Here is a 144,179-nt window from a genome sequence, read left to right as displayed (position 1 = left end):
AAGGACTAGTAAAGGACCACCGCTTGCTCAGGCAAATAGCCTTGAGTTCATGTAGTGTCCTAATTCTTTTTTCACAAGACTACAAAAGGCTTGCTATTTAAGAAACTGACATAGCATTAAGAGTAACTTTTACTTAAAGATACATAGAGTGCACCTGCAAGATAGCTAGTAGCAACATAATATCAGAAGGCATTAATTGCTATTGCTGCTATGAATCCCACCACATTCCTCTCCTTATTCTTGGAAAATACAAAAACCTCATGAGAATGTTTTACTGAGAAAAGCCCAGCAACTGCCTTCAGTGACAAAACAAGTCTCTTAACAAAACATTCTTTACTTGCCAGCTGCGCTCCCATCCAAGACCACGCAACAGGCCACTCCACTACACCTTACCTAAGATTCTAATGTCTAGTTAAACTTTATTCATTTACTATATTCATACACTAGTTAAGTTCTAACTTTATTCTTTCTAGCATGATTAATGAGAAGAAATTCTCCTACAAACTTAACCCTTTATGAGGGATATCATGGCCAGCCTCTTATGTTTATGAGCCCAGTTCAAGGGGCTTACAGGTTTTTCTGTGGAACTTACACCTTCTGTCTCATTTCCAAAGAAATTACTACAAATCTACAGGGAAAGCACAGTACTATTATCCCTGTGCTATAAATAATAGCACACACCCAGAAAAGGGGGAAATATAAGGCCAGATTAATTCAAAAGATTAAAGGGGGAAGTATCATTGTGCCTTTCCTTTGCGGTGACTTTGTCAACCTGCAGCCGTTGGTCTTCACTGCGGTGACTCTATCAACCAGTAGCCATCGATCTTCTTTTGCTGTGACTTTGTCAATCAGCAGTTGTGGATCTTCTCCTGCTGTGACCTAGTTAGCCAGCATTAGTGGATCGGCTCCCGACAGTGAAAGGTGTGGAAGGAGGGGAAGGAGCAAGTATAGAGCAGAAGGAGAGAACCAGACTAGTCCCTAGGTGGACCACTGGTCAATCTCTGGGTGCCCTGCTGGATGGTACAATTACCTCTGGTTGCTCCCAGCTACCAGAGTTGGGCTTAAAAAATTTTGGGAAAAACTTGAAAGCACAGAGTCCCTAAGGCATAAGACCCATGACAGGGGCCTCATTTGCCCATTCTAAGGGTGGTAGTGACCACAGGAGTAGATCAAACAAGGGGCAATATTTACCTTTGGAAGACAGAACATATGTACAAGATTTACAATTTATAGTTTTCACATGAAATGAGAGAGTTTGGGAATTCTATTATTACATTGGTTTTTGACATAGGCAAATTATATTTGAAGAGTTTTTAGTCTGGATTGAAAGAAATTGTCTTTTGATTGGAAAAAAATTATATACCATCAGGAAATAATGTGATTTAATTTTATCAGATTTCTTATTCTTAGGTCCATGTGCAAACTAGTGATCATGCTAAAATGCATATTCTAATTTAGCAGGTTTTTTGGGAGTCTGAAATTCTGTACTTCCAACAAGCTTCCAGGTGATGCTTATTTTGCCAATTAAAAACTGAATTTTGAGTAGCTATGTACTAGACTATGGTTTTAAACTACTGGGTCAAAGACACCTAATTTCTCTTGGAAGAACATAATCATTGTTAAGAAAAATTAACATATTGTATACTTTTGGGGGGCTATTTCTAAACTCTTTTTTTGCCTTTTATCTCAGACTCACTGACAATAGAAGCAACCATCTTAAAAGCCATAAGTAACAATGACTCTTCCATAAATCTAAGTATTCAGCAAACCATTCCAAAGGTAGTTTCTAAAAATAATGATTTATTATTCTCTCATGATTATGTAGGTTTGTTCTCTTTAATTCAGTGTCAGATAGAGTGTTTGGGTGACTACAGTCATTTGGAGGCTCAGCTGGGATCTCAGCTGGGGCTGTTGTCAAGAGCCATGGTACTCCTCCACAAGGCTGCATGGGCTGCCTCATAGCATGGTGGTTGGATTTTAAGAAGAAGTATTTTAGACTAAGCCTTCCAAAGAGGAGAAAGTAAAATGTTATCAGGTCAATTAAGGGTGAAGCCTAGAGCTGGCACAGTGTCATGTCTACCTCCTTTTTTTTGTATCAAAGCATAGAGTAGTGAAAGGAGGGTTACATTAAGCTTTAAATCTGGGCATGATTCATTGAGGAATCAACAAAGTAACCACCCACTGCAGATTTTAGAGAAATGAATGTAGTTACTGAGAAGTTGAATTTACTTTTCAGTTAATTATCATTTCTCTAACATTTATTTTGTTTTTATCTATTAACTATTTGACTATTAGAAAACAAAACATGGTTCTCTTATTTGAAGTAGATATATAAAACAGCACAAGAGAATAATTAAAAAAAGAAGAGTATGATAGAGGTGGGAAAGCATGTGAATGTGTATATACTCAAATACTAAAATGAAAACTAAGACTGTATTTGTTCTGTTATCTTCAATATTTAATTTACTATAATTATATGAATCCATGAAACGATGGTTGTAGGATCTTCTTGCTTTAAGTTATGGAACAGCCTATTTTGATTGACTCAATATCTAGATCTTTACTACTGAAGCCTTAAAGTTTATGCAGCAATCTTTCACACAATCCTTTGGCCCACTGTGGTTTGGTAGAATTAAAACTTAAAGATGAAATGTAATTTCTGGAATATTTCTAACCCAATAAGATTCTAAAACAGGGGTCCCCAAACTACGGCCTGCGGGCTGCACGCGGCCCCCTGAGGCCATTTATCCGGCCTCCGCTGCACTTCAGGAAAAGGCACCTCTTTCATTGGTGGTCAGTGAGAAGAGCACATTGACCATCTCATTAGCCAAAAGCAGGCCTATAATTCCCATTGAAATACTGGTCAGTTTGTTGATTTAAATTTACTTGTTCTTTATTTTAAATATTTTCTTTGTTCCCGTTTTGTTTTTTTACTTTAAAATAAGATATGTGCAGTGTGCATAGAGATTTGTTCATAGTTTTTTTTTATAGTCTGGCCCTCCAATGGTCTGAGGGACAGTGAACTGGCCCCCTGTGTAAAAAGTTTGGGGACCCCTGTTCTAAAACATAAATAAAATTTCATAGAAACAATATATGCTGGAGCAGTGACAATATTAAGCTAAACTCTTTTTTTAAAGAAATAACATTTCAGAATTGAAATCAGATTCAAGAGATGTTGAGAGAAATAAAATTACATTTAATGTATTTGTGACAGGACAAAGAATTTAGACAGCTGACTTCCTTTGCTTCAAAGTACTTAAACTCTCAGATACAGAGAATAATGGAAAAAAAAGCTCTTAAAGAACATTTATGTAAATGTGTTTTTAGTTTTAATGTTTGATTTATACCCAAAGCAAGCATAGTACATGTATTTAAGTAGCTGCTTTGGGAGTAACATAAAATATTATTTTACTTATGGGAAAGAGCAATTTGGGTTTTAATGGTTATCACATTTCATTTAAAAAAATATATATACTCTGTATTATTGGGAAAAGAATGAATCTCTGTGGTGTCTGTGATAGTTAAATGTGGTGTCTATCTATGTTGTTATATTGAGAGGTATATCCTTTTGATTGCATAGATTTTTTTAAATGACATTTATTTTGGAATACTTTTTGATTTTCAGAAAAATGGGGAAGATAGTATAGAGAGGCCCTGAATATTCCTTGTCCAGTTTTCCCCATTGTTAACATTTTCCATTTCCATGCTACATTTGTAGAATCTAAAAAATTGATGTTGGCTCATTACATTTCAACTAAACTAGAATTTTAGATTCAACTTTATATATTTCATTAATGTCCTCTTTTTGTTATGGTGCCCAATCTAGACCATGCCAATGCATTTAATTCTCATGATTCCTCAGTGTCCTCTGTTCAGTGAATGTTTCTTAGTCTTTCCTTGTTTTTTTACGACTTTGAATGTCAAGAAGTATTGACCAAATATTCTGTAGAACATACTTCAATTGGGGCTTTTGTGGTGTTTTTCTGATGACTAGGACTGATTTTGGGAAGACTAGCATAAAGCTGAAATACTCCCTTCATTACATATCGGGGGTACACTGGAGATACTAAGTTTTATCACTTGGTTAAAACTATTGTGTTCCAGATTTCTTCAATCTGAAGTTATTATTTATCCTCTTACATATTCTGTAAGTAAAACCCACTCAAAAAGTGTGTGTGTGTGTGTGTGTGTGTGTGTATAAAGCTTCAGCCTCTGAAAGTATCTACATATATTGAACAAAACTCTTCTGAAAGAAAGATCCATCTATTCTCCACCATTTATTTATTAAATCATTATTTATATCAGTATTAACTCATATATATTTGGTTTATAATTTGGGTTATAATTTAATACTACATTATTTCTTTTGCTGTCCATACATACTGATCTACTTTTGGCCAGTGATGTTCTATGCAGTTGGCTTCTCTTTTACTATAAGATGCCCTCAATCCTTTGTTCTTTGCACACCTCCTTACTTTGTGGTACTAAAGGATGCTCAAGGTAGCCTTGCATTTTACTTCAGCACTGGAGCCAGCTATTTCTCCAAGAACTCTTGTTTCTTTTATTAGACAATGGACTTTAGACACTAAGATCTGGTCACTGAGTCTGCTTATTGCTGAAGTGTCATTGTTTCAAAGCCTTATCTACAGACTATAAATACATGGAGATATATAGTCAAGCACTATATAACAATGTTTCTATCAATGATAAACTACATGTAAGACAGTGGTGTAGCAATAGCATAGGTGTGCAGAAGGTTATACCATCTAGGTCTGTGTAAGGATGCTCTGTGGTGTGCACACAATGTCAAAATTGTGTCCTATGTTGTTATGGTGCCATCTATGAATGGAGCATTCTTTATAAAGAATATATAATTCATGAGTTAATAACACACATTCCTTTAAATTGTATAATATTCATATGTAGGCTTTTAATTTATCATTAATTTAAGTACCAGTTGTGCTTTGCATGCAAAAGAAAGAGTTCAGTATGAGTCTAAAAGTAATGTTGAGTGAATAATCAGACTTGATAAAATTATCCTCATGTGAACTGCACTTATTTGAAGCTGTAGATCAGTAGTTCTCTGTCTCAGCTGCATATAGGAATTACCTGAATAGGTTTTTTTTTTAAAATAATGATGCCTGGTTCTTATCTCCAGGGATTCTAACTTAATTTATCTAAGCTTCAAAATGAGCACAGGGACTTTAAAAGCTCCCCAGGTGATTTATGCAGAGAAGGTTCAGCCAAGGTTTATAACTTCTGTTGCACTTGACCAGGTTAATGCTGATTACAGCATTTTCTGTGTTGTCTTGTTTTCTGAATTGATATATTCCAAGCTAAGGAAACGGTGAAACTGTAATAGGTTTGAGTTTGAACAATGGGACACATTGTGTTGTTATAGTAGTTTTGGTCACTGGAGCACAATTGTAGCTGTTATAATAAGGTTATCAAATGTATATGGTGATCTGTGTCTAGCAAATGTGTGATATGTTGCCTTTTATTTTGAATTGTAAAACACAGACAGACACTAAAATAAAAAGATTCAAACTAAAGTACAACAGAGATTAGAGTTCCATAAAATTATTGGCATTTAAGTATCTACCTCAATCCAAAATGCCCCCAAGCAATTTTAATATATCCCTTTATCAGAAATAAAAATAGACACCGTAGCCCAGTGTTATAAATTGTCACCCCCAATTGGTATGTTGAAGCCATAACCTCCATAATAACTGTATTTGGAGATAGGATCTTTAAAGAGGTATTTAAGATTAAATGAAATAATAAGAATGGGGCCTTGTCAATAGGACTGATGTGTTTATAAGAAGAAAAAGGGACACAAAGAATGAACACACACTGAAGAAAGGCTATATAAACACATGACAGAAAGATAGATAGATGTCTGAAAGTTATGGAGAGAGGCCGCATCAGAAACTAACTATGCTAGCACTTTGATCTTAGATTCCCAACCCCTAGAACTGTGAGAAAATAAATTTCTGTTGTTTTAATCACCCAGTCTTTGGTACCCTCCTACGGCAATTCTAGCAGACTAAAGCACCCAGTAACGTTACTTCTCAGTATATAATCAGTAAATACATAAGCACATATTTCAAGAAATGTTTAAAAAATATTCATAATAACTTTAGTAATAACAGACTCAAATTGGCAACATCCCAGAGAGCAAATCTTGAATATACAATTCAAGTTTGACATACACACATAGCTATGTAATCCACAGCTTTTTCACAAAATAGGTCATTTTCTCAGCACTGAAATGTTTCTACATTTGCCTTTCTAGTTAATACTCCACACCAAGAAAACCTCAGTTTTTTATTTTTTCCACTATGGATTACTTTTACATGCTGTAGACCTTAATGTAAATGAAATTATAAAAACATGGAGACCAGAACTACAAAGCAGTGTGACAGGAAAAAGGTTTCTAGTGTTTCAATAATACTTTTACTAAAAACTTTAATATTTTTACAAAGCCTAGTTTATAACTACTAAAATATATAAATCTAACAGAACAGAAATAAAATTAATACTTTTTTTAGTTATTTATTTTTATACTTCAGGGCACATCCTTACCTTGAAAGTATAGGTATATATCATGGAGTATCTTATAAATCTTAGACATGCCTCCAGAGTTCACTCTGAATTAAAGTAATGCATCATTCTAACATGAATCAGGGATGTTCAGTAGGAAATACAAAATATTTGGAATTCATGATTTATTCTATTTAATAAGATTCATGCTGTACATATGTGGTTGATGTTTTCTGTGTTTCTAAGTGTTCACTTGCAACAAATATGGATGCTCATAATATCTGAACTCAGTACATTTTAATGGTGTAAACTGAAGGCATTGACATATCAGTGAATTTACTGTGATTCTGATGAAATTAGATGAAAAAAGGTACAATAGTAAATTACACATTTTTTTCCAGTAGAGATACTTTTTACAAGGCATACTTTCAGTTTAAAAGTGTTTACCTTTAAAATTTGGCCAGTATTTATTTAAATAAGTCCTCATAATAAGGAATAATAATAATACAAATTTAGGGTGCCAGCTACTTTTGGTTGTATGCTAAAGATCAATGGCCTATTATTTTGCATTATTTTTAAGAGAGGAGATAATTGCTCTTTGATGGTGTTAATTATAGCCACACCAATGAATATTTTTCTCTGAAATATTGTATTTCTTATGTATAGTTCTGAAGTAAAAATTCAGGTTTATCATTGGGTCCTGAAAATAGTTTTTAAGTCTGGATATGTATTTAAAATACAATAAATCTACTACTATGGCTATATACAAATGTTGTGTGTTTTAAACTGAATTTTAGAATTGATAAGACATTTCTTATCATATATATCACATTACTGTTCACTAAACACTTAGTTTCCATCTTCCCATTTGACAATGAGGGGCATGGAGTGCTTGGGCAAAATACACTTTCTCACCCCATTGATATCATGGACTACGTGATTCATTGTGGTCTATGGAATGTCCGCAGGTGGAATTTAAGCAGTAGTCTTAAATGTGTTTGCAGTATTTGGTTTGGCTCTTGTGTGTCAGTGATTCTCTACAAGAAAAGAATGACATCAGCAGATGCTTCCCTTCAGCCTTGTCCTGAGAAGAAAAAACATGTACAGTAGACCAAAACTCAACCCAAAGGTTGACTATAAGTCCAGATAAATCACATCCTAACACAGAGCTATGAAGTTTGTCCCAGCTCTTAACAGCTGCATCACAGACAACTTATTGACCCATGAAAGAGATTTCAAGTTTAGTGCTTATGCAACAGTAACTGTATAATATATGACCGTACACATTGCTAATAATCAGTTTTCAAATGGGAGATAGAGAAGCAAAATAGGACATGAGTTTTTCCCTTCTAATGTTTATAATGTACTTTAATAGCTAAGTGGAAAATGCAGGAAACTGTGGTGAGAAAAACAATGTTATTGATAAATTCAGCATTAGTTACATGAGAGTAGAGATAAGTTTATTTGGTGAGCCATAACTCACTAATAATAATAAAAAATCATCCTTGGACATTTAAATAGGTAGGCCATTCTAGTTATGTATGCTATACAACTAAACTTAATGTTTCTAAAACTTAATGTTTCTAGAACTTAATGTTTCAAAACTATAATTTATTATCTTTGATATGTGCTAATGTAGCCCAGATGAACAGTTCACATCTGAATTTTTCATGTGGTGGTAATTTGATGTCATCTGGGGCTGTCATCTTCTGTGGGTTTACCATTGCTGGATGCATGAAAGGGTTTCTATGGTTACTTAATACTTGTGATAAGCCGAGATTTTAGTTGAACAGTTTACTGTAGTTCCTCCATATTTTCTTTTTATGTGACTTGGGCATCTCACAGTATGGTGGCTAGGTTCTGGGTAATAACTCAAGAACAAACATTTCAAGAGACCTAGGCAGATATTTCAAGGCTTTCTATGACCTAACCTCAGAACTTCCAGAATGTTACTGTTATCACATTCTTTTCATAAAGCAAATTACTCATTTCAGCCCATATTCAAGGTGAGGGAATGTAGACCCCAACTCTTCATGTAGGAAGCAGCAACTACAAACAGAAGGGAAGAGATTGAAGGTGACCATCTTTGAGATGTATTATTTGCTTTAGAGGTTTTATTCAATTCAATTTGGATAGGCAGCTTTATCGATAGAGTGCCCATATAACTTGTTATCTACATTATTACAAGTTTAAGAGTAAAATGGACACTAAATATGGATACATGGGAACTTTTTATAAACCCTGGGGTTTCTATCAGTGTTGCTTACTAAGCTATTATGTATTAGCTTTAATTCATTCTTTTATATTCTGCTTTTTGATGCTGAGGTTGTGATTCAAGAAACCACATTTCTCCTTTACCAGCTTAATTCCTCTTAAACTCTGAAACAGGAAGCACTAGAGGGAGGTCCGAAGGCAGGTGGAGAGAGAAGAGACTTGCCCCTTACTATTCCTATTAGCATTGTTTCAGCAGAGTCTTAGTAGCGGCAGTAGGCAGTAATTTCCAGTTCCCAAATTTTATTTTTCTGTATTCTCTAAAGGAGCCTCAATGCACTCCTTCAGATAGATTAACATTAACAAAAGGCACCTCCTCTTCAGAGATATGAGACTCCATTAAGCTCCTAGATTCTAATGACCTCAATCTCTTCCCTTTGTTCTCTGCCCTTGAGGCGTGAGCTACTTTTGTTTGTCTTTCAATACCTGTTTAAACAATTCTTTACATTAAATTTATCAAAACAGGGTATAGATTTTGTTTTCTTATTTTCCTGACCTTGATTCATAGCCTTATCTTGTATACCTGGCTTTTTTCCTGGCTTGAATAGATCATATTAATTCAAAGTTTTACTAAGTAACCCATTTACATTGGCCATGTTCTGGGTTCTAAAAGATATGAACAACAAGGGTAGGGCTCAAAGAAATAAATTCTGTTACTTCTGTAGTACAATTAATTCATTTTGCTGTTAAATATTTTTAAATATCTTTAAATTACTCTATCAATTGATTTTATGGGGTATATAAGTGGGCTCTGTAATATACAACAAACTGCTTATGTTATAAGTAATTATTTGCTGACTAATATGTATGTAAACATGGCACTATGCTATTGTGTATATAGAAAATCATTTTTATTCTATCTTATTAACACACAGTAAAAGATTTTTAACACTGTGTACTGATGTGTAATGAATAGGAGTATCAGAATGCATCAGCCCAAATCCCAAGAATAGCATGCAGATACAAAGCTGGCAAATGGGCTTTTGAAATTTATATTCCACATGAAATCTCTTAGTAGATAATACTGGTTATTCAAATCAACTTGTGATCTAAGTAATGACTGTAGTCCCCTGTAAAGTTAATTACTTATATTTTGAGAATCAAGGCAAACCATTGAGCATTTAGTGTTACCAATTAAAAATACCTTAAAGACTCAATTTATGTATGCACTCTTTGAAAAACACTAAAAATGCAGCATCTGCTTTTTTCTTCTAAATTTTTTAGTAGTACACCTGTTTTGCATAATGTTAAATTCATAAATTGTAATGGCAGAAATTTTTATCTCTGATTTTATTTTGATGGTAGCTTTTGGTTTGTGTTTGTTTTATCCCATCTGAACAGAACAGGAAAGCATGCTGACCAGGTGACTGCAGGATTCCTTCTCAAATGGGCACGCAGAGTTCATGTTGTCTTTCTACTTTGATGGAGCCAGAATAGTACTGCAAATACACGACAACCTGTGTTTTGATACTTCTATTATGAAAAGTACTAGGCCTCATACACATGAAATCTGTTTATTTAAAAGCATTTTAAATTGCCATTGCCCGAGTTTCTGCTGTTAGAGTGTACAATGTAATTGTAGCAGGACCTACCTGTAGTCTGTAACAGATTACGTCAGTGGGAGGCATAACAACATAATGTTAAAAACCAGAATCTAATGATTTTTATCTTTTTTGTCAGTGGGAGGGAGACTCTCGATAGATAACCCAAGCCTGTGTCTCCAACGGCACAAGTGATTTATTGCTCAACAGTTATAAACCTTTGGGAATACGGGTAAAGATTTGAGGGATACAAGTAATATAGACGGATAGAGAAAAGGCAAAGAAAAGAAGATACTATGTTTGAAAGTAGGAAAAAATAAAATGTTTGAGAAAGAAAGGTCAGCATTTGGGAGCTGGGAACTAAAACTACATCCATAGTTGCATACTCTACTTCCTACTGTTGAGGTGGATCATTTCCTTTTCAGGTATGCCTTTTCAATGTGGGTAAATTATAAGTGAGACCAAGTTAGCTTAAATTGAAAAGTTATTGTTTACCATAACTTTAGTAAAAGAATACTGAGAAATGATATTTTCTGACTAATATTTACCTTTAGTTTAGATGATTATGGCAATCAAAGGTCCACAGTATATTGACCAGTTAACTCTAATTAAAAATCTGAATTCATTTTTTTCCTTTTTATTGAATTTATTTTGGGTTTTTTTTGTTTTGTTTTAGTGAGAAAAGAGGAGGTACAGAGACTGACTCCTGCATGCACCCCAACCAGGATCCACCCAGCAAACCCACTAGGGGGCGATGCTCTGCTCATCTGGGGCCATTGCTCTGTTGCAACCAGAGCCATTTTTTAGCGCCTGAGACAGAAGCCATGGAGCCATCCTCAGCACCCAAAGCCAACTTGCTGGAACCAATTGAGCCATGGCTGGGGAGAGGAAGAAAGAAGGGGAGGGGTAGAGAAGCAGGTGGTCGCTTCTCCTGTGTGCGCTGACCAGGAATTGAACCTAGAACATCCACACACTGGGCCAAAGCTTTACTACTGAGCCAAAAAACCAGGGCCTTTATTGAATAAGTTGGCACACTGATATCTCTGTCCATGAGTTTTTCTTTTTCTCCCTTGTTGCTCAATCCCATTAACCCCCCCCCCCAATTCCCCTTTCCCCAGACAGCTGGTCAACTCACTATCAATGATTCTCTCTGTTTAGCTTATTAGTTCATTTTGTTCATTAGATTTCACGTATGAGTGGAATTTTGTAGGTGGTAAGTCAGTCATAGTAAAGGTTAGAAGGGGATGGATGACTGCGAGGGGGAATTTAAGATGGTATAAACCCAGTCCCCTGAGTTGTGCATCCTCATCACCCAGGAGGTACTAAGGAAATTTACCTGAAAATCTCCCTCTCAAGAAGCATCCCCACCTGAGTGCTACTCAATGTATATTAATCTTAGTGTTTCTGTAGACAGTTGGTTTCGGCAGCCATGGCCATTAAGCTTGGCTCACTTTCTTGGTTAGTCTGCATGCTTGGGTAAATTTGAAGATCTGTAGCTTACCTATGGCTAATGATCACAGATTGAAGTTTTAAAACTAAAAATAAAAAGTAAAATTAAAGGATCTAACTCAAATTTAGGAAACTGGGAACTTCATGAAAACACTGTGATCAATATTTATAAATAATATCTGTTTGTAAGGCGCATACTTCCCAATATAATCAGTTGAATAGTTCTCACAGGTATTTTGTTTGTAATTCCTGTTCAACTGGTTCAATAGAAGAAACAGCTTTTTCAAAATTATTCTTAATAACTAGTTGGGCCATGTAAATTGAAAACTCCAATAACACTAAAAGTTATATAGAGAATCACATCCAAACAGCAGGTTTAATTTAAGTTTCCTTTCTTTATTATGGCACCTTGGTTGTGGCACTTATAAATATATATAACTATATATATATCCCTTACATTTTTACCCCTTTTCTACCACCACCCATAACAATTTAGTCCCATGTGTTGTTGTTTACACTTATCTTGTTATTTCCCATTGCAATCTATTGTCACAAACTGTGTAGAGGGAGACTCTATTGCTTTTTCCTTTGGCCATACTTTGTATTACTCTGACGACCACGGGGAAATGGTGAGGATGTAAAATGAAGCTTTAGCTTTGGATAGTTTTGTTACCATTTGTTATTACTTTTGAGAAGAGTGTCTGAGTGTGCTGAGACTTAGAGAATTCTAGAATTACATTATAATTAGGATCTGTCTCTCAGTGGAAAGAAATAAATTATATTAAAGGGGGAAATATTTAGTAAATGTATATCACAACAACACTGTAAAAACTGTGACATGTTCTCTTAATAATTTGAGTGTTTACAATGAAAATAAAATTTAATTTAAAGTTATTTTTTACATCTGTAGGCCTTTGGTCTTTGTGGTACCTCCTCTTTCAAAAATAAAATTAACATTATACACGTATTTTCAAATTGTGCAAAATTTTGAATATGGGTCATTTATCTAAATTCTAAAATATGGAAAAATAAATGAAAATAAGAATTAATGTTATCAAAGTTAAACTATAACCAATAAAATTAACTTTACACAGATTGCAGCAGAGTCTAATTGTCTTATGAAAAATTTCAACCCTGTGTAGGTAGGTACCAAAGAGGGTATCTGTTCCTATTTCTTTGGCCTTATCACCTGATTTATGTATTTAACTTAGGAAAGTGTCTGTAGGAATTTAAATTTTTATATATTCAATACTTCTTCTATAATACCATCAGTTCCATAATTCCATATCCTATTACATTGTGAAAATATAATGCGAAGCGAAAATAGAGAAAAAATGTTTCCATAACTTTAACAAAAATTCCTCGAGTGTCCCAATTTAAATTATTAATTTTTAAAATTTTTTTATTTTTATTTAGATAATTAAATTTTACATGGTGACAGAGAACATAGATTTAGAGAAAACATCTCTACATCATCTGGACAGTTGATTATGCTGTATACCCATCACCCAAAGTCAAATCATCCTCTATCACCTTATATTTATTTCTCTTTATGCCCCTCCCTGTTCCCTACCTCCTTCCTTCTCTTCTCTTCCCCTTCCCCTGGTAACCACTGTACACTTACCTGTGTCCATAAGTCTCAATTTTGTGTCCCACCTATTATGGAATTATACAGTCTTTAGCTTTTTCTGATTTACTTATTTCACTCAGTATAATGTTATCAAGGTTCATCCATGTTGTCGTAAATGATACTATGTCATCATTTCTTATGGCTGAGTAGTATTTCATTGTGTATATGTACCACTTCTTTATCTAATTCTCTATTGATGGACATTTTGGTTATTTCCATGTCTTGGCCACTGTGAAAAATGCTGAGATGAACATGGGTGTGCATGTGTCTTTATGTACTAATGTTTTCTAGTTTTGGTGGTATATAGCCAGTAGAGACATTACTGGATCATATGGTAGTTCTATTTTTAATTTTTCGAGGAACCACCATACTTTCTTCCATAGTGGTTTTACTAATTTACATTCTCACCAACTGTGAATGAGGGTTCCTTTTTCTCTACAGCCTCTCCAACACTTGCTATTACCTGTCTTGTTGACAATAGCTAATCTAACAGGTGTGAGGTGGTATCTCATTGTAGTTTTGAATTGCATTTCTCTAATAGCTACTGAAGATGAGCATCTTTTCAAATTTCGGTTGGCCATTTGTATTTCTTCTTGGGAGAAGTGTTTTTTTTTTCATGTCTTCTCCCCATTTTTTTATTGAATTGTTTGCTTGTTTGTTGTTGAGTTTTGTGATTTCTTTATATATATTTGGATATTAACTGCTTATCTGAGTTGTTTTTTGAAAATATCATCTCCCATTTAGTTGGCTGTCTTTGTTTTGTTCTCAGTTTCTTTTGCTGTGAAGAAACATCTTAGTTTGATGTAGCCCCACTTTTTATCTTTCCTTTACTTTCTTTACCTCTGGGGTCAAATTCATAAAGTGTTCTCTACGGCTAACGTCCATGAGTTTAGTACCTGTTTTCTCCTATGTAATTTATTGTTTCAGATCTTATATTTAGGTCTTTGATCCATCATGAATTAATTTTTGTGCAAGGAGACAAACTGTAGTCAAGTTTTATTCTTTTGCATGTGGCTTTTCAAATTTCCCAGCACCATTTATTGAAGAGGCTTTCTTTTCTCCATTGTGTGTTTTTGGCTCCTTTATCAAAGATGATTTGACCATGTATATGAGGTTTTATTTCTGGGCTCTTGATTCTGTTCCATTGGTCTGTGTATCTATTTTTCTTTTAATACTATGCTGTTTTCATTATTGTGGTCAGGTATTGTAATGACTACAGTGTTGTTGTTTTTTACTTAAGATTACTTTGGCTATTTGGGGTTTTTCATGTTTTCATATAAATCTGATGATTTTTTTTTCATTTATTTAAAAAATGACATTGGAATTTTGATGGGAATTGCATTAAATTTGTATATTGCTTTAGGTAATATGGCCATTTTAACTATATTTATTCTTCCTATCCAAGAACAGGAAATATTTTTCTATTTCATTGTGTCTTTTTCAATTTTGTTTAATAATACTTTGTAGTTTTCAGTTTATAGGTCCTTTACATTCTTTGTTGTGTTTATTCCTATGTATTTTTGTTGTTGTTGAAACTCTAAAAGGGGTTATTTTTTTAGTTCATTTTCTGAAGTTTCATTGTTGGCATATAAGAAAGCAATAGACTTCTATATATTAAGTTTGTATCCTGCGACCATACTGTATTGGTTTACTGTTTTTAATAACCTTTCTTTGGAGTCTTTGGGGTTTTCTATATACAGGATCATATCATCTGCAAAAAAAACCACAAAACCTTTTAATTCTTCTTTCCCAATATGCCTCTTATTTCTTTCTCTTGTCTGATTGCTCTGGCTAGAACTTCCAGCACTATTTTGAATAGGAGTGAATAGAGTGGGCAGCCTTGTTTTGTTCCTGATTTTAGAGAAAAAGTTTTTAGTTTTTTTACCATTTAGTATGATGTTAGCTAATGTTTTGACATAAATAGCCTTTATTATGTTGAGATATTTTTCTTCTATACCCATTTTGTTGAATATTTTAAACAACAAAAAAAAAGATGTTGTATTTTATTCAGTGCCTTTTCTGCATTTATTGATAGGATCGTATGGTTTTTGCTCTTTGTTGATATGGTGTATTATGTTAATTGTTTTACATATGTTGAACCATCGTGTTTCTGGGATTAATCCCACTTGATCATAATGCATTAATTTTTTAATGTGTTGCTCTATTTGATTTGCTAGTAATTTGTTTAGAATTTTTGCATGTTTATTCATTCAGATATTGGTCTATAGTTTTCTTTTTTTGTGTTGTTTTTGCCAGGTTTTGGTATGAGGGTTTTGTTGGCCTCATAAAATGTGTTTGGAAGGATTGCTTGTTCCTCAATTTTTTGGAAGACTTTGCAAAGGATACAAACAAAATCTTCATTGAATGTTTGGTAAAATTCACTAATACAACCATCTGACCCTGGAATTTTATTTTTGGGGAGGTTTTTGATAGTTTCTATTTCTTTCCTGCTTATGGGTCTATTTATACTTCCTACTTCTTTGTGATTGATTCAGTTTAGAAAGTTTGTATTTTTCTAGGAATTTACCCATTTCTTCTAGTTTGTTGAATTTGATGGCATACAGTTGTTCATAGTATTCTATAATAATCTTTTGTATATCTATGATATCTGTTATAATTTCTCCTCTTTCATTTTGGATTTTGTTTATATGAGTCCTTTCTCTTTTTCCTTTAGTGAGTCTTGCTGAAATTTTGTCAATTTTGTTCAACTTTTTATTGTATTAATTTTTTTCTGTAATTTTTTTTGTTCTCTATTTCATTTATTTCTGTTCTAATTTTTATTTTATTTTTTTCTTCTGCTGCTTTTGGATTGCCTTTGTTCTTTTTCTAGTTCCTTAAGATGTGATGTTATGGTGTTTACTTGGGATCTCTCCTGTTTTCTTTTTTTTATATATATATAAGCCTGTAATGATATGAACTTCCCTCTTATTACTGCTTTTACTACATCCCAGAGATTCTGATATGTTGTTTTGTCATCTTTGTTTACCTGTATATATTTTTTGATCTCTGCTTTTCTTTCTTTTTTGACCCAGTTATTTTTGGGAAGTACGTTGTTTAATTTCCCCGTTTTTGTAGGTTTCTTTACTTCATTTTTGCAATTGAGTTCTAGTTTCAAAGCCATATGGTTAGAAAATATGCTTGATATGATTTCAATCTTTCTAAATTTGTTGATGTTAGTTTTGTGACCCAGCATATGGTCTATTCTTGAGAATTTTTTATATACACTGGAGAAGAATGTATACTCTGACGTTCTGAGATAAAATGTCCTGTAGATGTTTATTATGTCCATTTGTTCTAGTGTTACATTTAAGGCTATCATTTCTTTATTGATTTTTCTGTTTGATGAATGATCTAAAGCCATCAATGGTGTACTGAGATCTCCCAGTATAATTGTATTTTTGTCAGTTTGCATTTTTAGATCAGTTAGTAGATGTTTTATATATTTTGGTGCTCCCTGGTTGGGTGCATATATATTCAGGAGTGTTATGTTTTCATGATACAATGTCCCCTTTATTATTATGAAATGTCCATCTTTTTTTCTGGTTACCTTTGTTGTCAGCATTGTCAGATATGATTATGGCTACATCTGCTTTTCTTTGGATATTATTTGCTTGGAAAATTATTTTTCAACCATTTACTTTAAATTTATTTTTATCCTTGTATCTTAAATGTGTCTCTTGAAGGCAGTATACTGTTGGGTTTTGCATCTTGATCCAATCTGCTACTCTGCCTCTTTATTGTTGAGTTCAATCCATTTACATTTAGTGTAATTATTAACACTTGAGGTTTTTCTATTGCCATTTTATATACCGCTTTCTTTTAGCTTTGTGTTTTTTTTGTTGTTTTTTTCTTTTTCATTTTCTTTTTTTTTGGTAGAATTTCATACTTCTATCCTTTGTTTCTTCTTTTTCTAAGCTATGTGTTTTAGTAGTGGCATTTTCAAGGGTAATTACCTTTATGTTATTAAAAAATTATAATATGTATTAGAATCCATTATCTCATGAGTGCTTCTGCACTTCATCCTCCTTTACTACTGCTAATCTTGATCCAATCCTCTTTTATGTTATTGTTGTCACAGATTATCTTATTTTTAAAATTGTGGTCTTGTTGAACTTTTACTTGTAGTTTTGTTTTGTTTTGTTCTTTGTATCTGGTCAGAGGTCAGATAACCCCCTTTTGTATTTCCTATAGTGGGAGTGTTCTGCTGATAAATTCACTCAGCTTCTCTATGTCTGTAAATGTTTTCATTTCCGTTTTATACATGAAGGATAGCTTTGATGGGTATAGTATTCTTGGCTGGTAGTTTCTCTCTTTCAGTATTTTATTTTATTTTTTGCATTTTTCTGAAACTGGAAACAGGGAGAGACAGTCAGACAGACTCTCACATGCGCCCGACCGGGATCCACCCGGCACGCCCACCAGGGGGCGGCGCTCTGCCCACCAGGGGGCGATGCTCTGCCCATCCTGGGCGTCGCCATGTTGCAACCAGAGCCACTCTAGCACCTGAGGCAGAGGCCACAGAGCCATCCCCAGCGCCTGGGCCATCTTTGCTCCAATGGAGCCTTGGCTGCGGGAGGGGAAGAGAGAGACAGAGAGGAAGGCGTGGTGGAGGAGTGGAGAAGCAAATGGGCGCTTCTCCTGTGTGCCCTGGCTGGGAATCGAACCCGGGTCCTCCGCATGCTAGGCCAAAGCTCTACCGCTGAGCCAACTGGCCAGGGCTCTTTCAGTATTTTAAATGTTAGAATCCACTCTCTTCTACCTTGTAGAGTTTCTGCTGAGAAATCTGATGATAGCCTAATGGGCTTTCTTTTATAAAGAACCCTATTACATTTTTAAAAGAAATTACATAAGGAAAGTAAAATCTACAAAAATTATTAAAGCTTTACTTAAAATGATAAAACTACAATTTTAAAGAGAGAATTGACCAAATTGAAAGAATATTGCTGTTGTGGATTGTGATGGTTGTTTTCATGTGCCTAATTTTCTTGGCTAGAGAACACAGTTATTCAATCAAATACCATTCTAGGTGTTATTTTGAAGGTATTTTATAGATGTGGTAAATATCTACAATCAGTTTAACTTTAGTGAGATTTTTTTTTGTATTTTTCTGAAGTTAGAACCGGGGAGGCAGTCGGACAGACTCCCGCATGTACCCAACCAGGATCCACCCAGCACACCCACCAGAGGGCGATGCTCTGCCCAACTGGGGTGTTGTTCTGTTGCAACCAGAGCGATTCTAGTGCCTGAGGCAGAGGCCACAGAGCCATCTTGAGCACCCGGGGCAACTTTGCTCCAATGGAGCCTTGGCTTTGGGAGGGGAAGAGAGAGACAGAGAGGAAGGAGAGGGGGAAGAGTGGAGAAGCAGATGGGTGCTTCTCCTGTGTGCCCTGGCTGGGAATCAAACCCGGGACTTCTGCACGCCAGGCCGATGTTTTACTACTGAGCCAACTGGCCAGGGCCTTTTACTAATATGGATGGACCTCATCTTATCAGCTGAAGGGCCTTAAGAGTAGAATTGAGTTTTCCTGAAGAAAAAGCTACTCTTCCTCAAGGCTGCAGTATGAACTCCTTCCCAAGAGTGCTAGGCTTCAGGCATGCCATATAGATTTTGTAAGCCAGTCATTGGACATAAGCTAATTCTTTGAAATAAATTATACATACGTGTGTGTGTGTGTGTGTGTGTGTGTGTGTTTGTGTGTGTGTGTGTTTACTATATATATTACTGGTTCTCTTTCTCTGCCAAACTGTAACTGATTTGATGTAGTTTCTTAGTAGTGTGAAGATATTAATCTGCTCCAGAATATATACATGTTTAATTGTATTGTAGTTAAATAAATCTGAAAGATGACAAAATTTAACAAAATTCCATCTGGAGAATGCATAGAAAGGGTGAATATAAAAATGAACAATGATCAGACAATATATGACAATGTATGACATTTAGCAACCAACTCTGGAAGTCAAACCAGTCTTGCAGCAATTGGACTTCTTCGATGAGTGCCAACTTTGCCAAATATGCTTCAAAAACCAATCACATAGACATTCCACTTATAATTAGCTTACTTTTAGCTTCCCTAAGTGAGAAATCTCTAATCAGAGCATTTCTCTCTCTCTCTCTCTCTCTCCCTCCCCTTTTCTGGTTTCTGCTTGTCTTTGAGTTTCTGACAAATTTAAATCATGGTGTCTGACTGCTCTGGTATAGCAAGTTCTAAATAAATAGCCTCTGTTTATTTTAATTTGTCTGCTTTTTGTTTATTTCCACAGTTTCTTTTGAGGTTCCATGGAGAAACAGTCTGCACTGAGCATTGCAGTGGATTTGAATTGGACCAGGTGCAACATTCACAGAGACTACTAGTGCCTTACTGCTTGGGGTTTGTGGAGTCCCTGACAGAATATGAAGTTAGCACCAGGTTTGAACTCTACTTTTTTTGCAGTGAATTCCTCAGTTATTTAATCTTCCAGTTTTACTATTAGTTTCAGCTTGTTTATTATCCTTTGTAAAATCAAGCAATTCTTTTTCATTTATTTTGCTGCTGTGTGCTTTTATTTTTGTATTGTGTTAACAGTGATGCTTGTGATAAGGAGAACCATAGGTTAAATCACAGGTTAGAAATAGGAATTGGTTTTACAGGCCTGTTGTTGAAGCTGGTTTTACAGAATGGTGAGATTATGGTTCTCATCATACATTCATCTGTTTTAACAAACTTTGTTGTGAGTCACCAATCTAACTGAATGAGGTTATCCTTCCACCTCAAATGTTTGTCCTGAGAAGAGCAACAAGATGGCAATGGAGTAGGTGGATGTACCAACTTCCACCTCCCAAAACCAAAGTGGATTACAACTTAATTTTAATAACCATCATCTGGAAAAACCAACTTTGGATTAAACTAAGAGGACTCTTTAATCAAGGGACACTGAAGAAGCCACACTGAGACTGGTAGAAAAAGCAGAAACGTGGAGAGGGCTGCCCAGCACCGAAGAGTGAACAGAAGCTCGGAGAGACTCACATGACAAGAAGTGAGTTTAGTGGAGAAGGGAGGGTCCTGAGCCCCAGAAACAAAGCCCCAACCTGCAGCCCCAGAGCCTAGAAGAAGTATATAAACAGTATTATCTGCAAAACAAGTCAGATTACTGTTTGTGAGAAATACACAGATTTCTCAGACCCAGGATTCTTCTTAAAGGGACCAAGCAGAAAACCTCTTTCACAACCACTTACCTGAGGCTCCAGGGGATGGGGAGAAAGAAGAGGACCAGAGTAGCAGGAAGAGAGTGTAATCTAGGAGGCACAGAAAGAAACACTTTGAGGGACAGCCACCCTAACACCTGGGCTGAGTCAATCTCCAAATCTGAATTTAATATTTCTCCTGGAAGCAACAATATCAGCATAGGGAAGCAGGACACCAGCCACATAAGGTTCTCCACGGCACTCAGAGCAGACTTGCTTAGAAGGAGGAAGCCTTATGAATATAGTATTGAATGCTAGGGTCTGAGCTGCAGCGCCCCCAACCACAGTGCTGAGGGCTCACCAGAGGGACATGGAAGTGCCGTCCCCATTGGTGGGAGTGAAAGCCTGGCCGGCAAAGATTGAGGCCCAGCATGAGCTCAGTCTAGCTTGGTGGGGGCAGAAGGGGTGTTAAAAAGTGGTCTAGCAGGCAGTGGGCCTGCCTGCAATCAAACCCACAGAGGAAAGACAAAAGACTAGAAACTGCAAAGACCCATGGCTGAGCACAGGCATGCAGCCCCACCAGGTCCTCAGAGCCCAGTGTGCAGCCTGATGCATGAGCATACCTCCATCAGTGGGGATGAGGCAAAAGCCCAAGAACAGGTGAGACTACGGCTGAGCACAGGCACACAGCCACACCTGGCCCACAGAACCAGTGCATGTGGTGCAATGTGCGAGGGCAACTCTGCCCCATGAAGCAGGATGAAAGCCCAGAAACAGGTGGAGACCTACTGCTGAGTGCAGGAATGCAGCCCCCCTGACCCATGGGGCCAGAAATTCTGGCCTGATGAGCAAGCACAACTCTGCCAGTGGGGGCTGGGAAAAATCTTAAGAAGACAGAGAGCCATGGCTGGGCAGATGCCCACCCCTGCCTATGGTGCCGAGACTTGGAGCCCCAGGTGTGGCATTCAGCACCACCTGCAGGGATGGGATGAAGGGCAAGGCTTATTAGACCTGGGCAAGTGAACACAGCCCATCTCTTGGACGAGATGAAGAAACCGCAGAAATGACTAAAGCCTGCCGCTACCGGCAATACTCATACCCAAACACCCAAGGCAGTGGCAAAAGGCCTGGTGAGCCTGAAGACAGACCATACATAGGGAGCACAGAGGCCACTCCCAATGGACTATAGTGGCCACACCCTTCTTATACACAGACAAAATGGGAAGGCAAAAAAATGCAACCCAATTGAATTAAGAGAAATCCCCAAAAAGGACTTGAATGAGTCATATATAACCAAATTACCAGATGCAGAGTTTAAAATAATGATTGTTAGGATGCTAAAAAGTCTTAGAACAACAATAGATGGACATAAAGAACAATTAAATAAAGAGATAACAAGCATAAAAAGGACAATGAAATAATAAAAAAGAATCAGTCAGAAATGACAAATACAATATCAGAAATGAAGACCACAATGGAAGGTATTAAAGGAAGAATGGATTGAAACAGTGAGTTAGAGGACAAGATAAACGAAGGCACAGAAGCAAAGCAGGATAAAGAAAAGAAACTCAAAAAATTTGAGGAAACTCTAAGAGAGCTCTGTGACAACATGAAGAGAAATAACACTCGCATTATAGGGGTTCCTGAAGAAGAAGAGAAAGAACAAGGGATAGAGACTTTGTTCAATCAAATCATAGCTGAAAACTTCCCTAAATTGATACAGGAAAAGGTCACACAAACTCAAGAAGCACAGAGAATTTCATTAAAGAGAAACCCAAAGAAATCTACACCAAGAAACATCATAATTAAAATACCAAAGCTAAGTGATAAAGAGAAAATATTAAAAGCTTCTAGGGAAAAAAATCTATCACCTACAAAGGAGCCCCCATAAGGATGATATCAGACTCCTCAACAGAAACATTTGAGGCCAGAAGGGAATGGCAAGAAATATTTAAAGTCATGCAGAACAAGGGCCTACAACCAAGACAACTTTATCCAGCAAGGCTATCATATAAAATTGAAGGAGAAATAAAAAGCTTCCCAGAAAAAAAAAATCTCAAGGAATTTATTACAACCAAACCAATGCTATAAGAAATGTTAAGGGGCCTATTGTAAACAGATCAATGGGGGGAAATAATATAGCAAAAGAGAAATTAAGCTTTAAAGAATAAAATGGCAATAAATGACTATATATCAATAATAACCTTAAATATAAATGCATTAAATGATCCAATGAAAAGATATAAGGTAACTGCATGCATAAGAAAACAGGACCCATAAATATGCTGTTTACAAGAGACATACCTTAAAACAAAATATGTACATAGACTGAAGGTAAAAGGATGGAAAAAATATTTCATGCAAATGGAAATTTAAAAAAAGGCTTGGGTAGCATTACTTATATCAGACAAAATGGTCTTTAAAACAAAGGTTATATTAAGAGATTAAGAAGGTCACTACATAACGACAAAGGGAGCAATTCAACAGGAAGATTATAAATATCTATGCACCTAATATAGGAGCACCTAAATGTATAAAGCAGACTTTGATGGATATAAAGGGTGAAATCAATAGCAATACTATAATATAGGGGATATCAATACCCCACTAACATCACTAGATAGATCCTCAAGAAAGAAAATTAACAAAGAAACAGCAGACTTAAAGGACACACTAGATCAACTTGATTTAATAGATATGTTCAGAACCTTTCACCCTAACAGCAGAATATACATTCTTTTCAAGTGCTCATGGTACATTCTCTGGATAGACCAGATGTTAGGTCACAAAGTGGTCTCAACAAATTTAAGAAGATTGAAATCATATCAAGTATTTTCTGATCACAAAGGCATAAAACTAAAAATCAACCAAACAGAAAAACTGAAAAATACTCAAACACTGGGAAACTAAATAGCCTGTTACTAAATAATGATTTAACAATGAGATCAAAGAAGAAATAAAAGAATTATAGAAACAAATGATAATGAGCATACAACAACTCAAAATTTATGGGACACAGCAAATGCAGTACTGAGAGAGAAGTTCATAGCATTACAGGCATACCTTAAGAAGCTAGAAAAAGCTCAAATAAACAACTTAACCCTGAATCTAAAAGAACTAGGAAAATAACAGCAAGTAAACCCCAGTGGTAGTAGAAGAAAAGAAATAGTAAAGATCAGAGCAGATATAAATGACATAGAGGCTAATGAAACAATACAGAGGATGAATGAAACCAGGATCTGGTTCTTTGAAAAGTTAAACAAGATGGATAAACCTTTAACCGAACTCACCAAGAAAAAAAGAGAGAAGACTCAAATAAATGAAATTAGAAACAAAAGTGGAGAAATACCAATTGACACAACAGAAATACAAAGGATTTTAAGAAAATATTATGAAGAACTGAATGCCAACAAATTAGACAACCTGGATGAAATGGAAAAATTCCTTGAAACATATAATATTTTAAAAATCAGTTGGGAAAATCAAAAAACCTAAAAGCTATTATAACAATTAAGATAGAAACAGTTATCAAAAATCACTCAACAAACAAAAGCCTGGGGTCTGATGGCTTCACAAGTGAATTTGACTAAATATTCAAAGAACTAACTCCTATCCTTCTCAAGCTATTTTAAAAAATTCAAAAGGAAGGAAGACTTCCAAGCTATTTTTATGAGGCAAGAATTACTCTGATTCCAAAACCAGGCAAAGTCAACACAAAGAAAGAAAATTATAGGCCAATATCCCTGATTAATATAGATGCTAAAATCCTTAACAAAATATTAGCAAACCAGATCCAGCAATATATGAAAAAAAATCATACACCATGATCAAGTGGGATTTATTCTAGGGAGGCAAGGCTGGTACAATATTCACAAATCAATCAATGTGATTCATCACATAAACAAAAAGAAAAAGAAAACCACATGATAATTTCAATAGAAGCAGAAAAAGCATTTGATACAATTCAGCACTCATTCATGATCAAAACTCTCAGCAAAGTGGGAATACAGGAAACATACCTCAACATGATAAAGGCCATCTATGACAAACCAACAGTCAACATCATACTCAGTGGGCAAAAATTAAAAGCAATCCCCTTAAGATCAGGAACAAGGCAGGGGTGCCCCCTTTCACCACTCTTATTCAACATAGTCCTGGAAGTCCTAGCCAGAGCAATCAGACAGAAAGAAAAAAAAAAGGCATCCAAATTGGAAAAGAAGAAGTAAAACTATCATTATTTTCAGATAATACAATATTGTATATAGCAAACCCTAAAGTCTTAGTCAAAAAACTACTTGACCTGATAAATGAATTCAGCAAGGTGAAAGAATATAAAATTAATATTTAGAAATCAGAGGCATTTATACACCAACAATGAACTGTCAGAAAGAGAAATTAAGGAAACAATCCCCTTCACTATTGCAACAAAAAAATAAAGTACCTAGTAGTAAATTTAACCAAGGAAATTAAAGTCTTGTACTCAAAAAATTATAAAACATTGATAAAAGAAATCAAAGAAAATACAAACAAGTGGAAGCATGTACCATGCTCAATTTTGAAAGAATTAACATCATTAAAATGCCTATATTACCCAGTGCAATTTATAAATTTTTTTTTTTTCATTTTTCTGAAGCTGGAAACAGGGAGAGACAGTCAGACAGACTCCCGCATGCGCCCGACCGGGATCCACCCGGCACGCCCACCAGGGGCGACGCTCTGCCCACCAGGGGGCGATGCTCTGCCCATCCTGGGCGTCACCATGTTGTGACCAGAGCCACTCTAGCACCTGAGGCAGAGGCCACAGAGCCATCCCCAGCGCCCGGGCCATCTTTGCTCCAATGGAGCCTTGGCTGCAGGAGGGGAAGAGAGAGACAGAGAGGAAAGTGCGGCGGAGGGGTGGAGAAGCAAATGGGCGCTTCTCCTGTGTGCCCTGGCTGGGAATCGAACCCGGGTCCTCCGCACGCTAGGCCGACTCTCTACCACTGAGCCAAACGGCCAGAGCGCAATTTATAAATTTAATGCAATGCCAATTAAAATACCAATGACATACTTCAAAGATATAAAACACATATTCCAAAAATTTATATAGAACCAAAAAGAACATGAATAACCTCAGCAATCTTGAAAAGGAAGAATAAAGTGGAAGGTATCACACTTCTTGATATCAATTTATACTACAAGACCATTGTACTCAAAACAGCCTGGTACTGGCATAAGAACAGGCATATAGATCAATGGAAAAGAACTGAGAACCCAGAAATAAACCCACACTCTTATGGACAACTTATATTTGACAAAGGAGATAAAAGCATACAATGGAGTAAAGCCAGCCTCTTCAACAAATGGTGTTGGGAAAATTGGACATCTACCTGCAAAAAAATAAAACTAGACCACCAACTGACACCATTCACAAAAATAAACTCAAAATGGATAAGAGACTTAAATGTAAGCCGTGAAACCATAAGCATCTTAGAAGAAAACATAGGCAGTAAGCTCTCCGACATCTCTCGCAGCAATATATTTGTTGATTTATCTCCACGGGCAAGTGAAATAAAAGACAGGATAAACAAATGGGACTATATCAAACTAAAAAGCTTTTGCACAGCCAAAGACAATAAGAACAGAATAAAAAGATAGACTACACAATGGGAGAACATATTCACCAAAACATCTGAGAAGGGTTAATAACCAAAATTTATAAAGAACTTGTAAAACTCAACACCTGGAAGATAAACAATCCAATCAAAAAATGGGAAAAAGAAATGAATAGACACTTCTCCTAAAAGGACATAGAAATGGTCAATAGCCATATGAAAAAAAATGCTCAACATCATTAATCATTAGAGAAATGCAAATTAAAACCACAATGAAATATCACCTCATACCTGTCAGAATGGCACTCATCAACAAAACAACACAGAATAAGTGCTGGCGAGGATGTGGAGAAAAGGGAACCCTCCTGCACTTCTGGTGGGAATGCAGACTAGTGCAGCCACTGTGGAAAACAGTATGGAAATTTCTCAAAAAATTAAAAATTGAACTGCCTTTTGACTCAGTCATCCCACTTTTAGAAATATATCCCAAGAATACCATAGCACTGTTTCAAAAGGAGAAATGCACCCCTATATTTGTGGCAGCATTTTTCACAATAGCAAAGATCTGGAAATAGCCCAAGTGTCTTTCAGTGGACGAGTGGATTAAAAAGCAGTGGTACATATATACAATGGAATACTATGGGGCCATGAAAAGGAAGGAAATATTACGTTTTGCAACAACATGGATAGACATGGAAACTATTATGTTAAGTGAAATAAGCCATGCAGAAAAAGAAAAATATTATATGACCTCACTCATTTGAGGAATCCAATGAACAATGTGAACTGAGGAATGGAATCGAGACAGAGGAGAGTTCTAAGGGACCATAGGAAAAAAGAACAGAGGTAAAGGGGATGATTGGATGGGATAAACCTGAAGGGAAGCGAGGAGGGTGCTATTGAGAGGGAGGCAAGAGAATTGTTGAGGTGAATACGGGAGAGGGTGGATGCATTTGTGGCAACACTAGGATCTATGTAAACACAATAAATTAAAATCAATAAAATATTAATGGCAAATAAATAAATAATTTTGGAGGGTAAAAATGTGTGTGTCTGGCCGTATTGGCCATGTTCCAGACAAAATGCCTTTTTTAGTTTTCCAGCTGCTGGGATGCAAATATTCGGGTTTTTTTTTTTTTTGAAGGTAGCCAGCAATCAGGTTTGAGGATCAAACATAAAATATGCACGTATTTCTTTAGTTATTATAGTTACCTCTCATAGAGTCCTATAAATCTAAATCTTTTCCTCTTGAAGAAAAATTTGTTTCTTGTATGTATAGTCATTAAAACCCTAATTTTTTGTATCTCTTTAAATAATATAATTTCAATAAGAATGATTGTGGGAAACATTTAATTTGAACAAATTTTTTATTTGAGACATTTCTAAGAAAAAAAAGGGGGTAGGACTTCTCATGCCCAATGAATAGCATCATTTATTAGCATATACAGAACACTTCAAACAAAATTCTGGTTCTAATATTGCTTTACTGAAAAGAATTCTTGGCCAAAACTTATGAGCAATTTGAAAAAATTAAACAAAACAAACCTAGACTCATTTTATATATATATATCCTGCCCCTAAAATGAAGATTTATTAAGATTATAACCCAAAGCATAAAATAAATATTCATGAATCCATACTGATATGAATAAATAATTGGAGAGAACAGATGAATCTTTTTTTTTCTTTTAATTTAGTGAGAGGAGGGGAGACAGAGACAGACTCTTGCATCTCCCTGACCAGGATCCACCTGAAAAGTGCACTAGAGAATGACGCTTTGTCCATCTGGGGTGTTGCTCCATTGCTCAGCAACCAAGCTCTTCTTAGCACCTGAAGCGGAAGCCATAGAGCTTTCCTCAGTGACTGGGGACAACTCGCTCTAATGGAGCCATGGTTGCAGGAGAGAAAGAGAGACTGAGAGAGAGAGAGAGAGAGAGAGAGAGACTGAGAGAGAGAGGGAAGTAACAAGAGAGGGAGGGGTGAAGAAGCAAATGACCATTTCTCCTGTGTGTGCCAATCAGGAATTGAACCCAGGACATTTACATGCTGGGTCAATGCTATACCACTGAGCCAACCAACCAGGGCAAGACCTATTTTTTTGTTCAATTTCAATTATATCCACAAAGAGGAAATATAATTTTTTATCCCTTTAAATTTGGACTATGCATAGTGATTTTCTTCCAAAGAGTAAAAATATGGAAAAGGGGGAGAAAAGAATAACTTCAGAATGGAAAATCCTGCCAAACACATCCTCAGCCAGGTGATCAAGGTCAACCTGGACAATGATAAATCATGCTAACAGGATGTTCCTTTTATATGATATGGTGAAAATAACAACTTATATCTGTGGTTCCCCTTCCCCCCAAGATAAATATTATAACCTCTATCTAATCATGAGAAAACTGGCAAGCAAAACCTAATTGAAGAATAATCTAAAAAATATTTGATCAGTACTGCTCAAAACTCTAAAGGTCATCAAAAACAAGAAGAGACTGGGAAACTGTCATAGTCAAGAGAAACTTAAAGAGACTGACAATTAAAAGGTGAAATACTTTAAAAGAAAATAGACTTTAGTACAAACTAAGGAAATCTAAATACATTATAGCATTTCACTTAATAATAATACACCAATACTGATCCTTTTGTTGTGACATATATACTGTGCTAATGTAAAAGGTTAAAAATATACTCACTAGATATGGGGAACTCTTTGTACTATCCTCTCAACCTTTTTGTCAATCTGAAAATATTCTATGATAAAAATTGTGTTCAAAAGTAGTTAGAGTATATTGTTTGTAAAAATATTTTTAGCAAAATCAAATATTTTTTCAATTTTTCATATAACTGTGGGTGGCTTAGTAATAATTCTTTTTGTAGGGCATGGGACTTATAGACTTGGAAAGAATATATAATATACACTAGTGTCTTAGAAAAATTACATTTGTGTATTTGTCTATGGAGCTCTGAAAAATATTTACTTATAAAAATATATATTTATTTTTGGTTTATTTATATTCAGCTTTTTGCCTGGTTTTTGTTTATGGATTAACTAAGTTTATTGATCTTTCAATAAAATATGGTCTAGGTTAAAGATAATTATAATCATAATATTGGCTATGTGAAACACTACTGTTTGGTGAAATGAAAATAAACTTTTTGTTTTTAAAGTACTGTATCCAATGCCCTTAAAGGCTACAATGTCCCAAAGGGGTCTCATAGGAATCCATCTGGGTCCTGCTTCAATAGTGAAAAGAAAGGTCATTGAGCTAAAGCCTGCCAGGCTTACATGTCTTTGCTATGAGGAAAAAGGGACACTGGAAGGTAGGCTTCCCCTTGCTCCTCTAAGGGAGGGTTCAGTCTCTTCCAGCCCTTCTCCAGCCACCTATGACCTAACCTTGCCCAGAATGCTGGGGTTTGCTACTGAAAGCTGAAGGTGCCCAGGGCCATTGGCCCCATCTATGACACTGTGGACAAGCCTAGGGTATTTATTCCAAGAAGCAGGTAAACTGATCTCATTTGCACAAGGGCCACTTAACTATGTCTTGCCTGAATAGTCAGGTTTTTTATTCTTCCCTCGAAAATCTCTGTTGTGGGTGTTGATAGTCCTATTTTCTGATGCTTTGTTTAATATGTAGTGTTTCCTTTATTCCTCCTACCTCAATGCCCCACTCATATTTCAGACTGGGACATACTCCTAATTTAGATCTCTCTCTCCCCCTTTTGCCAACTTCTATTGTGAATTTACCTTTGTCACCCAGCTTTGTCACCTAGTGTATCCCAAGGTTCTCTTTACCATGCCACAGTTGTAGAGCTCCACGGAAAAGCACCCTGGCCTCATCTCTCCAGGCCGAGGAGCACAGAGGCCTCATCTCCATACATGCTGCAGATGGCTTTTCCAGTCTACCTGAATCATTACCAGCTAGAAGCAGCAATCTTTGGGACTTGGATGTAAGCTGCAAAGTATAGAATTGTGACAACAATTCCAGTGCCATGCAGACTTTTCCTGGATGTGGACATTTTCTGGACTCCTTCTCCTTGTGATAGCTCATAACAGACTGAACTGGGGTTGGGTTGCATTTGCAGGGATTTTGAATGGTGTTGGTGCCAACTTGGACTTGGTGAACATGTTAAGGACACTACTCTTTTATGGATTCTCGCTGTATTGGCCAAGAGTTTGCTTAAAGGCTTCAATCACTGTAAAAAATATATATAGAAGAATGAATGGATAAATAAAATGTGGCACATATACACTAAGGTATACTACTCAGCCATAAGAAATGATGACATCAGATTATTTACAACAAAATGGTGGAATCTTGATAACATTATACGGAGTGAAATAAGTAAATCAGAAAAAACAAGAACTGCATGATTTCATACATTGGTGGGATATAAAAATGAGAGTAAGAGACATGGACAAGAGTGTGGTGGTTATGAGGGGGGAGGGAAGAAGAGAGAGGGTAAGGGGGAGGGTGAGGGGCACAAAGAAAACTAGATAGAAGGTGACGGAAGACAATCTGACTTTGGGTGATGGTATGCAACATAATTGAATGACAAGATAACCTGGACATGTTTTCTTTGAATATATATATACCCTGATTTATTGATGTCACCCCATTAAAATTAATAAAAATTTATTTATAAAATAAATAAATAAATAAAATAAAGTATTGTATCCATTTGATTTCAACTCACTTTTATAGGGAGTTTTAAAGAATAGCTTGATGTTTTCTAGTTATGAGACTGAGGTTAAGAACATTTATCATGTAGATGCATCAGACTTCCCTGTAATTCTTCGGTCTTTGGTAAATCTTTTGTAAGGATAGCATGGCTCTTAACATCTAAAGCAGTGGTAGTCAACCTGATCTGTACCGCCCACTAGTGGGTATTCCAGCTTTCATGGTGGGCGATAGTGGAGCAACCAAAGTATAAATAAAAAGAGATTTAACTATAGTAAGTTGTTTTATAAAGCCTTATTCTACCAAACTTAGCAAAAATCCGACATAAAGTACTTGGTAAGTAATTATTATTATATGCTTTAACTTGCTATAATTCTGCTTTATAAATTTTATAAAGTAAAGTTACTTTTCTACTTTATAAATCACCATTACTGTGGAACCGGTAGGTGGTTAGAAAATTTTACTAATAACAGAGATATAAAAGTGGGTGGTAGGTATAAAAATATTGACTACCCCTGAGCTAAAGTAAAGGATTTGGATTTTAAATACTCAGAAACATGAAAACTCTCAACTACAACTCCATGAAAGTTGTAGTTGAGATAACTTTTGCCTACTTTTTATTAAAAATAATGGTACTCACATACATTTCATATGTGACTCTTAGTACATCAAACTATATCAGGCTACAATTAAATAAGGTAAGTAATAGGAGCCTTAATATCACATAATGAGAAGTTATCATTTACCATTGCTGACCTTAATTTTTACCATATTATTGTAAGGCTATGAAAGAAAGTTTCTTTCTTTTTCTTTAGAAATACACATTTTTAATTTCTTAAAAATTGTTATTGACTTCAGTGAGAGAGAAAAGGAGACGAGAGAGAGACAGGAACATCAAGTTCTTCTTTTATGTGCCCAGTTCGGGATTGAACTGGTAACCTGTTTTGGGATGGTGCTCTAATCAATTGAGTTATCCTGCAGGGTGAAAATAACAGTTTCTAGAGTCCAATATTCCATAAAAATATAGCATAAACTAAGCTAAATATTTATTTATTGGTTGAGTTTGACTAAGTTCTTATGTTCTCTACAAAGGTTGATGTAATATTGTTTTTTGTCTTCAAGAAGTTTGTTGTGCTAGAAAAAGGCAAGTTAACAAACCACTTTAACAGACCTCTGATTAGGAGAAATACTGGGTCTGAAGGGAGCACTTAAGATGGACCCTTAACCTAGGTTAAATTAGGAATTGAGATAGAAAGTAGTTCTTAAGAATTGCAAATCTGAGCCCCATCTCAAAGGACAATCAGCAGTTAGGTAGAAGTTAATAAATTGGTCTTTACAGACAGAACATATGGGATGAAAATGAGGCAGGACAGAGCATGTATTGGGGAAAATTACAAGGCTTCAGCGTGCTTCAGGGCTGTTGTTAGATTTGGCGCTAAAGAGTCAAGTGACAGTCAAATTTAACCAGTCCAGCAACAATGTACAATTAATTTATGGATATTTATTTATTTTATAATGTCAAGAGGTATTTTTGTAACTGTAATACTACAAAAATCTGTGTCATTGCTAAAATAGTCTTGCGTGATTGCAAGGTATGCTGTCAGTGACACATGACATGAGGAAAGTCTTGCTGTTTTGCCTATGAAAGAAACAACAAGAGGGGAGGATTTATTCAAGGCTTTTACTGAGTCTGCTAAAGAATAAAATCTACGAATGGATAAACTTATTTCTGTATGTACTAATCGTGCTCCGTTCATGGTGGGGAAAAGTAGATGATTCATAGCGCTTCTTCATGAACATGAAGAGAGACCCATCCTAAGTTTTCACTGCATCCTAAATCACGAGGTGCTTTGTGCTCAGATGTGTGGCGAGCAGCTTGGTGAGGTGATGTCACTGGTCATTCTGGTGGTCAACTTTATTGCTAACCAAGCATTAAATGATTGCCAGTTTAAAACATTGCTTGATGAAGTTGGGACAATTATCCCAGTCTGCTTCTGCATAGCAATGTGCATTGGTTGTCAAGAGGGAAGGTGCTCAGCCATTTTGTGCCTTGTCTGAGCAAAATCCAGACTTTTCTTGAAATGAAAAACACCGAGCATCCTGAGTTAGCTAACACTGAGTGGCTCCTGAAGTTCTACTATCTCATGGACATGACTGAACATCTGAACCAGCTCAATGTGAAAAGGCAAGGCATTGGAAATACAGTCTTATCCCTTCAACAAGCAGTGTTTGCATTTGAAAACAAGCTGAAACTCTTCATTGCCAACATTGAAACAGGTCGTTTACTATACTTTGATAAACTGGGAGAGTTTAAAGATGCATGCACAGCAAGTCACCCTGCTCAACATCTTGATCTCCAGCTGCTAGGAGGCTTCAAATCTAGTCTCCTATAGTCATTCAAAGCATGCTTTGGAGAATTTTGTGAGTGCACTCGTCTTTTTAAGTTCATCATCCATCCACACGAGGGTGCAGTAGAAAGCACCAACCTGAGTTACATCCCAATGTCTCTGTCAGAGATTTTGAGCTACAGGCTGTTGACCTGAAGGCCTCAGACATGTGGGTGAATAAGTTTAAGTCACTGAATAAAGATTTGGAAAGACTTGCATAACAGCAAGCAGAGTTGGCGAGAAAACACAAGTGGGGAGAAATGAAAAAACTTCAACCTGCAGACCAGCTGATTGTCTAAATTTGGAACGTGCTTCCTATCACATACCGCATGCTGCAGCATGTGAGTATTGCTGTACTGACAATGTTTGGCTCTAAGTATGCATGTGAACAATCTTTCTCACATCTAAAGAATGTTAAGACCAACCTACGATCATGTTTAATGGATGGAAGTCTCAACGCCTGCATGAAGCTTAACCTCACCACGTATTAACCAGACTACAAAGCCATCAGCAAAACCATGCAGCACCAGAAGTCGCATTAATGGTAAGAAGTACTTTATTCATCATTGGTTAGCAACAGCATAACAATGTTATTAAAAAGAATTCAGAGACTTATTGTACTTTAAAAATGTTGGTCTTACATAAAATGCACACATTTACTTGCATTTAGTGTTAAACATATTGTATGGTTCTCACGGAATTACATTTCAAAATATGTGGCGTTCATGGCTCTCACAGCCAAAAAGGTTTCCGACCCCTGTCCTATACCATCCTAGTCATTTTCTTGATTATTGTTATTCAATATTTCTTTGACCTTCATAAGTATGAAAGGCAGATAATTCTGAAGGTAGAAATCCTTGCTCCCAGAATATGCATAAGTATAATAATACAGTGAAAGAATTTCTCTCTTTTCATTTCTGATGTCTTTCATTTTTTTCATTCTGCATTATCTTTTCCAAGCTATAATGCTGTAATATACACCAGACTTTATATGTACTAATCTGTTATTAGCAATTTAAAGTTCTGGGAATAAGATAAAGTAATTAAGGCCCTGGTCAGCTGTATCAGTGAGAGAGCATCAGTGTCAGCCTGGCGTTTGGAATTCCGGGTTTGATTCCCAGCCAGGGCACACAGAAGAAGTGCCCATCTGCTTCTCAACCCTTCCCCCTCTCTTTCCTCTCTGTCTCTCTCTTCCCCTCCAGCATCCAAGGCTCCATTGGAGCAAAGTTGGCCTGGGCACTGAGGATGGCTCCATGGCTTCTGCCTCAGGTGCTAGAATGTCTCCAGTTTCAACAGAGTTAACACCCAAGATGGGCAGAGCATCACCCCCTACTGGGCATGCCAGGTGGACCCTGGTTGGGCATATGCAGGATTCTGTCTCTCTGCCTCCCCACTTCTCACTTCAGAAATATCCAAAAAAAAAAAAAAAAAAAAGACAAAGAAAAGACAAAGTAATTAGTTAGCTTTTTTTTCCAAGTTTTCTATAAGGTAAAGTACTATGCTTATTCCAAGAAATTTCAGAAGTCTAGTACTATCTCTTAGCCATTGTATAGATAGATGGAACTGGCTGGAAATTTCTATGATGCTGTTTAGTGTTCAGATCTCCTGCTGAGAAGCAGGACCAGCTTGTTTGCATTGCTTGAGGATGTGTGGATTGAAGATTTATATTTGGTTTAATGGTTGCACAGCCTTACCTGACTACGTGACTTGTAGGGGATAAAGGACTCTTGTGAAACTTTTCCTCTGAGTTGGTCTGAAATAAAATCCTAGTAGTTCATAATTATGACATGAAATTTATCCTGCAAGACTAGAGCCATGGAAATTACATATAGGAGTTGCTTGGGCCCTCAAAGATTGTTTATTTTTTTATTGTTATACTTTACCTTTATTAAAGTCTTATCTGAATTCTTTTAAGAATCTATGTAATCACTGTAGATATAAATACCCATTAATATAAACTGTAGTCATATTATAATTAACATACTGTCAGAGTAGAAAAATTAAGCACTTTTCTTAAGTAAGGGATGAATTGTTGAGGGATCAAAAACAGCTAGAGACATCCGCAATATGGCAGACCAGAGAGTGCTAGGTCCTCATTACTGTCATATCAAATAAACAACTAGAGAGTGGCTAAAATAATTTTATAGGACTTCTGTAAAACAATCAAAAATCTATAAGAAAGCTAACACCAAATCAAGTAAAAAACAAGTAAAACACAAATCAAGTAAAAGAATAGGACATTTGATGATGTTTTTACTTGCTCTTTCCGCATACCCTTCCTAGCCTGATGTGTATGGTTGGGAGGAAATGGTTCAGTTCCCAGTTCCCTTCCTTGGGCTGGAAAAAACAGAGAAGAAATATTCTGCAGTGTTCTGGCTTATCTGTCAGCTGCCTAAGAGATTGGTATCTGTCTTGTATGATTGGGAGTTGGAACAAAATGGCAGCATACTTTGTATTTCAAACTAGAAGAAGCCATGGAGGGCAGTAATAGGCATCATGGTATATGTAAATGGCAAGTATTATGGGAAGAGGCATATATCAGAAAATCTAAGACCTTGAGAAGAAGACAAGTATAGACCAATCAGTATGGATGCTGAGGTGTGATTCTTTGGAAAAATAGTAAAGATTTCTAGGAAACCAGGAGAAGCTACTAAGCAAGACACAAAACAGATTCTCTTTTATAGCTCTCAGAAGACTGCAGTATGCCCACACCTTGATCTTGGACTTTTAACCTTCAGAGCTATGAAAATGATTTCCGGTATTTAAACTTTCCAATGTGTGGTACTTGTTATGGCAGCCATGGGAAACAAATCCAGCACTGTGACGAATAATATGATTGAACATTCTGTATATGCATGTACACATAAACATGGATTTATATTGGGTATAAATATAAATTCAATTGATATGTCATAGGGAATTTGTATGCTCAACCTCAGCAGATAAATTCACTTTCCAAGTGTCTGTGACAGTTTACTATTAGAAGTGTGACAGATTCTTATTTATATCTTTAATATGACAGTGTACTATATGGTATTTATTTTAGCCATTTTGATGGATGTTTTATAGTATATCATAATAACTTTAATAAACATCCTCATAATGACTAATGAGGTTGAACTCCTTTTCATATTTTATTGGGAATTTAAGACATTCTTTTTTTGTGACAAAGACAGAGAGAGAGACAGATAGGGACAGACAGACAAGAAAGGAGAGAGATAAGAAGCATCAACTCTTTGCTGCAGCATCTTAGTCATTTATTGACTGCCTTCCCATATGTGCCTTGACCTAGGGGATCTCAACAAAGTGAGTGACGTTTTGCACAAGCCAGTGATCTTGGTCTTCAAGCCAGCGACCCTTGGGCTCAAGCCAGCAACCATGGGGTCATGTCTATGATCCCACACTCAAGCCAGAGATCCCACAATCAGACCAGTGAGCCCATGCTCAAGCTGGATGAGCCCATGCTCAAGCTGGCAACCTCAGGGTTTTGAACCTGGGTCCTCTGCATCCCAGTCTCACACTCCATCCACTATGCCACTGCCTGGCCAGGCTTAAGATATTCTTTTTAAAGCAGCTTTTCATATCTATTGCCCATTTTTCTTCCTTATTGTATTATGAAGATTCTTTATGTAGTCATGAAATGAGCCATTGCCTGTTATGCATCTGACAAATATCTTCTCTGTAACTTTCATTTTTATTTTCTTAATAGTTTCTTTTCATGACAAAAGTTTTTAATTTTAATGTAGTCTAATCACTTTAAAAAACTAAAAAAAATTAAAACCCCTAATATTTAAAGTAATCATTTTTGTAACTTCTTGGATATTATTTTAGACTTTCATATAGATTAATTTTTTACTGTTGAATATACAGTAGTGGTCATATTTCATCAATTTATGTATAGATATCTAATTGACCCAGCATGGTTTAACACAACGTCGATATGTGATGACATGCTTATTTTAAATCAGATTTCTATGTATGTATGGTTCAGTTTCTGGGAAATTTAATTTGTTTCAATTTTCTAATATATATTCTTGTACTATAAAAAGGTACCTTAATTACTATAACTTTAAATAAGTTTTTATAATAAATCTTGATAATCAAGTACCCAAACATATTCCACCTTCTTCAAAAATGCCAAGCTATTCTATATTCTATTCTTGGCTTTTTGAATCTTCGTAAAATTTTAGAAACATCTTGGAAATTTAGAAGCACACACACACACTCACACACACACATCTTATTGATTTTTTTTTTTTGCTACCAAAATGAATGCATACATCACTTTGGTAAGAATCTATGGCTTCACAACAGTGAAATCACCAACCATTAAAAAGGATTTTCTCACATTTAGGTACGTTGACCTTTTATTTTTTTCTATAAAATGTAGTAATAGTTTATGTGGAAGAAAATTGCATATATTTTTTAATATATTAACTGGAATTCTGTGTATTTGCTGATGTTGAAAAAGTTATTTTTATTTTATTATTAATTATGCCATTGATATTTTAATAAGAATTGCATTGAATTTCTAGGTTGCATTTGGTAGTACAGACATTTTAATGATGTTAATTTTTCCTATTCATAAACAGAGTATATGCTTCCACTTGTTTGTATATTCCTCAATTTCTTTTTTTAATGTCTTATAATTTTCCAAGTCTTAATGTTTTACCTCCTTGGTTAAATTTATTCTTAGACATTTTATTATTTTTTTATTACAGTAGGAAATGAAATTGTTTCCTTACTCTTTCTGACAGTTCGTTATTGATGTATAAAAATGCCACCAATTTATGATTATTAATTTTATATCTTGCAACTCTGCCGAATTCATCAGGTTTAGTAGTTTTTTGGTGAAGACTTTAGGATTTTCTATGTACAGAATCATGTCATCATAAAATTATGATAGTTTTACTTCTTTTCCAATTTAGATGCCTTTTATTACTTCTTCTTGTTTGATTGCTATGGCTAGGACTTCTAGTACTATGTTGAATAAGAAAGGGGGCACCCATGTCTTGTTTCTGATCTTAGGAGGATTGCTTTTGGTTTGTACCCATTGAATATGATGTTGGCTGAGAGTTTGTCATATATGCCCTTTATTATGTTGAGGTATGCTTCCTGTATTCCCACTTTGCTGAGTTTTTATCTGAAAAGGATGTTGGATTTTATCAAATGCTTTTATGCATCTATTGATATGATCATGTGATATTCATTTTTCACTTTGTTTATGTGATGAATCATGTTTATTGATTTGTGAATATTGTACCAGCCTTGCCTCCCTCAAATAAATCTCACTTGATCATGGTGTATGACCTTTTTATGTATTGCTGGATTGGGTTTGCTAATATTTTGGAATAGTTTGAGAAGGGTAGATGTTAATTCTTCTTTGAATGTTCCATAAAATTTGCCTGTGAAGCCACTGGTTCCAGCCACTCTTATTTGCTGGAAAATTTTTTGACAACTGTTTTGTTTCATTTGTTGTAATCAGTCTGTTAAGTTTTCTGATTCTTTTAGATCAGTTTTGGAAAATTGTATATTTCTAAGGATTTATCCATGTTGCTCAAGTTCTCCAAATTGTTGGCTATAATTCTTTATATTTTCTTACAATCCTTTGTATTGCTGTGGTGTCAATTGTTATTTCTCCTCTTTCATTTTTAATTTTATTTTTGAGCATCTGCAGGTGCTGACTACAGAAAGTGGAATTTGTCTCATTTGGGTTTGATGCCTGGCAAGCTCTCCCTTTGAATATGCTGCTAGTAATACCAGTTGAATCCTGTTATGATATTGTCTATAGCTCACCACTAGATGTATTGAATCTGGGCCTTTCAAGAGGGAACCTGGTGCAGACTAGTGTAAGACACTGCCTATGACTGGCCCTCTACAACTTTTTTGGAGCTATAAGTGATCCAGAGATTGTGGCTGCCTCTGCTGAGCTTATGTTCACAAACAAGGACCAAGCTCCACATCTAGGTTGGCTTTTACCAGCACCGGGCTCAGGGGCAAGTCAGAAAAATTCTCATGGTCACTGAGATTTGCCTCCTGCTGCCTCTGTCTGATAGCTGCTTGTTAAGTTTGGTTCCTTAAACAACCTCTGGTAGAGTATAGAGGATGAAGCTAATCAAGAACCAAGAAAGGTAGTGAATGTGCTTCCCACCTCCAGGCACCAAATATTGGTTTGTCCTGAAATTTTTTTTGGACCTCAGTAGGGTGTGACCACTAGGAGTCCAGTGGGTGTGGCCTCCGAAACCCAGAGATTTGATCTGCCAACAGTCCAGACAGTTTCTACTGAATTCTCTTTGAGGCAGAAGCACCAGTCATATTTTGGGAAGTGAGAGGAAAAGCTCTGTCAACAACAGACAACTGAGTCACTGTTACCTCCTGAGTATTTTCAGCCTCCTGCTTTCTGGCCAAAAGAGCTTACTTCTCAACAGCACCCAATCTCTATAAGGTAGGGCAAGAGGCAAATGACTCAACACAGGGTTCCCAGTGGTTATTTCCCCACCATATCTCTCCCCTGGTCTTGTGTGAAAAAAAAAAATCTGAGGATTTTTTTTCACACAACTCTAATCTGGTCAGCCCTCCATCTGCCAGAGCCCTGGGTAAGAGACTGTAAATGAGATTTTCTGCATTGGCCCTTTAAGAAAATACCTGCATCTCTTTCTGGCAGACAGAAACCTCCCCTCTTTTCAGTGACAAATGCTGTGTGGTTCTGGTGCTGTAGGTTAGTGAGACTGTCCTGGTGCTTAGGACCCACAACTTGAATTGCTAACTACCTTTGCAACTGAGATGTGCCCCATGAACCTCAGTCACTGCTTGTGGAAGTGGGACAGTCCTTTTGCATCTCTACCCTTCCCACCAGTCTCAGTGTAGCTTCTTCTGTGAATCCTTGGTTATAGACTTTTCTCTATTAGTCCTAAATTGGTTGATTGTTCTTAAATTTAGTTATAACTCCAGTTTGGTGCTGGAATAAAGCAAGTGGAGCATCTGTCCACCTACTCCAACATCAAATTCATAAAAAGAATTTTCAGCTTGCTGGAGGTTAAATTGAAAAGGATTGGTAGAGAAATATCAGTATGAGCATTAGCTTTGGAACCTGAATATAAAAACCAGTATATGCTATGCTTAAGATTTATAATATTTTCTTTATATATTAGAGAGTCACTAAAATTTTTTAGTTTATAATTATAACAAAGATATAATAAGATTCATTTTAGAAATATAATACTAGTAGTCTTTAGTAGATTGACTGTAGAGAAAAAGAAACTGGAAAAAGAATTATTTTTTGTTCTTATACATGTCAAAGCCAACAACAGTGAAGACCTAAACTAGGTTTCAGAAGAGGGACCAAAGGGGAGAAGATAAATTGAAGCTCTCAAAATGAGAAACATAGGACAGAAACTGTAATATTTGAGTAATAAAAAAGAGAAATGCTTTAAAATAATTTTTAGACTTTTAGCATTGTGTTCCTCTTAAGTGAGGCATCAAACAAGGTAAGTTTGAGGAATAATTGTTGAATTTCAGAGTCAGAAAGAGGCATGGTAGAAGAAATGATAGAAATATGATTTGTTGTATGCATGTATATATGGCCATTTAAAGAGATAAAATTAAATTTCCCTGAATTATATTTTATATTCATTAAACAAAAAGTAAAAATTCATTATGAGGTAATAAAAATAAAAAGAGAAAGTCAGTGATGGAATCTGAGGATAAAAGCAACCTCACAAACCAAGTTGATTTTTAGTGACTTCTCAGTGTTAATTCTCTCAGAATATACATGAGATTTTTACAACAAAGTAGTCAGGCTTCATGAGAAATGTAATTTCTATTCTTGTACATTAAATATCATGCAAAAGAATTTCTGAAGGACATTATTTGAAACCATTTATTAATAAAGCTGTTCCTTAAAAAAACAATACATTCTGAAATATTCTTGATACTTTATCAAAAATCTATTAATGTAAAATGCTGCACATATTACTCTTAATTATTTTTTATTTTGAATTTGAAAACTGCCAAAGATTAAGTTTAAGTAGTTCAATGAAATATAATTTGTACATAATCTTCGATTTAGAAAAAAGTAACAGCAAAAAGTAAGGAAATGTTAAGATAAATCTGAACTTTATTAGAGCAAGAATAGTCATTCCAATATCAGCTATACATATACAGTATCAGAAGGATTCAGAGGTCAAAAAGATTTTTTGTTGTTATTGTTTTGTACAGAGACAAATACAATGGGTATATTTAGTACTATCTCAATATTAGCTTATTCAATAAGAATGTTTAATATAAGAAAAAAATATTCAGGTTAATGCTTTTGGGAAAATTACAAGTGACTGAAAAACAATATTTGAGTTAATAGCTATTTATCATCTCCAAAGTGTCTAAAACCTTTCTTCTGTAAGGTGGGTGAAATCTATTGAAAATTATATTGTGAAATATCAAAACCTAGCACTGAGATGGATATATGTTCAAAGATAAATTTAAGTATTTATTTCCCCATTGCTATTCTTGAAAGAGAAACTCTTGATGTTTATTCTCTTAGATATTTTTTAATATGAAACATATTTTCTAATGATAGAAAGAGAAAGCTTTCACTTTTAATAAAGATTTTCACACAAAATAATGTGGCCTTGTGTTTTAAAGTGTTGACATTTTCAGTTGTTCTGCTCATAGTAAAAGATAAGTATAGTAAAATATAATGCAAAAGAGAAGTATAAAGGAAAAACTTTGGTGTAATTGTGACATTTATATTGGCCATGGCTACTTTTGTGCATTACTCTTTTTTTTTCTTCTTTTTCTTCTTTTTCAAATTGATAGGAAGGGAGATAGAACACAGACTCCCAGATGCACCTCAACTGGGATCCACCCGGCAAACATCATCTGGGACAGATGCTCTGCCCATTTGTGGCCATGCTCAGAACTGAGGAATTTTTTTTTAGCCCCTGAGGTGGAGGGGCTAAAAGCCATCCTCGAAGCCATCCTCAGCATCCGGGATTGATGTTCTCGAACAAATGCACCTGTGGCTATGGAAGGGGGATAGGAGACAGGAGAGGGGAAGGGGAGGGGGAGAGAGAGAAAGAAAGAGAGTGAGAGGGGGAGAAAGGAGAGAGAGAAGGAGGAGAGAGAGCAGTGGAGAAGCATATGGTCACTGCTCCTGTGTGCCCTGACCAGAAATTAAACCAACCTGGTACATCAACATGCTGGGCCCATGATCGACCACTGAGACAAATGGCCAGGGCTGCATTACTCTTAAATATCAAAATGGTATGATTAATTAGCAATACAAAAAAGCTAATATTTGAAAGTTTTCAATTTTTTCAAAATAATTATATATTTCATAAAAGCATAGAATTAATTATTATAACTTTCAAATTCATACTGATTTGGTCAAATGAGATAAACAGTTCTTTCAGAGAAGACAGAAGTGAAAGTATTTAAATAACAAATGATAAGTGGGTGGAGAATTGAGTTGTCAAGTTAAAAAAAATTAATTTTAATTAAAAAAAATTAGTCGCACAAAAAGAAAGAAAATGTCACTCTTCATGGTTAAATTTTTCTCCAAACCTTCAAACAGTAGAAGAGTGATAATTCACACTAATTTCTTTTATTTATCTTATAGAAACATAAGGCCATAAAATGTTACTTGCTCAGATAAATAAGTACTGTGTGCTTTAGTCTCTTGAGTGGGTTTATTATAAGCATTCAACTTTGTATGAACTTGTATATACTTTTGCATTACCTTTTCAACATGAAAACAATAATACTGGCAAAAAAACATCTGTTCACAACTCAGTGACTTCAGATGACACAGCTCCCTAGTCTTACCTTCAGTAAAATTTCAATTCATAAACAGTTATACAAAATCTAAAAAAATTAATGAAATAAAATAAAATGTCTTACTGTTTTGTTGTTAAAATTCATCAAAAATTGAACTTATATTACTTAAATCCTTGAGAAGCAGAAGCATGATCTGGTGTACAGTAAGACAAACAGATTTTTCTAAAGTAAATACCACTGTACTAGAACAGTAGCTAAATCAATTTTGGACACCTTTGTCTTACAGGTATTGTCATTTTGAAGTCATACATAAAATAAATAGAATGTTTCCTAAGTGTTTTTATCATAATAAGTCCCCTTTCTAATAAGAAGAACATATTTTAAAAATATTGACCTAGATAATTATTCATTATTTAAAGATCATATATTAATATAAAATTAATTGCTTATTTTTTGTTGTGTTTTATTTTTGTAGTCATTTACAAATTGTAGTGCAGATCATGATAATGATTTATCTAATGGAAGGAATAAAAAGTGTAAGTGATTATTATATATAGTCTCTAAGATGCTCACTGAGCTTCTCTTTTCTCTCTCACTGTCACATTATCTGCCACAACTGTTTTTATTCATTGCAATAAAGGAAATTTCACCTCTTTGTATATCCATAGACAAGATAAAAAGGATTTTTTCAAACTTGTTTTTCTTCTCATATTATTTTCTCTGCTTAAAAATTTTTCCCAGCTACCTTCACCTGTGGAGATCTCATTCAGTTCATTATTATTTATTGATAATAGCAAACAATGCTGTATAAAACAATTGTTAAAAATATATCCTTTATATTACTTAAAATCTACTAAAAGATATAACACAATGAGAAATTCAAAGGCCAATTTCTGCATAAAGTCTGTAATCAAAGAGGTAAAGCAATTTCTAAACATTAAAATCATTTATTGTATCACATAGATATATACCTATATAGCAAAGATTATGACAATGTAGAATAGGAAATCTAGTTAGAGATCTTATTTAAATGAGGTGGGTCAGTGGGGACAATGAATCTAGGTGGGGGCATTACATTTATACTACAATTCATTCCTTGCCAAAATGACATAAAACTTACTCCATTCCATTCTCTTTTCCAAAGCCTGGAATATCCTTGAAAACCAACAGCCTTTCAACAACCTAAATAAATGGAAAGATTTCTCAGGCTTGTTTATTGAACAATTCCGTTTGTCTAAAATGGAAATGCTCCTCAACTTTGTCTATAGACAACACAACCTCTACAAAAATTCAAGCTGCCTTTTTGCAGAAATCAACAAGATGATCATAAAATTTTTAACGGAAAACAAAGGACCTAGGATAGCCTAAAACCATCTTCAAAAGAGGAAAAGTTGGAGGACTCATATTTTCTGATTTCAAAACTTACTCCAATACTACAGTAATCAAGACAATATATAACTGGTTTAAGGGTAGACAATGGAGTAGAATTGAGAGATCCAAAATAAAAATCTTTGCAAGTATAGCCAATTGATTTTTAACAAGATGCCAAGGTAAATCAATTGTGAAAGAACAGTCTTTTCATTTAGTAGCATTGGGGTATATGGATATTCACATGCAAAATTTTTAAATTCCTTTTCATCACCTTTACCTTATTATAAATACATGAATTTTATCTCAATAAATTTATTATAAAAACAAACAATAAGATAAAGAAACACACAAAAAAGCTGTGCAGATTTGAAGGTACTGACACAGAAGGAATCCTCCCCCTCCAAAAAAAAACCATAAATTGCCTGACCAGGCAGTGGCGCAGTGGATAGAGCATTGGACTGGGATGCAGAGGACCCAGGTTTGAGACCCCGAGGTCGCCAGATTGAGCATGGGCTCATCTGGTTTGAGCAAAATGCCCACCAGCTTGAACCCAAGGTTGCTGGCTCCAGCAAGGGGTTACTCAGTCTGCTGAAGGCCCACAGTCAAGGCACATATGAGAAAACAATCAATGAGCAACTAAGGTGTTGCAACGCACAATGAAAAACTAATGATTGATGTTTCTCATCTCTCTCTGTTCCTGTCTGTCTGTCCCTGTCTATCCCTCTCTCTCTCTCTGGAAAAAACAAAACAAAACAAAAACAAAAAACAAAAATTAACTTCTCTGGGAAGCAGTGATTATTGATATATCCACTTCCTGAGATTTACACTCTCTCTGGGTGTACATAGTTTTCAGGGGCCAGAGACTTTCAAAACCTGAATTTGAATTGAGATAAGTAAGCATTATATGTACAGTCCCTAGTCCTTAAGGTAAATGCAAATCCTCTTCAAAGGAGAAAACATTCATCCTTGGTTTCAGATTTGTGCTATATATAACTTTACAAATACTATAAGGTCTATTAACCTGTTGAAGATTACCAAGCACACAGTAACGTTTAAATTTGCACAAAACAATAGATACTACAGAGCATAACTTCATAGGACCTCAAATGGTGGAACTGTCAAAAATAAGGTTTAAACCAGGTTAAACCAGGTGTAACTTGTTTAAAAATGCATTAAATTGAAATTGAAATAGGAAACTGTAGAAATGACATAGCTAGTATAAATAAGGATCAAGTAGAACTTTAATCAATAAAGGTATAACTGAAATTTAAAATCTGTTGGATATAGGTAGCAGATCCTGAGAATTAAATTGACAATTAATAATTTGAAAGATAGAGAAGATAAACTTAGCCATAAGCAGAGAGGGAAAACATTGAGTCTAAAATTCAAGAATGAAGACCCAGAGATATCAAATAAATAATCAGATAATCTAATGTATGTTCGATAAGAATTCCAAAAGGAAAGAAATGAGAAAATTATTTGGAATCAAATATCTGGAGTTAATGGCTAAGAAAAAAGATTATAATACATATATCAAAAGAGCATGGCAAATTTCAGGCATAATAGTTAAAGATTAAAAATACACCATGACAAATAATTAAAAAGCTACATAAAAATTTTAAAAAGGTAAATATTAAAAACAATAGAGAAAATAGGAGAAGGAATAATAAGTCAGCATACTGCTCAATAGCAACAGTTGAAGTCAGTCAACAGTGAAAAAATTAATTCAATAACCTGAAAGAAAATAAGTACTAATCTGAAATTTTATGTTCTGAATAAATGTTTCAAACTGAAATGAAAATAATGGCTTTATCAAACACAAAAAATATGAGTTTGTCACCTGAGGACTTTTTCTAAAAGAGATTCTAAGCAGTATTTTTTCAGGAATAAAATAGTGACCCTAGATGGAATGTCTAAAAGTAAAAACAAAATGATGAACAAAAAATTGGTATATATAAAAACAATATAATTAATTGTATTAAAAATTAATAATCAAGTGAGGTTAAACATAGAACAAAATAAAAAAGACCTAAAATACAGTAAAAGTGTTATTAGATGGAATGAATGGGTAAATAGAAATAAAATATTAAAGGCTTTTATATACTGAAGGAATACATGTATATATTTATTTAATATACATGCTTCTTTTTAAGCATGAAGAAGGTTTAGAAAAAAATGACCAAATAATTGATTGTGACCTAGTTTCAACAAATTTTAAAGGAATACACTCTATTTTTTAAAGTTTTGATTACATAGAATTAAACTAGATACTAATTCAAAAAGATAACTCAAAACATACATGTTTGGATATTAAAAACTTTATTATGTAATAACCCATAGATAAATGAAGAAATTATAATTGAAATGAAAAAATATTTTGAACTAAATGATATAAAATCTAATTCATATGAACCTTGATGTCCCAGGTTCTATCCTCAGTCAGGGCACACAGGAGGAGTGACCATCTGCTTTTCTTCTCCTCCCTCTGCCCCCTCCCTGCACCCATTGGTCAGAGCCTCAACCCTGGGCACTGATGATAGCTTGATTGGTTCAAGCACTGGCCCCAGATGGGGGTTGCCCAGTGGATTCTGGTCAGGATGCATGCCGGTGACTGTCTCTCTATCTTCCCTGTTTCACTTAAGAAAGAAAACAAAACAAAAAACTACTACATACCAAAAGATATTGGCTGTAGTGAAAATAGTAATTAAGTTGACAGTTCTGACCTACAATATATATATATATATATATATATATATATATATATATATATATATATATATATATATATATTTAAAAATATATATATTTAAAAATATATATATTTAAAAATAAAAAAAGGCTCTAAATATCAACGTGTTAACTGTATTCACCTCATGAAATTCCTATCTCATGAAACTTCCCAACTCATTTCATGAGGCTAGTGAAGCCATTCTTAAACTTTTTGGCATTTCAGGATTTCTTTACATGTTTAAAATTAGTCTTTCCGGCCCTGGCTGGTTGGCTCAGTGGTAGAGCGTCGGCCTGGCATGCAGAAGTCCCAGGTTCGATTCCCGGCCAGGGCACACAGGAGAGGCACCCATCTGCTTCTCCACCCCTCCCCCTCTCCTTCCTCTCTGTCTCTCTCTTCCCCTCCTGCAGCCGAGGCTCCATTGGAGCAAAAGATGGCCCTGGCGCTGGGGATGGCTCCTTGGCCTCTGCCCCAGGCGCTAGAGTGGCTCTGGTCACGACAGAGCGAAGCCCCGAATGGGAAGAGCATCGCCCCCTGGTGGGCGTGCCGGGTGGATCCCGGTCGGGCGCATGCGGGAGTCTGTCTGACTGCCTCCCTGTTTCCAGCTTCAGAAAAATAGAAAAAAAAAAAAAAAGAAAAATATAAAAAAAAAAATAGTCTTTCCTTCAATGAACAGTTAATGAAAAGTAGCCTGCACTGTCAGACCAATTTGACCTGATAAATGGAATGTGGTAGTGGGTTCAATAGTGGCTCCCAAAAGCATATGTCCACATTCTGACTCCAATAACTGTGACTGTGATTTTATTTGGGAAATGTGTTTCTTTGCAAATATAAGGAGTTAAGGATCTCCAGATGAGATCATTTTAGACTACACTGGTAGGTGTTAAATTCGATGGTAACAATCTCTATAAAAGACACAAAAGAGACAATGGGCAGCAGAGAAAAAATCCACATGAAGTTGGAGGCAGAGATTGGAGTTGTGAAGTCACAAGCCAAGGAATACCACAGTCTGATCGAAGATGCAAGAGGCAAGCAATGATTTTCTACTTTGGAGGTAGGGTGCCGCTATCAACACCTTGATTTTTGGACTTCTTCCCTTAAGAACTGTGATAGAATAGATTTCTGTTGTGTTAAGCGACTATGTGTGTGCTAATTTATAACAGTAGCCCTAGGAAACTAATACAGGTGTTAAAGGCATTTGGGGATAGCAACCTTAATTGTCTTCCAGTAATAACATAATTTACAATAATGTTAATTAATTAGGTAGCATCTATGATGTTGGAAACTAGATCCATAAAATTAATTTTGGCATCCTTGGCTGACTACATCTAGAGGTTGAATGCCTAAATGAAATAAATGAGTTGAGAGGTATTTAAGGACATAATAAAATACAACTGAGATTTCTCTATTTGTAGGTAATGGTCTTCTTATATCTATGTTGCTCTCCATCCACAGTAAAAGCTATAATCAATCTTCTCTTGTTTGAGTCATGGGTGTTTATATTTGTTGATGTCATTTTCAAAAAATCCAAAGAGTAACTATGAGCCAGAGAGTAATTCAAATATCATAATTAAGACCAAAAATAATATTGTTTTTGTCAGTAGAAGTTCATGGAGAAGATGTGTGTTGTTGGTTAGAAAGTACTGATTTTAAAAGAATAGAGAGTCCTATTACAAATAGTTTTTGTCTGACAGCTTTGTCTTTTATTTTTTACCTTTTTCATATGAGCTGTTTTTCCTCTGCTAATCTATGTTAATGTTTCTTATTTTGTTATTCTACCCATACTCTCCTGTAGTTTAATTTATCATCTATATACTATTTGCTTCCAAATGGGTATCTCTGACCCATGTCTAAACTTCAGACATGGACAATCAATTAACTGGAGACATCTCTACTTGATTTTGTAGGCATGTAGCTTCAGAATACAAATCAGACACTTAAAAAAAAAAAACGACATATTTTTGAACCTTTCCTCTACCTTAGTTTTCTTTTCTTTTTTTTTTTCTGAAGCTGGAAATGGGGAGGCAGTCAGATAGACTCCCGCATGTGCCGGACCGGGATCCACTTGGCACGCCCACCAGGGGGCAATGCTCTACCCATCCAGGGTGTTGCTCTGTTGTGACTAGAGCCACTCTAGCGCCTGAGGCAGAGGCCATAGAGCCATCCCCAGCACCGTGGCCATCTTTGCTCCAATGGAGCCTTGGCTGCGGGATGGGAAGAGAGAGACAGAGAGGAAGGAGAGGGGGAGGGGTGGAGAAGCAGATGGGTGCTTCTCCTGTGTGCCCCGGCCGGGAATCGAACCCGGGACTTCCGCACGCCAGGCCGACGCTCTACCGCTGAGCCAGCCGGCCAGGGCTACATTACTTTTCTGCAAGTAAATGGCTTTAGAAATTTTTCAGGCCAGAATTAGCATCTAGTCAGGAATTTTTGCCTCCCTCTTACCCTAACATACAGTTAATAATCATCTTGATAAGCTTATCTGTTTTACTTTTCCTGAATCTTTCTAATTTGTTTAGCTTGTCATTATTTTTATTAAGGTCCCAATCAGTATCTCTTGACTGTATCTTTTAAGAACTTGCTAACTTCTCATTGTCCTTGTCTTGCTTCTTTTTATTTTTTATTGAATTTATTGATTAATAAAATTATACAGGTGCACATCATTGTATATTGCATTGTGTGTTCACCACCCCACATCAAGTCTCCCTTCATCAACATCTATCTCCCCTTTACCTTCCTCTATCTCCCCCCACTTCACTTTCTTTTCTGCAGTCCCCAAACTATTGTCTGTGTCCACTTTTTTTTCTTGTCTATTTTCTTGGATCATTCTTCACTTACTGTCAAAATGATCTTGCTAAAGCATGGGTTCCTCCCACATACACCCTAAAATATACTTACCCTATCTCATTCCCATACTTGTCTATACTGTAGTCACTGATGGCTCTTATTCTAAAGTCTAAATTCCTGACAGACTGAATGGCTGATGAACCATTCTCTTAACATTTCTGTTCTCTGAGCCCTTCCTCTTTATACACTTATCATGTGTTTCTTCAAAGCTTTTGCATTTTTTACTCTGCTTAGAAGTTACTTTTCCCTATATCTCATGTGTGACCAACTTCTGATATATATATTTTTTTCTTTTTTTTCATTTTTCTGAAGCTGGAAACAGGGAGAGACAGTCAGACAGACTCCCGCATGCGCCCGACCGGGATCCACCCGGCACGCCCACCATGGGGCGACGCTCTGCCCACCAGGGGGCGATGCTCTGCCCATCCTGGGCGTCGCCATGTTGTGACCAGAGCCACTCTAGTGCCTGAGGCAGAGGCCACAGAGCCATCCCCAGCGCCCGGGCCATCTTTGCTCCAATGGAGCCTTGGCTGTGGGAGGGGAAGAGAGAGACAGAGAGGAAAGCACGGCAGAGGGGTGAAGAAGCAAATGGGCGCTTCTCCTATGTGCCCTGGCCGGGAATCGAACCCAGGTCCTCTGCACGCTAGGCCGACGCTCTACCGCTGAGCCAACCGGCCAGGGCTTTAACTTCTGATATATTTTGACTCTAGGTGTCACTTACTCAGAGTGAAGATGTTCCACTTCTCCCATGGTTGAATATGTTGCCTATACCTGTACTCTGTGGCCCTAAAGTGGCATATCCTTGCTCCTCTCATCTTTATTAGAAACCACTATTTGTGTCAACAACACAGGATTGTAAATCCTTGAGAATCTGCAGGTATATTCATCACTGTTGTAGCCCAAGATTCTGGTGTAAGTATCACAAAGTAAAATGCTGCCTAGGATCAAGAGTGTAAAGAAAATGTGTAACTCTGTTTAGAAGTCAGTATGTGCCCTGGCCAGTTGGCTCAGCAGTAGAGCGTTGGCCTGGCGTGCAGGAGTCCTGGGTTCGAGTCCCGGCCAGGGTACACAGGAGAAGCGCCCATCTGCTTCTCCAACCCTCCCCCTCTCCTTCCTCTCTGTCTCTCTCTTCTCCTCCCGCAGCCGAAGCTCCATTGGAGCAAAGATGGCCCGGGCGCTGGGGATGGCTCTGTGGCCTCTGCCTCAGGTGCTAGAATGGCTCTGGTTGCAACAGATCGACGCCCCAGAGGGGCAGAACATTGCCCCCTGGTGGGCATGCTGGGTGGATCCCGGTCGGGCGCATGCGGGAGTCTGTCTGACTGCCTCTCCGTTTCCAGCTTCGGAAAAATGAAAAAAAAAAAAGTCAGTATGTGTTGGATGTACAAGATTACTGTAAGGGATGTAGGTAATAAAACATTTATGTGCCATATAAGGGCATTTAATGTGGATAGAATACAGTATTGACCAAATATTGAGTTTCAGGCCATATTTGGCCCCTCTGCAGTTAGTTGGACTGCTAAATATTGTATATTTTGGATTAGCTCACACATTGGTTACTAGTGAATAATCAATAAAAATTTATTAAATCAATCATATAACTTAAAATGCATCCTTTTGTTAATCACCTTTTTTGTTTGTTTGCTTTGTGTTTTTCTGAAGTTGAAAATGGGGAGGCAGTCAGACAGACTCCCGCATGCACCTGACGGGGATCCACCTGGCACGCCCACCAGAGGGGGTGCTCTGCCCATCTGGGGTGTCGCTCTATTGCAACCAGAGCCATTCTAGGGCCTAGGCAGAGGCCACGGAGCCATCCTCAGCGCTCGGGCCAACTTTGCTCCAATGGAGCCCTGGTTGTGGGAGGGGAAGCGAGAGACAGAGAGGAAGGAGAGGGGGAGGGGTGGATAAGCAGATGGGCTCTTCTCCTGTGTGCCCTCGCCGGAAATTGAATCCAGAACTCCTGCACGCCAGGCTGACACTCTACCACTGAGCCAACTGGCCAGGGCCTCAGGTTGTTTTTTTTTAGCATTCTTCAAACTTTTTTTTCTGTTTTGTTTTGTTTTATAAAGATTTATTAATTTTATTTTATTTTAATTTTTTTTTTAAAGAAAACATCTCCAAGTTATCTTGTCATTCAATTATGTTGCATACCGTCACCCAAAGTCAAACTGTCCTCTGTCACCTTCTATCTGGTTATCTTTCTGCCCCTCCCCTTGACCCTCTACCTCCTCCCCCCAACACCACCACACTCTTGTCCATGTCTCTTAGTCTCGTTTTCATGTCCCACCTATGTATGGAATAATGCAGTTTTTAGTTTTTTCTGATTTACTTATTTCACTCTGTATACTGTTATCCAGATCCATCCATTTTGTTGTAAATGATGCGATGTCATCATTTCTTATGGCTGAGTAGTATTCCATAGTATATATGTACCACATCTTCTTTATCCAGTCATCTATTGAAGGGCTTTTTGGTTCTTTCCATGTCTTGGCCACTGTGAAAAATGCTGCAATGAACATAGGGCTGCATGTGTCTTTACGTACCAATGTTTTTCAGTTTTGGGGGTATATACCCAGTACAGGGATTGCTGGGTCATATGGTAGTTCTATTTTCAGTTTTTTGAGGAACAACCATACTTTCTTCCATAATGGTTGTATTACATTACATTCCCAACAACAGTGGATGAGGGTTCCTTTTTCTCCACAGCCTTTCCAACACTTGCTATTACCTGTCTTGTTGATAATAGCTAATCTAACAGGTGAGAGGTGGTATCTCATTGTAGTTTTGATTTGCATTTCTCTAATAACTAATGAAGATGAGCATCTTTTCATATATCTGTTGGCTATTTGTATTTCTTCCTGGGAGAAGTGTCTGTTCATGTCTTCTTCCCATTTTTTTATTGGATTGTTTGTTTGTTTGTTGTTCAGTTTTATGAGTTCTTTGTATATTTTGGATATTAGGCCCTTATCTGACCTGTTGTTTGAAAATATCATTTCCCATTTAGTTGGCTGTCTGTTTATTTTGTTGTCAGTTTCTCTTGCTGAGCAAAAACTTCTTAGTCTTATGTAGTCCCATTCATTTATCTTTGCCTTTACTTCTCTTAACTTTAGAGTCAAATTCATAAAATGCTCTTTAAAACCAAAGGCCATGAGTTTAGTACCTATGTCTTCTTCTATGTACTTTATTGTTTTAGGTCTTATATTTAGGTCTTTGATCCATTTTGAATTAATTTTAGTACAAGGGGACAAGCTGTAGTCGAGTTTCATTCTTTTGCATGTGGCTTTCCAGTTTTCCCAGCACCATTTGTTGAAGAGGCTTTCTTTTCTCCATTGTGTGTTGTTGGCCCCTTTATCAAAAATTATTTGACCATATATATGTGGTTTTATTTCTGGACTTCTATTCTGTTTCATTGGTCCGAGTGTTTATTTTTTTGCCAATACCATGCTGTTTTGATTATCATGGCTCCATAATAGAATTTGAAGTCAGGTATTGTAATGCCCCCAGCTTTGTTCTTTTTCCTTAGGATTGCTTTGGCTATTTGGAGTTTTTTATAGTTCTATATAAATCTGATGATTTTTTATTCCATTTCTTTAAAAAATGTCATTGGAATTTTGATGGGAATTGCATTAAATTTGTATGTTGCTTTGGGTAATATGGTCATTTTGATTATATTTATTCTTCCTATCCAAGAACAGGGAATAATTTTCTGTTTCATTGTATTTTTTTTTATTTCCCTTAACAATGCTTTGCATTTTTCATTATATAGGTCCTTTACATTCTTTCTTATGTTTATTCCTAGGTATTTTATTTTTTTGTTGCAACCATAAAGGGGATTATTTTTTTAATTCGTTTTCAAATGTTTCATTGTTGGCATATACAGTGTGTCCGTAAAGTCATGGTGCACTTTTGACCAGTCACAGAAAGGCAATAAAAGATGTCAGAAATGTGAAATCTGCACCAAATAAAAAGAAAACCCTCCCAGTTTCTGTAGGATGATGTGGCATCATGTGCGCATGCGCAGATGATGATGTAACATCGTGTATACAGCAGAGCAGCCCACGGCCATGCCAGTCGAGATGTGAATGGTACAGTGGAAAGTTCAGTGTGTTCTGTGGCTCACTATATTCAAATCTGTGATCAAAGTGAAATGTGAATATTGGCACATTTATAACAAACTGCCACCACATAGGAATAACATTACTCGGTGGGATAAGCAGTTGAAGGAAACTGGCAGTTTGGTGGAGAAACCCCATTCTGGTAGGTCGACAGTCAGTGATGAGTCTGTAGAGGCTATACGGGATAGCTACCTAAGGATCCCTAAAAAAATCTGTGTGAGCCCACATTGAACTGCACTGAATAGGTATGAAACTGGGAGAGGTTTCCTTTTATTTGGTACAGATTTCACATTTCTATCATCTTTTGTTGCTTTCCTATGACCAGTAAAAAGTGCACCATGACTTTACGAACACACTGTAGAAAGGCTATAGACTTTTGAATATTAATTTTGTATTCTGCAACCTTACTGTATTGGTTTATTGTTTCTAGTAATCTTTTTATGGAGTCTTTGGGGTTTTTGATGTATAGATCATATCATCTGCAAAAAGTGAAACCTTTACTTCTTCTTTTCCGATATGGATGTCTTTTATTTCTTTATCTTGTGTGATTGCTCATGCTAGAACTTCTAGCACCACATTAAATAGGAGTGGAGAGAGTGGACAACCCCGTTTTGTCACTGATTTAAGGGGGAAGTCCTCAGTTTTATGTCTTTAATATGATGTTAGCTGATGATTTATCATAAACGGCCTTTATCATGTTGAGATATTTTCCTTCTATACCCGTTTTGTTGAGTGTTTTAAACATAAAATTGTGTTCTATTTTATCAAATGCCTTTTCGGCATCTATTGATAGGATCATGTGGGTTTTTTCATTGTTTTGTTGATATAGTGTATTATGTTAACCGTTTTACATATGTTGAACCATCCTTGACATTCTGGGATGAATCCTACTTGATCATGATGTATTATTTTTTTAATATGTTGCTGTATTCGATTTTCTAGTATTTTCTTTAGTATTTTAGCATCTATATTCATTAAAGATATTGGTCTGTAGTTTTCTTTTTTTGTGTCGTCCTTGCAAGCTTTTGGTATGAGGGTTACATTGGCCTAATAAAATGTGTTTGGAAGTATTGCTTCTTCTTCAATTTTTGGAAGACTTTGAGTAGAATAGGAACCAAGTCTTCTTTGAATGTTTGATAGAATTCAATAGTATAGCCATGTGGGCCTGCACTTTTATCACTTTTATTTTTTGGGAGGTTTTTAATAGTTTTTTTTTTTCCGTTTTCTTCCTGCTTATTGGTCTGTTTAGGCTTTCTGCTTCCTCATGGCTAAGTCTATGAAGGTTGTATTCTTCTAGGAATTTATCCATTTCTTCTAGTTTGTTGAATTTGGTGGCATATATTTTTTCATAGTACTCTACAATAATTCTTTGTATATCTTTGATATCTGTGGTGATTTCTCCTCTTTTATTTTGGATTTTGTTTATATGAGTCCTTTCTCTTTTTTCCTTGGTGAGTCTGGCCAAGGGTTTGTCAATTTTGTTGATCTTCTCAAAGAACCAGCTCCTTGTTTTATTAATTTTTTCTATAGATTTTCTGTTCTCTATTTTATTTATTTCTCCTCTGATTTTATTATTTCCTTTCTTTGGTTAATTTTGGGTTGTATTTGTTCTTCTTTTTGTAGTTCCTTAAGGTGTGAAGTTAAGTGGTTTACTTGGGCTCTCTCTTGTTTGTTCATATAGGCCTGAAGTAATATGAACTTTTCTCTTATTATTGCTTTTGCTGCATTCCAGAGATTCTGATATATCATATTGTCAATTTCCTTTGTATGTTTATATCTTTTAATCTGTGCTCTTATTTCTTCTTTGACCCATTTATTTTTTTAATAGTATGTTGTTTAGTTTCCATATCTTTGGGGTTTGTTTACCTCTTTTTTGCAGTTGAGTTCTAGTTTCAAGGCTTTATGATCAGAAAATATGCTTGGTACAATTTCAATTTTTCTGAATTTGCTGACATTATTTTTGTGCCCCAACATATGGTCAATTCTTGAGAATATTCCATGTACACTAGAGAAAACTGTGTACTCTGTCACTTTGGGATGAAATGTCCTGTAGATGTCTATCATATCCAGTTGCTCTAGTGTTTCATTTAAGGCCTATATTTCTTTATTGATTTTCTGTTTGGATGAATGATCTAGATCAGGGGTCTCAAACTCAACTCAGCATGTGGGCCGCAGAGCAAGATCACAGCCGTTCGGCGGGCCGCAATAGGTCTACAAAAGGCAACTGTTACACAACACTTTTCTCACTGCAGTTGAAAACAAAAAAAAATCAGTACAACAAGCACAATCGTACATGCAGTTTACTCAGTGTCACAAAATGACCAGAAACTGTAGTTCACATCACAACTGCTGTTAACTAAGCTAATATCTAGCTAGGATGCTAGAGAAATGAAAAATACAAGTAGGCCCCTAGGCTTACTTAATTTTATCCAAAATATTTTGAACTTTGTGGATTAGTCTGCAGGCTGCACAAAATTGTTCGGCGGGCCGCACGCGGCCCGTGCACCATGAGTTTGAGACCCCTGTTCTAGATTGTCAGCAGTGTATTGAGGTCTCCAAGTATGATTGTATTTTTGTCAGTTTTTGTTTTTTGATCAGTGGGTAGCTGTCTTATATATTTTGTGCTCCTTGGTTTGGTGCATGTATGTTAAGAAGTGTTATGTCTTCTTGATTCAGTGTCCCCTTAATCATTATAAAATGACCATTTTTGTCTCTGATTAATTTTGCTTTCTTGTAGTCAGCATTGTTAGATATGAGTATTGCTACACCTGCTTTTGTTTGGATGTTATTTGCTTGGAGTATTGTTTTCCAGCCTTTCACTTTGAATTTGTTTTTCTCCTTGTTGCTTAGATGTGTTTCTTGTAGGCAGCATACAGTTGGTTTTTCTATTTTAATCCATTCTGCTACACTATGTCCTTTTATTGGTGAGTTTAATCCATTCACATTTACTGTAGTTATTGACACTTGAGGGTTCCCTATTGCCATTTTATATATTGCTTTCTGTTAGTTTTGTATCTTGTTTGAATCTTCTCTTTTGTTTTATTATCATTTGTTTTTGTTTGGTTGTAATTCATACTTCTTTCTTCTGTTACTACCTTTTTAAGTCATGTGCTTCTGTGGTGGTTTTTTCAGGGTGGTTCCCATTAAGTAATGGAAAGGTTACCTACTATGTTCATTGTAGTACACTATCTTATGAGTGCTTCTTCACTCCATGGTCCTTTGCTACTGTTAATCTTCGTCATCTGCCCTTTTTTTGTTTTTGTTGTCACAGTTAAATTTGGTTTTATTGTGTTCTTGATGGAGCTTTTACTTGTGTTTTTATTTTGTTTTGTTCTTTGTATCTGGTTGGAAATCCCCCTTTAGTATTTCCTAAAGTGGGGGTTTTCTGATGATAAATTCCCTCATCTTTTCTGTATCTGTGAATGTTTTTATTTTTCCTTCATATTTGAAGGATAGTTTGATGGGTATGATATTCTTGGCTGGAAGTTCATTTCTTTTAGAACTTTAAATATTGGGGCCCACTCTCTTCTAGCTTGTAGAGTTTCTGCTGAGAAATCCAACAATAATCTAATAGGCCTTCCTTTATATGTTGTATTCTCTTTTCCCTGGCTGCCTTGAGAATTTTGTTGTTGTTGTTAGTTTGTGCCAATTTCATTATGATGTGCCTTGGAGTAGGTTTGTTGGGGTTAAGATAACTCTGTGTTCTATTTGCTTCTTGAATTCAAGGCTTTATTTCTTTCCACGGGCTTGTGAAGTTCTCATCTATTATTTGTTTGAATATGTTCTCCATTCCATTTTCTCTCTCTTCTCCTTCTGATATACCTATTATTCTTATGTTACTCTTTTTGATTGAGTCAGACAATTCCTATAGGGCTTTCTCATTTTTTTTTAAATCTTGAGTTTCTCTCTTCTTCTGCCTGTTATGCCTAAAGTTGACTGTCTTTTATGTCACTAATCATCTCTTCTATCTGGCCTGTTCTATTAGCTAAGCTTGTTATCTCGTTTTTCAGTTCATGAATTGAGTTTTCCATCTGTTTGATTTGTTTTCATAGTTTCAATTTCCTTGGTAATATATTCTTTGTTTTTCAGCTCCCTAATTTGCCTTTCTGTGTTTTCTTGTATATCTCTGAGTAATTTTAAGATTTCTATTTTAAATTCTCTGTCATTTAACTGCAAGGTTTCCAATCTATTAAATTTATTTTCTATAGATTTTTCCTCATCTATCTGTGCTACATCTCTGTCTTTTGTATCCATGATATTCAATTTCCTTTTCCTTAATTGTACTTAGGGTGGTTTTGTTAATACCACTAATGACAATTAATAAAGAATAAAAAGTAAAAAAAACAAAAAAATAATAATTTAAAAATTATTCTTTTTTCCTATTTTTTTTTTTTGAAAAAGTACCGTGAAAAGCTGAAAATTATACTGGGCTAAATGGAACAAAAACCACATATAACGAAGGGCCTGTGTTGGGGAAAAGTGATAAAGGGGCTAAAAGGAGGTAGGGACCCACAAAATGCAAAAAAGGAAAAACTTTGAATCAAGAATAGAATAATTTGCTGGTAAATGATGGTCAACTGAGAGATAGTGAAAGGGATAAGAGGGAAACAAGAAAAAGAAAAAAATACTATTTTTTTAAGTGGAACAAAAACTACATAGAATGGAGAGCCGGGGTTGGGAGGAATGCTAATGAGTTAAAAAGCGAAGTAAAAAGCACACAAAATGCCACATAAAAAAATTTGAATCAAAAATAATTTTTCATAAATGAGGATCAAATAAGAGGAAAAGTAAAGGAGAAAAGAAGCTAAGAGAGAGGGAGAAAAAAGAAAAAGAGAGAGTTAAGAGTTTTGGAGTGTAACCCTCATAGAGAGAACAAAAAGGAAAAGAAAAGAAAATGAGAAATGTAACACTTATGGGTAATGTAGTTCAAGATGAAGAGAAAAGAAGGAGCAGAGAATAAAAGGACCAAGGTGGAAAAAGAAAAAAAGATAAGAAGATGAAAGAAAGAGAAAAAAGTGAAAAAAATTATAAAAAATTATAAAGACAGTTAAAGACTGTGGATTTTTCTTGATTTTGAGAGGTTCTCTTCTTCCTTTTTCTTGCCTCTCCCTCTTTTTGGTTGGTGGCTCTGTACCCCAGGGTCTGCCCCTGTGGCATGCTTATATAGAGATTTGCAGTTGATGTGTCTCTCTGGCGATATCATATACTAGGCCTCAATCTCGTTGGTAGTTGGGGCTTGTTAGCATTTGCAGGCTCCAACAATGGGAGAGTCCATTTCTCTGGAGCCTCTCTCCTAGTCTCTCCTTCCTGAATTAGCAGCCTGATGATCCAGCTATGAGGTTGCCACTGCCACTGCCTGGAGATTAAGAGGCTCAAAGAGCTGGCAGATCCCCACTCTATTCCCACTCAGCACAGGGTTCTGGGTAAGGCTCTGTCAGTCAGAGCCACCAGTTTAATCAGGCAGGGCTGGGAGCCAATTGCTCTCAAGGTGTATTTCTATGAGCCTCCAGCCATGCGCAGTATGCCTCACCACTCTGTGGGACCACTCTCCCCAGGCTTTTTGAACTTTCTAACCTGTATTGGCTGGGAAGTGTAGGTGGAGCACAGAGCACATTCCTAGCAGCTGTGGCTGATACAATGCTGTGAGAATACTCCAGCTCCCAGGACCCTCCTGGGCATACCTAGGAAGGAAGCTCGCCCACTATAAGGAAGTGACTTAGCACCAACCATGCAGCTCCCTGATATTTTCAGCCATTGGCTATGAAGGACACGCTGTAACACCCTATAGGCTGAACCTGTGTATATAAGCTAGCTTACTTCCTGAATAAAGTGGATTTGCACCATTGAAATTGGTCCTTGGAATTGCTCTTTGCGTCTCTGTCATCCTCACTCCCAGCAAGACTTGTCCAGAACTGGCGCCCAACATGGGGCAGGTACCTAATCAGCATTCAAGGGATGGGTGAGTGACCCTCTGCAATGGAAAACCTTCTCCCTCACTCTTGAGCCCCACAGGCTCGAGCCCAACATGCCCTATTGCAGAGTAGGCAAGTTGAAGTTTGTGAAGAGGATCTCTGTATTACTGGGAGATTCTCTCTGGCTTCAATCCCTGGATTGAGGATGCGCCCCTCTGGGACCTAGATACTTGGGCCCAAGCTCTCAAATGCGTTTGTTTGGCGGAGGTACACGAAAGACAAACCTTCCCTCTTGGCCTCATTCCTGCCTTGCTTGCGATACATGCCTGCCTGACCAGTATTCCTCCTGGAGACCCTCTGCCAGTGCCAAAGATATTACAGGCTACTCCTCTGTCTGGGGAGCCCCTACCTTCCTCTTTGCCCTTCCATTGAGGAGGAAAGCAATTTAGCATTCGAGTTTGACAAAATCATGGCTGAGCGTGCAGAAACAAAACCAACCAAATTGCTAACTGCGCCATCAGCTCTGCCGCCGGAAAAAGTGGAAGTTGCTACTTCCGCAGTCCCTGCCTGGGTTCAATTCCCCACCCAAACCTCTCAGATGCCATTTTCTCAATCACATGTTCCTGCTGCAAACCCATGTGTCTTTTTTTTCTGTCTTATTTATTTTTCTGTATCTCATGCTCTCTCTCTCCCCCGCCACTGTCTCTGAAATGATGCTGGAAGGACCCAGCCATGGCACAGTGGTGGGGATCACACCCTCTTCTAATGCAAGGGAGAGGTTATGCTTGTGTTTTTCAGACAATTTGGATCCAGGAACCCCCTAACCTGCTTGATAGGGTTTCTTGGGCACCCACTAAGTGGTTCAGTCTTCACTCATCCAAAGCCAAAACCCTGGCCTTCTCCACACCAACTATGCTTGAGGGGAAGAGGTCCTCAGTGCTCCAGAAGAAGATCTCATGACTGGTGTGCGTGCCCCATCACCTGGAGGGATGTGGAGGCTTTGGTGAGGTGGGCCCAGAGAATTGCCCCTGATGGGCCCCCAGGCCCTGGTGCTCCATTTTTGCTTATGTGTGCTATAGTAACTACTGACTCCCAGATGCAGGAGGTGGCAGCCCAGGGCTCAAGCCCGGCAGCACGAGCTGGTGTTTTCGGTTCATCTTTGGAGGATAAAGAGAATTGGGCCAGAGTTGCAATTAGCAGACTCCAGAAGGTAAATGGCAGCAGTTGTGGTGAGAGGATGAACAGAAGCCAGGCTTGCATGGCTGAGTGGCTGCTGGTATAGCAGGGAGTGCCTGCTAAACTGCTGTTGGGTTTGCTGACATTTTGGGACATAGGGGTGAATGCCATCATGCTCTCTGGAGCAGAGATGGAAATGCTGACTGCCATTGCCATGTGCTCCTTTTTGGGACAGTGTAAGACCTGCCAGGATGGCAGGGATGAGGGGGGTGGCTGAGGCCCCATGTGCGTGGACTGATTACTAGACTATGACCAAGTGAGCACTGGCTTCTTTGTTGTATGGACTTACAAATTTTGGACAATGTGAAATACCCTGACGGGGGTGGGGGGTGGCTTTGCTGGAGGCCCTTCCCCTGCCCCGGGAAACTTTTCCCATGGCTAGAAAGAAGGCCGAGGACATTTTGTGCTTTTGTGAAAGTGCTCAGAGACTGGTGAAATGTACCTTTGTAATTGTTGAAATTGTATGATTTGTCATCTTGTAATTTATGTAATGTGCCTTGGAACCTTATGCAGTACGCAGCCCATGACAAGCCATTCATTCTGTGTTTGGATGCTGGTACCTTTCTGGGAAGGGAGCATGCATTGACCTACATGTTTTTACAATCAAAATGGAACTGTGCTTAATGGCACCTAGATGGTCTCTGTAACACAATGGGAGGGAAATGACATCCCGACCCCTAGGAGGAATCCCCTGTTTAAGACCCCTGTTCTATTTCCTAACTATTCAAACATTACAGAAGCTTGCCTCATTTTTTAATCCAGCTAATCTCTTAGCATATATTATAATAGGTATTATAGTTGTTTTAGTTCTACTAGGATTCTGTTGCATAATGTGAAGCATTCAGAAGCTACAACAACAGCAAGCTGTCATTCATCAAGTCCAATTGGCCTTAATTAAAAGAGAAAGGGGAGATATGGGTGGAGCACAGAGCACATTCCTAGCAGCTGTGGCTGATGCAATGCTGTGAGAATACTACAGCTCCCAGAAGTCTCCTGGGCATACCCAGGAAGGAAGCTCATCCACTATAAGGAAGTGACTTAGCACCAACCACGCAGTTCCCTGATCTTTTCAGCCATGGGCTATGAAGGACATGCTGTAACACTGTATAGGCTGAACCCATGTATATAAGCTAGCTTACTTCCTGAATAAAGTTTATCTGCGTCACTGAACCTGGTCCCCAGAGTTAATCTTTTTGTCTCCATCGTCCTCACCCTTGGGTGGACTTGTCCACAGGGAAGAAGATGCCCTAGTCACTGCCTGAAGAACAAGAGGTCTTAAAAGGTGCCACGTCCCTCTTTTTAGTGCATAGCCCCTAGTATGAAAGCTCTGCCAATCAAAGCCACCAGCTTAAGCAGGTAGGGGGACGTGTTGACTTCTGTTCAGTTCCCCAGGTGTATCTGGTTAAATTTGCCTTAGCTTTTCATGGGATTGCTTTCTACAGGCTTCTTTCTTGTTAAAAAGCCTACAGCCCAGACTGTCTAACTTCTGCAGTGTTCTCTGAGGTTTTTTCTGTAGGAGTGTATTTTTTACCCTGTATTGGCTGACAGAAAGTTGTCCCCTCCCCTACATGCAGAGAAAGAGGCACTAAAAAATATGACTTCTCTTGTCTTAGATCTCTGAGCTGAAAGAGACCTTGTCAATCAGAGCTGCATAATCCAGCTGGGCAGTGAGCAGATGTGGGTTAATTTCAGTGATTGGATCCGCAGATCTGCTCCAGAGACAGTCTGCAAGCTGCCTGTGTGCCACTCCCCCTAGCACTTTCATATTTTTTCTTCCCCGGGATGTTAACCTGAATGGCTGTGTGAGGCGCCTGGCCTGCCTGAAGAAGTCCCAGCTAGAGACGTTCGCTTTTACGCATTCCCCCTGCCCTGTTGCTGGGGGAGTAGGGACCACACTGAGACTCTGTTTGCAGCCAATGCAGAAGCCTCTGACCCTGCCCCTCTGTCCAGGAACATGGGCACCCATGCCCGGGACACTAGGAGGAACCTCTCACACACTGTCCGCGCTCGCCTAACAGGATATCGAGGGTAATGGCGGCTGCCGTTCACCCACCTTTGCCAGGGTCTGGCGCAGGCATTAGCTCGCGTGGGCTGAGTCACTGCAGGCACATCTTTCCTTGGCTTGAACATCTGTGCCCCAACCTGGCTCCCTCCATGCCCCCAGCCCACACTGTCTCTCAGTTCCAAGTGAAAACAGCCCTTGCTCAGGTTAGTGAGGAAGGTGGAGTGTTCCATTCTCCATCTTATTTCCTTCAGGGTTGATTATATATTTAGCCATCTTTTTGCCCAATCATACCTTCTTGTTCAGTGTGTGCGACTTCCAGATGCTCAAAGGATAGGTTTTTCTGTCTCTGGTTATAGAACTTGTTAAAATTTTGGGGAGAGGTATCAGGAGCACTGCTCACAGTGCCATTTCTCTGATGTCACTTGTTAATCAGCTTTTGATTGAATTTTGCTTCAGTATAGATGTCAAGACATATCCCTTACTCCTTCCCCTGGAAAATGATTTTGTGATGAGTAAAACTAAAGTTTAGGTGAGAAACTAATGTTGTTAATGTGATATAATGAAAGTATTTGCTATTATAGTTATATTCTAATTATAAATAAACAAAACAGAAATAAATTCAAGGCTTCTACAATTTCTCTGTGAGTAAAATAGATAGATATATTTAAAATTTACTTGAAATAGTTTTATGATAAAATTTTATATAATTTTGTACTACTTAGAATTCCTTGTAAAGAGAAACATTTGGATAAGATAAGAATAAAGGTAACATTAAGATATCTTTCTTAGCAGACTTTTGTTACATAAATACAGGAATCAATTCTTATAGATAGTTTTGAATTTTTTCATTGATTTGGGAATGAGAGAGAGAGGAAGGGGTAAGAGAGAAAGAGAGAGAGAGAGAGAGGGAGATGGGGTAAAAGAGAGAAAAATAGTCAACTCATTGTTCCATTTATTTGGGCACTCATTAGTTGCTTCTTATATGTGCCCTGACCAAACCCATGACTTTGGCACACTGAGGAAACATTTTATCCACTGAACAACTCAGTCAAGGCCCTTACATTCTTTTATTCATTTGGACATTTTATTATTTTTTGATGTGCCAGTCTTTTATTCATATCTCAAAAGTATTTATTGAATTTAGATAGTCAGAATTTTTGTATATATAAGCAGAATGAACTTTTCAACATAATGAAAATAAAAAAAATTGTTTTTTGAATATTTTTTAAAAAGCTATTTCACATTTTATATAAATACCATCTTAAAATATTGTTTACAAACCCCGTTGTCATATAAAAAGGAGGGGAAAATAATATGCCAGTAATAAAGCATATCAATAATTATATGCAAAAATATAATCTTCTGGATCATTGCATATTTTGAGTATTTTGAATTTTCTAATTTTTTTTTTCTAACCAGATACATGGAGATAAAACTGATTTGTGAAAATATTTTTCTCTGTGACACAATTTCCACAAATTCTCCTTACCAAATTGACAACATCAAATCATATTTTACCATCTGAGTGAATCAGATTGTAATGTAACAACAGACTTTCTGTATGGTAGTTGCACTTATGGATTACATTTCCAGCTAACATTGAGGGGGCTTATTTGAAATCATAGTACACTAAAATTTATTGCTTATATTATTTTATATATGATATCAAAACTTTAAACTTTCCAAAAAGTGGAAATAAAACAAATGAAAGTGGAATTTTCTGTCCTCAAAAGGGAAAACAAGAATCTTATATATGCTGTTGAGTTATCACTACGTGCTGGTTTCAGATCCAACTCTGACCTTATTTAATGCTGACTGCTTCCGTTCTGTGTTCTCCACAGAAATGACACATCTTCAGTGAGTGAATATATCATGTTTATGTAACAGCTGAGTTATTTAGAGTAATTTCATTTTTAAAGAATGCAACAGTATAAAACTGTCATTCACTGTGATAAATCCTTGGAATCTTGTCTTATATGATGATAAATTGTACCTCTCTGATACAATCCTAAAGTTTTGTCCACTTTAGGATTCTCTTTTTAGTTTACTAAAGAGGATATATCATATATTCAGAGACATTTCAGATAGTGGGAAACTTTTTACCTTTTTATCTGAAACTTATTTTGTTAATGTGAAAAGTCAGCATTTTTTTTCCTGCAAAACCAGTTTACTGAACTTTGGAAGGATCCCATTGTTAATAATATTAATGTCACTAATTTTTGGAGACAAACTCATGACAATGTTCAAATTTATTTGAACCACTTCTAAGTTATTGGAGTATACTTTATTAAGATTCTACTGTAACAAAAATTGAGATTTTAGTTAAATTTTTCCAACAATCTTTTGAAATTAACTCAAAATATAGCTCTAAAATACCTTACCCAGTTATCTTTAGGAAGGCTATATAAGTATTTACAAATAAAAGATCAAATCAGTAGTTGTTTACTTAAATAATCTCTCTGCCATGATGTGGCAAAATGTTCTGAAAGAAAGTGGCATATCAGGAATGAAAGTTATTTTAATGCTATGAGGTAGCAGGGTTTTATGGGGTTATTATTTTAAACAATTTAGAATATTTAAATACTCAATGACTTTTACAGGTAGTTGGAAACAAAAGCATAGTTATGGGATTCCCTGTACTATTAATGAAAACATTTAAGTGAAGACTTTAGTTAGGCTTTTGAGAAGAAATTAACATGATACATGTTAGGAGAGATGAAAATTGGTTCGTATGAAGAAAATAAATGAAAATTTTTATTCTATAATGGTAGCAATGACAACATATTAAGTCCTTTCAGGAAAGAAAGTCACTTCTAGGGCAGTGTATCCATAGTGTCTTACTATCCATTTAACAAAGAAACAGACAAGCATTGTCTCAGTAATTTTGAATGGTAACTTCTTATACCTTTGTTATAGAGTGGATTTCCTACATCTCCCAGCCCCATCATTTAAATTATTTATTTATTTATAAAAAATAATTCTTATACAAAGAAATCAATTTATCACATTAAAATGTCCATAATTACATTTACTATGGGAAATAACTTAATAAACTAATGCATAAACTTTTAGCTTTTTGTAGTGTGCACATGCATATATAAATGTGTTATATGTGATTACTAAACTATGATCATGATCTCATATTCTTTGTAATCTGTTTTTTTATTCTAAAAGATGATATAAAATATCATGATTTTTAAGAACAGCATCTTAAACTCTGACCTGGAAGCCTCAAGTGTTATTACAAACACTAAAATTTTGTTCATTCTATGAAGTATAAAAATAACCATAAAATTTATATAAATTTAGTTTTTGTGGAAATAAAATTTTAGATTTTCTCTTTTGAATTTATTCCATAATATAACCTGTCACTAGACAGAAGGTAAGATTGACATATTGTTTTTTTACTGCAAGAGTATTTAGAAAACCTATCCTGTGTTAAATTTTCATTATATATGATACTTTTAACTTGTTATCTAAAAATCACTCCTGACCAATTACATATTTTTTACCTATTTATCATTATTTTATGTGTACTACTTTGTAATGTTAACAAGTGCATTTCAAAAGAATATAGCATAAATGAGCAAAAAATATGGAAAAGTATTTACCCAGATTGGACCAGGTTAATAGTTCAAGGAACATGTCTGTTCCTTACCCCCTCCCTTTATTCTAAGGTAACTCTGGGATAGTCCTTTGAAATCCTTTAGCGCTCTCATACAGAATCTTGATAAGCCTTGGTATTTGATGTTCCAACCAGCACTGTCCCTTACTAGCCAGCAGTTCCACCTTAAGAAAAAAAGCCCTCACTTTGAAGTTTTTCAAGATCAGACTCCCCTCTAGCCTTTTTCATCTGTCTTCCATATGCCTGTTCATAGACAAAGCCTCCTTCCTTAGATTTGCTTGATTCTTCATTTGCTTTCATATGGATTCAAATTTCACCTAAATCAGAGATTCTGAATTCACAGGCTGCTTAAGAGAGAAGGCAGATTCTAACCTCATAGTTGCTATTTGTACTTTGATTTTTTTTAACATAGTAATGCCTTTTTACATTTTCCCTATAAATAGAAGATCAATGTTTTTAACATATTTGTACTAATTCAGGGCATTATTCTCTTTATTCAGAATTATTTTTACAAAAGTGTTTGACTCAAATAAAATTGTCTTTTTGAAGCTTTCCGATCATGACATGCCTTTTGTTCCCTTTTATATTTTACTACATTAAACTCACTGCCATTTACCATGCTATTAAGTCTATAAATTTAATTAAGTATACTTATTTAAATATAATATGTAACATAAATAAAATATATAAAATATAAGTTGTATATCTCTATATATACTTATTATCTGTCATCTTCCACTAATATATGTTTCATAGAAATGAGAATTTTTTCTATTATATTCTTAGCTCCTAAAATAGTAACTACCAAAGCATAGGTACTTAATACATATTTGTTAAATAAATTAATGAAATTACTTCATGATTATTTGTTTCTCTGTGAAGATTTTCCTTTAAAATTTTGAGTATAAATATTCAAGGAGAAAAGAACTATTGAGTTTTGAATGAATAAAAAATGGAACCCTTGGCTTGTATATTATAGCACCACCAAATCACAAGGAAAGGAAACAATAGTACCACTTCATAATTTTATAAGTGTTTGCAATCCACACTATCTGTATACAATATTTTTTTTAAAAAAGTATAACTTTTCTCTTGTTCCTCTAAAATTAGAGCAGCGCACCATAGAAGGTGAGTGTAAAGAAATCATGTTAAAAATCTATTTTTAAGACCGTTCTCTGTTACCTTTAAAAATGCTATGCAAACATCTTAAAACCCATCAAAGTAAGGACATATTGATATGTTTGTTACTAAAATCATCTTGAAATTAATGCCGAGTCATTTATCTATATATTTAGTTATATATGGAGTAACTCAAGGTAAGAGAATTTAACACTGCTTACCTAACTCCAAGCTATTATTCAAAGCTTTGCAGTCTTAAGGAGAACTACGTTTTCTATAGACCATTATCAGGATCCCTTTGAGAGCAGAGACAGACACTTTAGTTAGCTTCTTTATCTCACTCTTATTTTAGGAGGTAAAAATAGACCAACATTAGCTATCAAACCCCACTGCTCTTTAATGATAACATTGATTGAGTGTGAAGCCACATTTTAAGAGGATTGACACACCAAATAATATGTAGGTGCTATATAGGAACCTGATATGATTACCTGCTTTTATTACCTGAGCTCACCAAAGAGTCAATCTCTCAACTTTTATTCTTTTAGGCACATTGTGCAAGCAGGTATACAGTGAGGATTTAAAATTTAAATTCAGGTTCTCAAAATATAGCCAATAATATTTCACCATTGAACACATTTTAGCATTGTCTGTTGCATAATTTTCATGAAATCTAACAAAACTGTGCACCAAAGATCCTCACAGACATCTGCCTAACTGCTTTATTGACTGAGCAATTCCGTGGAAGCTTTGCCCATATCACCTGTGGTGGGACAGATGTGGCAATCATGTGAAGCATGTAATAGGGTTGTAGAATGCTTGCTGAAAAGGAATTCCAAATGCAGAAAAATATATTTTAGCTTAAGAAAAGGGCATTGAGGGGTCCAACTCACCTTTTCTATTACACAGTTGTAGGCTAGAAAGAACATACCATGCAAAACAGAGCTACCTGAATAAGGACTTCATGCTGAAGAGTCAGAATAAATTAGAGTTAAAATTTGTTGTTACTTTCATAAATATTAAAACTTTCCATTTCAGATATAGTACTGAAAGTCACAATGAATACATAGTTTGTGTGTAGGTTATTTAATTTTTGATTCAGTTTTTATTTAAATTGATCCTTACCAATATAAACAAAATTGGTTTTGAAAAGTATTTTATAGCACTTTGTATAATTAACATGCACACCAGCTCTTTAGTGCCTCTTTGTAAACAAGTGAAATAAAAGAAAATATAAAAGTTATAAAAAGATCTAAAATAATAATGCAAAAGAAGAGTTCTGTCATTGTAGGATCTTATGTTACTCTCTTGGTATATCCATGGGAAGAAGCTTCAAATACACCACACTGTTTACCTCTATGTATCTGACATGAAGCACATGTTAAGCATATGCAAGTTATTGTAAAAGAAAATACTCTAAAATTGGAGCAAAAAAGAAGACTATATAAATACCATTGGTCTTAAAATGTTTTTGGTATTTCATTCTTCATTAGGACCATTTATATCCTTAAGACTAAAAAAGAGATTTCTCCCATTACTCTTAGATCCTTAAGAAAAAAGGGCAGTAATAATGGAATTATATAAATATAATATTAAAGAATTTATGTAGAAATATGTGGATGAGAAAGTTATTAATTGGCTTAAACTTTATCAATTTTATTATTTCTTGGAGGGCTATCAATCCTTAAAAAGATCAAATCTGTTCTCGTGATTTTCTATCCATTTTTCTTCTCGCTAGTCAGTGAGTAACATGGACTTAAATCAAATAAATATTGGATATCAACATTAAATGGAGATTTCATTAAAAATAGCAATTTAAACATAATTTAAAACATACCTTATTTGACTAAGATTAAATAAAACATTGATTCGTCTTTGAATTAAATATTCATTTTATTTGTATCTCAAAAATTATCACACTTGCCTGACCTGTGGTGGCGCAGTGGATAAAGCGTCGACCTGGAAATGCTGAGGTCGCCAGTTCGAAACCCTGGGCTTGCCTGGTCAAGGCACATATGGGAGTTGATGCTTCCTGCTCCTCCCCCCCTTCTCTGTCTCTCTCTCCTCTCTCTCCCTCTCTGTCTCTCCTCTCTAAAAATGAATAAATAAAAAAAATAATAAAAAAAATAAAGTTAAAAAAAATTACCACACCTCTGAAATCTTAAATATCCTAGCCTTTTTAGTTTTCATTAAATCTGTATTTCCTCTTTAAATAAAAACTGACAAGAATTTATTAGAAAGATGAGACCAGGTGTCTAGCTGTCTAGTACTCTGTTTGTATAAGAGCTTCCTATAATGGTATAGTTAACTTTCTGTTGAAATGATTGTATTTAAATAAATAAGAATAAAAAGTAATTTTATTTTTCTGTTATGTTTACTTCTGGGAGCTTTCAGAGACTCTAATGGGCAACTCTGACTCCTTTTATTATTTTTATGTTGATTTTTTCCCTTTCTCACTGTCTGTTTTTTCCTATTGTCTATTGTTTCATGTCCTCCCGAACATTGCAAACACACATTCTGTTTTCTTTTTATTTCTCTTCTTTTCTCTTTTTAAAGTCCTTCCAGATAGAAATGAAAATATACCCTTTTTTAACAAGAAACCCAATTATTTTGTTAATTAAAAAAATTTTTAACTAGAGTTTATATTCAATATTATTTTGTATTAGCTTCAGGTGTACAATACAGTGATTGGAAAATCATATACTTTATGAACTGCTTCCCCTAATGTTTTCAGTACTCACCTGACTCCATGCATAGTTATCACAATACCATTAACTATATTCCCTACTGTATTTTACATCCTCATGACTATTTTGTGACTGTCAATCAGTACTTCTTAATCTTTTCATCATTTTTCTCCCAGTGCCCACAACCCTTTCCTCTGCAAACTATCAGTCTATTCTCTGTATCTATGAGTGTCTTTCTGTCTTGTTTGTTTGTTTATATTAGATTTTAGGGTCCAAAACTAAGTGAAATTATATGGTATTTGTTTTTCTCTACTGATTTATTTCACTGAGCATAATACCTTCTAGGTCTATCCATGCTATCATAAATGGTAAGATTTCATTTTTTATGGCCGAATATTATTCCATTGTACAATATATATGTACCACTTGTTCTTTATCCACTCACCTATTGATGGACACTTAGGTTGCTTCTATATCTTGACTATTGTAAATAATTCTGCAAGGAAAACAGGGGTGCATATGTTCTTTCAAGTAAGTGTGGCAGGTTTCTTTAGATATATTTCCAGAAGTGGAATTGCTGGGTCATAAAGCAGTTCCATTTTTAATTTTTAATGATAACTTTATGTTTCTTTCTGTAATGGCTGCACCAGTCTGTATTCCCACATCCTCACTAACACTTGTTTATTGAGTTATTTGTTTTTAATTTTTTTATATTATTGAATTTGGAGAGAGAGTAAGGGAGAGAAAGAGAGAGAAACAGAAACATCAATCTGTTTGGGTGTGTGCCCTGACCAGGAGTTGAACCAGCATCCTCTGCTTTTCAGGACAATGCTCTAACCAACCAGGTTAGAGCTGTTTTCCAGGAATGTCTGTTGATTTATTGATGATAGCCATTCTGACAGGTGTGAAATGATATCACATTGTGATTTAATTTGCATTTCTCTGATGATTAATGATGTTGAGCGTATTTTCATATGTTTATTGGCCATCTGTGTGTCCTTTTTGGAGAAGTGTCTATTCAGTTCCTTTGCCTATTTTTTAATTGGGTTGTTTTTGTTGTTGAGTTGTATGACTTATTTGTTAATTTTTTATATTAACCCTTTATTATATGTATCATTGGCAAATACATTTTTTTATTCATTGGATTATCTTTTATATTTTGTTGATGGGGTTTTTTTGCTATGCAAAAAATTTTAATTTGATAAAGTTGGATTTGTTTATTTTCTTAATTTTGTTTCTCTTGCTTGAGGATCTACATCAGAAAAAAAATTGCTTAGAGAAATGTTTGAGATTTTACTGCCTATGTTTTTATTCTAGAGGTTTTATGGTTTTTAGTTGTATATTTAAGTCCTTTTCAACTTTTAGTTTATTCTTGTGTGTGGTATAAGAATATGTCACTTGTCATGTAGTTTGATACTAAATAATGTGATACCTCCAACTTTGTTCATCTCTTCTTAAAATTGCTGTGGCTATTTGGGATCTTTTGTGGTTTCATATAAATTTTTGAACTCTTTGTGCTGAACCCCAATCATTTTGAAACAAAAAGCTTAACCGGTGGCAAATGACTCAGCATAACAATCTTTCAAATTAAAACCTTACATATTTAAATCTAAAACATGTATTTCCAGAAATGGTAGTTAGGCCCTAATCTTGGTATGTTGTGACTTGAATAGTCAATGTTCACCCAGTAATTTGGACCTGGACCTGGACCTGTTTCATTTAATAAGGAGAGAAAGAAGAAATGAACATGAACACTAATGTGAAAAAAAAAAATTAACAGAATTTTGGGATTTATAAAATATTAAAGAATGGAGAAACATCTAAGAGAATTAATTATTTTAAAGCCTAATCACTAGAAGCAGGGAGGTTTCATAAACAGGGATAAAGTATGTAGAAAGGAAGGATTACGAGTACATTTTAAAATTACTGCAACTAAGTTTACATGTGAAACATCCAGAAAGATTTTGCAAGATGAAACCTGGTGTTCAAAAATTAAAAACTAGGGGTGAGGTAAACCATATTGCATAAATGTTTTTTAATACTGATTTTATTATTTTTTTAAATTTGCTGTGTTATGTGCAGTTATAAATGCAGTTTCCTTATAGAACACCAGGAAAAATAGGTCTCTCTATTGGTTTATATTCGTGGGTAATTTGTGGAATGATGGTCATGTTATTTCAAATTAAAAAGATCCTTAAATGTCTTTTCAAGAGTGTTTAGTCTTCCTGTATTAGAAACAATAATGGGCTTTTTAAATTTTTCGCAATACATTATTAATTTTATATTCTTTCTTTGGAGATCACAAAAGTTTGTTTATGATAAAATCCCATGAATACAAAAAAATTAAGGAAGTCACAGCCTTCACATTTAAAATATACTAATCACATTTAAATTTTATTTATTTGATAAAATGAATACTTATGTACATTGAAATGTTTTGTTCTTAGTATTTTTCTTCTGATTCTGATATACTCTATTTATTAAAAAATAAATAATCTCATAATCAATTTTACTTTATTATTTGAAGTAACCCATGTCTAGGAATATTAGAGAAATCCATATGCATATCTCTGGGGAAAAACATGACAACTGTTATGATAGTAGATGAATCAGAATATGTAAGACTTTTAAGGATACTAAAAGAAACTTTTAAAATTATTTTAGAAACATAAAAATGTTCATAACATTAATTGGAATAATAGTTCTATTTGACTAAATTATATATTAATATATACTTTAAAAACTTTTTAAATCAAATTTTGACATGAAGTTCTGGCCAGCTGGCTCAGTGGTAGAGCATTGCCTTGACATGTGAATGTTCCAAGTTCAATTCTTGGTTAAGGCACACAGGGGAAGTGTTCATCTACTTCTCTGCCCATTTCCCTCTCATTTCTTTCTCTCTCTCTCTCTCTCTCTCACTCTGTCTCTTGTCCTCCCTCTCCTGCAGCCATGGCTCAGTTAGAGTAATTTGGCCCTAGGCACTGAGAATGACTCCATGGCTTCCACCTCAGGCATTAAGAAGAGCTTAGTTGCTGAGCAATGGAGCAATGCCCCAGATGGGCAGAGCATTGTTCCTAGTGGACTTGCCAGGTGGATCCTGGTTAAGGCACATGTGGATGACTGTCTCTGCCTCCCCTCTTCTCAATGAATAAAAATAAATTTGACATGAATTTAATTGAATGTTAGCTATCTGGCTACCTATTTTTGAAATTAATTTTCTTTATTTATATGCATTGTTTGAGAATATTGATTAACACTTATCAATCATCCACATTTATATAAAACCTATAGGGTTGGAGATACTAAATGAATACATTCATGGCATGTAGATTACACTTTGAAATAATTTTTCACCTGATTTTTTCTCATACCTTTTTCAATTTCCTCATTCAAGCACAGGTATTACCTTTTCTTCATTTTTTTTTTTCTTTTTAGATTTCATTTATTGATTTCTGGAGAGATGAGATAGAGAGAGAAAGAGAGGGAGAGGGAGAAAGAAGGGGGGGGAAGTGAGAAACACCTATTCATAGTAGTTGCTTTCTGTATGTGCCTTTACTGGGCAATCTCAAGGATTTGAACTGGCAACATCAGAGTTCCAGGGTCAACACTTTATCTACTGCATCAGCACAAGTCAGGCCTGAGTGTTAACTTCTTAAACATTGACTGTATATTTGCAATTCTTACTTATTTTGGTCTACCATCTTCTCTCATTTGTTTTATCTAACAGCCTACTAATTACCTTTTACAACTCTGAACCTCTTCTTGTTATACCATCTATTATTTATTATTTATCTTTTTTAAGATTAAAATTATATTATAATCAACTCCTTTTCTCATTCACCCTGTGCCTTAAACTTAAAATTTTTCAGTGGGTGCCTACTACTCTTAGAATAAAAACCAACACTCTTAATATGGAGTTGACAAAGCTTTGTATAATTTGATTCTCATCTCATCAGCCTCATCCAGATATTTTACACTGTTTCTCATACTAGTATAATAACTAAGGTACATCTTTTATAACCTGGCCCTTGGTATTTAAACACATAAAAGAAAAATAAATGTACTGCACACTGGTTAAAAACAGCAAGGAATGCTTTTTTCAAGACTATTGAAACTGAAATAGGTCAAAGACATTAAACTCAATATGGCTGAAAAAAAGATGGTGGGATTTTGAAACCTCGTGGTAAATTAATGGGAAAAACCTAAATGATGTTAGGGGGACAATGTGAGTAAGTCATCTGTCTTTCTATTTGTTGTGTTTCAGTTATACTCCTACTTTTTAATGATACTACTCTGTTTTTCCAAAAATAAAATATCCCCTGAAAATAAGATCTAGTGCAATTCTTCTCAAGCTTAAAAATAGAAGGCTTCCCCTAAAAATAAGACCTGGCATCTCTTTAGGAGAAAAAATTAATATAAGACACTGTCTTATTTTCTGGGAAACAGGGTAGGAGACAGAGCTCCTAACTTTCTTGATGATTACATTTCAAAGCAATGGCATCCAGATCATTGAGACAGACACTCCTGGGTTGTGAAAGACTTACATAACAAAGAGACAGAGGTATAACTTACAATTGAAGTTGTCCAAACTAAACACTAAAAAACTAAAAAGAGACATCATTGTGGCCTGTAGTCAGAAGAAGCCTGTGTAAAATTTAGTCAAACATATCTTGGTACAACATAAGATTTAGAACATAGACATTTCCCTCTTGACAAAGCCTAAGGTTTAGAATTTTTCATTGCTATGTCCTTGCTGGGTCTTAAAACTAATCAAAGATAGTGTTTTTATTGATGGTATCTGACTTTTACTTTCTCAGGCATACCAAAAAAAGGTACAGTGATTTAAGTAGAATATATTGCTTCTGTGATAAATAAATTCTCAAGACATTGCTTATTAAAGAGTTTTAAAAGTCAGCTTCTGAATCCTGAACTGAAGATGGCAGCAGAGTAGGCAGATGCACAGACTCCCAACTCACACCACCAAACTGGATTATAAACTAATTTATGAACAATCAGCAAGAAAAACCAAATCTGGACTACAAGAACAGCTCTCAAAAACAAAGGAGCAAAGAAGAAGCCACAACAAACCTGGTAGAGAGTGCCTGAATCTCCCCTACTTACAGGAACAGAGGAGGAGGGTGAGGCTGGGCTCTCACTCCAAGGAAAAGAGGAGTAAATACTGCTCACAGTCACTTGCCTGACAACCAGGGAATGAGGTGTGATAAAAGGGCCTGCTTGCCTTCCAAAAAAAAAGGGAGAGAGAGAGAGAGAGACGGATGGTGAGGGGGAAAGGAATGCAGGGAGGACCTGAAAAGTTGACTCATTCAGTGCTGGAGGCAGCCATAACTGGGGGAGGGGCTGATCCTTCCACAAAGCAAAATACAAAAGTACTTCCAAGACAGAGCTGAAAACAAGAAGTGGGGAGGAGGGGCAGTAACTCAGGTCTCCATAGAGATCTGAGATACACCTCCCCCTACTGAACTTGAGAAAGCAACCACCCCCAGAGAGATGAACTGGCAGAAGAGGACTTCAGAGCCTCAGGTCACACCCACCGCATTCCTGGATACAGTTTCAAATAAGCCCCCTAATGAGATCAGCAAACAAGTCCAAAAGTGGATTACAAATAATAACTGATGCCAACCCAAGAAGACCTAGAAACAACACAAGTGAAAACTAGAGGCAGACAACACCAAGCCTAGACTCAATCAGCCATACAAACAAAACACCCAAACACACAGACATAATGAGAAGACAATGAAGTGCAATCCAAATGAAACCACAAGAGAAACTTTCAGGAGATGAAATGAGTGTTATGGAAATAAACTTCTGAATGAGGAGTTCAAAATAATGATTGTAAGGATGCTTAGGGATCTTAGAACAACATTGGATGGTCATCACAAACACCTAAATAAAGAAATAGCAAGTATAAAAAAGGATATTGAAATATTACAAAAGAATCAGTCAGAGATGACAAATACAATATCAAAAATGAAGACCACAATAGAAGGAATTAAAAACAGGATAGATAGAGCTGAGGATTGAATCAGCGAGTTGGAGGACAACTGGAATGAAGACATGAAAGCAGAGAAGAAAAAAGAAAAGAGACTCAAAAACTCTTTGGAAACTCTTAGTCTGAGGAAACTCTTAGAGAGCTCTATGACAACATAAAGAGAAATAAGATCCGCATCATAGGGGTTCCTGAAGAAGAAGGAAAGAACAAGGGATAGAGAATTTGTTCAATCATATCATAGCTGAAAACTTTCCTAAATTAATGCAGGAGAAACTCTCACAAGTTCAAGAAGCACAGAGAATTCCATTAAAGAGAAACTCAAAGAAACCTACACTGAGACACATCATAAATAAAATACCAAAGCTAAGTGATAAAGAGAAGATATTAAAAGCTGCTACAGAAAAAAAGGCTATCACCTAAAAAGAAGCCCCCATAAAAATGACATCAGACTTCTCAACAGAAACACTTGAGGCCAGAAGGGAATGGCAAGAAATATTCAAAGTAATGCAGAACAAGAACCTACAACCAAGACTACTTTATCCAGCAAGGCTATCATTTAAAATTGAAGTAGGGCCCTGGCCAGTTGGCTCAGCGGTAGAGCATCGGCCTGGCATGCGGGGGACCCGGGTTTGATTCCCGGCCAGGGCACATAGGAGAAGCGCCCATTTGCTTCTCCACCCCCCCACCTTCCTCTCTGTCTCTCTCTTCCCCTCCTGCAGCCGAGGCTCCATTGGAGCAAAGATGGCCCGGGCACTGGGGATGGCTCCTTGGCCTCTGCCCCAGGTGCTAGAGTGGCTCTGGTCGCAGCAGAGCGACGCCCCAGAGGGGCAGAGCATCACCCCCTGGTGGGCAGAGCATCGCCCCTGGTGTGCATGCCGGGTGGGTCCCGGTCGGGCGCATGCAGGAGTCTGTCTGACTGTCTCTCCCCATTTCCAGCTTCAGAAAAAAAATTAAAAAAATAAATAAATAAATAAATAAAATTGAAGGAGAAATAAAAAGTTTCCTAGACAAAAAAAAACAAAAACAACTCAAGGAATTCATTACAACCAAACCAATGCTGCAGGAAATGTTAAGGGGCATGGTATAAACAGATCAAAGTGGGAAAAGAATATAGCAAAAAAGGAATACAACTTAAAAAAATAAAATGGCGGCCTGACCTGTGGTGGAGCAGTGGATAAAGCGTCGACCTGGAATGCTGAGGTTGCCGGTTCAAAACCCTGGGTTTGCCTGGTCTAGGAACATATGGAAGTTAATACTTCCTGCTCCTCCCCCTGTTCTCTCTCTATCTCCCCCCTCTCTTTCTAATAAAAATGAATAAATTAAAAAAATCTAAAAGAATAAAATGGCAATAAACAACTACATATCAATAATAACTTTAAATGTAAATGGTTTAAATGATCCAATCAAAAGACAAAAGACAGGGTACCTGCATGAATAAGAAAACAGGACCCGTACATATGCTGTCTAAAAGAGACACACCTTAAAACAAAAGATACACATAGACTGAAGGTAAAAGGATGGAAAAAAACATTTCATGCAAATGGAAATGAAAAAAAAAAATAGCTGGGGTAGCAATACTTATATCAGACAAAATGGACTTTAAAACAAAGAATATAATAAGAAATAAAGAAGGCCACTACATAATGATAAAGGGAGCAATCCAACAGGAAGATATAACTATTATAAATATCTATGCACCTAATATAGGAGCACCTAAATATATAAAGCAGATTTTGATGGATATAAAGAGCAAGATCAATAGCAATAGTATAATAGTAGGGGTTTTTAATACCTCACGAACATCACTAGATCCTCAAGAAAGAAAATTAACAAAGAAACAGCAGACTTAAAGGAAACACTAGATCAACTCAACATAGTAGATATTTTCAGAACCTTTCACCCTAAAGCAGCAGAATATATACTCATTTCAAGTGCTCATGGTACATTCTCTAGAATAGACAACATGTTACGGCACAAAAGTGGTCTCAACAAATTTAAGAAGATTGAAATCATATCAAGGACTTTCTCTGAACACAATGGCATGAAACTAGAAATGAACCAAAACAAAAAAGCTCAAAAATTCTCAAACACATGGAAACTAAGTAGCAGGTTGTTAAATAATGAATGGATTAACAATGAGATCAAAAAAGAAATAAAAAAATTTCTAGAAACTAATGATAATGAGCATACAACAACTCAAAATTTATGGGACACAGCAAAAGCAGTACTGAGAAGGAAGTTCATAGCACTACAAGCACACTTTAAGAAGTTAGAAAAAGCTCAAATAAACAACTTAACCCTACATCTAAAAGAACTAGAAAAAGAACAGCAAGTAAAGCCCAAATGTAGTAGAAGGAAGGAAATAATAAAAATCAGAGCAGAAATAAATGTCATAGAGTAAAAAAAAACAATACAGAGGATCAATGAAACTAGGAGCTGGTTCTTTGAAAAGGTAAACAAGATCAATGAACCTTTAACTAGACACACTAAGGAAAAAAGGAGAGAGGCCTCAAATAAATAATATTAGAAATGAGAATGGAGAAATAACAACTGACACAACAGAAATACAAAATATTGTAAGAAAATACTATGAAGAACTGTATGCCAAAAAACTAGACAACCTAGATGAAATGGACAAATTCCTTGAAACATACAATCTTCCAAAAATCAATCTGGAAGAATCAGAAAACCTAAACAGACTGATTGCACCAAATGAGATCAAAACAGTTATCAAAAAACTCCCACAAAGAAAAGTCCTGGGCCTGATGGCTTCACAAGTGAATTCTACCAACTATTCAAAGAAGAATTAACTCCTATCCTTCTCAAGCTATTTCAAAAAATTCAAGAGGAAGGAAGACTTTCAATCTCCTTTTTTGAGGAGAGCATAATTCTGATTCCAAAACCAGGCAATGACAACACAAAGAAAAAAAAACTATAGGCCAATATCCCTGATGAATATAGATGCTAAAATCAACAAAATACTAGCAAACCGGATCCAACAATATATGGAAAAAATCATACACCATGATTAAGTGGGATTTATTCTGGGGAGGCAAGGCTGGCACAATATTTGCAAATCAATCAATGTGATTCATCACATAAACAAAAGGAAGGAGAAAAACCACATTATAATTTCAATAGATGCAGAAAACGCATTTGATAAAATCCAGGACCCATACATGATCAAAACTCTCAACAAAGTGGGAATTCAGGGAACATACCTCAACATGATAAAAGCCATCTATGACAAACCCACAGCAAACATCATACTCAGTGGGTAAAAATTAAAAGCAATCCCTTTAAGATCAGGAACAAGGCAGGGGTGCCCCCTTTCACCACTCTTACTCAACATAGTCCTGGAAGTCCTAGCCACAGCAATCAGACAAGAAGAAGAAATAAAAGGCATTCAAGATGGAAAAGAAGAAGTAAAGCTATCATTATTTGCAGATGATATGATATTATATATAAAAAACCCTAAAGTCTCAGTCAAAAAACTACTGCATCTGATAAATGAATTTAGCAATGTGGCCGGATATAAAATTAATACTCAGAAATCAAAGGCATTTTTATACACCAACAATGAACAGTCAGAAAGAGAAATTAAGGAAACAATCCCCTTCACTGTTACAACCAAGAAAAAGAAAGTACCAAGGAGTACATTTAACCAAGGAGACTGAAGACTTGTACTCAGAAAATTATAAAACATTGATACAAACAACAGGAAGCATATACCATGCTCATGGTTAGGAAGAATAAACATCATTAATATGTCTATATTACCTAAAGCAATTTATAAATTCAATGCAATACCAATTAAAATACCAGTGACATACTTCAAAGATATAGAACACATATTCCAAAAATTTATATGGAACCAAAAAAGAACACGAATAGCCTCAGAAATCTTAAAAAAATAAATAAATAAAGCAGGAGGTTTACACTTCCCAATATCAGTTATACTACAAGGCCATTATACTCAAAACAGCCTGGTACTGGCATAAGAACAGGCATATAGATCAATGGAACAGAACAGAGAACCCAGAAATAAACCCACAGCTCTATGGGCCTGACCTGTGGTGGCGCAGTGGATAAAGCATCGACCTGGAAATGCTGAGGTCGCCGGTTCAAAACCCTGGGCTTGCCTGGTCAAGGCACATATGGGAGTTGATGCTTTCAGCTCCTCCCCCTTCTCTCTCTCTGTCTCTCCTCTCTCTCTCTCTCTCTCTCTCTCTCTGTCTCTTCCTCTCCTCTCTAAACTGAATAAATAAAAAAAAACCCACAGCTCTATGGCCAACTAATATTTGACAAAGGAGGTAATAGCATACAATGGAGTAAAGACAGCCTCTTTAATAAATGGTGTTGGGAAAATTGGACAGCTACCTGAAAAAAAATGAAACTAGATCACCAGCTTACACCACTCACAAAAAAAACTCAAAATGGATAAAAGACTTAAATGTAGGCCGTAAAACCATAAGCATCTTAGAAGAAAACATAGACAGTAAGCTCTCTGACATCTCTCTGAGCAATATATTTGCTGATTTATCTCCAGAGGGAAGTGAAATAAAAGACAGGATAAACAAATGGGACTATATCAAACTAAAAGGCTTTTGCACAGCTAAAGACAATAAGAACAGAATAAAAAGACAAACTACACAATGGGAGAACATATTTGACAATACGTCTGATAAGGGGTTAATAACCAAAATTTATAAAGAACTTGTAAATCTCAACACCAGGAAGACAAACAATCTAATCAAAAAATGGGCAAAAGAAATGAATAGACACTTCTCCAAAGAGGACATACAAATGGCCAATAGGCATATGAAAAAATGCTCAACATCACTAATCATTAGAGAAATGCAAATTAAAACCACAATGAGATATCACTTCACACCGGTCAGAATGGCGATCATCAACGAAACAACACAGAATAAGTGCTGGTGAGGATGTGGAAAAAGGGAACCTTCCTACATTGCTGGTGGGAATGCAGACTGGTGCAGCCACTGTGGAAAACAGTATGGAGATTCCTCAAAAAATTGAAAATCGAACTGCCTTTTGACCCAGCTATCCCACTTTTAGGAATATACCCCAAGGACACCAAAGAACGGTTCCAGAAGGAGAAATGCACCCCCATATTTATGGCAGCATTGTTCACAATATCGAAGATCTGGAAACAGCCCAAATGTCTGTCAGTGGATGAGTGGATTAAAAAGCTTTGATACATATATACTATGGAATACTACTCAGCCATAAGAAATGATGACATCAGATCATTTACAATAATATGGATGGACCTTGATAACATTATACAGAGTGAAATAAGTAAATCAGAAAAAAACTAAGAACTATATGAACCCATACATAGATGGGACATAAAAATGAGACTCAGAGACATGGACAAGAATGTGATGGTAAGAGGGGGTGGGGTGGAGAGATGTTGAGGTTGTGAGGAAAGAGAGGGTGGGGGTAGGGCGATGGGAGGGGGCACAAAGAAAACCAGATAGAAGGTGATGGAAGACAATTTGACTTTGAGAGAGGGGTATATATCATAATCAAATGTCAAAATAATCTGGAGATGTTTTCTCAAAACATGTGTACCCTGATTTATCAATGTCACTGCATTAAAATTAATAAAAAGAAGATTTTAAAAATAGAGTCAGCTTCTAAAATTGAACATTATATAAATACCACTTCTGCTTTCTTCCTGTAATCTTTCCATTACTTTGTTTCTTTATCTGTAAAATGAAATAATAATAGCACTTAACTAGCAGGATAGACAGGGAAAAGGGAATTACTTGCAAATACTTTAATAAAATTGGCCTTTCAGCAACTACTAAATACATGCTAGTAATCCTTTCACTAAAATTTTGCTTCTAAAAATTGGCTAGGTGTTGGTAGGTATAATATGTCAACCAAGTAAGATTAAGTGATATTCTCCTAATGATCTGACCTCAAGAAAGAATAAGAAATATTGATTGAAAACAAAGAAAGAAAGAAAGAAAGAAAGAAAGAAAGAAAGAAAGAAAGAGAGAGAGAGAGAGAAAGAGAAAGAAAGAAAGAAGAAAAAAGAAAGAAATTCTTAGAATTCTATAGTTTCTATGGGAAAATAGACTACTACAAACTAATTAACTTGAGTGTCTGGGTAAAGTGCATATATAGCTTTTTGACGAGGGCATACCAATTAGTTATTGTTTATTTTTAATTATATAACAAACTGTTTCTGTTTTATTACAGTCAACTGGTCTCTTGTCTTTTAAATGATAACAACGTTTCTCAGAGAGTTGCTGTTAATATGAAGTAAATTTAATAACAATATAAGACATACTTATATTTTTCTGTATTTGTAATCTAATTCAAACATCAATGTAGTTCTCTACATTTATACAAAAACACAAATATTTATAATTTCATGAAATACATAGAAAATCTATATAAAGAGAGAAGATTGTTTTTCTATTTACCAGACAATGCTATATCCTCTGATGTTGTATTAATCCCTAAAATACGTACACTTTTCTCAGCAAAGCAAAGAAAATAACATGCTTAAGTTTGGATGGGATAACAAACTGGCAATATGTAATTTTATAGAAGAGTAAACTAAAATGGGTCTTGCCTTAGTTTTGAACCTCAGTTAATATTCTGGATGCTTCAAATAATTTGATTATATTATTATATACAAATGAGATTAGGAAGGTGATGCATTAAAATGTCACAGAGTAAATTTCATAGTAAAACATAAGAAATTTAGAGAATAAACTTTCTTGGTCTATATATCTCTTTGATTCCCATATTTAGCAACAGTAACTGAGAGCTAACAACAACAAAAAAACTGTAATTGTAATGACAAATAGGTTATTAAGTCCTTGCCAGAATAGCCACTGATGTACAATAAAATTGCCCAGTTTTTTATTGGCTCCATTGCAAAAGCATAATTAGTTCTTCTGATTATTATTTTTGACTTGTAATTCTCAAAACAAGCTTTTAAATTATGGAGCCAGACAGATATGCATGTTGTAATAAATCATAATTATATCTTGAATATCTTACCTTTGTTGTAACATTTGAAAATATCATAAGTAAATTGAGAAATATATTTGTGCTACAAAGCTAATGACATAATCTATATTGATAACTAGAGAAAGAGTCTTTCAACAAGATTATGAGACATGTAATCTAGGAAGGTATTTGAATTAAATTAAACACATTACTATGCAAACGTGTACAGGATGCCAAAGTGACTAATGATTCAACACTAAATAGTTGTCCTGCTGTGTTGTCTGAATTGATTTGATGCTGACACACAAAATCTAGAAAGCACTTTTACTTCAAACAGTTTATCTTGACTAATGTTTAAAAATCCTTATTTCTGGAGCAGGAAGATCTTTTCAGAATGAGCATAAAGGGATAATGAGGATAAGTAAAAATGCTTTGAAATTCTTTTGAAACTAAGTTATCATTTCTTAGGTGTAAACAAACAGAAGATACTGCTAAATGTACCTACTGCAGTAGATTGGTCTTCCTAACTCATTTGAGAGATTCTTTGACTTCATACCCTCATATATGGTAAATAAATTGATTTGAAACAGATTTAAAAAGCAAATCACATAAATAAGTACTCTAGTAATAGGACTCATGTAATTTTATAAGCTAGTGTCTCATTTTCTGAGTTATTTAGATGAAGATCTTCTTTTTCAGAGAAAAAGACAATGGATTAGAGTAAATGGGAAAATCTATTGTTTTTGTTTTTGTGTGATCTTTGTCAATATTTTTAATTGGTTCTCTATTTTAAGGGAAACACTTTTAGTTTTTGCCCCTTGAGGATGATATTGGTTGTGGGTCTGTCACATATGGCCTTTATTATGTTGAGGTATGTCCTCTCTATTCCCACATTGATGAGAATTTTTATCATAAATCAGGATAGATTTTATCAAATTCTTTTTCTGCATTTGTTGACCTAATCACATAATATATAATTTTTATGTGATCTATCCTAGAAAATGTTCCATGTGTATTAAGACAGGGGTATCAATTTTCACCATCTTATTCAGAATAGTACTGGAAGTTGTAGCCCAGCAATCAGACAAGAAAAAAGAAATAAAAGGCATCCAAATATAAAAGCAAGAATTAAAATTTTTCTTATTTTCACATGATGTGATACTGTAATGATAACCCTAAAGATTCCATCAAATATTACTAGAACTGATAAATGAATTCAGTACAGGATACAAAATAAATTTTCAGTTGCATTTCTAAAACCAATATTAACTATTATTAAGTAAAACTAAGAAAATAATCTTATTTATAATTGCATAAAAAAAAAACTAGGAATAAATTTAATCAAGGATGTTAAAGACCTGAGTTCAGAAAATTATAAGACACTGAAGAAAAAAATTGAAAAAGATATACATAATTGGAAACATATACCATGTTCATGAAGAGAAAGAATTAACATCATTAAAATATTCAAACTTCCCAAAGCAATCTATAGATTCAATGCAAATACTAACAAGATATCGATGACACATTTCTCAGAAGTAGAACAAATATTCCAATTTGTATGAAAACATATACACAAACAAACAAACAAAAAACCCAGGAAGTTACAGCAGTCTTAGGGATGAAGAACAAATTTGGATGAATCTCACTTTCTGGTATCAAGCTATATTACAAAGCTATTGAAATAAAAAAAAGCCTGGTACTGGCATAAAAACAGATATATAGATCAATGGAATAAAATCAAAAGTCCAGAAATGAACACACACATTTTCAGTCAATTAATATTAGACAAAGGAGGTAAAACATATAATAAAGTAAAGATAAACTGGTCAGTAAATGGTATTAGGAAAATTAGACAAATATGTGCAAAACAATGAAACTCTACACGAGCTTACATCATACTAAAGAATAAAATCACAGTGGATTAAAGACTTAAATCTTAGACTCAAAACCATAAAAATTTTGGAAGAACACATAATATCAGACATTTCTTGTAGCAATATTGTTTTGCTGATATGTCTCCTTTTGCAAGAGAAACAGAAGAAGAAAATGAGCAAGTGAGACAACATCAAACTAAAAAGTTTTTGCAAAGGAAACTATTAACAAAATAAAAAGATAACTCACTAAATGGGAGAACATATTTGCCAATGATATCTCTAATAAGGGGTTGGTAACCAAAGTTTATAAAAAAAAACTTATACAACAACACCAAAGAAAAACAAACAATCTAATTAAAAGAAGGGATAAAGAATCTGAATAGACATTTCTCCAAAGAGGATATTCAGATGGCCAACAGACATATGAAAGATACTCAACATAAATAATCAGCAGAGAAATGCAAATTAAAACCACAGTAGATATCAATTAATAACTGTCAGAATGGCCATCTTCAAAAAATCAGCAAATGACAAATGTTGGTGCAGATATGAAGAAAAGGGAACCCTCATGCACTCTTGGTGGGAAAATGACTAGTGCAGCCACTATAAAAAACAGCATGGACTTACTTCAGAGATTTAAAAATGGAAGTGCCTTATGACCTAGTGATCCCGCTTCTGGGAATATATCCAGTGAAACCAGCACAATAATTTGAAAGAATATATATGCACATCATTCTGGATGATGTGTTGAGAACTGTGGGAAAAAGGCAAATGTAGATGCATACAGATTTATAGAGGCTATTTGCAATGACCCAGAGAACAGATGAGATAGAGGTCTTTGGTGGTTTCAGTGACTATTGAGAACTTAACAGACCCTTGATATATTTTGAAATTGGAGATAAGAAAATTTCCTAATGAATTGGAGGTAGGCTTGTGCTGAAAAGAGGAGAATCAAGAAGGAGTCTACTTTTGGCCTGAAAAACTATAAAGATCAAGTTATTACTGAAGTATGGAAGGTTGTGTACACAGTAGGCTTCAGCCAAATGAATGATTTCATATTGAACCGGTTGACTATTTTACATACATTATTTTATATGTTACTCAGATTGATCTTATAAAATGTTATTGGCCCTGGCTGGTTGGCTCAGTGGTAGAGTATCAACCCAGCATGTGGAAGTCCCGGCTTTGATTCCTGCTCAAGGCACACAGGAAAAGCGACCATCTGCTTCTTCACTCCTCCCTCTCCCCTCCTGTCTCTCTTTCTCTTTCTCTCCTAAAGCTATAGCTTTATTGACTCAAGTGTATTGGCTCCAGGTGCTGAGAATGGCTCCATGGAACCTCCACCTCAGGCATTAAGAATAGCTTGGTTACAAGCATGGCCCCAGATGGGCAGAGCATCAGCCCCAGATGGCAGTTGCTGAGTGGATCCTGGTTAGGTTACATGCAGTAGTCTGTCTCACTATCTCTCCTCTTCTTACTTAAAAATAAACGTTATTGTTTCCATTTCACGGAAAAGAAAGTTAAAATTGTCTAATTGTGGTCAAATTCTACAAGGTTGACAATAAAATTGGTAATATTTTAGCCCAATATTCAACCAAATATGATTGAGAGTCATGTTCACATATTATCTCATGTAACCATTTTCTAACATAATATAACTTTTTCTCCTACTTATAAAAGTATGACTATGTAATCATACTGTTGTAAAATATCAACTAATATGTGAGTCATCATCAAAGAACAGACCTGTTTTTTGTTCCAGTGTTCCCCAACTTCAGTTGTTAAAACAATCAAGCATACTTGCTTTTACAAGGGCTTCTTTACCATGGAACTATTATTATCCAATTCTGCAATCCTTGCAATATTCTTTGATCAATTTGCTAATAACAATTTCTCATTTTGTCATTTGTAGACATTTTATACTAATTGTATTTAATGGACTATGAGCTACTGAAATATTTGGAATTATTGCTAGTAAATGCAAAATATGCTTACTGATAGAATATAAAATAAGCAGTTGGTAAACCAATGAAGATGTACATTATCTGGGATTGCTGAGCTTATAAAAGTTTAATGGAGGCTAGAAGAAATATATCTTTAGCATGCTAAAGAACTTAAAAAAAAGTGGTAGGCAGATTGATGTAGAAACCTAATATTTTAATATACTGAAAGTCATCTTGTTATTCACTAATAGTTTGTAAGTTTATTGTAGCAAAAATTAATATCTTTCTGGGTTGATTGATTTTATAACCAAAACTGATCATACTTGACTATATCATGAGCTAGTTTTTCCTTCATTTACTCTGTCATTTAATGCATTCATTTGAGCATATTTGTTGGTATTCCTAAAAATAACTTCTATCCAAAAAAGATTCTACATATTTACCTTTGTTGTTAAAGTACTTTAAATGTGTAAAAGATACTTTTGTTTTTAATATTCATTTTGTTTATTTACTATAACAAAACTTACTATATTAGAGTTCTAAAAGCTATTTCACTTGAGTTTTTCTTTATTTAGTTTTACTTTTCTTTCCTGCACCTGTTTTGAGATTTATTTATTTATTTATTTTTATTGTGTTTATTGGGATGACAATGATTAACAAAATTCTATAAATTTCAAGTATACAATTTTATAATACATCATCCATATATTGTGTTGTATGTTCCCCACCCTATGTCATGTCGCCTTTCATCACTATTTATCCTCCCTGTACTTGCTTCTAGCTTTCTCCACCCTTTTCCTTCTGGTAATCACCATACTCTTGTCTGTGTCTATGAATATTTTTCTTAATCTCTTCACTTTTTTCACCCATCCTGTACTATAACTCCTCTCTGAAAGCTGTCAGTCGATTCTCTAACTATGATTCTTTTTCTATTTTGTTTGTTAATTTATTTTGTTCTTTAGATTTTACATATGAATGAAATAACATGGTATTTGTCTTTCTTTGGCTGGCTTATTTAATTTAGCATAATGCTCTCCAGGTCCATTCACGCTGTCACAACAGATAAGATTTCCTTCTTTTTATTCTTCTTCTTTTTTTAATTGCCCAGTAGTATTCCATTGTGTAACTGTACCACAGTTTTTTATGCACTTATCTACTGATAGACACTTAAGCTACTTACAAATCTTGGCTGTTGTAAATAATGTTGCAATGAACATAAAGCTGCATATATTCTTTTGAATTATGTGTTTCGGGCTTCTTTGTATATATTCCCAGAAATGGAATTGCTAGGTCATAGACAGTTCCATTTTTAATTTTATGAGGTAACTTTATACTGCTTTTCACAGTGGGTGTACAATCTACATTCCCACCAACAATGCAAGAGAGTTCTCTTTTCTCCACATCTTTGCCAGCACTTTTTATTTTATTTTATTGAAGATAACCATTTTGACAGTTGTGAGTTAATCTCTCATTGTGGTTTTAATTTGCATTTTTTTGATGATTGGTGAGGTTGAGCATCTTTATATATGTCTTTGGACTTGTGCTGTCCCTCTTTAGAGAAATGTCTTTATAGGTCTTTTGCCCAGTTTTTATAATATTGTTTTGATTTTATTGTGTAAAGTTATATAAAAGTTCTTTATCAATTTTGGATATTAACCCTTTTGTTCTGATATTTTAATTTGGTATAATCTAATGCAAGGAGGCAAATAAGATACTATTTCCTTGTGATTCTTAAATTATATTAAGATAAAACAATTTGGTATCAAAGAATACTCAAAAATAAGTTTTAGTAATAAATAATGATTAAAACCAGGTATTTGTTATATGCAGTATATTTCAATAGGTTACTTCAAATGTTTTAAACAATACCATAGATTAAATATAATAGTCTTCATTTTACTCTTGAGTTAAATGATAATACAAATATGCTGGTGTCTAATAGCTGGAAGAGGCAGAAGAAGGAATTAATTTACTTGTAAGTTCTGTAAGTTCAGCAGTTTTCCATGATACTTCCCTGACTTCCAGCATGTAGTAGTGTTATCAAACTGACATTTTAATTGAAAAAAGAAAAGAAGAAGAATTCTACGAAGAAGGGTAAAGGCAGGCAAGATGTCTGAAATTTATCCTTTAGATAATAATAAATCATTGAAGTATTTGAATAAGGAAGTCATATGGTTATCATGGTGTCACAAGCAGATATAATTTGACCGAGAGATGCATTTGGAATTGGTATTGGGGGAGGGAGAGAGAAAACAACTAGCTGGTAACTATTGCATACTACTATAGTAATTAGTTGTAATTATATCAAATAGAGCATTGGTAATATAAATGAAGAGGAAAAATGATCAAAAGAAATTTTTAGAGTTAGCAATAGGATTTAGTTGTGGGTTGAGTATAAGTAGAATGAACATTGAGAATTACTGTGAGGTTTTATACACTACAAGTGCTCTGAATTATATTTTTGGTTGCCATTATCCACTTCACTGATATTGTGCAAAACCATTTACTGTGTTCTGTCTACTTTAGAGAACTTTTATAGAAATTATAGCGCATAACATCTACAAAAATGCCTTATAAACAGTAAAAGTCTCAACTTATACTGTGGCTTTTGTATGATGATTTTTAAAAAATTTCAAGCATTATTAAAAATGGAATTTCCACCTCTGTAGCAAGTTTGAGGGATCAATATTATTCAAGTAAATGACATTTTGGCAAATCTTCAAGTTATGTGCATATTCCATAGTAAGCACTTTTTCTCTTTGCATGTAGCAAGTGAGAAAGATAACAAATACTTTACCTCCAGCAGATAGTCTAAAAAATAATAAGTACAAGAGAAAGCTACAGAACTGAGAGCTAAATCAAGTTCACCTATTAAATCTGCATATTATGCTAAATCATCATTATCATTGTAATTAAGTGTTTTAGGTAGAACAGAAATGTTATATGTTTTAGCTATAAGCAGCCTATTGTAACACAAATTTTAAGGACTTTTGTCACTGTTGAGAACAGTTCGGTGTCATGAGTTAGCTGCATCAGTTGATTTTCTTAGGGTATAAGAGACCTTAATTTCATCCATTCAAGCCTAACCAGGTGGTGGTGGAATGGATAGAGCATCAGACTGGGATGTGGAGGACCCAGGTTCAAGACCCTGAGGTTGCCAGCTTGAGTGCGGGCTTATCTGGTTTGAGCAAAGCTCACCAGCTTGGACCCAAGGTCACTGGCTGGAGCAAGGGGTTACTCAGTCTGCTGAAGGCCCGTGGTCAAGACACATATGAGAAAGCAATCAATGAACAACTAAGGTGTCGCAATGAAAAACTAATTATTAATGCTTCTCATCTCTTCATTCCTGTCTCTGACTCTCTCTTTCTGTCTCTGTAAAAAAATAAATAAATAAAAATTAATCCAGTCAAAAATTTTTTTAAAATGTATACTGACATATTAGATGGAAAAGAATTTTGAACTGTAGACTAGGCTTAAATGTAAGGCAATAAAACGTCTGAGAAATTTTCTATGAATGAAAGAGGTTTGGAGTATGAGCCACACTAAAAAACAAGTCTCAAGTGATGAAAAGATCATTGATTCTACATGCACTTTAAAAGCTGTTTCTTGCCATTTTCTGGTTTAGCCCATCCCCGAAAGGTCTATGCAACATACAGAAGAGAGGGGGTATAAATAAAGAAAAGAATGGATTGAGGGAGTGACCATACTCTTAGATAAAAGCTCACTGAAAAAGCTGATAACCAGAAATGAAAACATTTTATAATTCTAAAAAGATTTGTTCAAGGAAGGTGATATGGAGAGCATATCACATGGTACAAAACAAGAGGCCAGTAGAATGCAAAAATGAGCAACGGCAGGAACAGAACCAGTGAAATGGCAGAGGATCAAGTATATTCTGTGTTCCTCTATCCTACATGAGTCATCTTGAAATTCATCAGGGAGTAATTTGATGAGCCAGGATATGACTGGATTTCTTATTAAAATGGTGGACAAGTGTTAATTCCATTACATTGGGAGTTTAGGGTAAATGTACTAATGCCGGTGTTCTGTGAAAGGGCTGACAAGATAGTTTAAAAAGCTGAAGTTTGTATATTAGTTATATTGCAATCTCATTTTCTAGTATATGGTATTTTTAATTGAAAATAAAATCTCAGTAAGATCAAATAGTTATTATACTACTACAACTTTTGTTTTCTTTAGGCCATGGCCATATATATTAAAATATTTCAGAGAAGGAAAATTAATCCACTGAATTATCTCATTATTTAAAAAAAAATTTGTCCCACATATTTTCCAAATGTAATTTTGAGAGGGAGGGGATTTTCTTTCTATTTTCCTTGGAAAGTCTTCCCAGAGCTATGGTAACTTTATTAATCATTTCAGTGAACTAAGTTCTTGATGACTTCTTTATTGTACATTATATTGCTATATTATTTTTATTTTTTCTTTGTTTCTTTTCATTTGCTTTTTGCTATTTTGATGGTTTCTGAAGTCATTAATTTTTTAGAAACTACCAATTTCTAATATAATCACTTAATGCTATGTATTCTTCACTGAGTATAGATGATGATCCATCCTACAATGTTTGACATGTCATATTTTTATTGACAATTACTATTACCTCATTTTATTTTTATTTCTTTTTGACATAAAAATATTAAATTTTACTATTTATATTTGTTCTTATTGATATATCACATTATTCTTACTGTGTTTATTATTAATATTGCTTTAAAATGTTTGGTATTCATTGGTTTTATTATAATGCTTAAGTAACTATATTTTATTCATCTTGATTGGAACTTTCTGTGCTTATTAAGTCTTTTCAGTTCTGGAAAAATATCCTCAGTTATTATCTTTTCAAATAACATCACTCCTCTAATATTTCTTTACATTTGTTCCAAAATTCTAATTAGAAGTTGTTGGACTTCTCTTTCATATATTCTTCTATTTGTTTTTGTTTCATTTGCTTTATATTTTAAGTTTTGTCTTATAGTAATTAACTCTCTCTTTATTTAGATATAATTTCAGATATTATATTTCTTTTTTAGATGTTATATTTTTAAATGAAATATGGTAATTTTAGTAGTTTTTTCCTACTTAATTTTTATTACTTCCTTATTTCTTTAATCATGTAGATACTACTCATTGTATGTATTGTATGTCATCCATCAGTTAACACTAAGGTTGGACTGTGGTTTGCTTCTTTAAAAAAGTATTTTTATAAATTTCTCATTTCTATCCACTCAGTGGCTGGCCTATGGCCAATAACCCTCAAGGGATAATGTAATGTATTTCAAATCAAAGCTAAGGTTTACCTAGATGAAAAAAAAAATTATCCTAATCCAGAGTTTGAAACTCTTTATATTCATTTTCTTTCAGTTAATCCACTCTGGAGGGACTCAAATATTTGTTTCATCCTCTTTACATGGCCATCAAAACCAAAACTTTAATTCACTATATATTGTAGCTACCCTCAAAGTATCCTGTAGATTCAGTAATATCTTTCCTGAATTCCCTTTATTATTGGATATATTAGTTTTCTATTGTTGTTATAATAGACTACAATAAACTTTTTAATTTAAATATATAAATTTATTATTTTGCAGTTTTCGAGGTCAAACTCTGACCCAGGCCTCAAGGGATTAAAATCAAAGTTTCAGCAGGGATGCAATTCTTTCCACAGGCTCTGAAAATATATCCATTTTATTATTAGTTTTGTCTTTTTTGGGGTTATTTACATTCATGACTTATGACCTTCCTTTATTTTTATTTATTTATTTATTTATTTATTTATTTATTTATTTATTTATTTATTTATTTTGTTGGAGAGACAGAGAGAGTCACAGAGAGGGACAGATATGGACAGACAGACAGAAACGAAGAGAGATGAGAAACATCAATTCTTTGTCGAGGTTCCTTAGTTGTTCATTGATTGCTTTCTCATATGTGCCTTGACTTGGGGGACTACAGCAGACTGAGTGACCCCTTGCTCAAGCCAGCGACCTTGGGCTCAAGCTGGTGAGCCTTTCTCACACCAGATTTGCTCGTGCTCAAGCTAGTGACCTCGAGGTCTTGAACCTAGGTTCTTCACATCCCAGTCCGACACTCTATCCACTACGCCACCATCTGGTCAGGCCTTTCTTTATTTTTTTAACTAATTTTTATTTACTGACTTTAGAGAGAGAGAAAGAACTTGAGAGACAGGAAAAAAGAGAAAGAAAAAGAGCAAGAGAAATATCAGTTTGTTGTTCCACATATTTATGCATTCATTGGTTGATTCCCATATGTGCCCTAACTGGGGATCAAACCTGCATTTTTGATGTATGGAGAAGATGCTTTAATCAACTGAGCTACCTAGCCAAAGTTTTCCTTCATTTTCAAAGCCAGTAACTTATATCTCTCTGACTCTTCTTTTATTATCACATCTCCATCTAATAGAAAAGATCTCGGCCATGGCCACTTGGCTCAGCAGTGGAGCAGTGGAGCGCTGACCCAGTGTGTGGAAGTCCTAGGTTCAATTTCCAGTCAGGACACACAGGAGAAGCAACCATTTGCTTCCCTCCCCCTCCCCCTCCCCCTTCTCTTCTCTCTTTCTCTTCTCTCTCTTTCTCTCTCTCTCTCTTCTCTTTTTCTCTTCCCCACCCACAGGCATGGCTCAAACAGTTTGAGCAAATTGGCCCCAGGTGCTGAGAATGGCTCCATGGCCTTGCCTCAGGCAATAAAATAGCTCAGTTGCCAAGCAGTGGAACAGCAGGCCCAAATGGGCAGAACGTCAGCCAGTAGGGGGCTTGCCAGGTGGATCCTGGTGCATGTGAGAGTCTGTCTCTGCCTCCCTACCTCTCACTTAATAAAATACATTTAAAAAGAAAAAGAAATTGCCTCACCAAATGGTGGCACAGTGGATAGAGCATCAGACTGGGATGCAGTGGACCCAGGTTTGAGACCCCGAGGTCACCAACTTGAGCGTGGGCTCATCTGGTTTGAGCAAAGTTCACCAGCTTGGACCCAAGGTCACTGGCTTGAGCAAGGAGTTACTCGATCTGCTGCAGGCCCACGGTCAAGGCACGTATGAGAAAGTAATCAATGAACAACTAAGGTGTCGCAAAAAAAAACTGATGATTGATGCTTCTCATCTCTCTCCGTTCCTGTCTGTCTTTCCTTATCTATCCCTCTCTCTGACTCTCTGTCTCTGTAAAAAGAAAAAAAAATTTAAAAGAAAGAAAAGGTCTCTGCTTTTAAATACGTATATAGTCAGATTGGCCCCTCCTGGATAATGCAGCATAGTCTCCCCATCTCAAACTCCCTTTCTCATGTAAAATACCATATTCACAGGTTCCAGGCATTGGCACATGAATATCTTTTGGAGTTGTTATTCTGTTTACCACACAGTCATGCTGATTTCTCTTATTTTGTGCAAACTTATTCATACATTTAAAAAATAAGTATATTTAAGTAGAATATCATATAAATGGGAGATTATAGGATATATATTGAAAAATGTTAAAAGAGAAATTGTTGCATACACTCCAAGATTTCATGTCCTCATCAACCACTTAATATTGATTTGCCATTTACCAAATGATAACTAAACTTAGTGTATCTACCAAGTACTAGAGGAATACCCTTGGTGCTAGCATTTACTGACTTCACCAACAACTCTAAATGGTAAGGTATTTTCCTGTAGATTTCTGATGAAAGGCTTTACCAAGATAAATCACTGGATTACACTAATTCTATTTCTCTGTGAACCTCAGCTACCCACAAAAGATGGACAGTATTTAATGATGACTTAAGGCACACTCTAAGAATTACTTGAAATCCTACAGAAATATTTGCACTGCATTCTATCCAGCATCTAGTATTTCGGGACTATAGTTGAAGGTAAGATTTTTTTTTACTGTTATTCATGTATATACCATCTTTATGTCAGAATATGTACTACCAGAGGCTCATCATAATGCATATCAAGGAAGTAACTTCACTGGCTTCCAGTTACTCCAGGTCTCAGGCTATTTTTATTTTTTTATTTATTTTTTTTGCATTTTTCTGAAGCTGGAAACAGGGAGAGACAGTCAGACAGACTCCTGCATGTGCCCGACCGGGATCCACCCGGCACGCCCACCAGCGGCGATGCTCTGCCCACCAGGGGGCGATGCTCTGCCCATCCTGGGCGTCGCCATGTTGCGACCAGAACCACTCTAGCGCCTGAGGCAGAGGCCACAGAGCCATCCCCAGCGCCCGGGCCATCTTTGCTCCAATGGAGCCTTGGCTGTGGGAGGGGAAGAGAGAGACAGAGAGGAAGGCGCGGCGGAGGGGTGGAGAAGCAAATGGACGCTTCTCCTGTGTGCCCTGACCGGGAATCGAACCCGGGTCCTCCGCACGCTAGGCCGACGCTCTACCGCTGAGCCAACCGGCCAGGGCCTAGGTCTCAGGCTATTTAGGGAAATGATGATGGCTTGAAAATCCTCAAGACAGGAACAAAATTCTATTTTTTTTCCAGATTTTTATTTATTGATTTTACAGGGCTGAGAGAGTGAGAAGTATCAACTCATAGTTGCTTCATTTTAATTGTTCATTGCTTGCTCATTGTATGTACCTGGACCCAGCAAGCCAGGGTTTTGAATTGGCAGCCTCAGTGTTCCAGGTAGATGCTGTATCCACTGTATCATCGCAGGACAGGCATGAACACAATTCTTAATAAGACAATCATAATAGGGAGAGGAAAACACAGCAGTCAGGTATTAGAGCCACAAAATAGAAGATAAAATATAAAATTTGATGTGTTGAAAATTGACACCTTCAGGTGTTCTGGGTTATAATTGTCATATAAATAATTGTTATTATATTTAAGGAGATTGAAGAATTTAAGACAAATACATTATTAGTGACTTAAAATGATGCTGCAGTTATTTAGGATAAAGTTAATAGAAATTAAAACTATCAATTAAAGTTTAAAACTATTGAGAATAATGGAAATGCACCCTAGAGTTTTTTTCCTTATAAGAAAAGGAAAGGTGGTATGGCCTTCAAAGGAAAAAAAATTCTTGGCTTGCCAACAGAAACAAAGAAATGATGAAATAAATAAAGGCAGAGCCAACTGGTCTCTGGTTCAATGTGAAATCTCAGTATCATAAGTAATTCCAATCTGAAGTATGTAACTGTCACAAACATTCTTATAAACTACCGAATAATTCACTATGGTTATTCAAATTAGGTTAAGTAATTACTTTGAAAATATATCAAAGCAAAGCCTTTATCATTGAATTTTATATTCAATGTGAATATCTATGTGTTAAATTAGCTTTATTTTTCTTTTAATACAAAAGTAGATTCATCTTCACTTTCTGTTTTAGTTGTTTCATTTATTTCCTATTTAAGAAACATTCATTTAATCAAAAAAGATGAAGTACCAGCTATTGATTTGATGACTATAATTGATCTGGCAGTGGAAAGTAGAATTTTTCCAGTTGATACAGTGATTAGAATTGATTTAGCAGTAGAACTCATAAAAGAGTCAATAAAATACAGAGAATAAGACAACAACTGCTCACAGGAAAGACTGTAATTCAATTACAGCGGTCAGTTTTACCTACCGTAATTAATATAGTCAGCACTAAGCAAGGGACTAAAGTCCTATTTAGGTTGGCTCTTTAGAAACTTACAGAGTTCTCGGAAAGAAGAGTCATTCTCATTCTCCATCGTAGTTTTAAAATCTAGTCACATATTTACTATATCTTTCTTTTACTTCACTTTCTTATTAGATCTGAAGCCGGAAAAATATCTACGTTCATGCTGCCTGTTACCACTCAGCCAAGTAAGTAGCCACAAGGATTGACTTTATAGACAATTTATTCAGATGGCCAATGATCTGAGAAGATGGGGTTCTGTACCCAAAAAACCATCTTAACAACTCATCACAACCAACTGTTTTTATAAGGGGAAGAAAAGGATAGGTAAAGGGTTTGGAATTTCAAGGGAGAAGTTAATTAGATAAAAGTTACAGTCCAGGGATTCTTCTAGCACTTCTTCATCTGCTGACCAGTATGTCTTTATCTGCATCCTTGTCAAGGGCAGTTCTGTCGTTGGAGCCTCAGGGATCCATTTCCATCTTGCTGTGGAGCTCCTGGACCTGAGGCACAAAGGTGGATTGCTTGCAGCCTCATGAAGTCACCTAGGCCTATTCATGTATCCAGCTCCTGAAATAAAGCTTTTATTTATATAAACTATTAATACTATTGATTATAACTAAAAGGTATTATTACTAAAGTTAAATTTCTAACTCTTGAGTTCCCCTGTCAGATCCAGATTCCTAAAAATAGTAAGTTGTGTGTAGGCTACAATTGTTATTAGTTACAAAATTGTGACAAACTATTTTATTCAAGGGATGTTATTTCAGAAATTGTTAATAGTTATTATACTGTCATAGACTGTTATTATATAGTCTCCAATATCTTTCTGTAATATTCAGAATTATAAGACATACTTTCTGTATATATATACTTTTAATTTTATGTAGAAAATTTAATTTAATGGGCTAATATTGATCAATAAGAGTACATAGGTACCTGACCAGGCAGTTGCACAGTGGATAGAGCATTGCATTGGGACAATTTTTGGAGTGAGAGAAACAAGTAGAAAAGCAGTTCTACAGACAAAACAATCAGTGGTCAGAGAAAGAGATAAAAATTAGGAAATATGTAAAACTTTGTATTTGAATAGGACCACTTATTATTTTTGTCTTCCAAAGAGCTTGTAACTATCACAAATAGAGTTCATATCTTGCATGCAAAATGCTGGAATAATGAATACACTGTTAAGATAGCTAAACCTTGCTTCACTTAACACATTATAATTATAATTTAGTTTTTCTTAATACTGAATTTTCTGAAACATACCAATAATGACATGAACCTGTCAGGATTATTTAATTAGTTTTAGATTGGTATTATAATATGTAATAATTTCATTTCACTATATTAAAAATTCTGATAAAAGCCTGTGAAGATTGGTAGAAGAGGAAGTAAGACTAATGGTAAAGAGAGTTAAATTTTCCAATTAGTTTAGGAAACTAACATTTATCTAAAATTTATAACTCAAAAACAAAAGTATAAGAAAATTATTGAAAGATATTGAGGCAAATTTTTATTTATTTATTTATTTATTTATTTATTTATTTATTTATTTTTTTGTATTTTTCTGAAGCTGGAAACGGGGAGAGACAGTCAGACAGACTCCTGCATGCCCACCAGGGGCAATGCTCTGCCCACCAGGGGGTGATGCTCTGCCCCGACCAGAGCCACTCTAGCGCCTGGGCCAGAGGCCAAGGAGCCATCCCCAGCGCCCCGGCCATCTTTGCTCCAATGGAGCCTTGGCTGCGGGAGGGGAAGAGAGAGACAGAGAGGAAGGTGGGGGGGGGGGTGGAGAAGCAAGTGGGCACTTCTCCTATGTGCCCTGGCCAGGAATTGAACCCAGGTCCCCCGCACGCCAGGCCGACGCTCTACCGCTGAGCCAACTGGCCAGGGCCTGAGGCAAATTTTTAAAAAGCTAAAAATGCTGACCCTTGCTGGTGAGCTCAGTGGTAGAGCGTTAGCCCAGCGTTTGGATGCCCTGTGGATATCTGCCATTGAAACATGTCAAGGCTTAGGAAAATTATTCCTTTTTGGCTTCAAATAGAACTAAAACTTAAGTTGATTTTAAATTCAGGAAGAGTGTGTACCCCAAATGTTAAGCATGGTAGAGTCAGTCAGTGGAGGAGCTAATCTTAAAATTTTTATATATTTATTTCTAACTTGGTTCTGTTTTTTTTTATATATATACTAAGCATAGCATCTCAAGCATGACAGGTATCTTAAAAGCCCCAGTGTAATTCCCCAAGAACCTACTATTATAAAAGGAAAAGGATGAGTATTCAAAGTGGGATAGGAAGAGGAAGATGACTCAGGCACCAAACCTACTTCTAAAGTGCTTACAATCAAATAAGATTGTAAAAGAAAAAGATGTGTCATATGTCATTCTGAAACCTATATGTATATCTTAAGTAATTAAGTGAAACCTAAATATTTGAGGCTGACCTCAAGTTAATTAGAAGGAAGATATGAGCAGGGTAGATGACGGTGCAGCTGGGTCAACCAACAAATTGGCTGGGAATAAAGAAAGGACTTCCCTAGACTAAAACTGCACAGGTGCTGTGTCTGTGATTGACCTTATTCTCATTGGCCTGTCATTATACTAAATTGTCATTGTGGTCTGCCCCTCTCCATGTGCAAACCCAGTGCATTGTGAGGAGGAGCATAACAAATGTTATATAATCATCTTGGTTGTCAAGCATAAGAACCGCACCCTTAGTCTTACAATGCAAAAAAATTCTATCTTATATAATGAGAAGTTCCATGCTGACTTTCAATCTATAGCCACTAGGGTGGGCCAATTTCACTGCACCAAACACTCAATAAACTCTGCTTGTGATTTTGTTCTAAGTCTCATTTTGATTTCTTGTGGCCAGTACTTGATTAAGTTTCTGGCCAAAATCTAACATATCCATATCTATCTAATATATCAATACTAATTTTTTTGTTTTTACTAGATTTGAGATTGTAATAGTACTGATCTGGTATGATGATTCATATATTATGATGTTAATTTACCTAAAGAATTATTCAGAGCTTATTCTGTTTTAACATACGTAGGGCCAATGCTGGACTTGGTCCTTCCTCCTCTTGCAATCCCTGGCCACCAGCTATGGAAGAGAGAGTAATAAAACTGCACCTGATGTTTTGCTAAGCACAAAGGAACTATCACCAAATATTTTCAAGGAGAAACAGCACAGAACAGCTAATAGGCTTCCCCCTTACCTTCTGCTTGCCTACTTAATTGCTCACAGAGTTTCACTAGTTTCACTTAAGCAATTGCACAGGGCTTAGCTATAAAAACCACTGCTAACCTCAGTGGGGCGGAGCTTTCACAGACCTGTGCCATTGTTGCTGCTCCAATTTGTAAATACAATAATAAAGGCTGTGCCCACTCCATCTGGTACTCCTGGTGGTTGCTTTTGGATCCCACAACACTAAACTAATTTTCAGGTCTGAACTTCCTGTTTTACAACATATATCTAGTTTAGCTATATGTACTGCTTTGCATATGTTGTGCAAATACATATTTATATATGTATATAAAAGTCTGGGCCCTGGCCGGTTGGCTCAGTGGTAGAGCGTCGGCCTGGCATGCAGAAGTCCTGGGTTCGATTCCCGGCCAAGGCACACAGGAGAAGCACCCATTTGCTTCTCCACCCCTCCCCCTCTCCTTCCTCTCTGTCTCTCTCTTCCCCTCCCGCAGCCGAGGCTCCATTGGAGCAAAGATGGCCCGGGTGCTGGGGATGGCTCCTTGGCCTCTGCCCCAGGCACTAGAGTGGCTCTGGTCATGGCAGAGCGACCCCCCGGAGGGGCAGAGCATCGCCCTCTGGTGGGCAGAGCCGGGTGGATCCCGGTCGGGTGCATGCGGGAGTCTGTCTGACTGTCTCTCCCGGTTTCTAGCTTCAGAAAAATACAAAAAAAAAAAAAAAAAAAGTCTGTAAAATTATTTTCAAGTTGAGGTTATGAGGTCTATTATAAAGGAATGTAAGGAAAATATATTCTGTCACATATAATATATATATTCACCCTCTTTCAATAATTTTATGAATAAACATAGATATTTGTTTATATCACAAATTGTGCAGTATGAGTTCATTAAATTCAACTACTATTCTGAAATCCCTGGGTTCCCTGTGCTCAACAGATTAGAAGGGAATGGATATGTAGCTTTCTGCTATTTACACTAAGTTATGTCCCATAATAACATTGGAAAAGTTTAAAGGAGAATATGAATATAAAAGAGTATATAAAATGGTGAGTGAAACAAAATGAAAAATAATATTTACAGATAAGTTTCTTAGATGTCTGAATAATTTGTTTGGCTCAGTTTCAAGTCATCCTTTTTGATTCATACGGTTAAATGCTGTTTATTTGATAGAAGTCAAGTTGGAGTTCATCAGTATAATTGCTTAAACTGTATCTTCTTTTATTTTCTGTTTTTGAAACTGTTACTTCCTTAGAAATATTAAGACTACTGAACTACAATTGAAACATCCAAACACATCTTTTTAATTCTCCCCTAAATATAAATAATCTGCTTATTACAGAAGCAAAACAGCCCCTCTTCTGTGGCAGTAAAAACATAAACCACTTATTGGAAAGAGAAGGAGACTTCTGCAATGGGACTTTGAATATAGCTCTGATTTAGCTTGTCCAATTCCACTGCATCTGCCTAATTTAACCTTCTCTTCCCTATCATCAGGATGAGTTCCTTTTTTTTTAAAGATTTTGTTTATATATTTTAGAAAGAGGAGAGAGAGAGAGCAGGAAGCATCAACTCATAATAGTTGCTTCTCGTATATGTGCCTTTACCAAGCAAGCCTGGGGTTTCAAACCGGCTACCTCAGCATTCCAGGTTGACGCTTTACCCACTACGCCACCACAAGTCAGGTTGAATGAGTTTCCTAATTTATAAATCTTTGCAAACTTTAGTGCTTTATTTTTTTCTTCATAGTTATTTTTAATAAAATATATGTAATCATGCTACAATCATATGCCACTCCAAAGAAAGCCCAAAATGTTCTGTGGTGCATGTTAATCTGTATATTCTCTATTTTCTAACCTAGTTTTCTTTCTGATTATTTTTTATTCATCTCTTACCTCCTTCTGAAAACCTCTGAAAACACTCCAGACCTTACTGCACTACCTAAAACAGCTTGGAGTTCTTTTCTCTACCCCCAGCCTATGCTTATGTTGTTTCCCAGACAATACATTCTTTCATTCTTTTGCACACTTTATAAAATCATCTTATTTCAATTGAAACATGCAAAACAAAGGCAAAAAATTTCACCAAAAAGCCGTCATTTTAAATTATGATTTAAAATACTAAAGTGGGGAAGTTGTAGGCTTCATGACCTTCATTCTAGAAAATCTGTCCAATTCTCAGCATAGTTTTCTATGAGTACAAAATAAAATTTCAAATTGTTCTTTTGTTTTACGTATTTTGTTTTTATATATGTGGTAAAATATTTCTAACTGATATTGAAATGCTGGGAAGTCCTGAGGGTTTTGCTGGGTAAGGTTTTTAAAAGACATGGTTTTTTAATTTACTCATTGAGGATAAATAAAATTTGAAAAAGAGAATTGAAAAAAAAAGCAGTCAGAGAAGGAGCACAGGTTCTGATAGCTATTAAAGACAAGCACTGAATCAAGATTTTGAATGATGTCTAAAACTCTCCTGAGATAAAAAATGAAATAAAACTTGAAGTAAAAGGAATGCAATAATAGCTATTTTCTTCTCTATCACACGTGAGGAAATAGTCTATATAAAGGAAAAAATGTGAGAAATAATATTTATTTTCCTGAACATATTCTTTCTTATTGTGCCTAAGATTTTTATCTATCCATCATCCCCAGCATGTGATTTTAAAACTTAAAAAATATACTCAACTTCATTAGCAATATAACATATATTACTAATTATACTGTATATGCAACCACAAATAGAAATTGATATTGACTCAGTCTTCCTGGTTCAGAGTGCCTACAGATCCTGCATCCATTCTCCATATGTTCAACATACCCTTTTCCATGATTCTTTGTGTTAAGAGAGAGACTCCTGATGACAGAAAAATAGTTTTCTGAGAGACCATTGGCTTATTCAAGTTGGAATACTGATTCTTTTACTAGTTCTACAAAATAATAATAGTAATGATAGTAATATTTGTAACTTCTAGGTCCTAAAAAAAATGGGAAGTTGGTCACAGATCCTTGTCATTCCACTCACATTTTTTTGCCTTCTTGAATGAGAAATACTAATATATTTTATTATTTTAACCTGACTTTGTCAACTTTATTTCCATAACACTGACCTTAGGCAATAGGATTAATAATGAAGCAGACACAATTCTGAGTTTTTTGAGTACTTGAATGAATGAGGGTGCCTTTAACTAATGTATCTTTGAAAGTGGAGTTAATAAGTTTGACTTACACTATATTGAATAATCACTTCCCACATCAATAAGGACATAGATAATTAAATGAATCAGAATTGTGAATGCTAAATTGATAAACATACTAATGCATGTCAAAGCATCAGTATTTAATAATTGTATATATTTAACAGTTTACTCTGTTTTCTTTTTTTCTCCATATCATGCTTGCCTCCCCACTTCTGCCTTTTACATCCACTTATCCATCCCAACACATCCCTTATGACTCTCCGTCCTTTCTATTCATTCCTTTCTGCTTTCTTATTTTCTAATAGGAAAATAATTATGATTCTAATTCAAAAAAATGATAAGATCTTCAGATACATAATTGTTTGGGTGTTTTATAACCTGGCAAGGTATGGTCAGGGTTTAAACTTTATCAAGAGACTAAACGTAAGAGAGAAACTCCAATTGACACTCAAGTTGACACTCTATTGTCAGAGAAGCCTGATTGTGATTCTTGTTTTTGCAGGTTAGTAGCTGCATCATCTTGTGCATATTATTACCTTATTCTAACTTATTTTCTCATCTGAAAATTAGTTTCTACTTCCCAAAGTTGTTGCAAAGGTTAACTTCTTAAAATGCACCTGTCTGGTGGTGGGGCAGAGGATAGAGCATTCACCTGGGATGCTGAGGTCCCAGGTTCAAGACCCCAGGGTCTCAGGCATGAGTGTTGAATCATCGACATGATCCTATGGTTACGGACCTGAAGCCTGACATTGCTGGCTTGAGCAAAGGGTTACTGGCTCAGCTAAAAGCCCCAGTCAAGGCACATATAAGAAGCAACCAATGAACAACTAAAGTGAAGCAACTACAAGTTGATTCTTCTCAACTCTCTCCCTTCCTGTCTGTCTGTTTTTCTCTTTCTCTTTCTAAAATCAATAAATTAAAAAAAATTCTTAAAATGCATATAAAATTCTTATTATAGGATAAGATTTTAATAAATAGTTAACAAGTATTGTTTTCATTATCATTTTCAAGGTTACAACTGAAGTAGTATTTGTGAACAGAAAAGCCAGGAAGAGTGTAAAGAAAAAGATGAAGACCCCGATTAACACCGCCATTTAAGAAGATAGAGGGAGAGCCTGACCAGGTGCTGGCGGAGCAGATAGAGCATAGGACTGGGATGCAGAGGACCCAGGTTTGAAACAACAAAGGTCACTGGCTTGAGCCTAAGGTCGTTGGCTTGAACAAGAGGTTACTAGCCCAAGGTCGCTGGCTTGAACAAGAGGTTACTAGCTCTGCTGTAGTCTCCTGTCAAAGCACATATGAGAAAGCAATCAATGAACAACTAAGGAGCCGCAATGAAGAATTGATGCTTCTCATCTCTCTCCCTTCCTGTCTGTCACTCCCTATCTGTCATTCTCTCTGACTCTCTCTCTTTGTCAAAAATAATAACAACAATAAAATGAGAGGGAGAAATAGTGACAGCAAACTGTATTTTATTTCTTTTTATTTTTATTTTTTGTATTTTTTTTTTCTGAAGCTGGAAATGGGGAGAGACAGTCAGACAGACTTCTGCATGCGCCCGACCGGGATCCACCCCACACGCCCACCAGGGGCGACGCTCTGCCCACCAGGGGGTGATGCTCTGCCCCTCCGCGGCGTCGCTCTGCCGCGACCAGAGCCACTCTAGCACCTGGGGCAGAGGCCAAGGAGCCATCCCCAGCGCCCGGGCCATCTTTGCTCCAATGGAGCCTTGGCTGCGGGAGGGGAATAAAGAGACAGAGAGGAAGGAGGGGGGGTGGAGAAGCAAATGGTCGCTTCTCCTATGTGCCCTGGCCGGGAATCGAACCCGGGTCCCCGCACGCCAGGCCGACGCTCTACCACTGAGCCAACTGGCCAGGGCGCAAACTGTATTTTAAATGAGCAAAAGTAAATGAAGTATAATAAAACTAAATAATATTGCAGAAATCAAAATAGATAATTTAAATAAGAAATGTTTAGCAGTATCAAATATAAGAGATTAAATAAGGTAAGAAAATCACTCAAAAGAAAACATTACTTTTTCTGAAAGAGGAATTTATTTGTTATATTTTATAACAGCCAGTAAGGATTAAACTTGGAAAAGATCGTTGCTAATTAAGGAGACAAAGTGAAATAATGAAATCTGTTTGCAGTCACTGTTGAGGAAATTTGCCATAAAAATCAAGAAAAAAAATACCAAAAAAAATTTAAAGACATTTTTCTTAGTTTTTAGACTAAAATAAAGAGCAAAATTCAATTGAGCAAATTTTAAGGATTGTATTGGCTCTATTCAGCAGTTTATGAATTGAACAGCATTCAATCTAGCAGAAAGGAGCTGAGTAGCATACAAAATAAAGGCTCTCATCAGCCAAAGGAAAAAGGAACAGGGAAATTATACTAAGCAAAAGCAGATTGGCTAAATTAAGATTAGTTTCCTTATAAGGAGCAAAAGAAAGTCTTGGCGCCATATCAGGTAACTTGTGCTGAGCAGGCAAGGGCTGATTGATGGACCAAGGCCTTTTTCTTTTTTTTTGCTTCTGGGAAAATCCAAACATAGAAATTCAGTTAAGTTTTGGTTTGCTGAGATGAAATTATTTAGCCTGACCAAACTTCATCTTAGGCCTTACCTGACTTAACAGTCTTCATATCTAAGTTAGAAACAGAGAATTACTTATGGGTAAAAAAATCCTGGCAGAATTGGATATGTTAGAAATAGAATCACAGAGGAAAGACTGACCTGCTTAACTCTGAAGTTAAGCACTGAGATATCTGATATAATTAGGTTCATAACTAAGTCCTAAAGCCTGGGACATTCAGTATCCTCCCAGGACTTTCCCAAAGTTTTCATGACATATAGATTCTGTTACTTCAACTCCAATTTCTTTTGGATGCAAGCTCTGTTTTGCCAAAACAAGCCAGTGTTCAGAGTCCAACACTGTAACTGATTTCCATAAAAAAATAAATTCCTTTTAAGATTTTAGGGACTTAGCAACTTTACTGAAGTTTCAAGAACACATTGTGAGAGCTATTCATTTTTTTTCCATTCTTCTCTTTCTCCTCTCTCAACTTCTTAAGGTAACAGCCATATCCTTTTTTTTAATCTTTTTTGGTTCTGTGTATATATAGATAAAATGGAATGGAGAACATATTCAAACAAATAATAGATGAGAACTTCTCAAGCTTGTGGAAAGAACTAAAGCAGCGGTTCCCAAACATTTTACACAGGGGGCCAGTTCACTGTCCCTCAGACCATTGGAGGACTGGACTATAAAAAAACTATGAACAAATCCCTATGCATACTGCACATATCATATTTAAGTAAACAAACAAACAAAACAGGAACAAAACAATATTTAAAATAAAGAACAAGTAAATTTAAATCAACAAACTGACCAGTATTTCAATGGGAACAATGGGCCTGCTTGTGGCTAAAGAGATGGTCAATGTGCTCCTCTCACTGACCACCAATGAAAGAAGTGCCCCTTCCAGAAGTGCGGCAGGGGCCAGATAAATGGCCTCAGGAGTCCACAAGCAGTCCGTGGGCCATAGTTTGGGAACCCTTGAACTAAAGCATCAAATTCAAGAAGCAAACAGAACACCAAGTTATCTTAACCCCAACAAACCTACTCCAAGGCACATCATAATGAAATTGGCACAAACCAATGACAAAGAAAAAATTCTCAAGGTAGCCAGAGAAAAGAAGAATACAACATATAAAGGAAGGTCTATTAGATTATCATCACATTTCTCAGCAGAAACTCTACAAGCAAGAAGAGAGTGGACCCCAATATTTAAAGTTCTGAAAAACAGGAACTTCCAGCCAAGAATACTATACCCATCAAAGCTATCCTTTAAATATGAAGAAGAAATAAAAACATTCACAGATACAGAAAAGATGAGGGAATTTATCATCAAAAGAACACCCACTTCAGGAAATACTAAAGAGGGTTTTCCAACCAGAAACAAAGAACAAAACAAATCAAAACCACAAGTAAAAGCTCCACCAAGAATACAATAAAACCAAAACCAAATTTAAACTGTGGCAACAAAAACAAAAAAGGGGAGAGGACAAAGATTAACAGTAACAAAGGACAATGGAGTGCAGAAGCACTCATAAGATAGTGTGCTACAGTGAACATGCTAGGTAACCTTTCCATTACTTAATGGTAATCAATCATGAAAAAACCACTACAGAAGCACATAACTTGAAAAAGGAAGTAGGCCCTGGCCGGTTGGCCCAGCAGTAGAGCGTCAGCCTGGCGTGCAGGGGGCCCGGGTTCGATTCCCAGCCAGGGCACATAGGAGAAGCCCCCATTTGCTTCTCTACCCCACCTCCTTCCTCTCTGTCTCTCTATTCCCCTCCCGCAGCCAAGGCTCCATTGGAACAAAGATGGCCCGGGCACTGGGGATGGCTCCTTGGCCTCTGCCCCAGGCGCTAGAGTGGCTCTGGTTGTGGCAGAGCGACGCCCCGGAGGGGCAGAGCATCGCCCCCTGGTGGGCAGAGCATCGCCCCTGGTGGGTGTGCTGGGTGGATCCTGATCGGGCGCATGCGGGAGTCTGTCTGACTGTCTCTCCCGTTTCCAGCTTCAGAAAAATACAAAAAAAAAAAAAGAAAAAGGAAGTAACAGAGAAAAGAAGTATTGATTACAACCACAAAAAAAAAAATAATAAAACAAAAGAGAAGAATCAAACAAGATACAAAACTAACAGAAAGCAATATATAAAATGGCAATAGGAAACCCTCAAGAGTCAATAATTACACTAAAGGTAAATGGATTGAACTCACCAATAAAAGGACACAGAGTAGCAGAATGGATTAAAATAGAAAAACCAACTGTATGCTGCCTACAAGAAACACATCTAAGCAACAAGGAGAAAAACAAATTCAAAGTGAAAGGCTGGAAAACAATACTCCAAGCAAATAACATCCAAACAAAAGCAGGTATAGCAATACTCATATCTAACAATGCTGACTACAAGAAAACAAAATTAATCAGAGACAAAAATGGTCATTTTATAATGATTAAGGGGACACTGAATCAAGAAGACATAACACTTCTTAACATATATGCACCAAACCAAGGAGCACCAAAATATATAAGACAGCTACTTATTGAACTAAAAACAAAAACTGTCAAAAATACAATCATACTTGGAGACCTCAATACGCTGCTGACAGCTCTAGATCATTCATCCAAACTGAAAATCAATAAAGAAATATTGGCCTTAAATGAAACACGAGAGCAATTGAATATGATAGACATCTACAGGACACTTCATCCCAAAGTGACATAGTACACAGTTTTCTCTAGTGTACATGGAACATTCTCAAGAACTGACCATATGTTGGGCCACAAAAATAACGTCAGCAAATTCAGAAAAATTGAAATTGTACCAAGCATATTTTCTGATCATAAAGCCTTGAAATTAGAACTCAACTGCAAAAAAGAGTAAACAAACCCATAAAAATATGGAAACTAAACAACATACTTTTAAAAAATGAATGGGTCAAAGAAGAAATAAGCGCAGAGATCAAAAGATATATACAGACAAAGGAAAATGACAATACGAAATTACAGAATCTCTGGGATGCAGCAAAAGCAATAATAAGAGGGAAGCTAAAAAAAAAAAAAAAAGAATGGCCCTGGCCGGTTGGCTCAGCGGTAGAGCGTCGGCCTGGCGTGCAGGGGACCCGGGCTCGATTCCTGGCCAGGGCACATGGGAGAAGCGCCCATTTGCTTCTCCACCCCCCCTCCTTCCTCTCTGTCTATCTCTTCCCCTCCCGTAGCCAAGGCTCCATTGGAGCAAAGATGGCCCAGGTGCTGGGGATGGCTCCTTGGCCTCTGCCCCAGGCGCTAGAGTGGCTCTGGTCGCGGCAGAGCGACTCCCCGGAGGGGCAGAGCATCGCCCCCTGGTGGGCAGAGCGTCGCCCCTGATGGGCATGCCGGGTGGATCCCGGTAGGGCGCATGCGGGAGTCTGTCTAACTGTCTCTCTCGTTTCCAGCTTCAGAAAAATACAAAAAAAAAAAAAAGGGAATCTCATATCACTTCCAGCCTATATGAACAAATAAGAGAGAGCCCAAGTAAACCACTTAACTTCACACCTTAAAAAACTAGAAAAAGAAGAACAAAGACAACCCAAAACCAGCTGAATAAAGGAAATAATAAAATCAGAGCAGAAATAAATGGAATAGAGAACAGAAAAACTATAAAAAAATTAATAAAAAAAGGAGCTGGTTCTTTAAGATTAACAAAATTGACAAACACTTGGCAAGACTCACCAAAAAAAAAAAAAAGGACTATAAACAAAATTCAAAATAAGAGAGGAGAAATCACCACAGATGTCAAAAATATACAAAGAATTATTCTAGAATACTATGAAAAACTATATGCCACCAAACTCAACAATTTAGAAGAAATGGATAAATTCCTAGAACAATACAACCTCCTAGACTGAGTCATGAAGAAGCAGAAAGCCTAAACAGACCAATAAGCAGGGAGGAAATAGAAAAAAACTGTTAAAAACCTCCCCAAAAATAAAAGTCCAGGCCCAGATGGCTATACTAGTGAATTCTATCAAACATTCAAAGAAAACTTGGTTCCTATTCTACTCAAAGTCTTCCAAAAATTGAAGAAGCAATACTTCCAAACACATTTTATGAGGCCAACGTAACTCTCATACCGAAACCTGATAAGGACGGCACAAAAAAAGAAAACTACAGACCAGTATCTTTAATGAATACAGATGCTAAAACACTAAACAAAATACTAGCAAATCAAATACAACAACACATTAAAAAAATAATACATCATGATCAAGTGATTCATCCCCGAATGTCAAGAATGGTTCAACATACTTAAAACAGTTAGCATAATACACCATATCAACAAAACAAAGAACAAAAACCATATGATTTTATCAATAGATGCAGAAAAGTCATTTGATAAAATACTACACAATTTTATGTTTAAAACACTCGACAAAATGGGTATAGAAGGAAAGTATCTCAACATGATAAAGACCATTTATCATAAACCATCAGCTAACATCATATTAAGTGGCATAAAACTGAGGACTTTCCCCCTTAAATCAGGAACAAGACAGGGTTGTCCACTCTCTCCACTCTTATTTAATGTGGTACTAGAAGATCTAGCCAGAACAATCAAACAAAATAAAGAAATAAGAGTCATTCATATCAGAAAAGAAGAAGTTAAGGTTTCACTTTTTACAGATGATATGATCCTATATATTGAAAACCCCACAGAATCCACAAAAAGATTACTAGAAACAATAAACCAATATACTAAGGTTGCAGGATACAAAATTAATGTACAAAAGTCCATAGCCTTTCTATATGCCAACAAGAAAACATTAGAAAACAAACTCAAAAAAATAATTCCTTTCACGGTTGCAACAAAAAAAGTAAAATACCTAGGAATAAACATAACAAAAAATGTAAAGGACCTATATAATGAAAACTACAAAGCATTGTTAAGGAAAATAAAAAAAGATACAATGAAATGAAAAAATATTTCTTGTTCTTGGATAGGAAGAATAAATATAATCAAAATGACCATATTACCCAAAACAATATACAAATTTAATGCAATTCTCATCAAAATTCCAGTGACATTTTCTAAAGAAATGAAGCAAAAAAATCTTCAGATTTATAAGGAACTATAAAAAACCCCGAGTAGCCAAAGCAATCCTAAGGAAAAAGAACGAAGCTGGGGGCATTACAATACCTGACTTCTAATTATATTATGGAGCCACGACAATCAAAACAGCTTGGTATTGGCAGAAAAATAGACACTCAGACCAATGGAACAGAATAGAAAGTCCAGATATAAAACCAGATATATATGGTCAAATGATTTTCGATAAAGCAGCCAAAAACACACAATGGAGAAAAGAAAGCCTTTTCAACAAATGGTGCTGGGAAAACTGGAAAGCCACATGCAAAAGAATGAAACTTGACTACAGTTTGTCTCCTTGTACTAAAATTAATTCAAAATGGATCAAAGACCTAAATATAAGACCTGAAGCAATAAAGTACATAGAAGAAAACATAGGTACTAAACTTATGGACCTTGATTTTAAAGAGAATTTTATGAACTTGACTCCAAAGGCAAGGGAAGTGAAGGCAAAGATAAATGAATGGACTACATCAGACTAAGAAGTTTTTGCACAGCAAGAGAAACTGATAACAAATAAACAGACAGCCAACTAAATGGGAGATGATATTTTCAAACAACAGCTCAGATAAGGACCTAATATCCAAAATAGTTTTTTATAGTTCCATATAAATCTGATGATTTTTTGTTTTTTTCCTTAAAAAATGTCACTGGAATTTTGATGAGAATTGCATTAAATTTGTATATTGCTTTGGGTAATATGGTCATTTTGATTATATTTATTATTTCTATCCAAGAACAAGAAATATTTTTTCATTTCATTGTATCTTTTTTGATTTTCCTTAACAAAATATACAAAGAACTCATAAAACTCAACAACAAACAAATAACCCAATAAAAAAGTGGGAAGAGGACATGAACAGACACTTCTCCCAGGAAGAAATACAAATGGCCAACAGATATATGAAAAGATGCTCATCTTCATTAGTTATTAGAGAAATGCAAATCAAAACTGCAATGAGATACCACCTCACACCTGTTAGATTATCTATTATCAACAAGACAGGTAATAACAAGTGTTGGAGAGGCTGTAGAGAAAAAGGAACCCTCATCCAGTGTTGGTGGGAATGCAAAGTAGTACAATCACTATGGAAGAAAGTATGGTGGTTCCTCAAAAGATTGAAAATAGAACTACCATATGATCTAGCAATCCCTCTACTGGAAATATACCCACATAACTCAAAAACATTGGTATGTAAAGACACATGCATCCTCATGTTTATTGCAGCATTGTTCACAGTGGCTAAGACATGAAAACAACCAAAAAGCCCTTCAATAGATTAGTGGATAAAGAAGATGTGGTACGTATATACTGTGAAATACTATTCAGCCATAAGAATTGATGACATCGGATCTTTTACAACAAAATGAATGGATCTTGATAACATTATACAAAATGAAATAAGTAGCCTGACCTGTGGTGGCGCAGTGGATAAAGCGTCGACCTGGAAATGCTGAGGTCGCCGGTTCGAAACCCTGGGCTTGCCTGGTCAAGGCACATATGGGAGTTGATGCTTCTAGCTCTTCCCCCCTGTCTCTCTCTCTCCTCTCTCTCTCTCTCTCCCTCTCTCTCTCCTCTCTAAAATGAATAAACAAAATTAAAAAAAAATTAAAAGAAAATGAAATAAGTAAATATGAAAAAACTAAGTACTGCATGATTCCATACTTAGGTGGGACATAAAAAAGAGACTAAGAGACATGGACAAGAGTGTGGTGGTTATGGGGGGGGGGGCAGGAGAGGGAGGGAGTGGGGGGAGGGTAGGGGCACAAAGAAAATTAGATAGAAGTTGACAAAGGACAATTTGACTTTGGGTGACAGGTATGCAACATAATTGAATGACAAGATAACCTGGAGATGTATTCTGTGAATATATGTATCCTGATTTATTAATGTGACCCCATTATAATTAATTAAAAGTGAATAAATTCTAAATCTGATCATCTAATTGTGTTTCTGTGGTCCTAGCTATACCTAGAAATCATAGAATTTGGATTAGGTCACTTTTCATTCTGTATAAAATTAGTGTTATTTTAGAAAGAGCTTAGGTCATGAGCCCTGGCTAGTTAGCTCAGTGGTAGAGCACTGGCCTGGCATGTGAAAGGCTTGTGTGTGATTCCTGGTCATGGCATACAGGAGAAGTGACCATTTGCTTTGTCACCTCTTGCCCCCCATCTCTCTTTTCCTCTCTTTTTCTCCCTCAGCAATGACTTGAGTGGTTTGAGCAAAGTTGGCCCCAGGTGCTGACGATGGTACCATGGCCTCGGCCTCAGGTGCTAAAATAGCTTGGTTGCCAAGCAATGGAACAGCGTGCCAGATAGGCAAAGCATCACCTGGTAGGGGCTTGCAAGGTGGATCCTGGTCGGGGCACATGCAGGAGTCTGTCTCTGCCTCTCCACTTCTCACTTAAGAAAAAAAAGGTAGAAAGAAAGTAGACCATGAAACTAATTGTCTGGTTTATATTCTAGGTCTACCATTGAGAGCCAGAGAAATTTAACAAGTTATTTAGCTTTAATGTTCTTTAGTTCTTTCATCTGTAAAATAGGAACAGTTAAGATACCTAAAAATGAGTTGATATATATTAACTCCTTTGAAGAGTACCTGTCATATAATAAGCATACATATAAGCATTTGGTTTTAATATATCTATCTCTTTTGTAATGCTTTTGAAAAGTTGAATTATTTCTGTAAATGTGAGAAAGTAATTTGAAAAATAAAGTGTAAAAACAATAAAACTTAGTTTCCATTTTTTTCTTAGAAAATACTCATAGCAGTAGCCCAGATCAGTTGTTTATCTGTTCATCTCTGTTTAGCATTCGAATAATTTTGAAACTATCAATATTTTTACCATGTACATATGATATACATAATATAATATAAATTATACATATAGTATTAGCAAAATATTTGGATGTCTTCTTAGACATCACAACTTGCTATCAGATAATAGATACTTTTTACCTTATTATCTCTTTCTAATATTACTCTCAGCACAATCAAATTTGAAGAACTTTTGCACTGGGTTATAGACAATGTGCTTGATAAAGAGAAGAAATTGGATCAATTACTTATATGACTAACATTTTGGTAAAGACTTACAATAAGTTCAGTGGAAGATAAATAATTTAATTCATTTGATCAAATATGAAAATCATAAATTTTAAGTCAAATTGAAAGATATATTTGACAAGGAATGAATTTACATCTTAATAGCCTGATATTGAAGCTCTAGACATAAAATTCAACCTTGGGTATCTAATTTCATTTTTAATAAAACTTTGAAAGTTATCAATTTTTAGGATGTCTAATATAAAGGATTAAATATTATCTCTATTAAATGCTCTATAAACAAAAATCAGTTATATATAGATGCATACACACATATGTGTAAATATAAACATAAATAAATTGGTCAATGTTAAATCTGAATAAGCTAAAAATAATTGAATTTGTGTAAATATATAAATATTAATTTATATTCAATAATAAATATTTAAAAATTTTATTATTAAATAGTATTAAAAACTGTTAGAACTTTGGTATGGTAATCCTTTAATGGAAAATTAATTAGAAATCTATAGATAATAGAAATATTTTTCTTTTAATATCTAAAATAATGTTATTATTCAGTGAAAATATAATAAAAGTTAAATACTTTATTTAAATTTTTTTCTTAAAAATACTTAAAAATCTAAAGTAGAAACAGATGGCCCTGGCCTATAGCTCTGTTGGTTAGAGTATTGTTCCTAAGCACAAAGGTTGCCAGTTCAATCCCCAGTCAGGGCACATACAGGAACAGATCAATGTTCCTGTCTCTTTCTCTCTTCCTTCCTCTCTGTCTAAAATGAATAAAATAAATATTAAAAAAATAAAATAAAATAGAAACAGATGCTATTATATACATTTGAATAATTATTTAAAATTATCCTTTCAAGATGCACTCAGTATTAAAAAAAATGTATTTCACATTTTTTTCATTATAATTTTGAAATTCAGTGTGTATTTTATTTTAAATCACAGTTTAACTTGAACTGTTCACATTTCACATACTTAATAGCTACATATGACTAGTGATTTTTATATTGAGTGTAACAGACAGATCTACATGGTACCAGATAATATGTTAAGTGAAGTCTATACAAATGGAGATTGCTATGTTCTCATCTCTGACAGTAAAGTATCCAGATGTAGTCATCTGTTTGTTGGCTGAAGTAATGTCTAGCCTTTAAACAGTGATGCCAAATAGAGAAAATTTTTCAACAAAGCCTATCTCAATTTTTGGAAACACATACATTTTAGGTTTTATGTTCATTACTTTTAAATTTTCCAGCCTCATATTTTATAAAATGTCAAAGAATCAGCCAATGTTTAAATTAAGAAAGCAGAAATGAGAGCAAAGAAAACCATTTAATAAGAGAAATTAAAAGTATATCTTAAAAGGCAGGGTTCAGTAGTCAGAACACTGCCTTCAGGAAATCCAGAAGTTTAGACAACTTTAATAAAGGTTGCCACCAATTATCTCAAGTAACCGCATAAACTAATAAAACTTTTGTCACTTGGAGCAATGCCAATTTTCCTGAGAGTGGTAAAGAGACAGAGCAAAACATGTATTTGACCCTAAAGACTGACCTGAAAGGTGACACTTGCTACTTTTTGTAGAGTGCATTGACCAAATTAGGTCACACAGCCAGATCTAACTTGAGAGGAATTTTATGTGTAATTCTAACACAGAAAAGAGAAGTATATTTGTGAACAGTCCTAAAAATGACCAGAGGATGTGATAGAAGCAGAAGTTATGTTAAATGAGATAATGACAGCCAATTTTAATGACTTGATGAGAGTCACATCTTTTCAGGTTGAAAAGATGTACTTAAATCCTAGAAGTTTAATAAGTATTCATTCCATAACTAATTACACAGTGGTAAAGTATATTAATGACAATTATTAATATGTACCCTGAACAAAAGAAAGATTATGTATTATACATCTGATGGAAGACAGCTATAAAAATACTTAAAAAATGTTTGTATATTATATTTATAATTCAGAGAAAAGAGTTGTAATAACAAATTATAAGCACAGGTTATGCTAAACATGCTGGTAATTTATAAATTTGGTTAACTGGCTGGTTATTAGGCATACTTACTATATTATAGGACTAAGCTGACTTCTCTACATTGTTCTCTTTGTAATGTATCAACTTGGTTAGACTGAACTACATTTCCCTAGTTGCCTTTTCCTGCATACTTCTATGGATTTAGCCTGAGTGATGAGGAATATTATTTCCTGAGATTTGGAAATCAGTAGTAAAACAACAAACATTTTGTTTTTATGTTTGGAAGTTTGGAAATGGTATTTTTTTACCTCACATGTCATTGTTTGTCTGTTGTCTTTACTTCATTAAGGAGGCTTTAAACAAGCAAGTGAACCACCTCATTCAGCCTTCTGGACAAGGCTGTGTACTTAGCATTGTAAAAACAGTTTTCAAATTCTTTAAAATCATCTGTTTTATGAATTTGGAGACAAGATGAACATAAGTTTCATCTTTTCTTATGGATTTCAGCCTGCATGTGCTCATGAGTTGCAGATCATTCTCATGGGATTAAGTTTGTCTCTACTCTCTCCTTCCCTACATCTTGATTTCCTGACCTGTAGACTTCGACATCCAGCATAAAACACAAAGGCATTTTTGCCTGACCAGTGGTAATGCAGTAGATAGAACATCCAATGAAGGTCCCAGGTTCGAAACCCCATTGATTTGAGCACGATCTCATCCAGCTTAAGCATGGGATCATGATCTCATGGATTCTGGCTTGAATCTTAAGATCACTGGTTTGGGAAAGGGGTCACTAGATTGGCTAGAACCCCCCAGTCAAGGTACATGTGAGAAGCAATCATTAAACAACTACAGTGATATGACTATGAGTTGATATTTCTCACCTCTCTCCCTTCCTATCTCTCTCTGTCTCTGTCTTTCTAAAACATGCACACACACATACACACACACACACAAATTATTTTTTATTAAGATTCTTTACAACCATTGGTCACAATTGCATAATGTCAGATCTGTGCAATACATCTTTCTCTTCACATAAAGAGGCTTCTCTTATTAAACTCTAATACAAAATGTAATATTGATAGCATTTCTCACTAACAGAATCTTAAGTATGTGCTCTCTGATTTTGTTTTGAGTTATCTAATGACAAAAGAAACAATGGTAGCTCTGGCATTCAGTGGCAAATCATTACCTGTAGATAATGCATCTGTCTCCAAAAGGCAAAATTGTTTGGTGACAAAACAGTTGCCACAGAAAATGTTAATAAATATAAGAATCATATTGGCATCTCATAAGTGCACTAGAGACCATGTGAAAAGAAAATCCTAAACTTAAGACTTTATTAGTTCACAAGGTTTATATAAGGGACCTGAAAACTTCTATGACTCTTCTAAAATGAAACACTTGTCTTCTGTAGCCACAAAGCTGAGATTTCTGAAAACAATATCTAAAATCTAATTCTATAGGCTGCTGAATTACAATGCAAATTCTATTTCTAATTATGAAGCATATCTCAGGGAAGAATGAGATCTTGAAACCTAGAATGCAGCTATGATATAGTCAGATTCCAATGAAGCTGAGAACCTTGTACTCTTTAAAAATATTTTATTGAATTTATTGGGGTAGCATTAGTTAGTAACATTATATAGCTTTCAAATAAACAAGTATGTGATGCATCATCTGTATATTGTATTATGTATACACCATCCAAATTCAAGTCTCTTTTCATTACCATTTAACCCCTCTTTATTTTCTTCTACCTTCTTCCAACCCCTTTCCCTTTTGTAATCACCACACTGTTGTCTGTGTCTATGAGGTCTTTTTGTTGTTGTTGTTTGTTTTCTGCTTATACCTCACCTTTTTACTCAGCCCACCAACTTTCCTCCCCTCTGACAGCAGGAATGCAGATTAACACAACCACTATAGTAAATATTAGGTTTGGGTTCAGAGCCCTTTACTAAGGTGACCAACTATTTTAGAGTGAAAAGGAGGACAAAAATAAATTGAAGAAAGCAATATTGTAAATAAAAGAAACATTTTATTCATTGCACTATAATATGATAAATGCATAACAAAAACGTTTGTAATATTTTATATAGTAATTATGCTTATATGCCTATTAATTTTTAATAATAATTGTAAGAAAAAAGTACTCATTTAGTAAAACTAAATATAAAACAAAACCACTAATTTGGAGTGATATTCGAGTGTATTTATCACTTTCTAATTAAAAATTGTTTGTTTTATGCAACTATTTAATCAAAATGTGTTTTAATAGATATGATTTGAGATAAGATTTCCACATTAAAACTCAAATTTTGGAAAAATACTTGTAAATAAAATGATATGTATTTGGAAATTATTAAATAGATAATAAATTAATAAAACATGAATTGTGCTTACCTGTCTATGACTGAATATTCACTGAGAAAGAAATAATTGTGCACACAGGAGCACCCATCTGCTTCTCCACCTCTCCCCTTCTCCTTCCTCTCTGTCTCTCTCTTCCCCTCCCGCAGCTGAGGCTCCATTGGAGCAAAGATGGCCCCAGGCGCTGGGGATAGCTCCTTGGCCTCTGCCCCAGGCGCTAGAGTGGCTCTGGTCGCAACAGAGCGACGCCCCAGAGGGGCAGAGCATCGCCCCCTGGTGGGCAGAGCGTCGCCCTCTGGTGGGCGTGCTGGGTGGATCCTGGTCGGGCACATGCGGGAGTCTGTCTGACTGTCTCTCCCCATTTCCAGCTTCAGAAAAATACCCCCCCCAAAAAAGAAATAATTGTAAGCCTACAATGTCATCTGTGCCATGTCATGTTTCAGTAAGAAGTACACAAAGCCATTCTGCACTCAGTATATCATGCACTCTCTTAAGATTTCCTGTGTGAAGTGCATGCATCTCATAATTGTGTCTCACTGCACTATAATGATCCTTGATGAATCGTCATGTCAAAACAAATGTCACATCACAGGCAATGGATCAACTCTGCAATTGATTGAATATAGACATGTACAGATTAGTCTTCAAATATCATAAAGGAGAACATGTAGGAGGACACTTTTTGAGGGAGGACGGTACTTACAAAAGAAGGACTTTTCCTTCTAAAGGAGGACTATTGGTCACTTTACCCGTACCAATAGCCTCAGCTAGCCAGGTTGAACTGTGGGTGACTCAGCACCAGGGCAGTTCCCTGTGACTACCTAAGCAATCTTGATTGATATCTTACCTCCACCTGACCCTGGGGCATCCTGAAAGTTAGTCATCCCCCATCACTTATCTGAACACTCTTTACCTAGTCATCACTACCCTCCCTCCCCCATTGTTTAACTGTCACAGGTAACAGAAGTTTTCCCCCTGTGTGGAGAAATAAAGCCAAACTCCATCCTATATAGCAGTGGTCCCCAACCCCCAGGCCATGGACCAGTACTGACCCATGGGCCATTTGGTACCGGTCCACAGAGAAAGAATAAATAACTTACATTATTTCCATTTTATTTATATTTAAGTCTGAACGATGTTTTATTTTTAAAAAATGGCCAGATTCCCTCTGTTATATCCATCTAAGACTCATTCTTGACGCTTGTCTGGGTCACGTGATACATTTATCCATCTCACACTAAAGGCTGATCCGTGAAAATATTTTCTGACATTAAACCGGTCCATGGCCCAAAAAAGGTTGGGGATCACTGCTATATAGGATGAGGCTTTTCATTCTCTCACCGCTGACACCACTAGAATCTCAGCCTTTTTGTTTGCAGATGCATAAATAAACTTCTTATAAAATTCACCAGGCCTTATGTGTCTCTCCTTTGATGACCTAACAGTAAACAGTAAAGAGTTTCCTCAAAAAATTGAGAATGGAATTGCCTTATGACCCAGTGTTTCCACTTTTGGGAATATCCAAAGAAACCAAAATATTAATTTGAAAAAATATATGCACACTTATGATCATTGCAGTGTTATTTCACCCAGGTGCCCATCAGTGGATGGCCCTTGAACTCTTAAACTCTACTGAACTTTCTTTGCCAGCAGAGGAAGCCCTTCCATCCCCTCATTATGGAAGATATTCTTTATTTCCTAAGAGCTTATAATGGTTTTCCCAATAGTGGTTTTATGGTAGCAGATTGCTAATCCTCCTCATTATGTATCCCTAACTCATTTTTCTGCTGTTGTACTTATAACTAGACTGAATTCCCAGAGTGAGATACAAAATGTAAACTTTGAGAAGATTTGCAACATATCAAGAGAGTTATATGACTTTTAGAATTTAGATTGACAAATTAGATTGACAATTTATGTGGATACTAAGTATACTGGGTTGGATGTAGAGAATACAAGTTGAATCAACACACATTTATTGATATGGCATCATAAACGAAGATTCTGAATTCAGTGGCTAGGTGTGAGGAGCTGGTAATGGTTCCACTGGTTCACTTGGTTGGCTGACTTAACTATCAACCAAAGAATGACCAAAAAGAAATCAGTGGATTTGTCATGCAAGACCTGCTTGATTTATCACCTCACTATGTCCTCTGGCAAAGCCCAGAGAAGATTCACTTTTATTGAGGCTGTGAGAAATTGATCTGAGGAGCCCCATTACCATTGCATATCTCTGTGGTAGATTTTATCTGTATTCCAAGAACTACAGTGAAATCTGCATTTATTATACTGGAATCCCTTAATTCAGTGAGAATGATGGAATCCTAGGGTAGCAGGGGCCACACTTAATCATCAAATATAGCCTTACTTAGTATAATGGGCAGTGAAAGTGAGAGACTAAATATATAAATGGACAATGGCCAGATCATTGTTAAAAATAGAACTCTGACCTACAACCTGAAGTTGTGCAACAATTTACCCAAGAAACTAACTCCCCTATCTATATTAAACAGCCCAGGAAGCCAAACTGCTGTAAGTCAACCTTGCAGAAAACTAGAGTACTATCTCTAGTAAAAATCCAGGAAACTACACAATAACTTCTGAAACAATTGGCCCCAAAATTATGAGCACTAATTAATAAATAAGAGCTTTTCTTGATTTTGTTTCTGATTCTAATTTAGGACCAAAAGAAAGTCAATTATGTCCTCTTACCAATCATTTGAATACTCTTTATCAAGTTAGCCTACCTCCAGCATCCCCATGGTGATAATCTCCAATTAATGTATACCTGTGACTTTCTCTCTTTTTCACTTTAAAGGTTTCCTGCTCCTATGCTTCCATTTGAGTTTGCCAGAACACAAGTGATGATAGGTGGCTCTCCTTTCTCAATAGCCTTTGTGTCAATAAAATCTAGTCTCAATAAATAGACTTTGCTTTTCTCATTTGGTTGCTCTTCTTTTACTTTCACAGAGCAAAGCAATATTTAGAATAATCTGACATTCAAAGACCTTTGCCTTTGGCTAGTTGATAATGGTGTCTGAGAACTAAATTGTTGGGCAGCCTACCAAAGACCAACTCAATCTGTTTAAGCAGAAAAGCTTTAGACCTAGTAAACAGAATTCTGGCTTGAATCACCAGAGAATCACAGTTCTCAAATTGTCAATTCACAGGCCAAGTATTTTTGAATGAATAGGAGGCCACGTCCCCTTAAAAAAAAATCCTGTAACACTGATGAATATTTATATAATTAATTTCTTTTTCAGCTTTTCCCAAGGGGACCTGTAGTAATTCTTTTAATTGAAATTAATGAAACATGTATTTTATTTATTAAGTTGGCTATTGTCCAATTATGATAAAGTATACTTTTTTATTTGTATTTGATTTTAAGACCCATGAGAATTTTTATTTTTGTATTTTAATTCCTCACCATTTATAAAATAAGACAGAAAAAGTTAAGAATCATATGACTTTAATCATATGTGGGATATTAAACTGAAATCAATAAAGGGACACAAGAAAAACAAAAAAAAACATGCATAGAAACAGGCAACAGTGTGTCTGGTGGTTACAATGGAAAGAGAGAAAGTTTGAGGGTATAATAAAGGATAAGGGGGGTCAAATATATGAGTTTGGGTGGTGGGCACACATGTGTTATACATACAATGTATAATACAATTGTACACTTGAAACCTATATAATCTTATTGGTCAATATCACTGCAATAAATTTAATTAAAATTGTTTTATTTTTATTTCTTAGATACTTTATTTATTGATTTTAGAAAAAGTAGACTGAGAGAGAAAGTTGGTGGGGGAGAAGTGGGAAGCATCAACTGGTTGTTGCTTCTCATATATGCCTTGACCTGGCAAGTCCAAGGTTTTGAACCAGTTACCTCAGGGTTCCAGGTCGATGCTTTATCTACTGCGCTACCACAGGTCAAGCAAATTAAAAGTTTTGTTTTTGTTTTTTTGTATTTTTCTGAAGCTGGAAACGGGGAGAGACAGTCAGACAGACTCTCGCATGCACCCAACTGGGATCCACCCGGCACGCTCACCAGGGGCGATGCTCTGCCCACCAGGGGGTGATGCTCTGCCCCTTCCGGGGGGGTCGCTCTGCCACAACCAGAGCCACTCTAACACCTGGGGCAGAGGCCAAGGAGCCATCCCCAGCGCCCGGGCCATCTTTGCTCCAATGGAGCCTTGGCTGCCGGAGGGGAAGAGAGAGACAGAAAGGAAGGAAGGTGGGGGTGGAGAAGCAAATGGGCGCCTCTCCTATGTGCCCTGGCTGGGAATCGAACCCGGTTCCCCCGCACGCCAGGCCGACGCTCTACCACTGAGCCAACCGGCCAGGGCCTAAAAGTTTTTTTAAATAATGTAGATCAATAGGACTAAAATGTGAATTAGATTTTAGATCAAACAGTAATATATAAAATAAATTTAAAGCTTAGATAAAAATATTTTCTTTTGTTTTTTGAAGTGAGTGTCCATTCAGTGTGATTTTCTATGTGAATTAAGACTTCTGTGCATTTTTTATTTGTTTGTATATGTATAATGAGGGAGAGAGAAAGAGAGAGAGAGAGATATAGAGAGAGAATATTTAAGAATGACTGCTTTGAGAGTTATATTGCATAGGTGAGAGTGTGCTTGTTTAAACTGTGTATTACTTTTCCATTACTATTTAACAATGTACCATGAAATCACCACCTTCAAACATACTTTATTATCTCAGAATATTTTGTGGATTAGGAGTTTAAGCATAGTTTAACTGGGTCCTCTGTTCAAAGTCTAATTAGACTTCTATTCAAGGTATCAGCCTGGTCATATTCTAATTAAATGTTTGTCTGGGGAAAGCTCCTTTTCCAAGCTCTTCAGGTTGTTTGTAGAACACATTGTGTTTGCTTCTTCAAATCTAGCAAGTAAAGGAAGAGACTCTCTCACCTCAGGTTGGGCCTCAATCCTTCTTAATAATTTTTCAACTGATTAAGGCAGGCCCGTTCCCAGGGTAGTCATCCTTTTTATAATATAAAATTTGACTGATTTGGGACCTTCATTACACCTTCAAAATCCCTTCACCTTTACCAAATTTATTGGCTAGAAAAAAGTCACAGTTTCTATTTTTACTCATGGGAGGGGATTACATAAACTCATAATTCAGTAAGGTCACCTTAGCAGGGGTCTCAAACTCAACTCAGCATGTGGGCCACAGAGCAAGATCACAGCCATTAGGCGGGCCGCACTAGGTCTACAAAAGGCAACTGTTACGCAACACTTTTCTTGAACTTTGTGGATTAGTCTGTGGGCCGGGCCGCACAAAATTGTTCGGCGGGCCGCGAGTTTGAGACCCCTGCCTTAGGGTGTGTCTTTGACAGTGTGATACAGTGGTTCTTCATCTATCAGGGGTAAGGTTCCGAATCCCCCCATGATAGGCGAAAATCTACAAAGTAGTGACCTTATATTTATTTTATTATTTATATTTACAGAACACAGTGCTCTGGTTGTTCACCTCCCATCCATTAGCCAATAGTGTGCCATGTACCATCTCTCGTTGGTAAACTAGCTGAAGCGGAAGTGGCCATAGCTGCATTTTCCATACCTGCAAGTCTTTGTCTACTCATCTGCTGTATGCTATGTATTTTATTTCAATTTACCATATTTTTTGTTCCACAAGATATACTTTTTTCCTCAAAAGTGGAGGGGAAAATGCCCGTGCATCTTTTGAAGTGAATTTTCATTTTTTTTAGCTGCTGTGGGTTCCCAGACAACTAGAAGAGTATTTGAACATTAAAGTCTCTTCTCATTTGTTAATAACAGTGCTAATGATTCTTAATACTGCTATTGAGTTTACATTGTTGAAATATTATTGTGATATAGTTTCCTAAGTATTTTAACACACCATTTGGTTCAGAATTTTTTTTCTTATTTTTCTTCTTAAAATTCTAGGTGCATCTTATGGTCAGGTGTGTCTTATGAAGTGAAAAATGTGGTAATATTTTTTAATACATTTTAATTAATATTTTTATATTATTTTTATTTTTTAGGCTAAAAATGCTGATTTAACCACTAAAATAATTAAAATAATGAATATATAAAAATACCTATATACTGCAAAATCCTGTGATATAGCAAAAAAATTTGCAAAACAACATTAAATATATACAATTTAAAAATCTGTGATACAGTGAGTTCACATAAAGTGAACCACGATATGGCGAGGGACAACTGTATACCAAAAACTCAAAGAAAGGTCAACTGAAAAGAAGGATAGAGAAGGGGAAACTGAAGGAAAGGAGGAAGAAAGGTTAAAAAGTCAGGAAATAAGGGAAAGAAAGGAAGAAATGTTAAAAAGGCAAGCATGTGTGAAAAGAACTCTGGCAATTAAAACCCATTTATAAAACTTATTTTTTACTCCCTTCATGAAGACCACCCTCATTATTTTCCTCTAGTCTCCAAGATTTAGAGTTGACCCTTTCTTTCTCTGTGTTTTTAGCTTCCTATTGTATTAGTTGGTGTTCTTAGAAAAATTGAACCAATTTCAGACATATAATTATCAATGTATAAAACTTCCAAACTTGTAAGAATTTTTTAGGAGTTTATTTGAGTCAAACTGTTGACAGTTATAGGGAAGCAAAGTGTTAATGGATTGAGGAAGTACTGCAGAAAATGGTGGTTTCATCATTTATTTTATACATCAGAACCAAGGGGAAAGATATAAGGGAGTTACATAAAATTGATTAGTTATAGATTAGGGAGATGGGAGAAAGCAAAGTGAGGGCATCTGGGATTGAATAAAAAGTAAAAATGTACATGCTAAAACTTCTTTTACATAGTTAGAAATAAGGCAATTAACAGTTAAAGATTCACATAATGACAATAAGGAGGGTGTATGGGCAGCAGCTGCTGCCGTCATGGCCATGCAGGTACAGGTTCTCACTGAAATAGAGAAGACGGTGAAGAAACAGTGGAGCCAAAAAATGGTGGGCTATATTGTTTATTAAAGTCTCTCACTAGCCAAATGTTGGTCAAATAAGTTTATAAATATAATATATATGTTTGCTCGCTTATAGTTTGCATTGGGTGTGGGGGACAGGCTATAAGCTGGCAAAGTCCTTATAGCCTAAGGCTTAGTTTTAACACTAAGCCTTTCCCACCATTTCAATACTAAGATCTTTTTAAAGCTAAGTTTTTTCCCACATTGTTGACTGTTGCATGATGTGGGGTGGTGCACTCTTATGAGGAATTTTATTTATGCCTCAGATAAGTGGCTTTGTATCAGAGACTTCCTTATTTGTATATTGGCTTAAAGGCTTTAATTTTCTACACTACAAAATGAGACAGACCGGGGGCTTGCTCTCTTGGTTCCTGAAATTTGCACTGCAAGGAGAAGCTGCCAAGATGGCAGAGTGCTGAAGGAGAAGCCATAGTGTGCAGAGTTTGTGCAGAGAGAAGGAAATGGGGAACAGAGGTGAATAAAGCTGGTGAGGTAGACACCTTTGATTCTAGGAAACTCAGATGAGTCAGTGGCTTTGAGAAACCTGAATGGAAAGGGAAGTGTTTTCCTACTGTGTGTACTTCTCGACAATCAGGTGCAAACTAAGATTAAAGGTAATGGCCCACCAGTTCTTGGCTCTGTTGTTTCATTACCATCTGTTCCAATTAAATGTGAACCTGCACAGGCCAGGCAGCTGTGATGGTGGCCGCGAATACTGGCCATACACTGACTGGCAACACACAGGAAAAACACTTCCCTTTCACTTATTCAGACCTCCCAAAGCCCTGACACATTCTCTGGTTTCACAACCAGGAGAATCTTCTCTGGTTTCATTTAGAATCAAAGTCTTAATAGGTGTAAAGCCAGTAGCCACAGCCACCATCACAGCCGCCTGGCCCATGCAGGTTCACATTAGATTTGGACAGTCGGTAATGAAACAACAGAGTCAAGAACTGGTGGACCATTACCTTTAATCTTAGCTTGCACCTGATGGGCAAGTAAAAACACTCACTGGGCTCCAAAACCCACTTATTCAGTGCTCACAAAGCTACTGACTTATCCGAGTTTCCTAGAATCAAAGGTTTCTAGCTCACTAGCCTTATTCACTTCTATTCCCCATCTCCTTCTCCTGTCCTCCTCCACATGGTCTTTCTCTGCTCTCTCCTCTAATGCTAATCTCAGGAACTGAGAGAGCAAGCTCCTGGTCTGCCCCCATTTTATAGTGTAAAAACCAAAACCTTTAATCCAATATACAAACAAGGAAGTCTCTAATACAAAGTCACTTATCTGAGGCATAATGGGATTCCTCATGAGAGTGCACCACCCACATCACGCAACAGTCAAGGGTGTGGGAAAGAGCTTAGTATTGAAACTAAGCCTTAGGCTTTAAGAATCCTGCCTGCTTACAGCCTGTCTCCCCACATCCAATGCAAACTATAACCGAGAAAACATATATATCATTATTTACAAACTTATTTGACCAACATTCCACCCCTTTTGCTCACTTCACAATCTAAAGCACAGGTATTCCTGCACAAGGAAATTAGGCACATGACAAATCATACAATTTCAACAGTTATAAAAGTACATTTTACCACTCTCTGAGCACTTAGCCAAAGGTGCAAATTGTCCTTGGTCTTTTTTCTAGCCATGGGAAAAGCTTCCGAGGGCAGGGGAGTGTTTGCTGCAAAGCCGCCCCCCACCCCCATCAGAATATTTTACATTGTCCAAAATCCATAAGTCCATCCAACAAAGGAGCTGGTTATAGTCCAAGAATCAGTCCATGCACATAGGTCCTTAGCCACCCCCCTCATTACTGCCATCCTGGCAGGTCTTACACTGTCCCAAAGAGTTGCACATGGCAATGGCAGTCAGCATTTTCATCTCAGCTCTGGAGAGCTTGATGGCATCCACTCATATGTCCCCAAATCACAGACCTACCAGGGTCATAGTAGGAACTTTTTGCTGCTGGGCTCTCATCTTCTGGAAACTGCGGATTGCAACTCCAACCCAATTTTCATTCTCCAAAGAGGAACTGAAAACATCAGCTCCCCTGCCAGAATTGAGTCCTGGGCTGCTGCTGCCTTCTTCTCAGCAGGTCTTGCAGCTCCAGCCTTGGCTTCAGCCTCAGCATCTCGCTGCTACTGGCTCTCCACAATATCTATGGCAATCTGCAACTCACAAACCTGTGATTCCTTCTCCGGCAGCTGCTCCATTTCCAGGTGAATCTTCCAAACCTGGTCGGCCTCCTTTGGTGCTTGCTCCAGCTCCAGGGTCAGCATCTCTTTCTCCCATGTTTGCTCCAGCTCCTTCCACTGCTCAGTTTCCTGGTCTTGGGCAGCCTATTTCACAGAGCTCTTGGTTTCCTCATGCATGGCTGTAAAAGTCAGCCAGCCTATGGTCCCCAAAAGGACAGCCATGGGAAACCATAACAGCAGCCAGTCCTCTACTCCACTGCTCAAAGTTGGTAGTGGCTCCATACTGATTGGTATTGAATCCTGCCACACACTACACCAAATGTAAAAAAAGTTGCCACGGCCACCATCACAGCCGCCCAGCCCATGCAGGTTCGCATTGGATTTGAACAGTCAGTAAAGAAACAACAAAGCCAAAAACTGGTGGGCCATTAGCTTTAATCCTAGCTTGCACCCAGTGGGCAAGTAAAAACACAAATTGGGCTCCAAAACCCACTCATTCAGTTCTCACAAAGCTACCGACTCACCTGAGTTTCCTAGAATCAAAGGTTTCTAGCTCACTAGCCTTATTCACCTCTGTTCTCCATCTCCTTCTTTTGTCCTCATCCACATGGCCTTTCTCTGCTCTCCTTTTCTGCTCTCTCCTCCAATGCTAATCTCAGGAACCAAGAGAGTGCAAGCTCCTGGTCTGCCCCACTTTATAGTGTAGAAATCAAAACCTTTTAATCCAATATACAAACAAGGAAGTCTCTGATACAAAGTCACTTATCTGAGGCATAATGGAACTCTTCATGACAGTGTACCACCCTACATCAAAAAAGGTGGGAAAGGCTTAGTCCTAAAACTAAGCCTTAGGCTATAAGAATCCTGCCTGCTTACAGCCTGTCCCCCCACATCCAATGCAAACTTGAAGTGAGCAAACATATATATCATTATTTACAAACTTATTTAATCAACAGTAGGGCTCCCAAAGTGCCTCACCTCTGGTTCCTCATCTGCTCACCTCTCCCTCTGTCAACATGGCTTCTCTCTTCTGTGCATGAACTGGCTTCTTTCTCCCTCTTCTCTTTCTTCTCTCTTCAAAACTCTCTGACCTAAAAACCTCTCCTCCAGCAAACATTAGCAAAACAATAGCTCTTCCCAAGCAGGAAAGTAATTTACAATTTCACAGACCACATATACCTGGTGGTGCTCAGCCCCCAATTCAAAGTATAAGCAAGCAAACATAAAAATCATATTTTACAATAAGGTGACTAATCGTCCTCCTTTAGGGAGGACAGTCCTCCTTTTGTAAGTTCTGTGTTCCCTCAAAAAGTGTCCCCCTACATGTCCTCCTTTATGATGTTGGAAGACTATTATATAAATGTTCATATTTAGGCAATGCAGAGTCAGTCCATTGCTTGTGATGTGATGTATTTGTATTTGACATGACAATTCATCAAGGATTAGTACAGTGTGGCAAGATGCAATTATGAGATGCACGTTCTTCACTCAGGAGACCTTGAGAAAGCATGTAATATATCAAGCATGCAAATGGCTTTGTGTACTTCTTTCTTACTGAAACATGACACAGCACATACAACATTGAAGATTCACAATTATTTCTTTCTCAGTGAATATTAAATCACAGACAGGTAAGCATAATTTATGTTTTATTAATGCACTACTTTTTAATAATTTCCAAATATGTATAATTTTATTTACAAGTATTTTTCTGAAATTAGAGTTTTAATGTGTAAATCTAACCTCAAAACATATCTATTAATAATATATTTTGATTAAATAGTTGCATAAAACAGATTATTTTTAATTAGAAAGTGATAAATACACCTAAATATCACTCCAAATAAGTGGTTTTGTTTGATATTTTGTTTTGTTAATTTAGCTTCCAGAAAATTTGCCTACCATGATGAAGCGTTTTCAGTTCCTAATGTGCTTGCATTGTTCGTGTAGCACTATATTTTATTTTTAATTTTAAATTTTATTTAAGTGATGAAAAAATAAAAAAGAGAAATGTCATTTTAACAATAATTTGAAAAAGGAATTTTCATTCCTCATATCAAAGAAAGATACTGTTTTCTGCAATATTTGCAGTGGAGAATTTTGTATTGCTTTTGGGGACAGAGCAGAAATAACAAAACACTTGACCACTGTATGGCCAGGGGCTGCCATTATGGCCAATCACATGCAGGTTCTCATTGAATTTGGGCAGACAGTAAAGAAATGGCAAAGTCATAAGATGGTGGGCCATTCTGTTTATTGGTGTCTCACCAAGACAGGCAAGCCACAAGATAAGCCAAGTGAAAAACAGAAAATATGCTTTTCCCATGGAAGGCAAGGAATCAGGGAGGCCTCTGCAATGCTTATAGCAGAAAACTGAGAAAGCAAGAGCCCCTCATCTGCCTCATTTTATAGTGTAGAAAATTAAAGCCTTTAAGGCAATATAAAAATAAGGAAGTCTCTGATACAAAGCCACTTATCTGAGGCATAAATGGGATTCCTCATAAGAGTGCACCACCCCCTATTATGCAACAGTCAAGGGTGTGGGGGAAAGCTTAGTTTTGAGAAAACCTTAGTATTAGAAGGGAGGCAAAGGCTTAGTCAAAACTAAACCTTAGGCTATAATGACTTTTCCAGCTTACAGCCTGTCTCCCATACTCAAAGCAAGCAAACATATACATCATATTTACAACCTTATTTGACCAACATTCCACACCATTTTATTGCTTTATAATCTAAACCACAGGTATCTTCCACAATGGTCACTGTGCAAGGAGTGGGATACATTGCATAAACAGAAACAGTACAAACTACAGCAATAGAATGAACAAATCAAAAGCTATGGGTGAAATGGGAGAGATGTCAGTGGCACCAAGAGAGGAAAATCTTTTCCCTCTGGCAGAATACAGGCCAGAGTTTTGTCTGCTAACAGCACTAGAGGCTGCACTAAGCAGGCTTACCAAAATTATTGGCCAATACACCAGGATATGCTGGTTCTATGTGTAGTAAAATAGGAGAACTCATTATTGGCCATAACAAAATTACAAAAATGCGCTTCATCATGCTGTCCCCCTGAGCACTCAAGGGATAGTACACTTCTACCTTAAGTGGCCAAGTGCAGATTGCCCAAGGAGTTAACTAGAGGTCCACCTCTAGCCCCTTTCCCCATGATGACACCAGTGATCTCTGAGGGTGCTCCTTGGAACATACTTTACATTGCTCACAGGCTGAAAGTACCTCTGTGTAAGACACAGGCAAGTTCCATGCTTTAACTTTAGCCCACATAGCTTTCTGTCCTACATGAAACAGGCGCCAGTGGAGCCACTGTGCTACATCACCTGCAGGCAGTCTCCAACTATTGTACCCTTGACAACATATCTGCCTCATCATTCCCAGGATGGGCTAGAGGGGCATGCCCTGTTTCATGATATACTGTCACCTGCTTCTGGTGTCCTATTTCCCATAAGTCCTGCCACATGGCCTGACCCCATAGTGGATGGTGACTTACCATCCATTGGTTAGTGTGTCAAGTAGCAACCCAAAGGGTCAGTCCATGATAGACAGCCCAGCTGTCAGTACAGGTCACCAGAGGTGAAGGTTCATTATGGACAACTAGCCAAACAACTCTTAATTCTGCTTGGCCTGTACCTGTGTCCATCCAAATAGTCTCAGATGGAAGGCTATATTCGTCCCTTTGGCAGGTTGGCCTCTGTTGGAACCATCAGTATTCCAAGCATCCTCGGGGATGGGCGCCCACTCTTCCTGGTAGGGACTGACTTCAGGTGAGCCAAAAAACATAAGCAATCATTAGATACATCAACTTCCAGTTGTAAAATAACAAGTTTTTTTAAAAATTTTTAAATTATTCTGAAGATGAAAAACAGTTGGCTGCCTTGGAGGGAACATTGGCATTTCATACCATAATTCACAATCAAAGCTTTAGTAGTATGGATTGCACAACTAAATTATTGAAAAAGTTTCACAATGCAAAATTTTCATATGCCAGGACAAAATGCGAGGCAACTTATTTTAAAATTACTGTAACAGAGACCTGAAGATGACAGCAGAGTAGGTAGATGCACAGACTCCCAGCTCACCAAACTGGATTACAAATTAATTTAGGAACAACCAGCATGAAAAGCAACTCTGGACTATAAGACCAGCTCTCAAAAACCAAGGAGCAAAGAAGAAGCCACACTGAGCCTGGTAGAGAGTGCTGAGGAGTGGTGAGTCTCCCCTACTTACAGGAACAAAGGGGGTGTGAGGCAGAGAGCCCAGAAGGGCTCTCATTTCAAGAAAAAGAGTAGTAAATATCACTCACAGCAACTTGACTAGGGACCTGAGAATGAGGTGTGTTGAAAGGGCTGGCTTATCTTCCAAATGGAAAGGAGGGAGAGAGAGAGAGACAGACAGTGACTGGCAAAGGAATGGAAGGGAGGACCTGAGAAGTTGATTCATACAGTGCTGGAGGCAGCCATAGCTAGGGGAGGGGTTGATTCTTCCACATAACACAAGATCAAAGTGCTTACAGATAATTCATCTCCAGACATCTCTACAGCTCCAATCAGCACAACCAGATACAGCTGAAAACAAGAAGTGGGAAGGAGAGGCAGTAACTCAGGTCTCCGTGGAGATCTGAGATACACCTACCCCTACTGAAGTGGAGAAAGCAACCCCCATCCAGAGAGAGTAACTGGCAAATTAGGCCTTCAGAATCTCAGGTTACACCAAACGCATTCCTGAATACAGTTTAAAATAAGCCCCCTGCTGAGATCAGTAAACAACACAACTGAGAATAAAACAAACAAATCAAGACTTCAAAGCAGCCCAAATCAGAAAGTGGATTGCAAATAACAGCTGATGCCAACCCAAGAAAACCTAGAAATAACACAAATAAAAATTGGAAGCAGAAAACACCAAATCTAGACTCAACCAGCCCTACAAACAACACACCCAAACACACAGACATAATGAGAAGACAGAGAAGTGCAATCCAAATAAAACCAAAAGAGAAATCTCCAGAAAAAGAACTGAACAATATGGAAATTGTTCAAACTGCCGGATTCAGAGTTTAGAATAATAATTGTTAGGATGCTTAGGGATCTTAGAACAACAATGGATGGTCATTATGAACACCTAAATAAAGAGATAGCAAGTATAAAAAAAGGACTTTGAAATATTAAAAAAGAATCAGTCAGAGATGACAAATACAATATCAGAAATGAAGACGACAATGGAAGGAATTAAAAGCAGGATGGATGAAGCTAAGAATCGAATCAGTGACTTGGAGGACAAAATGAACAAAGGCATGAAAGCAGAACAGAAAAAAGAAAAGAGACTCAAAAAGTCTGAGGAAACTATGAGAGAGTTCTGTGACAACATGAAGGGAAATAACATCCACATCATAGGGATTCCTGAAGAAGAAGAGAAAGAACAAGGGATAGAAACATTATTCAATCAAATCATAGCTGAAAACTTTCCTAAATTGATGCAAGGAAGGGTCTCACAAGTTCAAGAAGCACAGAGAACACCATTAAAGAAAAACCCAAAAAGACCTACACCGAGACACATCATAATTAAAATACCAAATCTAAATGATAAAGAGAAAATATTAAAAGCTGCTAGAGAAAAGAAAGCTATTACCTACAAAGGAGCCCCCATAAAGATGACATCCCACTTCTCAACAGAAATATTTGAGGCCAGAAGGGAATGGAAAGAAATATTCAAAGTAATGCAGAACAAGAACCTACAACCAAGACTACTTTATCCAGCAAGGCTACCATTTAAAATTGAAGGAGAAATAAAAAGTTTTCCAGACAAAAAAACCCCAACAAATCTCAAGGAATTTATTACAACCAACCAATGCTGCAGGAAATGTTGAGACCTGTTGTAAACAGATCAAAGTGGGAAAAGAATATAGCAAAAGAGAAATACAGCTTTAAGGAATAAAATGGCAATATACAACTACATATAAATAATAACCTAAAATGTAAATGGATTAAATGATTCAATCAAAAGACATAGGGTAGCTGCCTGATAAGAACACAGGACCCATACATATGCTGTCTACAAGAGACACACCCTAAAACAAAAGATGCACACAAACTGAAGTTAAAAGGATGGAAAAAGTATTGTATGCAAATGGAAATAAAAAAAAGCTGGGGTAGCAATAGTTATATCAGACAAAATGGACTATAAAACAAAGACTAAGTAAGAGATAAAGAAGGTCACTACATAATGATAAAGGGAGCAATCCAACAGGAAGATATAACCATCATAAATATCTATGTACCTAATATAGGAGCACCTAAATATATAAAGCAGACTTTGACAGATATAAAGGGTGAGATCAATAGCAATACTATAATAGTAGAAGATTTCAATACCCCACTAACATCACTAGATGATTCTCAAGAAGGAAAATTAACAAAGAAACAGCAGACTTAAAGGACACACTAGATCAACTTGATTTAATAGATATCTTTAGAACCTTTCACCCTAAGGCAACAGAACATACATTCTTTTCAAGTGCTCAAGGTACATTCTCTAAGATAGACCACATGTAAGTACACAAGGGCAGTCTCAAGAAATTTAAGAAGATTGAAATTATATCAAGCATTTTCTCTGATCACAATGGCATGAATCTAAAAATCAACCACAGAGAAAAAATGAAAACTACTCAAACACTTGGAAACTAAACAGCATGTTATTAAATAATGAATGGGCTCACAATGAAATCAAAGAAGAAATAAAAAAAATCCTAGAAATTAATGATAATAAGCAAACAACAACTCAAAATTTATGGGACAGAACAAAAGCAGTCCTGAGAGGGAAGTTCATAGCACTACAGGCATTCCTTGAAAAGCTTGAAAAAGCTCAAATAAACAACCTAACCCTTCATCTAAAAGATCTAGGAAAAGAACAGAAAGTAAAGCCTAAATGTAATAGAAGGAAGGAAATAATAAAGATCAGAGCAGAAATAAATGACATAAAAAGCTAAAGAAACAATACAAAGGATCAATGAAACCAAGAGCTGGTTCTTTGAAAGAATAAACAAGATCAATGAACCTTTAACAAGACTCACCAAGAAAAAAAGAGAGAGGACTCAAATAAATAAATTTAGAAATGGGAGTGGAGAAATAACAACCAACACAACAGAAATACAGAATATTGTAAGAAAATACTATGAACAACTGTATGCCAAAAAATTAAACAACCTAGGTAAATAGGACAAATTCCTTGAAACATATAATCTTCCTAAAATCAATCTGGAAGAATCAGAAATTCGAAACAGACCGATTACAACAAAAGAGATCAAAACAGTTATCAAAAAGCTCCCAAAAAACAAAACTCCTGGGCCCGATGGCTTCACTGGTGAATTCTACCAAATATTCAAAGAAGAACTAATTCCTATCCTTCTCAAGCTATTTCAAAAAATTCAAGAGGAAGGAACACTTCCATGTTCCTTTTATGAGGCAAGCATAATGCTGATTCCAAATTCAGGCAAAGAAAACACAAAGAAAGAAAATTATAGGCCAATATCCCTGATAAATGTAGATGCTAAAATCCTCAACAAAATATTAGCAAACCGGACCCAGCAATACATGAAAAAAATTATACAGCATGATCAAGTGGGATTTATTCTGGGGAGACATGGATGGTATAAAATTCATAAATCAATTTATGTGATTCACCGAATAAACAAAAGGAAGGAGGAAAACCACATAATAATTTTAATAGATGCAGAAAAAGCATTTGATAAAATCCAGTACTCATTTATGATCAAACTCTTAGCATAGTGGGAATACAGGGAACATACCTCAACATGATAAAGGCCATCTATGTATGACAATCCCAGAGCCAACATTATAATTAATGGACAAAAATTAAAAGCAATTCCCCTAAAATCAGGAACAAGGCAGGGGTGCCCCCTTTCACCACTCTTATTCAACATAGTCCTGGACATCCTAGCTATAGCAATCAGACAAGAAGAAAAAATAAAATGCATCCAAATTGAAAAAGAAGTAGTAAAACTTTCATTATTTGCAGATTATATGATACTGTATATAGAAAACCCTAAAGTCTCAGTCAAAAAATTACTGAACCTAATAAATGAATTCAGCAAGGTAGCAGGATATAAAATAGTGCCCAGAAATCAGAGGCATTTTTATACATGAACAATGAACTATCAGAAAAAGAAATTAAGAAACCAATCTTCTTCACTATTTCAACAAAAACATAAAGTACCTAGGAGTAAAGTTAACCAAGGAGGTTAAAGACTTGTACTCAAAAAATTATAAAACATTGATAAAAGAAATCAAGAAAGACACAAACAAGTGGATGCAAATACCATGCTTATGTTTAGGAAGAATAAACATCATTAAAATGTCTATGTTACCCAAAGCAATGTATAAATTCAATGCAATTCTCATTAAAATACCAATGACATACTTTAAAGATATAGAACACATATTCCAAAAATTTATATGGAACCAAAAAATAACACAAATAGCCTCAGCAATATTGAAGAAGAAGAATAAAGTGAGAGGTATCACATTCCTGATATCAAGTTATACTACAAGGCCATTGTACTCAAAACAGCTTGGTACTGGCATAAGAACAGGCATATAGATCAATGGAACAGAACAGAGATCCCAGAAATAAACCCACATCTTTATGATCAATTGATATTGGACAAAGGAGGTAAGAGCATACAGTGGAGTAAAGACAGTCTCTTTAACAAGTGATGTTGGGAAAACTGGACAGCTACCTGCCAAAAAAATTGAAACTAGACCACCGACTTACACCATTCACAAAAATAAACTCAAAATGGATAAAGGACTTAAATGTAAATCTTGAAACCATAAGTATCCTAGAAGAAGACTTAGGCAGTAAGCTCACCGACATCTATTGCAGCAATATCTTTACTGAATTATCTCCACAGGCAAATGAAGTAAAAGACAGGATAAACAAATGGGACTATATCAAACTAAAAAGCTTTTGCACAACTAATGACAATATGAACAGAATAAAAAGACAAACCACACAATGGGAGAACATATTTGATAATACATCTGATAAGGGATTAATAACCAAAATTTATAAAAAACTTGTAAAACTCAACACCAGGAAGACAAACAATCCAATCAAAAAATGGGCAAAAGAAATGAATAGACACTTCTCCAAAGAGGACATACAGATGGCCAATAGACAAATGAAAAAATGTTCAACATCACTAATCATTAGAGAAATGCAAATTAAAGCCACAATGAGATACCACCTCACACCAGTCAGAATGGTGCTCATTGACAAAACAACACACGATAGGTGCTGGCGAGGATGTGGAGAAAGGGGAACCCTCCTGCACTGCTGGTGGGAATGCAGACTGGTGCAGCCACTGTGGAAAACAGTATGGAGATTCCTCAAAAAATTATAGGAATATATCCCAAGGACACCATATCACCAACTGAAAAAAAGAAATGCACCCCCATGTTTTTGGCAGCATTGTTTACAGTAGCAAAGATCTGGAAACAGCCCAAGTGTTGGTCAGTGGACGAGTAGATTAAAAAACAGTGGTACATATATACAATGGAATACTATGGGGCTATAAAAAAGAAAGAAATATTACCTTTTGCAACAATATGGGGGACCTGGAAACTATTATGTTGAGTGAAATAAGTCAGGCAGAGAAAGAAAAATATCATATGACCTCACTCAGTTGAGAAATGGAAGGAATAATGAGAACTGAAGAACAGAATTGAGACAGAGGGATCAAAGGGACCAGAGGAAAAGAGGACCGAGGGAAAGGGGAGGATAAGATGGGGTAAACCTGAAGGGAAGGGGGAAGGACACTTTTGGGAGCGGGGCAAGGGAGATTTTGAAAGGAATAGGGGAAGTGGGGATGCATTCAGGGTGACCCTAGAATCTATGTAAACACAATTAATTAAATAAAAAATAAATAAAATTACTGTGACAAAATACTTACAAAGGATTTGGAAACTGCAGTATTTGTAACTTTATCTGATGCATCAAGTCATAACAAAATTAAATTGTATCCAATAAGAGCAAGATATTTTAATGTCACCAAGGGCATTCAAGTATAAATTTTAAATTTAGAATCCATTGAGGGTGAAACTTTTGAAATTTTGTCAAACCATCTATACAGAGTAACAAATGAAAACAATTTGAAATCCAAAGTTGTTGCACTAATGGCTGATAATACAAATACAAATTTTGGTGGGTGAAGACACAAAGGGGTGAATAATGTGTATGCAAAATTGCAAGAGTTACTCCAAAAGAAAATACTAGGAATAGGTTGTAATGCACATATTTTGTCAAATGCAATCAACACAGTGTCAGTTGCCATGCTAATTGATGTAGAAGTAATAATAACTACAATTTACTTGCATTTTAGTCATTTTACCATTTGTATTGCTACTTTAAAACTATTTTGTGAGGAAGCAAATGTTGTATACAAAAAACTTTTCAGATATTCAAAAGTTAGATGGCTTGCTCTAACACCTGCTATAGAGTGTGTTCTACAATTATTTGAGCCTCTCCATTTATATATATATATTTTTAAGTTTAGACAAATGTCCTAAAATCCTGGAATTGTTTTTCAATAATAAAATGTCTGAGATATTAATGTATTTTGTACATAATCAAGCATCTATTTTTCACAAAACAATTCAAAAGATTGAAGGTGAAGACATTTCAGCTACCGAAATTAGTCTTATTTTGAATGACTTTATCCTTCAGTATAAATCTCGTTTTGAAGAAAAATTTCTTCCTTTAATTATAAAAAGAAAATTGTCAGACTTAGAGGAATCAAATCTGGGCATAACAGAAAAGTTTATCAAAGAAGTGCAGAATTTGTACCAGACATGTTTTCAATATATTGAAGAATGGTCTGAAACAAACACCATGGGAAATAACAGTTTTCAAAGGTTTTTTTTTTACTTTATCTCAAGTATGTTGGACAGATACTAAATCTTGTCTTGATTTTATATCTAAAGAAATGTCAGACATTAAAATAGATGACAATTGTCTCTGAAGAAATTAGAAGGCTGAATGTATATTTAAATTCAAAAGAATTAATACAATGGAAAAATGAACATGTTGAAATTGATAAAAGATGGGTGGAAATATTCAGCTGTTTCAAAAATGAACATATTCCATGTGAAAATTTATTTACTTTTTTCAATTTACATTGTGCTTCCCTGGAATTAACGCAGCAGTTGAAAGAGTTTTTTCAATTGCTCATGACTTGGACAAGTGAGAAATCAAATTGAATGCTGGTACTCTAGCTGCATCACCTGCTGTAAAACTCAATATGAAGGATATTTCTTGTTCAGATATTTCCAATATATTAGGTAATATTATCTAAATGAGTACTTTTTTCTTATAATTATTATTAAAAATTAATAGGCATGTAAGCATATTTACAATATAAAATATTACAAATGTTTTTATAATGCATTTATCATATTATAGTGTATTATTGTTGCAATGAATAAAATGTGTCTTTTATTTACAATATTGTTTTCTTCAATTTATTTTTGTCCTCCATTTCATTGTAAAAAAGTTGGTCACCTTATTTAAAACTTATTTGACCAACAGGGGGTTTGTTAGTTCCTGCTTTGGAGAGGTGCCTGCCCTGAGGGGGAAGGAAATATAGCGGACCCTTACATTTTAAAGACAGGTTATCAGGTACATCATCAAAAAGACAACAGACAGGCTTGATTAAGGTAAGCACTGACCTTTGTTTAGAGAAAAATATTACTCTAGGACAGGACTACCCACCATAAACTGCTTTTAGTTAGCAAGTTTTAATTTTTGACCATCCTGTGTGGGTCTTTGAGTTGCCAAGGCCACCATGCAGGCTTTCCCTGGGCTTGTCAGCTTCAGCATGTGGCCCCTTTTTATCCACAATAATAAATAATTTTATTATAAAGAATTGGCTCATACAATTATAGAGGCTAAGATGTCATACAATATTCAGTCTGTAAACTGGAGACTGAGAAAAGCTGAGGGTGAAATTCCAGACCAAGTCCAAAAGCCTGAGAACCAGGAACACAGAGAACCAGGGTAGAAGACCTGAACCAGCTTTAGCTAGATGTCAAGCAGAGAGGGAATTTCTTTTATCTTGCCTTTTGTTCTATTTAGGTTTCCAACAAATTCATTCCATGAGGCAGACTCACACTGAGGTGGACAATCTGCTGCACTCAGTCTACCAATTCATATGTTAATCTCATCCTGAAACACCCTCAGAGAAACACCCAGAATAGTGCTTAACAACATATTTGGGCACCCTGTGTACCAGTTAAGCTGACACATAAACAATCACATCCATGTACTCAATGATTATAACCCAATGTCACTTCCCTCTTGTTGAATAAACAGGTGTTTTTTTGGTTTGCTTGTTTGTATTGGGGCAGGGCCATGTGTGTTGTCTATAGAAGCCTGCAGGTGCTTGCCCTCAAGGTGGCAGACTGTAAATTGTGGATTGCCTTCTTGCTTGGAAGGGGACATTGTTTGCTATTGTTTGCTGAAGAAGAGTTATTTTTCCCCCAGCCTGTTTTGCTGGGGAGTGCAGAGAGAGAGAGAGAGAGAGAGAGAGAGTTGAGGGTCTTGGGAGCCCTAAGATTTTCTCCCAGCCTGTTTGGCTGGGGAGTGCTGAGGTTGGTGGGGGCCTGTGAGTCCAGGAGAGTCCGGAGAGAGAGAGGGAAGCAGTCTTCCTTGCCTGTTTGCTTGTCCACTGTTATGAGACTATATGGCCCACCATTTTCTGGCTCCACAGTTCTTTCATCATCTACCCAAATTCAATAGGAACCTGCATGGCCACCCTGTGATGGCCACTGGCTTTACACCTGTACCTACTTGCTTCCAATTATTTTGCCCCTTATAAATGGGAGTTTCTCAAAATTAGGAAATCATTCTAATCCATATTCCCAAAGATGTGAATAAATTAGGCAGAAGAAGCAGTTGATTAAAGGCATCTGAGAAAAATAGAAATAAAGTAGAATGCACACTATGCTGTATGGATGGAGTCAGGCATCTTACTTGCTACTGCTTCACTCATTGACATTAATATTTACATTAATTAATATAAAATAGTAGAGTTACATAAAAATAAAATAATTTGTGTTATTGGTAAAAATAAGCACAACCTTCTGAATACATTAAAGTGTCAAATGAATAGAAGTCAAATATGAACATCTCTGGAGATTTGAAAAGTATTCTGTGAAATTCTCAGAATCCTTATTATGGTAACCTCTTAACTTACTATTTAACTATTTAAGATATCTAAAAGCTATTTCTTTGGGGGGTAGCAGGTTATATGAACTTGCTTTTATTCCCCACCTAAATGTGATTTTGAAGACATTATATTCTCAGTTACTTATCTACGAATTTACAGGAATAATAGTTACTATTTCTGGGGAAGATATGAGCATTAAATGAGCTGAGAACAGTGATTTCAATTACGAAATGAAAGATGTAATTGATACATACAAAAAGTATTGCTTTTGCATCTTAGGGCAGGGTGGTGGTAGAGGAAACAGCACACAAACTGTCAGAGTAAAGTAAAATGAGCTGAAGCAAAGCATATTTAGAAAGTAGAAAACAAATGTGTGCAAAAAATAAAGTCTACTCTATTGCTTTTTTAATTTAGAATAAATGTTAAAATAGCTTATAGACAGGTTTTTAGTAAAAATTAATTAAATTATATAATTATAAATAATTTTTAAAAATTAAGTACTTCTTATCCTGCTTTTTAAATTTTGCTCATATGCCAACCCTCTTTTTCTATTCATTTTTTGTTCATTAAATATTTTATTTCTACTCTAACTTGAAGAAATTAGTGATTTTTAAATCAATAATAATATACAAGCCAATGTATGGCCAGTGGCTGCTGCCGTCATGGCCATGTAGGTTCTCATTGGATTTGTGCAGATGGTAAAGAAACAGTGGAGGCAAAAAATGGTGGGCCATTCTTTTATTAAAGTCTCACACTGGCCGATGAGCAAACACACAGGGAAAACACTTCTCTTTCACTCAGGGCTTCCAAAGCCACTCACACATTCTCCAGTTCCACAACCAGAAGAATCTTCTCTGGTTTCTTCTAGAACCAAAGGCCCCCACAAGTCTCAGTAGAGCTCCCAAAGCCCCTCAGCTCTGGTTCCGTCTCTGCACAACTTCTCTCTCTGCAAAACTGCCTTCTTCTTCAGCACTCTGCATTCTCTCTGCTCTCTCTGGAAAACTGCCTACACCCTCAAAGACTCCTCCTCCAGCAAACATTAGAAAATCAATGGACCCTCCCAAGCAGGAATGCAACCTGCAATTTGTAATCAACTGCCCTGCTCTGAGGGCAAGCACCCACGTGGCTCCCCAACACCATTTTTAACAATAAAAATGAGCAAACTCAAAAAATAAAAATTTTACAAACTCATTTGCCAAACATTCTACCCCTTTTGCTCACTGCCATCATAACAGCTCTGAAGATGCTGCCCCAACGAGGAGCAAATGGCAACAGTGGCCAACATCTTCAGCTCTGCTCCAGAGCATGATGCCATGCACTCCTATGTCCCATAATCACAGCAAACCTACCAGGGGCTTAGTAGGTACTCTTTGCTGCTGGGCTTTTACTTTCTGGAGTCTGCAGACAGCAGCTTCAGCAATGTCAACTCCCGCAAACTCAGAGCCACTCTGCCAGCATGGCTCCATGTGAGGCTCCAGTGGCTGCTGGTTTTTGTGAAGCTGAACCCACAGTTGTTCCTCCAACAACTGCTTCTGACAACATTTAACTTCCAAGGCAAACTGCAACTCACAAACTCATCTGTCCTCCTTCTCCAGTGCTTGCTTTAGTTCCAGGTGCCATTGGTACTGCTTGGTTTGCAGGCCTTGGGCAGCCTCTTGCATAGTGCTCTCGGCTTCCTCATACAGGGCTGTAAAACCAGCCAGCCCACAGTTTCCAAAAGGACAATCATGGGGAACCATACAACAGCCAGTCCTCTACCCCACCCCTCAAGGGTAGTGGCAGCTCCATATGAATCTTATTTGAATTCTGCCACAAACTATGCCAAATGTAGTGCCTGGGGCCACTGCCATCATGGCCATTCTCAAGTAGGTTCTCATTAGATTCAGACAGATGGTAAAGAAACAGTGGAGCCAAAAATTGTGGGTCATTTCTTATTAAAGTCTCACACCAACCGAAAAACAAACACACAAGGAAAACTCTTCCCTTTCACTCAGGGCTCCCAAAACCACTGATATATTCTCAGGTTCCACAACCAAGAGAAGCTCCTCCAGTTCCTCCTAGAATCAAAGACCCCTCCACTCTCAGTGGAACTCATAAAACTCCTTCAGCTATGGTTCCCCATCTACACACCTTCTCTCTCTGCAAAACTAGCTTCTTCTTCAGCAAACATTAGCAAAAACAATAGCCCCTTCCAAGCAGAAATGTAATTTGTAATGAACTGCCCTGCTCTGAGGGCAAGCTCACACATGGCTGCCCAGCACCATTTTTTAACAATAAAAGTGAACAAACTAAAAAAATAGAAATTTTACAAACTCATTTGTCCAAAAACCTGGCTTACAGAATCAGATCCCCTAAATTTATGCACCTTCTCTTGAATGGTAGGAACCATGTCCCAAGAACATACACTACTATGCAAAGAGCAATGGATACCAGACCTAGCCAAAAACTAACTTGTAAAAAAAAATAATCAAAATCGAATCAATAGTTTGATATTTCTCTTCCTTACATTTTTAATTTTCTTTCACCTTATCCCAGACATAGACCAATCACTGGTTCAATTCAGGGTTGTACTCACCAGAATGGATAAAAATTCCCAAGTCACTCATATATCCAGGCATTTAACAAAGAGTTGGTTTTGAATAAGGCCTTGCCTTGGAAGGAGGGAGGGGGAGGTTAAATACAGTGTACAGATAAATGTTGTAAAATTGAGCATCTGAATTCTGTATAATTATGTTAACCAGTGTTACTCAAATAAAATTCAATTAAAAATGATAAGTACTAAGGATGTAATGTAAAACATAATGACTGTAGTTAACATTGTGGTATAATATATAGCAATTTTGTTAATAGAGTAGCTCCTATGAGTTCTTATCACAAGGACACTTTTTTAAACCTACATCTTTATTTTTTTATTTAGAAAATTAAATTAAATTGGGTGATATTGATCAATAAAAGTGCACAGGTTTCAGGTAAATATTTCTATAGCATTTGAAATGTTGAATGTGTTGTGTGACCATCACCTAAACACAAATCATTTTCTGTCACAGTGTATTTCTCCTTCTTTACTCCCCTCTCCCCACCCCTCCCCT

Source organism: Saccopteryx leptura, chromosome 6, assembly GCF_036850995.1.
Source record: "Saccopteryx leptura isolate mSacLep1 chromosome 6, mSacLep1_pri_phased_curated, whole genome shotgun sequence".
Lineage (NCBI taxonomy): Eukaryota > Metazoa > Chordata > Mammalia > Chiroptera > Emballonuridae > Saccopteryx > Saccopteryx leptura.
This window is presented reverse-complemented; position numbering follows the sequence as displayed.